This window comes from Syngnathus acus, chromosome 5, assembly GCF_901709675.1.
Source record: "Syngnathus acus chromosome 5, fSynAcu1.2, whole genome shotgun sequence".
In the NCBI taxonomy this organism is placed as follows: Eukaryota; Metazoa; Chordata; class Actinopteri; order Syngnathiformes; family Syngnathidae; genus Syngnathus; species Syngnathus acus.
Window position 1 is genome coordinate 1,112,873 of NC_051091.1, and position 120,689 is coordinate 1,233,561.

The following is a 120,689-nucleotide window of genomic DNA, read 5'->3' on the forward strand; positions in this document are numbered from 1 at the left end:
AATGTTGGCAGGGCTGACTGGATTGAAGAATTGGATGAATAGCTTTGAGGAAAAGATGAGTGGATAACTCAATAGTTATGGATGTTATACTTGTTTTTATTGATTTAGTGAATTGGCAGGGTGGATGAATAAATATGGAATAAAGGAGTGAATGGCTGAGGCTTTGAAAACAAAGACTGGATGGACTGATTGGATACAGAAGATGGAAAAATAATGGATGGAGTTGCTCAATTGATTTGGGAAAAAATGTGGAGATGGATGATGACAAATTGGAGGAAAGAGTTGGGTGGATTCTGGAATGGGCGGGGCTTGGATGACGGACGGACGGACGGACGGATTCTTTTGATGAGTGGATGGTAGCTGATAAAAGCAGACTATTTTATCCCCATTTTCTAGCATCTTTTCCATATGACAGATAAAAGAATCCAATTAAAACACGAAGCCACCCTTATCAGAACTTGAGTCATTGCCGAGGGCGGCACTTCCAACACGATTGCAAGTCAAGTTGCCATGGTGACCTCCTCATCCAGCCACCTATTCAGCGTATAGCTTACATCAAAGCGGAGCTGCGTCCGAATCCCCTAAAAGCCACAGCACCATGTTGCGGCCAAATATCAACATTTCAACCACAATTTTGCGCTGATAAGTCTCGACTCCATCAAAGAACCACTTTCACTTTCTGGCTGTAATTGAAACATGAACATTCAGGGCAGAAAGATCCTTCTTTCAAACATAATTAATTAGGCAAAAAAAGAGCGTTTCAACGCTCGCACCCACAAATCCAGCCCACCGGATGGCGTGGAAAGGGGGGTGTTTAGTGATCCAACTTGTTTGGTTAGAAATCATTAAATTACAGTAATGACTAATTTCTCATTCCTGCATGCGAGCCACCCGAGACCGCTGCGGATTTAATAAAGAGCCGGCGATGAATTACAAACAGGCGGCGGCAAAGGCTTCATGATTATACAGAGTCATTCAAAAGTGCATTAATAAAACAATACAGAAACATCGCTAAATCATTTGAGATAAAGCTTCTTTGCATAATTCATTAAGATTAATCAGAGCGGGGGAAAGAGTGAGAAAATAGCAATCCGTCCCATGGAAGTATCCTTTTCTCTCTGCAAACATTGACGCAAATCTACCCTTGGATCTGACAATTAACCTCTGTGCACTTTACAGGCCCTTCGGCGGAGAAAATACAATCCTCCAGTCATTTACCTTTATGCGCAATTATTTTCCATTGATGATGAAAGAGCTGTTCGTGGCAAAGCTCCTCTGGGTTTTGTTGCTTTGTCATAAAAGACCTTGAGTGGAAATGTATCCAGCGTGTTTTGACACCGCGGTTGAGAGAATTGGCTGATTGCCATGCCATGCCATGCCATGCCATGCCATGCTGTTGACTCTGGCAGTTTGCTTCTCTCTAGTCAAATGAGCTATGTACTTGAGTAGGGACTTTACGCAGACCAGCTAAGTCTCAAATTGGTTTGGAATGCTGGAAATTCGACCGCCTTTTACGGATTTCCCACATCATATCACCGAGTTAAGCAAGGAAGAATTTTATAGCTATCTATTATGAAAAGGATTCGGAGAGAAAAACATTCTGAATTTTGCCACATTACGGTCGCTGCCTTTGACTCGGCAGCTGTTCTTCGTAAAGATCTACCATTTTCAATCTGCCATTACCGTTTCAAGGCCCAATGCTAAGAAGAGCTGCAATGCTAGTCGTTCTGACTTTAATCATAGTTTGCAGTATCTGTTTTTATCCATCTTTCTGCTTTTCTTCATGCTTAGGGGTGCAACTTCAGCAAATAGTAGCTACTAGGGATGGGCGGATCGATACCAAAATATCGATATATCGATCCAAGCTGCTCATTTTTGAGTATCGATCTCCCTAGCTAAAATATCGATACTTACAATTATTTAATTATATTTTTCCTCATTTTTTTCTGCTCCAATTTGACGACTTGCACTCATGCTAGCACTACTTTTCCTTCCGCCTGCTGCACCGGCGTGTCCTGCTCTGCTCTGCTCCCGCCCCCTTTTCTCACAAGCCAAGCCCTCCTCCTCCGCCCTCCGTTCCAATCCAAACAAACACAAACAAGCATGGCCACGGCGGCGGCCCAGTCCGAACGCAAGAGAAGTCTGGTTTGGGGATATTATATTTTACTTAATAACAACGAGGCAAAATGTGAAATATGTCACAAAACAATTAAATATTGTGGCAACACCACAAACTTGGTTAATAATTCATGTACATGACGTAATACTTTTTTCTACAAAATTCAATAGATGACTCTCCAAGAGCAAGTATCATTTGCAGTGAAACACCTGCTGTAGTATACAAATGTGCAGGTCAATAGTCACATGTAAGGCACAAAATATTGATGCAGCATGCCACTGCATTTAAAAAAAAAATTTGGGCGGGAAATTACACTTCCGGTATCGATATCGGATCGTTATCGGGTATTTTGGGCAGGAAATACTTGGTATCGGATCGATTCCAAAATCATTGGTATCGCCCATCCCTAGTAGCTACTTGTGCTAGATCATTTGCACGAGACAGGACCACCCCCACAAAATACTGACATGTTGAAATGACTTTGGGCTATTTTGACAGAAGCCACATTGAATCACTTGGGAAACTGTTTCACAATCTAAAAATCAATGCATATGATGTTACCTTTAAAGACACAGGTTTGTGCGGTGGGAATTTGTGTTTTGAATAATAGCCGGTGTTTTCTCTTCCCCCCAATCTGTATTTGACAAAAATCTCTTCAAGGGTTTATGCAGTGCTTAGCTGTCTGTCACTACTCAACAAGTGCCAAAACTTGTTCCGTTGAATCACAAGCATGCAGTCAACTGGTGTTGTGTTGCTCCTGATAATGAAATTCTTTGCGGCGGTTTCTAATAGCGTGTGTAGGTCATTAGTTTATAGCTAGTGTCACTGCGGCTTTTACACGCGGACGCCTCTCAAGCTGTTGATTAAAATCCTCCCACTCCCCCTGCCCGAAATGAATTCCCCGCCTGACCAAATAGAGCGGATTGGGAAATAAAACGAGTCAAATATTTCATGTAGGTGTTATTAGATGCGGGTGACTTTTTTGACTTTGTGTCAATGTGGATGTTGTTGTTTAGTTCCAATCAGCTGTTTCCTTCACCTCTCATTGCCGTTGTGGATGTGACACTACATTGTTCTAGTGCAAAAGCATATCTTTGGATTTGAGAAGGGGATATTTTCTGGTATTTAAAAAAAAATACAACATTTCTTTGGAGCAGTGGAGTTCCACAAGTTAGTGGTCTTGAACCACACAGATTTCAATTCCAATTTAAAGCTCAATCAATTCCCTTGACGTGAAACTGCCACATTTATATTTTGCATCATTGTGAAAGAAATACTTGAAGTTTAATTTTCTCCTGTCAAATCATAAAAATAATAATAACACCAACACAATGACCATTTAAAATGCGAAACATGAAGGGGCTCACACTTTACCTAAGTGCTCTGATACAAGAGCAAGCTCTCACTTACACAAACACCATCTGCTACATTTATCTTGACGGAATGAATTAGTTTGGAAAAGCTGTCAGATACACCAAACTAATTCGATTTTCTCGTGTCATAATGAAAGCTGACAGACTAATGAAAAACAGCTTAATCTCCAAAACACCCAAGATGAGCTGCAAAAGCCTGGCCAAAAAAACTCTTGCACTTTATGTGCTATATTCTCATTATTTATTTTTATATCTGTATATGTGTTATTTGTTCCCCCAAAAGAGGATGTTCTAATTCGTTTGGTGTCAGAGTCAGGATGTTATTTCTTGCAGCTTGAAGTGTTACGCTTCACCAAACAGTTTATTTCCGAGTGAGCTGTGTCGCTCTCTCAGTATCCCGAGGCCTAATGGGATTATCCCGCTCCAGGCAAAAAAACACGGATGCTGGGAAATTCTCCTATCAAAGTATTGCTGGTGTACCTGACGCCATGTTTTTCCACGCTGGGCTGGGCCCGGCCCGTGAGGCGATTAGCCCGTGAATGATGACGATGCAGGCATGGCAGCTGCTTCGGCCAAGTCACTGACACATCAACAGTCACCTTTTTTCTTCTGATGACATCTTAACAGCTCATACTGTACTTTCACGAGCATTCGCAACACGTCTTCTGCAAAGTGGGCGGCTGAAAAAAGGGGCGGGGGGGGTCTCGAGAATTGCAATTGACCAAAACTCGCTTGAGATGACAAATGTGTTTTTGTGTCGCCAAATGGAATGGAAGGATTGATGAATGACCTACGATTAAAAAAAAATCTAATTTATAACCAATCTCATAACCTCCATAAAACTATTTAATGAGCCCCCGATGTCAAAAGATCAAATGAAAGAATGCTTCACAACTCATCACGGTAAATGACTTATGACTAAATGAATAATGTGGTGGTTGTGTTTTATGATGCAAAAATATCAAAGAACAGAACCACGTGCTGTATGACCCTGTGATTTCAAAGGATCGAATGGCGGCGCATTTCTCATCTTAGCAAGTTATGCAAATGATTGTAGAATGTTTCACTACTTTAAGGCCAACATGTGAGATAGCAAAGAAAAATGAAAGGCGTTGAATTCACAAATGGGGCCTTTTTTCATGCCCAGCTAGTTCAAAGAGCAGTCTGTCAAGGTTTTCCAGATTATCTTGATCGTAGGATTATGTTGGAATGTAACCTGTAATAAATAACCTAGCTACATTAGTTTTATGCTCATGTTGGAATGTAACCTGTAAGCTTGTCCCATCCTACACAACGTCGTAAAACACCCCCTGCTATGCTTTGACTAGAGGTCAAGGGCTTCAACTCCATCCATCCAGTCCACTCTCACCCCCACCCTGTTTCTTATTAATAAAAATAAAAAGTCAGACCTCATTCGATCATCGCTGTACGCACAGCGACGAATGGCTCTCCATTTGCAAATGCTTAAAAAGGGCATACTGTCTCCCGTGTGGTTCTTGCAAGATAAATTAGAGTGAGCACCACTCTAACACAGTCGGGTAACTATGCGCAATGGTGGCGGTTTTTTGGGTTTGGTATTTACGGAAACCGGCATCATTAGAAATGGACATTTGCGCCATCGGTGGGAGAGAAAACAGCCGAGTCAATACCCGGCCAATGGAAGTTTCCTCATTCTTTATACAAGGGGGGAGATCTTAGCCTAAAATTGGCTTACTCTATTGTATGTGTGATGGGCATTTTGAAGATTGGCCATGAAAATAGTGGTGCTCGCTGCTTATTGCAGGATTAACTGCAACGTGCTCTTTAAAATGAAACGTATCGATTAGGCCACACTGAAATACGCGTGGCAAACCTACAAGTTTCAACTTGCTGATTAATTATGCTGTCAGAGAAGCCAGCATTGTTGTTCCTGAAAAGAACACGTTTTAGTTGCATTCTTTCCCGCTTTATTGCTCATTAAGATCTTGTGTTCCGAGCAATAACGTTTGGGGCGGGGTGGCCCCGGCGTTATCCGGAAAAGGCCTCTGCCGCGCTCCCTATTAGTTTGGCTGATTCAGGGTTGTTAGCCATTTTAATTTCCCATTAGACCCACAAAAGCTGTCTGCTCTCAGGTAACTCATTAATCTGCGCTGATGTACGTACAGTGGCGAGAAGTGTGCCTTCCGTTGCCAACTTTGCTTAGGCATTTAACGCATGCGAGAAAAGAAGAGCAGATGGTTACATTCGGGAGCTATGATACGGACACATACTGCGCCGTGTTTGCATGTGAATACATCATTACATGCGCTCCAAATGTCTCAAATTGCTTTGCTTTGGATGCATGGATGGCATGCTGCCACGTGTTTAGCGTGTCAACACAGCGGAGATACGTATTTACCAACCGTAAGTGTCTAAGTATGCGATTGGCGTGCCCGCAGTCTCATATAGCCTACTGTTAGAATGAGGCCTCTTTAACCGTATTGTGTGATTGCTAATGTTTTCCACTTGCGTCTTGCTTTCTAGTAGTGGTGCTGCACGGCCAACATGTTTTCTGGGTTGGGTCATGTGATGTTTGCAAGCTGAGCCCTTAGGCAATGTGATGTCATTGCATCAGCAAGTGGCAAAAAGGGCCCACCCCATGAGATGAATAAAAAATGGGGGATTTTGCTGCTACATTCATCTTTCACAAATGCAATATTGATCAGATGTTTACATTAGTAGGGCCACACAAACCCATTATCAAAAACAAATCAAGTAATGGGCCCCATAATTTCTCCAATTAATTTTTTGTCCAATTTGAGAAATAACACACGTGCATATTCCAGCAAGTATGACATTGTTGCTTTGATTACACTTAATATTCTGACTAGTGAGGAGTGGGGGCAAACCCAAAGGGCGCACATTTATATCGTTAGACAGCCCCCAACGACCTCAGATAGCCTCTAAACGAGGTTCACGGCAATCCCCAATTTACGTTTAGAGGCACAAGCAGAACCTATTGACTGCAAATGGACTTGCAAAGTAAATATTTACATTTCCTCTTTATGATTCACTGTATTACTGAGACGACGTGGCAACTCTTCCCTAAACAGAATTTCATCCCATGACACTTTCTCATTCTGGACTCATTATCAGGATTTATCTCCTCTGGCGCACAAGGTTTATTGAGGGAAAAAAAGTCAGCTCTCTTTGCTATTGTTCATCATTTTCAAGAGTTATGTGAAACCTTTAGATTTGTAAGATGACCCCCAAGAACCAACCAAGCAACCCCAAAGTCCAAATATCAGGATAATTGATTTGGGTTTTGTCGGTGACAGGCCTATTGCCTGGTTTTGAATAATGATAGCGCTGACAAGTCAAATCTGTCAACAACATGGGCTTTATGGTGCATAACAATGTCAAATTATTCCGCTGGTGATGTCTGTTTCTTAGCAGGAGTTTTTCACTCCATCTCACACGCACACACACACACACACACATTGGCAGCCGCGTGTCTATTTGATATAATTGCTACTCAAACGGCCTCTAAACATACTTGGCAGCACGCTGTCAGACGTTGCAAAACTGTACCTATTCCAAATGTGTGACAAATATACTCTTCTACTCAAAGCATGTCCTCTCTCTCAGTTTTCATTGTTAATAGTGGCAAAGGAAATCGGACATGAAATCTCATGACATGAAAAAACCTGCTTCTTAGGTATAATGAAGACCATTGATCTGAATGTGAGTGTGAATGGTTATTTGTCTTGATGTGCTCTGGCTGGTGACCAGTCAAGGACGCAGCTGGCTTCTCTTGCCGAAGATCTGCCGGGATGGGCTCCATCCGGATTGATGGAGCTGCCGCTTATTTACACCTCGAAGCAATTCCCTTGTCAATCAACCTCACCGATATTTTTGGACTGTGCACACCCAAAGTTAAAACAGAGCAGCGATTGCACACTGTGGAGTGTCTACTCATCAAAGTTCAAGAAGTTTCCCCCGGGAAGCTGCCAGTGAACTTTGAAACGAAGCAGCAGATGGAGACGATCGTGTCGGGGCGGTGCCTCCTACCAGCGCGGCGGCGCTCAAAATGAACTGCTGTCTTGGACTCGCACACATCTGTATTTGGCCACGACGTTGACAAATGGGACAATCTGGGACGGCTGAAAAAGTACTCCTCGTCCTCTCGCCGTTGGGATAAGGCGATCCATCAGGCGCACCCGTTGACCCGGCCGCCTCCGCCTTGTCTCAAAGTGCTTAAATCCCAGTTCCGCCCACGCGTCTCTCCTGACTTGATTCCTGCCTCTTCCTCCCCGGTCAGAATGGCACGTCATGGACAAACGAGCCCTGCCATCCTTGCACCGAAAGATCTGCCTTACCTTCAGCCGTTGGCAAAATGTGTCACTTTAAATGACAGTTCAACTCGTTTAGATCATGTGGACTAGGCAGCTGGCGCTTCTTTAGCTGTGCAAATTGATCTCATATTACTTTGCTTGCTAATGATCAATATTTATAACTCCTGTCACATCCCAGCTGGCGACTCTCAGTCTGTGACTACCAGAAGGTGTAGCTGGCATATGTTCCATTTAAAGACACAGCTTTTCTTTTTTCCAGCACTTTTAATAGTTTTGATCTGACAACACTTTAAGTGCATTTCCCGTGTCTTGTATTCTTGCTTCTTTAGTCACCACATACAGTAGACTGTTCTTGCGCCATAAATAATGGAGTTGAGGATTGCCCCAGCAGGGACCAATGGTCAGTGTTTTATCATTTATTCATTTATTGGGCACAACAATAGAGCATCACATACCTCCAGTGCTTCTATTGTTGTTTTCAATACATTCATCATATTTATTATATGTATGTGATGGTAATGATAGCAGTAGTCACTTTTGGATATCATTATATACTATTAGGATGATTCCAACCTCATCATTCTGTTCAACCTGCTATTGTTGAAATGTTTCAATGGAATTGGGTATTCAAAGTGTAATCCAGAATGAACCTGATCCTAGTTGACAGGTGACGCTTGAAGAATAGCTAACATGGTAGTGCTGGGGACTTTAGATGAACCTGTTGTTTTGAGTTTTCAATTCCAAAATGAGATCAGGAAGGAAGGAAGGAAGGAACCTTGAGACAGGAGACCTTGAGGACTTCACAGTACAAGTCTGCTGGCTTGAAAAACAGACACTGACTCTGAAGAGCCAAGGCCTCTATTTGAACCGGCTCTTGTTTTAAGTATTTAATTAGAATGAACATGGAGTCCGAAGCAGAAGGAACAACCCTTGGGACAGGACTTCCCAACCCAGTGGACACCAAATAGCTAGGATTTATAATTAAAAATATTGTTTTCAAATAATAATGATAATGTTAGAAGAACAAATCTGAAGAAAGGACTCTTGGAATAGGCAAACCTTGAACAGGACTATCCAAGCCATTTCGACTGGATTGATTAAAAACACTTTCAATAACACCAAAAAGCCAAGTCAGATTTTTCAATGTTGCTGGAGACGCTTTATGTTTTCAGTTTGAAGAAAATGGTGCCAGAATTGAGATCTGTTCTCAGTCCAGTTGGAAAGACGCTTGGTACCCACGCCAGTCGTTCTGGGTTCACGTTTCACGCCGATGCCAAAGTGCTTACTCATGTGGGGAAGGAAACCTGTTATTGTTACAATGGATTTAAAAGTGGCTTCCTAGCCAATCAGGTGTGAATCATCCTCGTGATTCATCCACCTCCAGGTTTATTTCCAATGTGGCGTCTGTCTCGGGAGTCCTTCTGACGGATATGCTATGGCTAGGCTCATAGTTGTCATCCCACCTCTGATACGGTTTGCCAAAATACCCTCAGAGGACGGGAATTCAAAGCCAGTATCAAACCAGTATTAATGACTTCATTTAGTAACATAACTTATTGTTTTAAAAAGCAGGAATGCATGGTAAAGTGTGTTTAATTGCTACAATTTAGCAGGGACAAAGGTGCATCATTTTGAATTGTTTTCTTTTACGAGTTATCAGTCTTCAGAGAACAAAAAGGCGACTTTGTTAATTCCACCGCTCGCTGCCTGTTTACATTTGGCTGCTCATTAATCAGCGGTGTCTTGCCGGGTATCTATTGTGAAACACACAAAACAAAAAAGAGCATCTGCACTTTTTTTGCCGTCCTGAGAAATGATCAGCGGTGTTTCACGGGAGGAACGTGCCCCCAAGCCAGAGATGGAAAGATGGATGTCTGCAGCATACTGAGCTCCTCTCAAGCCCGCGGGCCTCCTCCTCGCTCGCCTCTGCTGAGTGAATTTAGAAGAGTTGCTGGCTGCGCACGAGCCACAACCTGTGACCTTCAAAGTTTACAGTGAATACCAATCATGAGCGAGCACTTATATGTTCAATGTAGCGGATTATGGCGAAGAAGTTAGTGTGCCGCATTTGTTTAAGCGCAACACTTTACATTCCCCATTGTTCAATGAAACAAATGTGTCTTTACAATATTGGGAATTAACCAAAAACTAAATGATTTCCTGCACACTATTGATCGGATGAGTTGATTCTTTTTTTTCTCCACCTCTACTGTTAGTCCTTCGAGTTTATGAAGAAGTACAGAGAATGTCAGAATGATGTCTTTGTGGATTTAGAGAAGACCTATGACCTTGAGGTACCTTGAGAGAAACGGTATGTATTGCATGAGGAAGTTTGTAGAGGCAGAGACGGATTTTAAAATCGCACCGGACTGTGTTCCGAACAGCGGTGAGGTCTGTACCGGGGTGAAGGTATCAGAGCTGAATCGGGGTCAAGGGTGGGGTAAGCCCCTTCCTACATCTTTCGCTTTGGGTAAACCCCTGAACCCCTTCTTGTTTGAAAAGGTGATAGATAGGCTGAGGGATAAGGTTAGACTGGAATTCCCATGATGTTTGCAGATGACATTATGATCTTCAATGAAAGCAGGAAAGGGCTGGAGAGACATTTAAGGTTAGCAGAAGTAGGACAGAATTCAGATGTGTAAATGAGAGATGTGGAGAAGATGAGTTCAAAAGTCAAAGTCAGTGGGGTGCGCTCAAATGGATCTTTGTATACCTTCCTGCATGCAAATGAACAGATAGACAAATAAAGGAAGAAACAATGAGACCAAACAGGAAATTTCCTTCTTGCTGTGGAAACGCATCGAGTTGGCTTCCCACCAGACGTACACGAGTCACTCATTGTATATTCTAACCAAACCAACCGTTGACATTCACTCCAAAAAAACACACGGCCACCAGTCAGAAAATAATATCTTTTCCTCTGCAGATGCCAAGATCATTTAGAAATAAATTGAAGTGAAGTCAACCATGGTTAAGATCCTGATTGGCCTAAGTATAGAGTATTTTGCCATCTCTGACTTACAGCTAATTAAGCTATTGTGAAGAGGTGAGTGAGTGCGCCGCACACAATCAGCAATCATTTGGACGGATTTTATCTTCGCTCAATCAGAGTAATACAATATGTATTTAGAGAAAACATCTCAACGCGGTGACAATGTCCGCTCTAATTGGGTCGGCAGACGATTAATTTATATGCGGTGTCAATGGGAATTGAACAACGGGGTTGCGTCGGTATCATTAACTCGGAGCAATTGGCAATTTATATGCTCGGTGTGGAGCTTTTTGAACATCATCCGCACGCGTGTGCATATTCATGAGCTCAATTCGCAGAAAAGGAAGTGGCAACAAAGGTGAATGGGAGGCTGAGCCTTCCAACCATCCATCATTGTGCCTGCAAAGAGATGCTCTGGGAGGGCGCTCACAGTTACACAGAGGTGGAAAAAGTGCTCACACGCGATACTTAAGATGAGCTACAGATACAGTGCAGATAAAAAAAAGACTGCTGGTCACTTATTCAACTTGTATCCTTGATAAATGCAGTATACGTGTTGGAAGGTAATCGCTTAAAAATGTCCAAAAACAAGAAACACATTTTTCACCATTTCAGTTGGGCAGACTTAAGGCACAACTCTTCTATATAAGAACTCAGAGTTGCATGCAAAGGGGGTCTGGCCCTGAAGGGTTGGATCCACTCCACCCCTGCTAATTTTTAACGAGCAGCAAAATGACAGACGTGTATCGACGGTGAATGGAAAATGTCTTAGTTCGCAACACCCCCTCCACCCCAATACAAGTATTCCATGCGGTCGGTATTCAGTCTGACCTACCACCCCCAGAAAGTGTTTTTTATGTGCTTATCTCGGGTGGGCATCCACTGCAGTTTGCCTGTGGCTAGCTAACTTGTGGCTTCCAACGCTGCAGTGACTCTGGGTTATACTGTATCATATAAAAGTTTTCGCTCATTTCAGTGATATGCAATTTTTATGACTTGGCATAGTAAAAAATACGTATCTGCATACAGAAGAAAAAACATATCACGGAAAAAAAATCATCAATCTAAACAATGGATCTTAATCAATCAATAAACCAATCAATACAAGCACAGTTGATTTGATCTTGCCTAAGATGACAAGTTACCAAGCCTATTTGTACAAAGTAAGGAGTAGAGCGTATTATGTTTTCAAACATAGGGCTTAAAAGTCATCTGAAAAATAAATACTAGCTGACAATCCTACTCGAGTACATCAACACAGTAGTTGTATTTTGTACAACAACATGCTGCGCTCTGAATGTGTGTGTGAGTGTGACTGCACTGGCATGTGACCAAGCCAGCTCCAGTAAGCGTTCCTCCTCTCCCACCTGAGGCGCTGGTAGCTCCTCCCTTCTCCTCCCTTTCCGGAGTCATGTCAATATCACCTTCGACACCTCGGTCCCGCCCCGAGCGTAGCGCCCCTCCGCCCGGCCCTGCTTCCACTGACTCCCCTTGGACGCCATTAATCCACTCCACCGGCAGAGCAAATGCGTCTCTCTTCGGCAGGCACCTGTTTGACAGAGGCTAAAAACGGGGATGAGATAGCGGGCCGCCGATCGATTCCTTCGATCCCTTTCTCCGTCCCTGCAGTCATTCATTCATTAGCGGTTGTTGATGTCGCTCATGTTGTTTTGGGCCTGATGCTGATAGAAGGGAAGTTTCTCCATGACTAGTAGGATTGAGTGTGAGGGCTTTGGATTAGGGTGGGTGGGGGGAGTATAAATATATGAATCAAGAAGAGCAAAAAAGTAGCCATCAAAAATAAAAGACAATTACTTAAGCCCATATCTCACCGAACGGAGAAGGTTTGCACGGCTAGCAATTTTTTTATCATCAGGGTTCATTTAAGGATAGCAGTGCGGACTGGCCCTGTTGGAAAAGTCAAATGGTGACTTTTTTTTTTTACGACCATATCTCCACAGTTCAATCCTCTACAGTTCTTAGACATTGCACAATTTACACAACTACGTATCTTGAAAAATGTAGAATGCATTTGGAAACATTGACTTTGCAGGGTTTGGCAAATCCGTTGAAAATGTCTTCTCTGTTGAGGCACCTAAATGACGCTTGCTTGGCTGCGTGTGCGCTGTCAGCACGCGTCGGCTTCATTTGCGTGACATTTTGCTGCCTTGGTTTGCTTGGAGGCAGTGCTCGTTCCGTGGAAGAAGAAGGCCTTATTTGTTTGCGCTGACACGGCTCACTCTATTGACTCGATTTTCGTCTTTGTGGGCGAGGAGCTCCACGTGATGCCAGCAAAGGTTTGACCGCTCAAGGAGAAACCTTTGCCTCCAAGGTCAATTTTGGAGCACATGTGTTTGCAGTCACCAGGACGTCTGCTCAATTTGCCCTTGTGTGTCATACGGTGGGTGATACATTACCGCAAAACTTTTTCAAATGTTGTTTGTGTTTCGTCCTTCGCGCGTCCTCAAAGACACGGCGCTGCTTTAAAGAGAAGCTCTCCTCCAGAGTGACATCAAGGTGGACGGAAGGTTCATAAAAACAAAACAAAGAAAATCCATAACACAGCATATAAAAAAGATCCTCCAATAAAAATAATACATTGCTGTGTGCGTTTCTGAAAGAGTGAACAACAAAAGCATTCAAGGCTGTACAAGCGAGAGAAGAGAAACAACAATCTCATGGTAAAATGCTTTGAGTCACTGTGAATTACTTAAATATTAAGTCATATACTCAAGCAAGTGCAGAGTAACTGACACGCACATTATTGCTATATTTATTATGATACATAGAAGAAACATCCAAGTGACATAGCCTTCTTTATTCATACTAATCGATAACAATGGTTAAAAACATCCTCAATATCCCTTGATGCAGGGATTGCGCAATAAGTATAACTTGGTAGAGAATAATCATTGCAACATTAAGAGTTAATGATTAGATATGATGGTGATTTTGTGGTTCTATTGAAAGAAAACTCCTCTATAATGCAAATAAAAAAGAAAAAGAAAGAAAGAAAAATAAACAGACAGCATCTGTTGTCTTAACAACATGGCTAGGATATTGCTAACATATATGAAAATAAGCTGCTACGCATCGCAAACGAAAATATACGGTTACGTTTTTGAAATTGATCAAAAAACACTTGCCGTCAAAATCAGTGGTTCACAGTAAAACATTTGTGTGCTGATGGCGAAAAAAAACATAAACATCACACATACGTGACTTGAGAAAAAAACATCTTAACATTACCAACAAGCAAGTGGCACAGAAAACAATAATTGCATGTTTTGATTTTGAGGTCATTCGTGAGGCAAACTTGGCATTGGATTGTTTGGCCCTCAAATGAGATCTCGTCAAAAGTTATTTCTGAGGCTTCATAATAGCTTTGAGAGAGAGGATGCTGAGTGCGGCTACCATCGCTGAGGTGGGCGGTGAGGAGGTTACGACAGAGGGAGGGAGGGAGGGAGCAATACCATCATGGCACCCCAGTGTGGCATGCAGGCTCGGGGAGAGAGGTGAGAAAAACAAGAAAGTGCTACGATGCATTATATCAAGCGAGCTGGCCGAACTGCTTTGAGATCAACCGTGCGGGCAGCGATGTCAAGATGAAAGCGTTTCACCGCTATTAAAATAAAAAAAAGAAGAGGAGGGGGGGGTCCCTGAATAAAACAGGGGCGGCTTTAAATTTACATCAGCTACTCTCATCTATTTATCTTGAGTACCAGCACGGACAAAAAAGCAGCCGAGATGAAGGCGGCGTGAGTTCTGTGGTACATTGGACACCGCAGGCGAAATCATCCTTAACATAAGTTGTCAGTGGACCTTTAAAAGTGTCATGGTGGCCAATACGTGCTGTGGGGATGCAGACTGGGGAGGAAGCAGCTTTTTTTCTTCTGCGTCTTTTAGGATCTTTGATTCATTTACAATTTGAAAGCCTAAAACACTTCGTCTTTTCCCTTTGAACTTTTTGCCCTATGAACTAGCAATTTTCTGCAAGTCTGAGTTTGGAAATCCAATCTTTTGACGTACAGTATGCACCATAATGCAAGGAGACAGTGTTAGTTTGTTAGCTTGATTACGCTAAAGCTAGCCAAGTCATTAACGTCAAGCCTTCCGAATTATTGTGCAAATAATTTGACTGAACTGAATATTATCATTTTTAGAATTCCAAATTACAGACGATCAAGGTGCCCAATTGGACAATCAAGGGATTTATTTTATTACTGCATTATCTTAATCAAAGTATTTATATCTTGGAAAGTACATCATAGTGTGCTAATTTCCTTATTAAAAGACAACTTTGATTTTGTGTCGGGGAGAGAGGAACAAGTATCACGTTTCCGCAGTTTCAGCACCATGGACAGCGCCCGTCTCCTGCACACATTGCAAGGCCCCAACGACGCTCACAGCTACGCCGCGTCGCCATCAAGCTCATCACCGACAACAGGCGCGCTGGCATTTCCATTCATGTCAACAACGAAAGGTGATTCGCAAAATCAAGTGTTTTGCGTTAGGAGTGTGGTCACCGAATGAATTAAACTCGCATGTCAAAGCAATGTCGTTACAGGCCCTGCTGGTCGGAAGTCCCAGAAGTGACACCGACTAACTTGGGTCCTGGCAAGCAATTTCAGCATCTAGAAGCAGCTTGGTGCGGAATGGGTGAAAGTGACACACAGGTTGGTACCGAGTTTTGACAGCACTAAACCCAGAAGAGTTTAATAATTGCACGGATAACTTAAGCTCCCTTTACTATTTATATGCTAAGCATGACCCTCAAAGGTCCCCCAGCCCACCTCCCCACCCTTCCTGCCTGAGTAATTCCAGCCATCCCCTTTTAATCAATTCTCCTTTATCTCGCTGCTGTTTGAACGCTGATATATTCGATTTAATTTCTCCAATCGAGAGGCACGTGTGTGTGAAGCATCAATGAAATCTGATGAAAGGGGGACCCCTGGAACACGCTCGCACGGATTTAATAGTCTCTCGCATAGAGAAAATGATGTTTTCTTACCATGAGTGCACAAGGCCAAAGTCATAAGAAGTTGACAAAGAACAAGACACTAGTTGGTGTCGGAAAAACCTGACTGATTAGTTTGTATTTTTAGTGGATCGGTAAATTTAATTCCTTTCTTTTTGTTTCATGATTGTCCTGTTTGTGTTTGCTTATCAACAGCAGCAATGAAAAAATAAATAAAAGCTCCAGAGTCAATTTGACCTCCAAAAGTGTCAGAATACGCATTAAAAAATCTAAAGTATTGTTTCTAGCTTTTATGTTTTTTTTTTCCAAACCATGAGAGTAAATTTTATTCAGTGATGGTATTGTAACTAAATGCCAAAAAGATTAATTCCATAGTTACCCTTCTGCCACTTACCATTTCAAACTGACCTCCTGCAAACTTGTAAGGCTCGAGGCATTGAAGACATTAAAGCAAGAAGTGTATTGATTTTGGATGATATCCAAAAGCATGAGCTGAAACCGGAACATTCATCCATCCATTTTCAATCGAGCTTGTCTTCATTCGGACCGCGGGTTAGCAGAAGCTCATTGGAGGTGACTTTGGACCCGGGACTGGTGCCAGCCAAACAAGAATTTTAACACAGTTCTACTGTGCTGCCCATTTCCGTCACAGTATGAAATCTGAAATTGGAATGATTGCAATCATGTCAATGTAAAAACAACATTGTTTTTGTCTGAAATGCAAGCTAGTTGTAACCTTGAAACATGGGATGTCGGGAAGAGCCTTCATGAATCTGTCAATTGAATGGTCGTGTTGCTGTCAAATAACAGAGCGCCTGACATGTATTTTACTAACATGTTTTCTGTTGACTGAAATAATGGATAAATGGATCTTTTCCCGCATTTCTGCAGGGCACTAAGGCACTGCGGAAGTATCTCCCGTGCACGTTGACTAGCGGGCTGCCAAGACTCCCACAGGTCACGTTAGGTAAGGTATTTAGACTTATTGTGGCTGGGAGCTGGGACACAAGCATTAGTTCAGCGGCACAGAGCAGCTGCATTGATTTAGCTTCTGTCTCCTTTGCCCCATTCCCTCCAACATTATGCTTCGCCATGATTTCAGCTTCCTCGCCCATTTCCTCCCAAGCAAACCGCCCCGATGAGAAATTCCGCCTGTTAATGGTCCTTTTATATCAAGCCTTTGCGCCATTACTTCTCCTCCTTCTCCGCAACGGCGGCCAGTGGGAAAAACTCACTTTGGACAGATTGGACGACTTCTGTGGTGTGGCACATCAATGGCGGGTGACATTGCGGCGGAGCATAATTATTCCGCGGTGCCGAAGGCTGCCCGACTGCTCGCCGGCCGTCATTTCATGTAAGTTGATAAACAGAGAGCCGAGTGTGTGTCAGAGGCTCTAATTGCCTACAGGACTAATTCCAATCAGTCAATCAAAGTGATGGTTTATTTTCATGGTCAATGAAATGCGGCACACGGGAGGAATATCCCCGGCAGCGGCATACTGAATTCCAATAATGTGGAGACTTGGCTCTCCTGGCGGCTGTGGAATGTTTGACCGTAAATATTCAGATTCCGCACAACAAATACAGTTTAAAGGAATCTTTCTGTTTTTACCAGCGTAAAATCCATCAAATATATTTACTTGTTTTATTGGACAGAGCGCAAAAGGACGTATTGCACTGGATGCTTGTCCTTTGTTTGTGTGATTAGCATATTTTTGCACAGGTATGCGTGCGCATCTATCCAGGTAGCTCATCTCCGCCGAGTACAACTAACGAAACAGCCTTAAGGTAAGAGCGCATCACTAAATCCTGGAAAACGTCCTTTCTCGTCTCGTTTTCTTCCAGTTCCATGGTGGCACTTTTCCGTATGAATAATTCATGCCGCACACCTGTTTAACACGCTTAGCCACCCGCGCACCCACCCCCCTCTTTGTTTTCTATTGTGCTGTGTGTGTCCTTTCCAAAGCGTCGTAATTATTCATCACAAGGACTCTCCATCCACCGTGATGTAAGCATGCAGTGGCGGGCTTAGTTCGAGAGGCAGGTGGTAATGCTTAACCAGCTGTCATTTTACACTCAGGCATGTATGCAATGAGGCTTGGAAGTTCGACTTGACTATTCCATTGTGAGAAATAAAGAGGATCCCACAAGGTTGCTTTGTTTCCCGGCAGTAATGAGTGGAAATGTAGCAGTAAATTGTATCTGTGGTGAATTCAAAGTGACCACAGCTGCTCGCCAAAAGGTTGAACCTGGCACCTTGTAAATGTCACCATCCCAAAAGGCCGGGACGGTGGCCACGGTGTGCACCACTCCAGCATGGCTTTGCATGCACCAATCATCCACTGTTGTTGTTGGTCTCCTTCAAGGTTCCAGAAAGGTATTGCTTTAAATGGCACCAACACTGCTACAGGGTTTTCTTTCTTTTATAGGTTTTTACAAGCACTGCCATTTTTCTCCTTCCTCCAATTCATTATTAAGGGAGAGAGTAGTGCGAGGTTGAGAAAGAACACGCAACAGCTGTGTCACAGATTACCAGTTGTTGAGTTGATGGTGGCAAAAAAGTGCAGGAAGGCAAGGAATTCGTGCAGGACCAACTCAAACCAAAATGTATTTCTTTTCTTCCAAAATAAGGAAAAAGGCAAACAAGCGACATTGATATGTCGATCAACCGATAGGCAATCGGCACACCACCACCTCATTTGAAAAACATTTCCATCTGCATTGTAGCAAGTGTGAAACGAATATATAAATAGAGTAATACACGTGAAATGAAAACAAAGATGATTAGAAATATAAGTGAACATTTCGATTTAAAAAATAGATGTAAATAAAAAGAAATATAGAATGTAACAATAAATAAAAATGGAAATGGCAAAATAAAAGTGTAAATAAATGCAAACATTAATATTATAAAATTAAAATGATTAAAAAGTAAAACAAAATGATTTGATTTGGTCAATTCCTGTCCATCTTTGCACACAATGTCCATCCATTATTATGCACCTGCCGTCCCTCCATGCAATAAGCCATCCGTTTTCCTCTAAACATGCTGTCAATCCACTGTTCATTCCTCGTAACCGTTTCCATCCAGGTTCAGCGAGTCCATCTTCATTTATCCCTGCACACTCTGTCAATCTCTGTCCATCCTTCGACACCCTGTCCATTCTGGTGGATCTGGAGTCCAATCCCATCTGTCTTTCTTTGAGCATTGTAATTCCCGCTCGGTCCACCCTGGCGCTGCCTGGCTCTTGTGGTGGGCGCTGTACAACTCTTCCCGATCCCCGTGCAGCCAATCCATCCCCGCGCAGTCTTGTAATGCAGGTCGCAGAGGCCGCAGAAACAAGCCATGAATCTGGGAGTTCCAGCTCAATACTCCAAGTGGCCTCTGACACCCACCCCCCTCTGGCCCTCATAATAAAGCAGCTACTGCAGGACCAACAAGCACAAAGGCCCACCAGTAAAGAATGATGACCTCGCCGCTGCCTCGCTCTTCGAATGTCTGCCTGAAAAGAAAACAAACGGGAGAAAGAAAAAAAAAGTGGCCCCTTCTCCTTGGGGTGCAGCACACATGCTTGGGGAATTTGGCTGATGGCCAACTGACTCAAGCAAACGCATCCAGATTGTTGCGTTGCTCAACGGAGCCGTGATACTTTTTATTTTAACATGGCTGCTGTAACATTTGCATCATTTTACTCTTCAACTTGAAATGTGACTGTGTTAGTTTCTCCAGTGCTCGTCCTCATTACAGCTCACAGGTCAACTTGGGCACCTTCATAGTTCTGAAGGTTCAAAGTTTGGATCTTTGTACTTGCTGTGACGTGTTGTCCCCTGGTGCTTGTGTGTATTCTGGTTTCCTCCCACATTTCAAAGTCTCCCATGTTAGGTTTGTCAATAAATGCAATTGTCAATGTGTTTCTATGGGATAGCCTGGCAACAACCGGTAGCAACAACCAGTCCATTTTCTCCCTGCAGACTTTGGTGTGATTCTGTGCTCGTTGGCCAAGCTTTGTTTCTAATCATGTGGAAAAACTAAAAGACTCCAGCAAAATGACATTTCTGCTCTCCCTTTCACATTTGGTGGTGAATCTTTTGATTATGCAAATGGGTAGTCTTGAAGGCTGCCTTCCGCATTAACGTCTTAATTCCACGCCATGTGTAATACACTCAGCTGGATGATGACAGCGACACAAAGTGACAAGAGTGAAATTTGAAAAGCAGATGTGTCCTCTATCACCCCCCCCTACCAAGAGTCTGTGCGTGGGCGTGCGGTGACTCATTATCCTCTTCCGTGCAATTCTCCATACGGTACAATGGCACGGTTTGAACATGATCATCCCACCACGGTCGAGTGTTGTAACGTAACCTGAAATGGCCCCCCTTACTGTGCGTAATCATACACAGCCACCCAAGCCCACAAAGGACATGATATGTGAAAGGCCATTTGATCATCCTTGACAGATGAGCGGGATACTGGCCACCTGCTGAAGATGTATCACCTCCTGTCAAGTGCGTTGTCCCGTTCCTCGTTCACGCTGCGGGGTGGCTCTCTCGCTAGCCGTCGCAGAGGGAATTCAACGCTTGGATGTAAGTGTTCCTAAGGGAAATTAGGGTCACCTCTTAGACTTCCGTAGTGGGGAAGGCTCGGTGATCAACTCACTCGTGACCTCCTCAAAATAGTGATGTCATTTTTACCCAAAAGCTCACCTCTTGCTGTTGATCTTCTCAAGATTTTGTTTAGCAGCCATGCTGCTGCTCACAAAATGGCATTTGTATTATCAGCTAAATGAATGTTCACCTAACCCAAGCATTCTTCTTTTTCTGACCCGTTTATTTGCAAGTCATTAAAAAGTATACTTTCCATAATAGTTCCAATTTAAAAATGCGTACGCTTTGAGTAATGTTCAAGCGTGGGTGAATGATAAGTAGGAAGCTGGGAAAATTATTCATAAATCTGTCAGTTGATTAAAATTCATAATCATAATTATTCGCATGATATCCATAGTTAACGCTCAAGTAATCGCACATTAATCACTTTTTTTTATCTGTTCTGAATGTACATAAAACTCGATATAATTGTATATTTCATGGTGGACACCTCACTGTGCTTTGTCTCCAACCTGCTGTGTTGCCACCAGAAATCCCAAACTGGTCAACAAGTGACCATGATGAATGATGCATTGAGTATGTAAGTATTAAATAAAAATATTTTAAACTGAAGCTGCGCAAAATTTTGAAGTACCCTATAAACCTGATGTGGCTCCATCCAGGGTATGTTCTGCCATAAAAATGCCAAGAAAGGATCAGTAGCGCTGGGCATTTAATTGTGATTTATTTTTTTCCTGTGTAAAGCAAAACATACTTCCTGTTTTATTTTGTAATCGCTTTCACATTGTGTTTTGCTCCTAGCTTGCATGCATTCTCCCCATCTGTCTGGTCCATCTGTCCCTCATCTGATGTTTCTCCACATGGCCCCGCCCTCTTTTTTGGGGTTTCCTCGGCCAATTGGCTCTCTGGTTGGTCTCGCCAGCTGCTACTTGTTCTGTCATTTGCTCGTTTTGTGCCTGAGTCTTGCTGTTGTCTCAGTTACTTCTTGTCAAAAGACACAGTGAGCCTAGTAAATGGAGCCAAGAAACAATAGGAAAACATGTATAATTGATCAAAGTCACATGTCTCAAGCAAGTTGAGTCAACATGACTTGGGTTAAGCAAGTTGTGAATTCAAGTCATACAAACTTGCTCAGTACAGAACATTTTTTTATTTTAAAAAGCAGTACGTTTGTATTGTTGCCGTTTTTACCGAACTGGAACCCTCTCCAATACGTTTCACCAAACAGTGAGAATTTTTCTTTTCAAAAACGTCATGACTAGGCCTCGTATAAATGAGAGAGAGGAATGACAGAGTTGAGAAAGCAACGGAAAGCAAGGGATTACATCGGATGACAGCTCTGAAGACGACTGGAGTAGCAGTTGAAACTGTCAGCAGGTAACATCTACAATTTCTAATCTGTGTATAAAAGAGATGACAAGATAGTAAAGTAGGAGGCTTTTAATCCGACCAAATTTGAACAATTTTCACAACTTTCCATCAAAGTCAGTTCTGATCATCGGCTGTCTCTAAAAGATCATGCTGAGCGATTGCCCTGCTCCAGCCATTTCAAAAATCGGTTAAGAAATCGTTCGCTTTAATTGGTCTGTGTATACGCTGCTTCAGTCATCCGAGGAGCTTGTTTAACTCACAAAGGGGGACGCATGCATGTTTAATGTACACCCCCTGCATGATGTATAGACTGGCAAAATAAATTGGGATGGTGGCACAGAAATAATGTGTTTAGAAGTCATCAAATCAAGCAATGCAATTCATTCTGACTGGATGTGTCTTTAAGGAGCCATCCAGCCATAATGTGAATCCTACACATCTGCGTAAATCCACAGCAGGCATTAAAATGATGCTTCAGTGAATCATTAGCAAGAGCAAGATTATACACAAAGAGCAATAAAAAGGAATCCTTGTCGACCCTTGAAATCTCCCACTTCCAAACGAGCCATAGGTTGTAAAATTCGAATGTATTCTCATTGCCATAAATGTTGATGCGCTTATTATTAAGTAGAAATGCAGTATTTGTGAAGACAAGTCTTGGGACTCCCCTATAGTTTCATCATTAATCAGCTACGAGTTCAGATTCCATTTTGGACAACAATTATGTTGTGTAAAAATGCGACGACTCATCTTTATTATGTATTTATTGCTTAATTATATCGGTCTTAGAAATTCACCAGTGTTGATTTGTAGAGAAGCACAGGACGCTTTCGGAAGTGGAGCTCTCATTTGTGTTCATGAAGATGTGACATTCGATTGAGCTTTCTGCTATTTTGTGGCAACTTTGGCAAAGCTTGCTCATGCAAGGTGAATTAAGCCGACGCCTTTGTCTGCCGTGTGGCGTAGCGTGAATGCCTGCTAAGATCATTCTTTCTCTCTTTGGAGTATTACTCTCGGAGCACATATCTACATTGTTTTTCAAGAGGGAGGGATCTGAATGAGAAATCTGCAGTTCAAAGCATTTCAAAGAGATCCCGTTATGATCCTCACACGTCCCATGATTTAATTCAGCAAGAGGACTAAAAGCTTTTGTCCTACAAGTGTGCTGGTGTAGCGAGCCGGTCAGCGAGAGGGCGACAAAGCAGGATGGTGATGGTGATGGCGTGTGAGACACATTGGAAGATATATATGGAAGGAAATGTGCTTTGGGCCCTACGCTCCATTTGGCCGCGCTGACAGAGAAAGAAAATGACGGCCATTGGCGGCAATCAAATTTGGAGATTAAACATTACTCCCTCTCCTCAGTTTCCATCTGGCCTCCCCCCCCCCCGTCGCTTGTCTTATTTTGCCTTTGCATCGGCGTGGGGCTGGCGGGGTGGGGGGTGAAATCCCGCCACAGATTGCAGGCAGCGACGCACTTGCCAAGGAGTGGCTAAGGAGCCCTCGTCGCACGTAAGATTGATTGGGCGATTAAATATCCAGCAGCAAGAGAATTAGGAAGCACTCTTGACCGTCAATGTGTGTGTTATCAGGGCACCAACAGCAGCAGGATGCTTGAAACATTTACACTACGCCTGATCTTTACCTCCACCAAGCTTCAAAGAAGATGTAGGTTTCTTAACGCAAGGTGGTCCCGGGGCTTTCATTGTTGTTGAATTTCGTTTGTCCTTGTTGCCATTTGAGTCACAATGGAGCTATGATTAATGACGATTAATAATGGTACGATCCAGGTGACGGTTGCTCATCTTTATGAACCAAACATTTGCAGGTAGCTTTTACTCTGCCACATGTCACCAAACACTACTGCGCCATTTAAGTAGGTCAATATCAAAAGTCATATCTCCCCCCCCAAAAAAATGAAAGCTGTAGCAAATGTTGGACGTTATATACTTAAAGATTTGCCTTCACAGTGTTCGGTAAACACAGCGTTTTTCCAGCTCGCCTCCATCTGCCACATATATTGCTTTTATTACTGAGCCGGCAATCCTCACTAAGATGTTTGCGCAGTTTATCAGCTCGACAGAGGTCAACGTTACCAGAGCTGCTGCTTTTTTTTTTTGACTAATCTGAGTTGCTGAACACAAGCCAGGTGAGGAGGATATGTAAAAGTGTCATTTCCCAGGTAGTTGGAGCCCAGCGTCTGGCAAGGCTTGGCAGAGCCTGGACGCTCCCCGTGTGACCTTTTACTACACTGACCTAGCTGGAAATTCCACACTGCTGATTGGTTTAGGGACGGACGGGGGAGATGCAATCTGCTGATGCATACTGAAAAGGTCAAGGCGGCCTCTCAACAGGAAAGCCGTCCTGTTGGCTTACATGCTGTCTGAAATGCATCTGAGAGCCGTTCCTTCTTTTTTTTTTTCCTGTCTGAAGCCATCCCTCGCTCCCTCGCTCATTCATTTTCTGTCATTTTGGTGAACGTTGTGTACCCTGCGCGGCTTGTGTGTTTTGCCCATACGCCGTGTCATCATTACAATTGGGAATGATATCGAGAGAACACAAATTACACTGTCTGATAGGCACAGATTAGATTGTCTGTACACAAGATTTCTCTATTTCTCGTGAATGTATTCCTATTTTGCTCGACAGCAAATACATTTTTTGGTGCCCAATTCAAGTCTTGGAGTTCATTTGAGCACTGAAGAGGTTTCAAAGTGTGTCTTCGCCAAATGCTTGATGTGAAAAGAATAAAAAAATACACAGTTAAAAGTTTGGGGAAGTTGGATTATGTTCAATTTGATTTCATTGCACAAAAATATGCCCAAAAAAATGACCTTCATCTTATATGTACACTATTGAGTTCTGCAATAACAAAGTGTGTTATAAAGCTTAAATCATTGGGTTTGAAAAGATGGTCTACAAAATGGTAAAGGCATAAATGATCCTTCAAACTGATCATTAACTTTCTTAATGTGCTCAACAGAAAAATCCTTACACCTTGACATCTTTTCACATCCCGTGACAAAATGGCGTATTGAATGCAAAAGAATTGAACACTGTCCTCCAAGCCGGAATGAGACCGCCGAATGCATAAAAGGTGCACGCAAGCAGCACTTTGCATTTAGCAGGGCCATTTGTCCATGGTGGACAACAATGGCGCGATGCCGCCTGCGTGAACATCAGAGTCAATCTCACAAATGGGGTCACGCGAGACAGCTCGCGCACTCATCTTCATCCGTCAACGCCGCCTCGTCCCGCGGCGGGAAGAGACGACAACAATCTACGGAACGCCTTCTCTTCGCATTTGATAAGGCATCTGCGGCAAGCGTAGAAAGGCGTCTTGTCTTATCGAAAGACTTGCGCATAGGAGTCACGTAGGTGGCCGGGCAACACTCACTCAACTTTGGCTGACATTTGCAAGCGTGCGCTATTACCAAAAAGGCCTTGACTTTGCAGGGGTGACATTTGGGGCGCCCGCCCTGAGTAAGATGTATTAGATCAACATTACACAGCTATGTGGAAATGTGAACATGGTTGCTGCAAATGCAAAAATCTCACCAAACCGTCCAAGTATTCATGATTCTATCCAAGATATTAAGTGACTTGATATAGTAATAACTTCAAGGATTCCTTATTTATTTTAACATAGAGTCAAAGAGTGATTGTTTGTGGGAGAGAAAATATAATAGCAGTGCACCCAGGATGCTATGTTGACCATTTGTGAGAGCTTGTTATTTCCCCCCACCCCGTTGCTACCTGCTAAGCCCTAGCAGCAATCTTCTGTCATCTCTTGGCGACCACTCAACACACAGTATCCAAGATTACAACTGCGTGGAATAGATGACTTTTTTTTTTTTTTTCTCCTCCCCTGCCTGATTCTGACTTCAGAAGCATACGTAGGATCGCCTCTGCTTTCGAGCCGCGCCCACGGGACCTTCACATCAAGGCGATTAGTGGGGGCCGCGCTCGGCTGTCAGACCGACGCATCGAGCCTCGTCTAATTAACACCAAGCACCTGTCACGGCGGAGTTTGGCGTCATGCGATAAGTCACGTGACCGCCAAACGTGTGCGAATCTATGGGATTTTAACGAGGCTGAGGAAGCAACAGCGCATAGACCGTATACAATTGCTGTCCATCCATCGGCCTACCATGCACGTTTTGGGGATGCGGGAGGAAAGCCAGGCAAGCACGAGGAGAACATGCAAACTCCATTCAGAGAGGGCTGGAGCCAGAATCAAATCGGCGACCTCTGAACTTTGACGCGGACGTGCTAAACATTCATGTGTGGTGTGAACATTTTCTATTTGTGCTGCAATTATTGTTTGGGATCGATCAATTCTATCTTATCTGTAACTGTGGTCAAGGGTGTGTTATAAATAGACATGAGACGAGTGAGGAGGCATCATGCCCTAGATGGACATGATATATTTTCGACCCTTCCTCACAGACATGCACAAGGGCAGTGCCATTAACAGGTGTGGAATTAAGTGCCGGTGATGGGGCCAGTGTGACGTTAACGCGCCTCGACTTGTGTGGCGGGAATGACGAGCGCGTACTAGACGTGTCCTTGTTGTCTTCCTATGTGTGTGTGTGTGTGTGTGTGTGCATGTTTCTCAGGCCCTGACACCTTTTCTCGTCTTACTCTCTTCTCTGCACATTTCATCTGGGATTGAGGCTTGTCTTTCGGATGGATGTTTTGACTTTTACCGTATTGTTTTGCCCCGATTAATCCCTGGGAGTTTTTCGTAGGATTGCTTTATAATGTTGGTCTAAGTCTATCTGAATATGGGTATATTTTATATTGATGGCCTAAATGTATTTTCCGCACGTCTTGAAGTGATCTTGTGAGCAATCCGGCCATTTTGCTTGCGTTGAATATCAAGCTGGCTGAGTGCATCTTAGTTCGTGCCATTAGCCGTATCTGCGCTGAGAGTGAAAGGCTTCCATGTTAATTGTGGCAAACTTGCGTACATGTGACATAACTCATTAAGGCTCAGCCGTTCCTGTCTGCATTGCGTCCAAGACATGGTGTTTGACTTTCCCCCTGTTCGCAGACAATAAATATTTGAATTATTCATCGCAACAGGAGAAACTCTTAATGTCCACCATTAGCATTTCCGCACAATTGATTCCAAAGAAAAGATGGAACAATATATCGTTGCCAGCTTTCTTTCTTTTTTTACATTTGAGTTCCTCCTACATCACTTGACCCTAGGCTCGTCTTCTCATTGTCCCACCACCGCACCATTTGTATGCTTTTCATTACCGATTTGCTCCCTGGTGACACACCAGTAATCCAGTAATAGCTTCCATGGCATGTTGGTAAATAGTTTTGACAAATTAAAATCATCCGGCTCAACCGTAAAATTGCAACGAAGAAAGAGAGACAGCGAGAGAGAGAGAGAGAGAGAGAGAGAGACCGAGCCCGAGAGTGGTGAGCCAGTGCCATCTTCTAAGGTGCGGAGGCCCCAGCTGACACGCAATGAATCATTCCGGAGGATGCTAAGCCTCAAACAATGGCCCGCTCAAACGTGTCATCGGCGAGGGCATGGAGATAACGCTCTGGCTGGCGTGGAAAAATGGAGAAAAGGTCTCAATGAATCCCCTCGCCTCCAGCAGGGATTTCCCGGGTGATGATTAGCTGATTAGATGCGTGTGTGGGTGTCTGGCTTTGTGTAGGGTTGTCTTACTTGCATGTTGTTGATTATTTATGTACTATGTGCGTCTTGTTTTTTTGTTTTTGATTGTGTGAGAACGTTTTTGTGTGTTTGTGCATAGTGTGCCTGAATGTAATGTGACAAGTGTGTAACACAGATAGAAAAACGAATCCATTAATAATGAAAAAACATCATTAATCCGTTCAATATTGAAGAAAAGTGTTCATCAAATTCACAGCAGGGGAATAAAACAATTCTCAGCTGAAAATATCAGCTGTTTAGCCTTTCTTCTGACACTTGTATTTTTAACAACATGCCAACCAAAGGCATGTTGTAAAAGCCATACATAAATATGAATCCTCTCCTCTGCTACCCAATTTCATAGGTTAAGAATAAAAAGAAAAGCTACTGAAAGAGATCTAATAGCAACATTAAGTGGAATTGAGTATGACTTGGCTGCACGGAGGTTTAGTGGCTTGCATGTCACGTGGTTCAAAGTTCAAGTCCTCGCTCAGAATTCCACCCACTAAATTGTCCATAATTCAGCACATTTGACTTTGTCTACTAGTTAATAAGCGCTTAGAATAAAAAAATAAAAACCTCTATAAACTCACTAACATGCAATGTGCCCAGCTTCATACTTAGCGTGATCATACTTCTAGCATTCTTATCATTCAAATTAAACAAAAAGGCTTAGCTAGTTTAGGACAGGTGAACTTTTTTTCAGTTCGGATTGAATATTTATAACGTTTCACACTTAAGACCTTTATTTGATATTTTGGCTGAGCGATAACCTCTTTGAGCATTCACACCATTTTTGAGGGGTTTTCATTTAAGGTCAAAGTGTTGTTTTAAAGAAACAAGAAGAGAAAACGATGTAGTCATTTTCCAAAATGCCATCCAGAATCCACAACGACCTTATAATGATGCGAGCAGATTATCTTCCTAAAGCGTTGGCAACTTTAGCGGCCGACTGAACTCACTTCCCATCCCAGACGCCATCCGTCTTCATTGCCGCTCATGGCTCCCTGACAGGCGTTTCCATCATGTGTCATTATTGGTGCACGGGGTAACTCGGCGGAACACTCTGGGAAACACATCAATCACTGGCTCCTTGTCCCGCCCTGACAGCATTGCTCCAAGACAACAAGACGCTTCTCTCACTTACCGGGGGATACACTTGAAAGCCAGTGGGATCAGGCCAGGCGGGCTGGCTGGCTGGCCGGCTGGCTGGCTGGCCGGCTGGCTGGCTGGCCGGCTGGCTGGCTGGCCGGCTGGCTGGCTGGCCGGCCGGCTGGCTGGCTGGCCGGCCGGCTGGCTGGCTGGCTGGCTGACCCGGGTGCTGAAAACACTTGGTAATTAACTTTGGGACGCACTACTGACATCAGCCTGAGTGGATGTCAGCATTTACTTTACTTGACAATGCCAACAGCTGAAGTTGGCTGTCTAAGTTGTGCTTTCCCCCCCCTGTATTTGGTTCTCTTCTTCTCCAAACAAAGCCCGGGGTACATGACGCAGCGCGTCACGTTTCCGAAGCCGATTGGCTGCCGTGAGGCGTAGCGTATAAAAATGGAACTTTCTTCACATCTAGTGGAATGAGCATATTTGCAGCCACGCTCCAAACGCCTCATTGGTGCCGCACAAGGAGACTACATTGACTGTGATTAAATCGCACTACCAGAAACATATTTGGTGTGAACGCAACATTAGTGCCTGAGCCAAGAAAGTTTTGAGACTTAACATGCATGTTATACTGTATATTGGAACAATGGAATCTTGCAAGAGTTTTGTCCATATTGTGTGTTTCAGTCATGCATGAGGAAGGGGTGTACCGGGCTTTGAAACAAGAGTAGCTCGGGTCATCTTCTGGATCAAAGATGCTTTGACTTCAATTAAATCCTTGGAGGGGGGGGAGGCAGTCGATGTGTGATCTTTATCGAGGCGCTGCCTCTCAGATCACTATCTTAGCCTGCGACCCAATGGGGAAAGCCGGCCAGACGACTTTGATGACAATAGTTTGGACGGTGGTGAGCTCCAGTGCCCGTCACCGCCGCCCTCTCTTGCTGCTGCGTAATGAGGCTGCAACTATATTGACAAGCTCAACCTTGAACAGTGTGGTGAGCTTCGAGCTGTCCCCCCGCGCTTTGTATTATTGAAGTTTTTTAATTTGTTTCTCATGGCTTAGCTCACTTGGAAAAGACCACCATTTTATATTGTACCTAAAAATGGCTTAAAAAATACATGATGCCAGATAAAAATGATCACAAAGCAGGCTTTTTTTGGAATGGATTATCCTATTGATTTTTCCACCGATTAATGGAGGAATAATAATTGTAATCTAGAAATTGCAGTGTGAAGACACAAGAGGCATTTTCTATTTTTGTTGATTTTTCGTCTTCTTTCGTGTCCTGTGTAATATGTCGCTGAAGCTCCCAGCAAGCAGCTGTGCATCCCATAATAAACATTCATTCCCCCGTAAAGGGACGGCAGCGAGAACATTGTAAACAAACCCACCGGCAATACGCAGAGGTAGGGTACGTATACGGCAATATTCATTCTTCTTTATGTTGATGTTATTTGTGGTTAGCTAGACTAAGTTAATTATTCATCCGTCCCTGAAATGCCAAACATTACCATATTCTCACTTTGGGGAAACAGTGGCGTCCATGTTGCGTGGGGCACGGGGGAGCATGATGGATCTGGGAGTCTTGCTCTTTCCATCTGCCGGCTGCCTGTGGATGACGGCGGGACCCCTGACAAGATGGCTGAGGGGGGCCTCCTTGGTGCCTCACCTTGATCAACATTCAGCGTTGCCTCCGAAATCCATCACCTAGGTCCTGGGCTTTTTGCATCCCAGTCGTGGTCGGGCGGTGATGATATTTAACGGAGGTCCCATAAATGGATTCTGGGCCTTTTATTGAAGTTTGATGTATACATCTTTTGAATTAATAAATGAACAAAAGCGCTGATTTCCACTTGTGTCACTGCTGTAATGGGCTGAATTATACATTGTACAAGCCCCCGTTGGCAAATGTACACCGATGAGGGGTAAGCATGGCTGTGTAGTTACTCCCCAAGTCCTTTTAATGTGCTGCAGGGAACATGACACAATATATATTTTTCAGATCAAGTCAACAACAACCTTGTTTTTCCTCTAATTGTTCATCAAACGCCATGAGAAACCTACATGGGGAAAAACATTGCATTGGATAGAGGGATGTCTGCCGTTTTTTTGGCCCCCACTCATAATCCTAATGCTTAAAGCCACATTGTACTGAGCGACAAATGCTTACAAACATAGCCATTTGAATTGGAGGTTGCCAAAATAAATATATGAATAAAGTTTTATTTTCCATGATGAATTCTCAATCAAATGTTAAAGTCAAAGTTTAACCGTGGACAAAAATCCCATTTTAACAAGTGAATACAACTTTCTTCTTGTATTGTCCATTTTATAAACAGGACTCTAAATGCCTGATTTTTTTTCTTCATAGTCCAGGCTGCTAGTGGATGCACGCACGCACACCTCATTACAATGAGCGAGCACCACCTCAGTCACTATGGTAACAAAAGCCTTACTTTATTTTGACTGCACGGTAGAGCGGGGCTGTGGCAGCTCCAGTTCGTTTGCATGAGACAGAACCCCTTTCTCAAAAAAAACAAAAAAGCGTCCTGAGATTTTTGATCCTTGGCAAAAAGCGTGTGGCAGCATCTGGGAACATTTTTAAATGAATATAATATGTTCCCTCAGTCATCAGATTGTCATTAAGTGACCATCTCCATTCCAAAGCACTGGTCCTAAGTGATCCAATGGCAAGCAAATAATTCCTTTTGACACACAATGATAATTAGGCATTTCATTTGCATGATGTCGACTTTCAATTTAATTGTCTGGCGGCCTCCTTTCACACAGTGTCACACTTCCAAGCGGACACACGGAGTTTAATGAGGTGAAGCATGACAGCTAATCTGTGCCAAAACATTTACACAAGACGCCGCCTGGTGTAGACGAGTCACGATTGGAATTGATAATTAACAAATAAAACGGGCGACTGGAGAAGAGAAGTATCGTAAGCTGTTTTGGGGGTCATCGCTCTTTAAATCAGATTACTGAGCTGCAATGGTGACTGAATGTAACGACTTGTCTTTTATTGTGTTGCTGTTTATTCACTTCTAGCTTGCCTCCTAAGCACTGTGTACTAAACACAACTTTTCAGGCAAAGCATTATGTATGAAATACAAATGCGCCAATTTGTCTTGATGGCCGTTCCACATCATTTCCCGGCTCCATGTCGCGAGACAGAATTCAATCTTGAATGAACCCGAGGACAACCCAGGACACGCTGGAAAGAAAATGTAACCAGACTGGCCTGGGAACGCCTTGGGATTACCTCGGAAGAGCAGAGAAGTCCGGGATTCCCTTCGAAAGCTGTAGCTCCGACCCGATCTTAGATAAGCGATAAGAAAATCGATAAGAAAATCAACTGATTGATGCAGGACGGGGAGAAAGAGCTACACATAACTACTAAGTAATGATGAGTTATTCACATTAGTCCACGTACGAATAAATAGGCTGTAGTGTAAATAGAAAGCAGAAGTCACATCAAAAATGTTTACAATAATATGTTGTATGTTCTATGCGTACCTACGAGTCTAAACACATCATTGTGATTGATTTTGCATTTGTGGAATATGACTTAAGGCACAAAAGCCACCTGTTCTTTTATCCATCTCACGGAGCAGCCATTTTGCCGCTTGCTCTTGACTGCAAATGACATCACAGTAGCCCAGAAAACGGATGAGCCACGATTCATTTCTATTTGGCAAATCCAATATTAATCAGATTGACTCGGGGGGGCATACAACGTATTATTGTAAAGGTTTTTTTGAACTTGACGTCCTTTTTAAGAGCTGCCCAAAATAGGCCAAATTGTTCCAGTGTAAATCGCATCAACTTCAAAGCCAAACGTGCCCTCCCTCGCCGCTGCTCGGCAACGTCGCCGCCATTCCCTCCAGAAGGATGCTTTTATTTGATATCAAACTAATGAGAGTTCCATTCTCGGCGCACCATGGTCTTAGCCAGGATAGATATATTTAAATGTACGCTCGGAATGATATTTGTTGAGCGTATTTACATACGATACAGCCTCTGTATATAGTATATGTTCTCCAAATACTCATGTTTTATTCATATTTGTCTTTTGCTTCTCATATGCAGCTGCCACTTAAAAAGAACTTAAGCTGCCACAGAAGGCAAGAACGCGTGCGAGTGGTGCGGCAAACGCCTGATTGGGTTTCCAGGTGAGAGCTTAAATGCCTCTCAGACGTGTTAAGGATTTATAATTGATATTCTTTCGCACAAGGCACTGGGCGAAAAGAACACTTCATTTTACCAGCATTATATTATCAGGGCAAAAAAAAGTCTGAATTTGGTGCAAACAAAGTTTTAAGTCAGAATATGTGGTCATGATTATGTGTATTAAGATTGAAAAATGTTATACCATTACAAAAACGTGTTGCATAAATCATGTATTCACAGAAAACAGTGCTAATTTTCTGAGAATAAAGTTTGACTTTAAAAAAACAACAACACAATATTCATTATAATGAGGGAGGGGTCTGTATTTTACAAGAATTGGCATTCCATCCTGAGCAAAAAAGAATCAGCTTGTTATATACAAATTGACGGCTCGCTAGTCATAATGTAAAATGTCATTTCATTTAACATGAATGAGAACAAACATGCTGTGATGAATTATGCAGCCTATATATGTATACATACATGCTGCCATCTATAAAATAATAGCCATACTTGACCTGCCCTTTACCATTATTTTCAAAGCGTTATGTACAGGTGAAATAATGACGTCCAGCGGCTTTCAATTGATCCTGCCGTCTAGTGTTTATTCTGTAATTGGCGCTGTAGCACAAATGAGGGCGAACCGCTCCGCATGTCAGCGCAGTGAGCTCAGCCAACATTGATGATGATTGACAGCATGGCCCAGAACATGGCAGCGTACGCTCAGCTGAGCCTCTTATTCCGAATAACATCCACTTGTGATTGACATCACATTCATTCGACCGCAGGTACACACTCTGTAGACAGAGAGTCAATTCGTCACCGAGTATATGCAAACAACTTGTAAATTACAGTGGTGCCTCCACTATCCTGAAGACACATGCGCTTTTCAGATGGGAATTGTTGCTCGGCCATTTGACTTGTCTTGCATTGCAACACAATTACATGTCATGTATTTGACCAAAGCTCATTTCCCTAACAGCATCTGTGTCTAAAGCCACCTCGGTGATATTTCACACACACACACATCATAAAATGTGGAGAAAAATAGTTGATGGTGGCTATCATTGATTTTAAGTTAGTAAGGATGGCCTCGAGCTTTTTGTATCAATTAGCGATTCCCAAAAAACACACACGCACACACACACATACACGAGTACTACGTTGAGAGTGGACCACTACGGTAGAGAGCTTTAGGAATGGCGCAGCTGTCGCCATGACAGAGTGGCTCCATTTAAAGTCATCACATTTTCCAACATCCTTCCGCTTTAGTTTGATCCAACATGAATTACACTGCACGTTACCGTGCGGGCTTGTCTGCTTCGTAAATCTTCACAGCGGGAGAATCCTTCAATAGGAAGATTCACTCCATAAGAAAATATGGGGGAAAGTAAAAGTTTATTTCACTCCCGCAGATAGGGCTCCTGCAAAATAAGTGAACCAAATACAAGTGTAAAATATGGACTTTTCCAATAAATGTATTTATACATTATATGTGGAGTCTTCACACACACACACATACATTGACTGTAAAATATGAAATATTGGCCCAAAGTCTTTCAGCACCTTCACTACTGTGTGTGCTGTACATTCCAATTTTATCGCAACTAAGCGATGAGAACATTTTGAGCGCTGTGCCAGCGAGTATGAAACATAGGGAATCTGCACTGTATACGTTTTCATTTGCTGAACAAAATGCAGTTCAGGAATATAATCTCCCCATGCTTGCGATCCAAATGAAAATGGATTTCTGTGATTTTTTTAATTCGCATCCAGAAAGCTAGCTGCCAAGCAACAGTCAACATGCAACAACAACCGCCATGCACGGAAAATGCAAAGTCTGAAACAGTACAGTAGCACAATGTGGAGATGCAAGCGCCTGGCAAATATTTGCATTCCAAAATGTGCACTTTCATTTGGCCAAATGGGGCCAACGTCTCGTGGCGCTCGCAGATGGCTAGCATGGTTCCCGATGAATTTCCATTACAGAAAAGTGGCTGACTGGAATAAATCATAATAAAAATGGGAACTTGCGGCCTGTCATCTCTCAAAGATTGCCTACCTTGGGACACTGCTGGAAGCTCTCCCATCACATGCCCCAGTGAAGCAAATATGACTGGGAAGAGCACAGAGAGGGACGAGCAGCTCACCCGAAAGAGTCACAGCTTACTTTTAAGATTCAGATGATTTTCGAATGTGGTTAGAAACCTAATCCAAGTACCATAATAATAGTAAAGTAACATATTTTTTGACATTATTCTCAATGAAGAAGTGATGTGTGCCTTAGCTAACAATGTTTACTAGATGTGAATTTGTTGAAGGCAGTTCTGCTTTTGCATGCTCTCTTCTTTTTAAGCGTAAAATAATCCCAATTTTTGGCATTCTCTTTATTTTATGCACGCTTTCCTCCTGGCTTGTGTTAATTGCGACGTGAGCAGTAACATTTGCGTGGAAAGATTATCACTCTGAAGTCCCACAATATATTACAAAAAAAATGATCATTATACATAGGAGATTTAAAACTCTGATAATTGGTGAGACTGCAAATGATTAACCGCAGTATGTTGTGAGACGACTATTATAAAATAGAATGTATCTTTATTTCAAGAGGTCAACCATCCATCCGAACTGGGCTGGCAGGGAATTAATTGAGTTATGCGATCTCATGTCCAGCTTTCATTCATTAAATACGGCAACAACCCATTTTTCCACTCATCTAAAGATGCGATATCCTGACTCCTCATTAGCTTTATCGCAAGTTCGCATTCACAGCTCTCATCTGTCTCACATTATTAGCAACACATCAACAGCCACAACCTGCTGCATAGTGCATCAAAAGACCAGACTGTGTTTCATTAAAAAGCAGCCGCCAATGAGCCATTGGCAGCAATAAGCCATTACTGTGGGGATATTTTCTGCTTATGATGCAGAACCAGCTTGCCGTTTGTATGTTGTTTTCACACAACTGTGAAGGTTAATTAATGTGCTATTTTTAACGCTTGGTTTCACATGGATGTCAGGGGCAAACTGTGAGGCTTTTTTTTTTTCTTTATCTGCTGGTGCCAGATGTTATAAAGTAAGTGTTGGTATTTGGGTTTGATTTGAAATACAGGGCCAAAGCTCTCCGAAGAGGAGCGAGACTGTCTACATCAGCCTGGAGCGGAGTAGTGATGGACGACCGCGGGTGTTTACAACAAGCCGATGGCATGAACGGTCACACGAGGTTAGGTAGACGGCATGATATGTTTGCACATCTCCCTCGCTCAGTTCCCACCATTCCTACTTAAATGTCTGACAGAAAAGTCTTGGGATGCATACAGAAGCAGAGGAAAATCCATGATAGACAGTGAACAGATGAGCTGTGCCTCAACTTGGGCTTTGTGCTTTGTCTGAAAATAGACGGTACAATACACAGACTACAAGAATACACAACCTAATCAATCTTTTCACTCCTGTATTCATATCTGCATTCATATCAACTATCAGATCAGAGTCCACATCTGAATTGACATCTCTAACTCGATTCAAAATTCAAACATTTCCATCTGAATCAAGCACCTGAAGTGAATGCACACTTCAGTCCATACCTAATCTGTAGTCACATTTGATTCTACCTCTGTTCCAAGGCCAATGAACTGTTCAACATCGGTAATGCTTGAAAGAAGGAGGCCACTCGATGAGGTGCACGCAATGGAAGTCCAAATCATATGAATGGCCTTCCTTTGAATAACATGTTGCATTGTCGAGTCAATATTACCAGCGTGGCACAAAGGGTTGGGAGGAGGTGCGGCTCTAATTAAGCTGTTGGCTACACAGGCTCCTGGATTGCCAGGATGTTTCACTCTGAGGCATCATAGATAATTAAACAACAAAATGGTCATTTCAGGGCCCACTGCTCAATGGCTACCGTGTTCTCGTTCAAAGGCTAGACCTGATTACTCACGTCCGCCGTGCTTACTAGCTGTTGAGTTGAAGTGTGTTCTCACAGGAGCACAGAGCATGAAAACAATTAAAAACAATTCAATGTTAATGATGGAAGGCCTCTTCCTCTTCTATGGGCTGAATAGACTTTGTGTTTTGGCCGTCCCAACGGATCCACTCTAGAAAAGAAAAAATATCTTGCATATTTGATCCTCTAAAAACATTTGATCCTCTTAATGCCTAGGAAATAAAAGTCTTTGAAACGAGGTCGTGGATTATGGAAACGCCTTATCCTGCCATCACAATATTAAACTTGGTTCTGGTTGAGTTGGTATGGTTGCATTTTGAAATGAAATTTCACTGTGGGGAAACAGTCGCCAGCCAGAACACTGACTGTTGTTTATGAAGACTTCATTCTGTTGTCATTGGGTTGCTGTCGTCGTCTAATGGTAGTCTGTCACTGTCATCACATCTGCATCTGTATTCCTATCACATCCAACTCGACAAGAAAAATCCACAACAGGAGTCTCATCCTCATTTACATCTAGATCCATATCTTTATTCATATGTGACCACATCCAAATCTTCATCTGAAACAAATCTGTACGCATATCATTATGGCACATCTGAAGAATCGATGGATACAAATAAATGCATGACTTTCCTGGTTAATGTTGTTCCTCCTCGACACCAGCCAGCGAGCTGTGAGAAACATTTCAGCGGGATCAAATGAGCCATTTCAATAGGGCCTCTCCCAACGCAGTGTCAGAGCAAGTCAAAGGTTAATGAAAGGGCACCTGGTTGGGAGGATGAAGACGTGGCAGCAGCCAGCACCACGGGGATTAGCCCTGTTCACATATCAAAGGCATCCCCTGGCTGCTGAGGCTCAATCTGGATTTGGTGGGGGAATCTGCATCCATCACAGAGATATTTAGCCGGCCTCTTCATCTTCCCAACTTCCAGTCGTACTGACATTCACCGTGGCCCGTCGAGATGAAAGGATCTAAGTTTGCCTCCGATGTGAACATATATTTAAGAGTTTCCTCAAATGAAACATTGAATTCACTGGAAAAACTTTACTTTAGTTTCTTCTCTCCAATGGGACATCACACTTACATGATTTTTTTTTATAAACAATGGCCAAGGGTATGTTGCTGGAGTTTAATAAAAAAAACAACATTGCAAAGCAGCCACCTGTCATTCCGCAACGCTAATCGTCCTAAATATGTGACCTCGACATAATGTTGCGTCATGGTAAATACCACAAAGGGAAAGTGTTTAAAAAGTGCAGTAAGACTCAGTCGGTGTTGTTCTTTGGCACCCAAGTCTCAAAGCATTTATGGTGGTAAGCCTCAGTCGGTGCCATTGTTTAGGGTAGCAACAAATGGCGAGAGGCAGCTAAATAGCTGCTCATGAAATTTGGAACATAATTCTGATTTAGTAATAAAGTCAAATGCAGCAAAAGACAAGAACTGAGCAACAATCATGCCTCTATGATTATGGTCAAGTGTTTTTAAGGAAGATACTGCACCCAGTTCTTTAATACTAGCACATGTAATTAATCCTCAATCGGTGCTGCTGTTTTGGTTAGCAAAAAAAAAGTTTGATAGCGATCCTGATTATTTGAATCAGGTGTGTTGTTGTAGGGCTGCACCTAAAACAGGCTGGATTGGCGCCCTTAAAGACCGGAGTTGGTGACCCCTGATGTAGACTGTGATGGCTAAATGGATTGTTGTCAAGGACAGCTACTTCTATGAATTGGACACGGCAGCACGACAGCTTCTAGTGTTCTTTCGAGGATTCGCCCTCGGGGTTTCAAGCTTCCGTGTTTGGATGTGCCGCTATGATGAAATAATGTGGGAATGCTTTATGTTGATCTCTGTTCAGCGTGTAGCAAGCGTTGTCAGTGCAAAGATAGTGATGAGTTCATCCATGCCTCCATCCATGCCGTGTTTGTTTTTGTTTTTTTGCCAACATTTTAATCAAAATCATACTCAATTAATTCACAGTAGCCTCCGTAGTGTTGTAATCCGCTGGTAATTACTGCATGTCTCATACAATGTCGAGATGAATAGAAACAGATGGTGCTGTAATGTTGAGAAAATGTCTCTTGATTAGTTCATGAAGTATTTGTTCGTCAGACTATTTTTAGGCGGGGATTAAAACAGATTGGCTGTGTTTGTGATGCATTTGTACATGGCATCATTTAAAGTACAGTTTGACAAGCACAGCAAGACTGGTAGCTTGTTATAAGTTGATTACTTGAGAATATGACTCATTGACTCATTTATATGAAACCGTATTTTGTTCTACCAGCATGCTACACACATTTGAACAACTTCTGCCTCAGGTCGAAAAGTTTTCTTTTTATGTTGAAGCTAAACTAATCTACAGCAGCAAATTGTCTAATAATGTTGCAAACAAGTTTATGATCCTTCGCGATGCTGCAGCACAAAGATGTTTGAAGCTACCCATTCATGCCTTTGAGAGCAGAGATGCTAATTACCTCACAGTGGAACAAAATGATTTCACTTCTTCAAAGAAGACACTATTGTGTCCCACACATGGCCTTTTGTTTTGTTACTTTTTATATAATCACTGTTTGAAGGCTTACAGGTACGTTCATTCGAACCACCATTGTCAGTTTCAAGGAGAATGATGCAGTACGTCATTCTCATTGGTAGAGCTTTATTTTCAACACTCTCGCCGTCAGCAATGTTGAATAATCTTCTTTAAAACATCATTGTTTTTTCTCAGATTTTAGAACTTGATGCACAAACCCAGAAAGAGATGCAAAAGCTGACAACAACATTTTTTGTGGCGGGCTTTCACATCATTAGCAAGGTTCAGATAGCACTGAATCAATTTCCACTCATCCCACTGAAAACCAGTCCAGGGTGGAGTCCACCTTTCTCCCAAAGTCAGCTGGGATAGGATTCCTCGTGACCCTGAACACAATGGAAAATGGATGGATGGTTTGTTTTCCCCAACTTCTTGATTTATTACTCTGTTTTCTGTCAGAGGTACTGATACACAGTCGTGTGACCTTACACCACAGGACCGGATCGGGACACTGAAGAATGTGCAGGAATGGAAACCTTTACAACTCTGAGAGACCAATCGTTATGTTCGGCCAGAAAGTCAATCTTGGAGGGCATCTGCTCCATTGGCCGAGAAAGCCGCTCTCTCGATTTTCAAGTCAAGTGCCAAAACCTGCCACAATAATTGCTTGATGGTTTGACGTACGAGAGGTTTCTCGCCAAACCCCTGACAGGAGGCCCAGGCCTGGATGGAGAACAGGTATTAGCCCCATAGATCATGTAAAATTAGCAGCAGGAACCGCTGTCAGCCCAGACATTGGCACTTCATCTTGGACTTTTGGCAGACTGTTGCCTTAACAGGTCAAATGATATCTATAAATCAAGAATCCCCGAGTGGGAAGCCAGAGGGAGCAATGGGAGCGAGCCACAACACAAAGAGCTGGCAGTGAAATTCCGAGGGGAATTATATCTCGGGCATAAAGCCTAACCCAAGGAAATAATCCAGTCTATTTCATAAGGGATTAGATCCTTTAAAGAAGATTGATTGCCACTTTTTGCTTTTCTACTCGATGTAATCCTAGATTATGGAGATCACAAGGGGTTCGATTTGAAAGAAATCTGAACGGCATTAATAGCGAGGTGGCGACCGACCGTCGTGCTGACGATCGGCATGCTACCCCGTCATATAAAGACTTCGGTCTTGGGAAGATGTGCCTCAACTCCACCGCAGAGTCCCTTGGCTCAGCCATCGCAACAGAATGTCATCTATCTTGTTTGTGCTTTACTCACTTTGCAGTTGCTGATGATAAGTTACTCTCCTTTAAGAGGCTGTTAAAAGAAGGCCAACAATCACACTGCCAAATGGAAAACATAAAAACAATAAAGGGAGTCTTGGCAGTAAAACGCTGAGAAATGGATGTGTGATGTGATATTCACTAGCGTCATCATTCATTTTGGCTCTCCTTTGAGCGTTCATTTTGATGTCTCCAGGAGAAAATCTGGCTCTTCTATAAAATCATTTGTTTGCCATATTATCGCCATCCCGTTAGTCAGTCGGTTGGTTCAATCATTACTTAGTCAGTCAGTGAGATTGTGGGCTCGGTGTTTTGCTATTGGTTTACTTCGTTTGTTTGTCATGGAGTTGGTCTGGGTTGGATGTTTCGTTGGTTGGTCAGTCGGTCAATTCCGGTTCTTGTCCCATCCAGTTTGGTTCCTTCATTTCTTCCTTGTTACCAGTTTCTCCTTTCCTACTTTGTACTTGGTAAAATTTTCCTGTTTGATGCAAACACACTTAGTAGACTCAACATGTTGGTCTTACTGGGTGGCTTTGGCTCAGTGGGTTGAGCAGTTTGCCAAGCGAATCACAGTTCGAGTGTTTGAATCTTGGCTGTTTTGTAGAACTTCTGCTGCTGCTGCTGCTGCTGCTGCTGCTGTTGTTTTGTTCTTGACTGTGACATCAGCAGGACCAGCATGAAAACAAAACAAAACAATGCTGCTCTGTGTTATTTTTAAGCAGGGTTCACAGTAAGAGCAACCTTCAGTTTTTTTTTTCATTATTCACACACAGATGAACTTCCATTCATTACTGTAGAGTACATGAAGAGAATAAGAAACGTCGCAAATGTCTCAACCTTAAACTGATCCCTTGTGTATGCATCATCTATTGTATCCACCTTCAAGCGGGGAAAAAAAAAATCTCAATTGGATTGAGGAAATATGTTCTAAATGTGGGCTCATTGTGCTAACTGTAGACTTCTTGAAACACTTGAGAGCTACACCCAGAACTTTGCAATTTGATGAAATCAATGAGAAATAACATCCTGTTTTGAACGCTTACATGCTGCTTGGATTTATTTTGAGAATGTCATTTTCCTTTCGAGGAATGAGCCAAACCAATGGAGAAAAATTGCAATGTAAGCCATAGTTCAACATTAAAACCAAACACTTGGGGCACTTTGTTTGAGAAGCCCACACGGTCGGTCGGTCGGTCGGTCGGTGTCCACGGTGGGGCAGGAGAAGCCAAATGTGACAGACAGGCTGGAATGGAGCCGTTAATAGTTTGTGATCATGCAATCACGTCGGCGCTGGGAGTCCGAGCAGGGAAATGAGAGGTGGCGATGGATATGGAGCGTTGTGGTTTTGTGTGTGCGGGCGGGCGGGCGGCTGTAGAGCTCATGGGAAATGCTCCGCCACCCATGGAACTCATTTAAAGTCCTCATTTAGAAGTTGTCACATGACGGCCTCTGCTCTGGGTGCGTTCAGCAGCGCCGTGGGGCTGTCAGCCGTTTGATAGACAGGCCGCACCTCTGACTGATTACACACTCGACCGGACCCAACTGCGATGGGGTGCACTTTATTTACCCTGGCAGGACCAACGTGTGCAGCATCCCTCAGTGTGCCATCACCTCCTCCTTCCTCCATTAACACCTTGGCGCTATAAATAATCCCCGAGAGTTCATGACTTATTAAACCAAATGACGGGGGTGATGCAACTGTAACACCTTTTGTGAGAATGGAAAAAGTCAACATTTGGCACATTTCGATGACTAAAATAGAAGCCATCAAAAAAACGCCTCTGCTCCGAACAACTAGAAGCGGGTTTCAAATAAAGTAGAACACTACTGCAGCTGACAAATTTTGATTTCAACCAAAGTCTAATAACTCGAAGAGGTCTATTTTGGTAGGCGTTAAAACGGGCGGAAGTTCATTTTAGTGCCAGGGCCAAGTCTAGCGTTGTTTGTGTTGCAGCTGTGTCGGCGCATGTCGGCGCATGAATTAGTCTGACATCAGCGTTGTCCTTGACAAAGTTGTGGCCTCTTGCAAGCTTTCTTTTTGGGGACCCCTCATTACGAGGCAAAAAGAGTGAAATCATGTCACTTACTATTATGGACTGCGCTTTAGCTCTTTATCAACAAGACATGGTCCCCAAAGCGCTTTACAATGCTTCACATTCACCCTTTAACACATACCTTCATACACCAATTAGTCCTTGTTACCATGGTAACCAACGCTGATACCTAATATGTCAAAGTTTAAATTGCTTGATGTTTGGGGGAAAATACTGTCCATCCATAGCTTAAGAAAACTTTTCATGTCAATTTAGGTCGATTCGGGAAATGCCAATGACCATTTGCAAAAAAAAAGACATGGCCAACTTCATTTATGCGTGAAGTTTGTCCAAAATTTTAATGGGCAATATGAAACAAAAGCTTTCCACATTCACTTTCTGCACAACAACACTCAATATTCCAAATTCTTGCTGCATTGTACTCAGCTTGAAAAGGTCTGTCAAGTTGCTTTTTTTTTTTTATTCTGTCCTATTAAAATGTTTGAACATTTTGAGAATGGAAATCATGAAGTTGTTTTGCACAGCTTTACTCAAGAGACTGTGTGAAACAGTTGAGCATCTCTGCATTTAAAGTGAGTTTACTCATCCATCACCAAGTAGAGGTAGGCAAGCAGGCAGGCAGGCAGGCAGCCGACATCTCACTCTGTCTGGAAAAACAAAGTCATCAAATCAGAATTCTGCCCTGTCTACCTGCAAATCTCCCTCCATCTCTGGATTACTCTTAAGTCCCCCTGAAGCTGGCCTTGGAGCTACATCAGAGGATGCACGGCAGCAGCGGGGGAAGTTGCGCAACTCATTAAGATCTCAGCCGTCTTCCCTCAGGGTTGATTCCTCATCCCAGCAAACTTGCAGCCTTTGAGCAAATAAAGCCACGTAAGAAGGTTGAACTATACAACATCCGCAAAATTCGGTGCAACTTTTGAACAAAGCGAGGCTATTCAAGCGGTGGGCTGTGTCATCGAACGTCATCATCCATCACGCAGCAATGCAAAAGGAAAAATAGAACAAGTTGGCAATGGTAGCACACATTGAATTCAAGTAAAAAATGTGCCAAAAACATTTTTTTCCCCATGTTGCTGTTTTGAGTGTGACATTTATGGTATTTCCATGAATTTGAATGGAGAAAGTTTGAGTTACAAATGTGGTCACGGCACAAATGAAATTCCAATCTCAAGGCACCAGCGTACACAGCAAATGATTGGATAGCATGTTTTGGAATCTCAAGTCAAGGACAAAATTATAATAATGACAATTTACAATTTTGGTACAACAGATTTGAGCAAGTAACATGAGGTAGATGCTTATGAAGTGCTTTTAGCATGTCACATCGAAAGATGGAGCAGGCTGACCTGAGAGTTTGACACCTCAAGTATGCAGTGATCACTATTGCTTCTATTTCACAGGCCATGTTGGTCTCCAGCTTCCACAACGTATCATTTTTGCACAAAACATCAGAGCAACATTGTTTTTCTCCCAGTCCCAGCCTCACTCGCCCTGTCTAATTGTCATTCCGTGGCAGCACGACGCTGGCGTGTTCGCATTCTCACTCTGCACTGCCATGACAACGTGTCGTAGAGAGTTCGACCAAGCCCGAAGGCCTCTTCCGGTCGAGGGGGCTTCGCTCGCCTATGCAGCGCGCTGTTTCATTTATTTTCATGATGGGGGCAAAACAAAAGGCGCGATAGAAAAGGGGATGAAGCGGCCCAGGCTAACCACACCTGTGAGACAATGTTGCTGGCAGCATGTCATTTTCCACGGGAATCTCTGCCGTCACTGAGCAAACGTGATGAAATATCTCGTCCTGAGAATAATAACGCATTCTACTGCAGTTCCTTAAATAACATCTGGGATCAGCCCATAAATAAATAAATAAATAAATAAGGGCTTCTGTTGGTTTGGTGGATTTGGTGGTTCATATCTTTCTGGCTTGGCAACACAATGTAAACACAATACCAGGGCACTCATTAATCAAGCACTGTGTTTCTAATCTTCATTCCTACCTCTGCTAAGCACAAGCTAGTCACTTCCCATTGTGAGTTACAAGACGACTTGGTCAGATGCTTATGAATAGCTGGTCCAAAAGCTGCATCTTCTCCAACCCTGTCCTCATGACAATGTGTCTAGGTGCTTTACGGTGCTCATTCTGACTGCACTTGCCCAAATGAATGTGCACTTACAAAATAAACTCTTGACGACTTGGAAAAGAAAGGGAACGTGAAAGTTCATTCATCGCCGCAGTTGCCATAGTTAAAAGGAGAGAGAAAAAAACAGCTTGAAAGACGGCGTGGTGCGCTTTTAATGAGGTGCACAGCAAGATGCAGATGATTGCGCTTCTTTTTGGGGTGAAAAAAAATGCCAGTCAGCCTCTACGTCTGCCCACTTTTTTTTTTTTTTTTCCTGCTTTGAAGGCGCCGCCGGTGCCCGAATGCTTGAGAGAAAGAGAGAGTAAGAATGGGAAAAAGAAAAAGGCATCTGGCCGCTTTGATGCCTCCATAGCGCCACGGCCAATCGGGCACAAAGAGAGGCGAAGAGATTACTGATGCAACATAAGCGAGTGGATGGATGGCTGACGTGCTCCGGGGCACGGGAACAAAGTCGGACGCTCAACTTTCACGAGTAACCTTTCCTCGCTCGTGACAATTTCAAACAATGGCCCTCGAGAGGATGAGCCTTTTGGTCTGAGCTGACTTTAATGTCGGCGTTAGAAGAATTACAATTCCAGGATGCTTCATTCATCGTTCACGAATAAAACATGTTTCTTCCCAGAGGGCATCCACATGGTACACAATTTAAACTTAGTTTTGACGGAGTCCAGATCTATATCCTATTGGAAATATGAAGCTATGGTTGCAAAATGCTTGAGCACTCCTGCAAATGTTGCCAAAGCATAGTTTGCACGTATGTTTTAGGGTGTGCACATTTATGCAACCAGTTTGTCGTCCACTTGCTTATATTCTAATTTCAGATGACTTGCGCAGGTTATTTATTACGGTAACTGGTAACATGATTTTTATGAAACTGTGCCAGCTTTATTGTAGGTCACATTGTTTTTGTAATATTTGGTTCATTGACTTTTAACGTTATGGTTATTATGTAAGAGCGAGTGAGCGAGCAGGTCTTATTTATAGTAATCTCAGGGATGTGATTTTTTACAGATGTGTTCCTCCCATCAGTGTCAACCTTGCCAGGGGCTGCAGAAGAGCCCGAGGCCAGAGCATGTCTGTCTTGATTGGTTTTAGCCGAGAAGTAGGAGAAGAAGAGCGAGCACGCTCACCTCCCAACGGTGTAGAATACAAACACTGTTTTACTTAGCATTAGTGGAAATTTGTTGGACTGTCTCTTATTGCCAGGCGTCATTGGACTAACTCTCGGTACATTGGGGACATGGAAGACCTTTTCATTTCTGCACCCAGCCGGTTACTTTCCCTGCCGTTCTCGGCCACGCCCCTGACATCACGCTTACTACCGGCAACTGTCCCTGTTTGTTAAGAGCGCTACTTAAAGCGTGTCCTCCCAGCAGTTTGTGCATGGTGTGGCACTCGCTTGTCCAGCCCGGTCTGCATGTCACAGGCAGGTTTGTCATTCCCTTGATTTTCTTTTCAAATGTACATGAACAAGTGCAAGTGCTATGAATTGATCTGAATGATATCATGACAAAGGCTCAGATGTCATTTTTATAATGCTGCCCATCACTTGTCTAGACAGTATATTTTTTTTTGGTACCCTCCATTTTACTCTCACAATCTAAAGAAAAGAAGATTATTTTGATTCTAGAATCTAAATTGTCTGCCTGCAGCTGACTCCTGAGCTCACACAGACCAAAGCAATGTATTTGATTGACAGTTGAAGGTCAAGTAGTGTGTTTCCAGTGTCATCAGTGGACATGTACACACTTTACTGTAGCTGGAAGGGAGGCTCTATGTTTGATGACTACGGAGCCTTATTTGATGTACTTGGTGTTTTTAAAATTCATTCAAATTAAAAAAACATGATCTCAGTTAGCGGCTCGGTGGCGCACTGGGTAGCACGTCCGCCTCACAGTTAGGAGGGTGCGGGTTCGATTCCACCTCCGGCCCTCCCTGTGTGGAGTTTGCATGTTCTCCCCGGGCCCGCGTGGGTTTTCTCCGGGCACTCCGGTTTCCTCCCACATCCCAAAAACATGCTTGGTAGGCCGATTGAAGACTCCAAATTGTCCCTAGGTGTGAGTGCGAGTGCAAATGGTTGTTTGTCTCTGTGTGCCCTGCGATTGGCTGGCAACCGGTTCAGGGTGTCCCCCGCCTACTGCCCGATGACGGCTGGGATAGGCTCCAGCACACCCGCGGCCCCCGTGGGGACTAAGCGGTTCAGGAAATGGATGGATGGATGGATGATCTCAGTTATGGGTTTTTACTTCAACTGTAGAAAAATATAGAATTTTTTTAATTGAGTTGTGCAGGTTATAGGTCACATCACTGGAAAAAAACATTTAATTTCTTTATTTTATATTACAAAATCATTTGAATCATTTAGACTTTTCATGTCCATTTTATTATTGTGTGAATGCAAACACAACATATTTGAATCTACATTTTCACTTTCAATTTGAACGACCCTTTGAAGGAATGCGATGCTTAAGCAATGAAGCAGAGTAGGCTGACTGTGCATGCAGCGACCGACCAAGCTGATTCATGTCAACAAGTTCTGTGCAGAATGCTTCGGACCACGTGCATGGGTAACCGACGCGAGGTCCTCTCTTTTATATTTCATGCAGCGTAAGTGTGCCTTTTTCCCCTGCCGCACGCTGCTTTATGGTAATTCAATTCAGTGAGGTGTCAAACACGGCTCCGGGCGCATTCCCATTACCCCAAAGTGGAGGTCCGAGGAGACGGACAATCGGACAGTTGCCGATGTAGCCTCGACATGTCATACACGACACTCGGGTTTGAAGAGTACGACCCGCTCTGCGACAAACGTGGGACTGAAGGCTCATATAAATTGGACATAATTCTGTGTGCGTGAGGCCCCGTTGCTGTCGTGTTATCCATCCATCCATTAAATCAAATCCCGCCTCGAGGCTTGGCATATATTTGGTGGGGAAACTGCAAGAGTTGGAGGAAAACAATAGGACAAATTTGAATTCCGCTCCTGATTCCACTTGTATTATTTACATCAATGAATATCAAGTTGAGGGGGTTAATGGGATTCACACAGAACACAGTCGGCCGGAGATGGACCGCAGCGGAAAGCTCTGGGGAACCATGATGAGGGAAAACTGTAGTGTAGTTACATCTCCCATCTTCACCATTAGGTGCACCTCTAATGGAAGAGCTACTGTATTATAGACAAAATGGAAAACGTCTGGCTGATGAAAGTCCTGTCCAAATGCAAAAAGTAGAAGCTATTCCATCACAGACAATTTTCAAATCGACAGAGAAGGAACGTTGTGTTTTTGCGCTCCTTCAGTAAATGCTCGCCTGTAATTGCTACAATTTGCCGATAATTACGGTGCACTGTTTCACACCTAATTACCAGAATCTAATGATATTTTTCTGAATCTCTGTCGCCTCTCTCTGACCCCAAAAGGACACTCGGTGTGCGCAAAGTGCTCCCTCCGTAAGGTGTCCCCAGACCGGCAGGTTTGCTTTCACTGCTAATGAGACAAGAGGGTTTGTCACTCGTCGTTGCTTCTGCTTTTGTGGCGGGATGTATTTCAATGACGTTAATGTTGCAAGGCTGTCGAAGAGTGGGGGACTGATTGCTTTACAAGCATTGTTGCTGCTTTGTCTTCGTAAATACAGGTTCGAAGAAACGTAGGGTCGTAGATGATGAGATGTATCAAACGAGCCTGCAATCCTTCTTTGTGAGGTGCAGAATAATAGACAAGCGCATTCAGGGACCGAGCTCTGCTGTGAAGAGTGACAAAATGCGTGTCATTTCCACCACCCGTAAAAGTGTTTATAAAAAATGACAGGTAGTTGCAGGTACCAAATGACCTCATTGCATGTTTTAGATTGAAAGGCTACATGGCTTTTGACCTAGACATGAAACATTTTAAGAAATTGGGTGAGAATGGGGGAAAATGTACCGAATAAGCAATTGTCCAATTTCAAGTCAGTACAGATGAGTCGAATAAAAGGAGCGTCGCACAAAGGTCACCATGTCGTTGGCGCGAGTAAACTTTGCCACTTTGTGCATCCGAATCACCGTCAACGTGTATCGTAATGAAACCGTCAGCTTTTACTATCAGAGGCCAAACATTTGCACATATACCAGTAAAATGATGATTCTATGTCCTTGTTCTTCAAATTGGACTGATGGAGCCAAACCAAGAATGGCTGCAATTTCAAAGACATGTGAAACTGTTTATCATTATGAAATTTGACATCGTCAACTCATTGTGCTTTTATGTCATTCTTGCTGGAATAGAAGGCACCATTGGATATATTGCACTACAAGCCAGCATTCTCCACCACGTTCTCCCCGGCCCAACGGTGGACAGTACCCCCAACAAAACATGCATCCCAGATGGAGCTTGCAATTGGAGACTTCGAGTGAATAATCTTCTCATTACTTATCGTGATGAACTGTGGCATGCAAATATCAAGAAGGGACTGTGGTGAAGCAATCCAATTAAGGCCCAAAAGCTGAAGTCTCATTAGTGCAGAGTCTCTAATAATGCAAATGACACCCCACTGTTAATCAACCTTGAATATAAACAGCGTCCGTGAATGCACCACCACAGGTGATGTGTACACCTGCAGGTGATGAAAGGCCAACGTCAACACCTCTCACAATGGAGCTTTTAGATGGTAGAAATTAGCTGCTACTTCCCCTCTGTGAGGCAACAATAGCCAGAAAATAAGAAAGCCGCTGATGGCGGAAACTACCATAAAGACTCAGTGAAGCAAACTCGTTATTTACACTCGTTTCCATTTGATTTTCTTGCTTTACATTACCAAAACGTTTTGGTAGGGGGACTTCTGGAATTGGCCATTAAACGCAGCGGAATTTCCTCCCTATCCAATCCCAGCTGTCGCGCCATCCTCTGACTTGGAGTGAAACTGTCACACATTTTCCAAACAAGGTGTGTAGGCTGAGTATAAAGAGGCCTTCAAATACAACAAGCAATCCCAGCACAGCCCCTTCAGAACATGCAAAAGCCTTCCATAACTCAAAGGAGCTCGGGCGGTGAGGGTAGAAGCAAAAACTAAAAAGGAGGAGGGACTTTCTAGTGGCCTTTGGCTTCGAGAAGCACTTTGAACAAAGTACAAGATGGCTAAGAAATCTTTTAATACAAAAATGGCAAGAAAGGTTCTATGGATTGAATTGACATTCTGGATCCCGTCCATGCACCAATCTTGGTAAACAACTCCCACTTAGTAAATCAGCTTGTCAAAGCCAATTGTTCAACTCATGACGGGGCAATCTTCCCGTCGTTTCTTGCCCGCCGGGAATTCCTGTCACATGGACCGTCCCTCGTTGTCACTATCCCTTTCATTTGCCTTTCTGAAATTACCGCTTGTGTCAAATCATTGTTCTCGCAGCCAATCACTCTTAGCCACTGTGCTTTGAAAACCTCTGCTGTTTTCTACGGAAGGACTGAAAGTGCCAGAATTTAAAAAATATATTAGAAAGATCATGAATAAAATGTTTCATTGATCAAATAAACAAATATGCAGTTAAATCAACATGTCATAAAATGTCCTATTAATAATTAAATGACCAGAAATTATGCGAAAAAAATAACGAAGCTAACTGGCCCATCAAAGTTAGTGGGTGGGGCTGAAGCCTGGCCAACGCAAATTGACCATTTTCACACTTTTCCACCAAGACATTGACGAAGAGTGACGGCAATTTCCACAGTTTCACTAAAAGTCATAAGTCAAAGTTGTTCAACTGCACAACTGTTCAGTTCTTCAATAAACAAAACATCTGTTTACAACTTGGCTAGTAAACATAGTAAAATATATATTTCTAGATCAAATGTGGCTCTTGAGCAGAAAAGTTTTCCCACTCTTGCTCTATAGAATTGAGGATTGTTTATGTTTGGGAGTTTGTTGATGGATGCATCTAGCGATGCTCTTCCAGTCTGCTCCATTTGTTCTTATTCCAGTGCAGAGGATGGCAGTAAACACATTCTTCTATATCTGCTGCCTTCCTCAGCTCCTCCATTATGAAGTGCTTATTGAAAACAGAGTGAATCCATTCCAACTTTATCCGGTGAGACTTTTCCACGCTCACATCTAATCAGATTTATGTCGGGCGAGCACCTCCAGAGGAGGTTATTTTTCTCTAAGCTTGCTCAGCTCACAATCATTAATAGCAAAGTGAGCAGTGTTTAAAAAGAAGCCAAGAAAAGTAAATTAAATGATGATTTTTTTTTAATCCTCTACAGAAATGCCAGTCTATTCCAGTAACATTGTTTTGTTTAATGAGGGATTGTGCAAATGTTCTAAATATGACTGTTGCCATAGCAGCGGTTTGATCAGAATTGTCCATTAAAAAAAAGAAAAGAAAAAAAGCTTTACGGCAGCTCTTTTTCCAAATGATTCTACGCATGATCAAGGCATCCAAGTGAAAAACCTTGGGTGAACTGTGCCAGTTGCTGCTTCACCGCATTGATTTTTCCATTTCTATTTTAACAAATAAGATAGAAACTTATTGGATGACGTTGTCAGAAATGGACACGCCAAGTGACTCATCTCTTTTTATTGTAACATTTCTTGATGCTCTCACACCTGGAAGTTAGTCTAGCAGCACAACAATATTAAGGAGCATCTCCATGCGCTTCACGGTGCCAGGATTAAGCAATGGAGGAGCTTCGACGGAATAACTCAAATGGAGGAATCACTGATGCAGAATGCTGTAAGTGTCGATATACTTGCATTTAGACTTTCAATTATTATTATTATTGTGTTTGTGTTCAAGCAACAATGACATATCATCGGGCTAACAGCATCATTCTGCTGTTAGCCTGCTGTATCAATGCTCTTTTTATCTACATGTTTTTGTAGAGTCTCAGTTTTAGATAAAGGAGGTAAGCAAATATTGAATCAATTGGAGTCTGGAACTGGACTCGTTGAATTCATTTTTTTCTTCTTTGATAAAAACATTCCAAAACAGCTTCTAATGTTTGTCAGAAGACCTTGCATTCCGAGGGCCTGCGTTGAACTTCTCCTTTCCTTGCAGGTCAGACAATGTTTGGTATTTGAAATAAGATTTGAAAAATGCTCATTGAAAGGATGTTAAAAGACGGTAGCGCACATACAATGTTCAAAGAATGTTATTGCAAATATGTATCTCCTGTATTCTTAATTGTGACAATGCTTTCACAATGCAAGCTCTTTTGTCTGTTGTTATTGTTGGCAGTAATTGACTTAGGAACAGAAATGATTTCCTCTAAACTGCTGCATTATTCATGCTCTCATAGTTTAGCAGTGTTATTGTGGATTCTGAAGCCCCCCCCCCCCCAAGGTATCACACTCATCACGAGATGTTGGAAAGGCGCCTCAGCGACCACCGCCACTATTTGCAAATAATCTTTTTTTTTTTTCTCAAGCAACAAACTATATATATTTATCTATGAAACATGGCTTCTCTCGCCATCCCAAGGCTACACAACGAGAACTAGAAGATAATCAGCCTGCAGGGTTCTTGCAGTTTCTTTGCCGTCTGCTGGGCTCTGGCGCCTCGTCCTGTCGTTGGCGCCGGAGGAGAGCTTGTCATCTGCTATGCAGCATGTCAAATGTAACAAGAGCACCTGCCAGTGTGTCTCCTCATGATGCCTCCTAAAGCTCTGGAAGCTTTTTTTCTTTTTTCTTTGCTCGGGCCCACTGGCTTGCCAGTTGAGTCCTCGCTCCCAGCATTAACGCTCTCCACCTGAGGCTAAGCAAGCCCCCATAAGAATGTGCTGAGGTTTAGGGAACAAGTTGCAGTGTACATAATAGCCTCAAAGTGGGTGCGTGGGCTCCCGCTAGTGGTAAGCCACACACAGAAATACAAATAGGATTTTCACTTGCTTTTAGAGCACTGTTATTGTTTTCATGACCTTTCTTGGTGCAGATAAACACTAATTACTATATGAATTCATTTTCACATTGGTCATTATGGTGGTACGTGATCTTTTTTTGAGGTGGTACTCGAACCACTGCATTTGATTCGATTTTTAGCAATGCCAGTATTTCACCATCCAACTTCAAGTTCTCTTAGTCATCATCATCTCATATAAAAATTGCACAGAAATGTAAGTAGCAATAATCATCATTAGAGTAACTTGCTCTCCAGTTCATTTGAAGCGCAAAAAGCAGTGTGTATGCTAATTGAGTTGTATGCGTTGAGATGGATGCCAACTATTTTGAAATACGAAACACAAGACTGTTAATGTGGAGCAAGAGTGAATAGTAACACCTTGTCTAAAATAATCAGCATCATTATTGTTGTTGACGCCGAGCTTGTTAACTTGTCCTGAAGGTGGATGTTTTGGAATGCACAATTGTTGGATTGGATATGGTTTTTGAAGTTCCCTCAATGCTGCCGCAGAGGCTCTGCGATGTTGACGTTCGAACCAAACGCATACCATAGTGTCACGCCGATTGAAATTTCACAGCGCTCCCTATGGGAAGCTGGGGAGTTGCCAGCTCCAGATGAATAATGAAACTTCGCCTGCTTTGCTCATTTTTTATTTAATGTGGAACCCTCCTTTGTTGTTCCCAGACAAGCACCCACAGGAGTCAAAAGAAAACAGTCAACTTGGCTTTTTGCACGTGTGAAATGGAGTGTGGAGGTTAAACGGCGATGAATAATCTTTTATTGTGGAGTTACGGATCAGGGCTGCCTTTCACTCGGATGCATGCTAAGCTTTTAGAATGAGACTCGCTTGGCTTCTAATTGAGCCCTTCAAATACAAAAGCGCATGCAAGATTTTTCAATTGAGCTTACTTCAACTGACTGAGTACACAGCAGATGTATCATGCAATAAATGCGCATTGGTATTAAATTATATCAGCTGGAGTGTTGCCTTGCTGCAATTGCTGATCTGTATTTATGGAAAGATTCCATGAGACTAGCTGCAAAAAGCATGTTTTATCGTCTCATCCAGTGATCATTTTACACAAAAAAGAAACAACGTGTCAGAAATGGTCCACCAATGCTCAGCCATTTTGAGAGCATCAGTCCAGGTCAATAGGTTTCTTGCCCAGGCATGGGAAAACAACCAGTCAGGAAAAGTTTCTGGGACTCTTTGTGGTTATTGTCCTTCACATAGTAATGGCAGCAAGGGGAAGAGGAGGTGAAGATGCTGCACTTTCCTCGCTGTGCTGCAATCACTGGACTGCAGCTTCCAATGAAAACCATGTTTTGTCATCCTGTGAACACGCACACACACACACACACACACACACACACACACACACACACACACACACACACACACACACACACAAAGACACGCTGCTGTGTTGGACGTCATTTCTATTTGGCAGAGATGAGCACATCTTTGCCTTCTGGTAACAAGCTCCTCGCGGCATTAAAAATGGAGTCGCATCCCCCGCTACAAGATCCATATCCAACCACTCATGTATGAGATTATACTTGGCGCAATGAGAAAAATACAAAAGTCTTGTTTGTTGCCTTTCTGTTATACACACTGAGCCCTCGTGCTTTTTCTTTTTCGGAACATCTGTTGCCGCTCTTGGCTCATCCACCTGTTTCTCCCTGTATTGCCTTCAGGGACCTCTGAATCAGCTCACCAGGCATAAAGGTTAATAACCTCAAGTGAAGTCCAGTGCTGAATGTGAGGGGGGAAAGGAGGCAAGATGGTGGGAGAACCTGCCAAAGGAGTGTATTGGATTTTGATTTAAGAAAAAGAATTTGCTCCGCTGCGTACAACTAAGGGCAAGCTTTTGGGCTCTTTATTTATTTTTGTGTAGTTCATGGGGTCATGGTGCGTGAGAGTTGTTTGTGTGTCCCCCATTATGTTGTTGTCTCTGAGGCATGGCAGGAAGAAATGGTGCGCGCTGCCAAACACAAAGAAAAATCGATTTGCCGGCCACATCATCAAAAGACAAACGACGCCGTTAACCTTGTGAGCCAGAAAATTAAATATTGTTCTTTTTCTCGCCGTATGTGTGGTGGAGAGGTAATATCTTTGAGGTACACAAGGGTGGCAAGTAGCCATCGACAAAGACTTTTTGACTCTACTTGTATAAAAAGTCTGCACACCCTTGTTGAAATGCCTGATTTCTGCGATTTAGAAAAATGTCCTTTTTAAGCACGATTTTTTTTCGATAACTGGGTTGTACACATGGTCGCATTATTAGTGTAAGTTTTTGAAATGATTCATTTTTTTGTATATGACACTTTCAAACATTGGTGTGCAGACCTTTCATATCCATACGACACGTCAGAAATTATTTTTCTGATGCGCTTCCCTATTTCAAAACAGATTTGTACTCTTTACATTGGCAACATAAACTCATTCCTTCTGCTAGTACCAGAGATTGTTTTCATACATCTATATAAGGACAGAGCAGCGTGTGAGTGCTTTTGCCATATCTGGCATTACAGCACAATGACGCAAAGGAGACGTTAGACGACTCGGACTGACTTTCAAACCCCTAGCGAGAGTTGTGCAGCTCGCACCCGTGGGACTGCAGCACTGGCGGGTCATGCTAATAAGCAATTACATCCACAATCAGCCATGCCAATTCACTTAGCGACGGGGTGAATGCATTCTCGGGAAGCTGGAGCCACATTAAATGAATACACCTAACGTGCCGTTTAAATACCAGAGTCGACCACACTTGCATGAATAGTCTTCCAACACATGCACACGCACACATACAAGCAGAGAGATATGCCGGGTTTCTCTATACTGCTTAATTTTTCTTTCGTAGCCACCCTCGGGGACAATCTTGATCTGGCTTCTACTGTAGCTGAGATTCCATTTTTCTTCAAAAGAAAGATCCAATCTGTTTCAAAGGAAAACAGTGCGAGAACATACTTTGATTTGTATTTGGACTGCACCTTTTAAATGTTTCCATTTAACATAAAACATGGAATTCAACAAAAGCCAAATTCCGTTTGGATGAAATCTCATTAATATGCGTTCACCTCAAACGCACTCTGTTTTTTTTTTTTCTTCTGCTCCACTTTTCTTTCTTTGGACTCTTTCACTGTTGCAGTATAGGCTTTGTGCCCCTGGCAGGGTCACCCATGGCAAACAGGTCCTAGGTGAGGGATCAGACGAAACACGACTCAAAAGACCGAGTTTTCCCTTGCCCAGACGCAGGTCACCGTCCGTCCGTCCGTCCATCTGTCTGTCTTGTAAAAGTAAAAGGCTTAACAACATTTGAAATAAAAAATTCTAGCCAGTATAGTTCCATTTAAAAATAGAGTGAAACATCCTCCTTCTAAATTTTACAAAAGCAAAATAAGATACATTTCTTAAAATGGATACAGCCCATAACTAAAATGTGTGTCATAACTAGTAAATCTTTTCTATCAATTGATTTTATGATTTATCTTCTTGCAATTGCCCTCTTCCATTAAGCACAAGTGGTGATTAATGACATGCTTTGGGTCGATCGGAACCCATTTAAAGATGTAATATTTTACATTTCACGGAGCGCTTTGACGCACTGGCTTCACAGACTTCTATTTCAACATTTATACATCTATATGCACGGATCATTAATGTGTCAGATGCAAAAATCTATTGCGGTGAACAGGCGGGCCAATCAATCAATCAAATTACATTTGGCTGAGCTACTGGTTAGCAGTAAAAGAAAAAAAAAAGATTGCGAGTATATCAGATGTGAAGATGTGTTTCTATTCCGCAGTGAATACGTGCAAATGAGCAATTCTTTGGGGAGATGGAACACCTACTAATATGTATTATTTTGTGGCCAGACATAATTGCAACGAGCAATCAGGAATTCTTTCCTGGCGCACGGAGGCGGCGCACCATCAATCACGCCGCTCGGACGCCCTATCAGGAGATTACTTGATAAATTGCCTTGCCTAATCTAGTTAACATGGTAATTTTTCAGATTTTAACGATTCATTTCCTCAATAAATGTGTCTGAGGACACTCCTTCTGCTAAATGGTGCAGCCAAAACATTTAAATATTTGTCAAAAGTAGCACTGTGCAGTATTATACTTTATAAAAGCGTACAGTAATAACTGAATGGAATGAATTTAACATTTTGTACTTCATGATTTCATGCATTAGGACATTAGCTCGTTTGCGGTGTTCCATTATGTGATAGCATTAGGCATTACGGCAAAGTTAGGTGCTTTGTTTCTGAACACACCTTGTCATTACAGTTGACCAGGCCAGCCAGTGAAGAGGGAAAATCAGAGTATAATTCATGCTTATTGAAATGCATTTGAAAGAAGAAAAAAAAAAAGTTTTCCTCGCAAACCCCACAAAATGATTCCAAAATCACCGATATATTTTCACTATATGTTTTCTACAAAAAAGCAAGATGGATAAAGCTCACGTGCAGTATATCTGCTGCCTGTGAATTTCTCCATCTGCATTTCCAGATAAACATTTGAAGAAATCCAAATACGTGTTGCTTTTCAAATCAGGGGCCAGCCCACGCAACCCGAGGTGTTCTCGGCAACTTTGGACTTTTCGCAGAGTGTGAACCGGCAAATTGCATGAGATGCTATCCTGAATCAGCGTGTCGTTTAATCTGGCCGTGAGCAGGCAATGGTGTTTAGTCAGACGGCGCTGTATCTCACTCACGCAGGCCTCTTCGCCCGCCCGCCCGGGTCTGTGCTGCGGACCGTTAAACGCGCTCACGATCGACTCGATAACCCACACACAGAGTTGGGCTTTTGTAATCATTGATCATGCTTTTAGTTCACATTTGTATTTTCTGTGTATGACATATGTTGCTCCTGTGGTGTCAAATGTGAGTATTAAGCCTTAATGAGGATTTTAAAAACTCAGTCGAGCACAGACGGTTGATAAGTGGTGCTGTATGCCATCTTGTATGGATTTTTCTCACCGAGTGAAAAAGCACAGTTATCAGTGGAGAAACATTTATTACAAATATCCTGCAGAAGACTGGACCTTTTATGTCTTAGCAAAAAAACATTTTTCTGAGGGGTCATTCAGCTACGTAAACGCATGTACGTACATAGTACATTTCATTAAGGGCCATTCCACAGAACTATTTTGTTTTCAGGAAGATTGGTAAAAGTTCCACAAAGACAACGCTGCAAGCGTTTTTCTCAAGCTAGTGCTTGTCCCTGACATCTTCTGGTGTCCCCCAGGCAAGACATGCCTCACAATTCAAAAAATGTTCTGGCATAAAACCAATGATCTCCTGGTAGAGGTAATGATCATTCTTTTATTTTTTTAATACGTCTTCCTCTTTAGTTTTCCCTTTGCTGCAGTAAAAATACAACCTTTTATAGTGTTGACAAAACAAAAACCCAGATAAGTCAAGCATACCGAGTCAGTCGTCATTTAACATTTATAAATAAGTGACAGGTTGCTTTTCTATGCATGTTTATCGCAAAAGTTCCAAGCATTCACTTTCAATGAAATTGATACTTGGGTTTGCCATCTCCCATATGCACACAAAACGAAATCTATAATAAACAATGTTAACAGTCAACACGCTGCGTGGGGGCCCGTTTGTTGGCGCGCTCAATTATCCACTACTCTGTGTACTCTTCCTGATCACACACAAAGCCATTCTTGATGCATTCTTGTTGACTGTATTCATGTCACACTCAAGTGCAAACATTCTTATTTACTAAGGCATCCATTGCGGTTGCAAGACAATATGCACGGATTGCGTCAGACATCTTTTATGAAAAATCGAGTGGAGATGATGCAATTTTATTTAAAGGAGACAGACAAATGTCATTGTTGTCGTGAATCAACTTGGCATTTGATTGCCTGCTGTTCGTCTGCGATTGAAATTTCGAATTCGAGCAGTCAGTCTCTCATCAAAAGGAGCCTATTCAGTGGGAGCGCTCATAGTGCAGTGGGCCCGTTTCACATTTTGCATGCGCTTATCAGATCAGATTGGTTCAACCTGCTGTTTGTTGATGTCAAATGGATTGAAGGTCAGAGTGTAGAGCTTGTTTTTCAATGGAAGTACTCCCCCCCCACCCTTAGTGTGTTTCCAAGAGAGAAAGAAAAACTGTTAATCCTTAATATCACAAATGTGTATAATCCCCTCTTTTCTTCTTTTTTTTTGTTTTTAACTGACCTTTTGCATCACCGGTGGCATCAAATCCAATTCCGAGGCCCGCCTCATCAGGCTGATCTGGGCAAGCTGTGAAAAGCCACAGTCGTCATCCAGCGCCGGGTCCTGACATTTAAATAAAAGATGATGCAATCCAAAAGAAACGCCGCTCTCGCTACAAAAATCTGATAACACAGAATAGCTTTTACCCCATTTCATAAGGAGGTCCTCACTTGACGGGAGAATTATTTTTATCTCCTGTGCTACGCTGTCAGGCCGTTAAATATTCATGGCAATTCTTGCGCCATATTTACAATACAACGCTCGCTCGCTCGCTCACTCTTTCAAGGGCGGGCTGCTACTTTTTGCGCACCGTTGATTAACTAACTTTACGTTCTGTTGAACCGAGAGTAAGTAAGTCACCACGCAAGGTGGCGGCTTTTGGGCTCACATTCGGACATATTGAACGCTGTCGCATCACTTCATCGTCAAGAAACAGGACGCCATGAATATTTCATCCCCGCTTCCCGCTGCACCTTTGCCGCCTGCATACAGATGTTCACCGCCTTAAAACGCCATGACGCTTCTCGTTTAGGGGGCTCGGGCTGTGTCATAAAAGCGAGCGCCTCTTTAATTTTCACCTTACCTAGTTGAAACAAATGGGCACACTTGTTCCAGCTTTGTAGCACAAATATTTTTGTTCATTCCAAAATTGGCAAGCATAGCACGAAAACAACATATAGCTCATATTTCAGATGATGTCAGTATTACTATATCATGTAACATATCAAACCTTGTATCAATCCAAAAAAATGTTTACCATGATCATATCTCATCAAACTTTAGGAATAAAGCCAGGGTGCACCCTGTACTGGTCACCAGAAAACTGTCGCTCGAGGAAACATTCTCAAGCACGGCAAGTATTCAAACAAATAACCTGAGGCAGATGTCCTTGATGCAATTTAAGGACTCGCTTTATTGGGTTCTAGCAGAGCTACGTACAAAGATGACATTTTGAATTTTGGTTGCCGGGCAAATTCAGGTAAAAATATCTTAAGAGCAAATGGTGATGCATTTGCATCATTTCATGCTCGAACCTGTTTATGTCATCAAGTTCACATGAAAGAGTCAAAGTCTGAAGAGTTGTCCAAAATATTGTTTATGCACAAAAAACGTGGACACTAAAGAATGAAGGCATATGATCTTACAGATGCATTTGAGCTTTTCTTCCTTTCAAAGACCAATGACTTTCATTTTTTCTCAATTGTCTCCATTTTTTCTTCATCTCAACAGTGCCTAAAATCCTAATCGAGGATAGGGCGATGTCACAAAGGACTGATCAGAAATGGCGAAAAGATGCTTAATATGACCCCATTTAAAATAACAATGAATGAATCTATGACTGTCATTGATGTGGCCCAAGCATTTTTGCATCTTCACCAAAATAATCCTATCAGGTGACAGCAGCTCCTCCGACCGAGTCCATGCAGCACCTTGCAGACAGGTTTCTGCTCATAAAACACATACACCCTAAAGGACCTGTTAACACGTTCCGATTTTTTTCAAGAGGTAGAATTTGTCGCCAATGTAATTCCCCCCCCCGTTACTCCAAATCTTCTTGATGTGCTGCCGTCCCATGAATTTTGCATGGATTCCTTGCAAGCCCATCAGCGCTCCTTAATAAAATCACTGCGTAATGGCGAGGTAAATTACACCCTTAATTGCGGTGGCATCAATTAATTATTCATCTGCAGGGTCCCTGACAAAACCTCCGACGTGGCATTAGCATTCGCCGAGGAAAATGTGAAGGATCGCTTGTACATCTAGCGCAAATTGAATTATATCACGGGCTCCTTGTTGTTGCTGAAGCTTTGTTTACTGAACTCGGGACTAAAATTGCCGCTTTATTGAGAAATGATTGTGATGGATCCATTGCGTATGCTAACACACTTAAGCTGAGAGGTAAAATTCGATTTAGTGGAGAAGAAAGCAACATCCTCGCATGGTGTACTGTAATCCTGCAAGGGGCTGGCTGAGTGCGCTAGGATGTTCATATGAAACAACCAATTAGGTAGACTGCATACCAAGAAAACAGCTCTACTCTTTTACTGTCTGATGAAACTGAAACATATTCTTACCGCACATGCAGTAAATTATACAAGTTCATTCCTCGCAGTAAAAAAACCAAACAAATGAGTTGTTTTTTCTTTTTTTACCAGGACATTAAGCCTGTTTCCATCAGAAATGTTATTTATTTACTGAGCGTGGCGGAAAGGGGTCAATTATCATCACCCACATGCTGCACACCATCTTTAGCTTTAACCCAGCTAGGCTATCATACACAGAATATAAAACCACAAGTCACATCATTTGACTATATTGTGTCGTGTACAAAACCTAAAATGAACCTATTTCACTTGCATATCAATTAAGCATGAGAAAATGTTACATTCATATCTTTTTTAATGAATGTGTTTAAATGCAAATATGCTGCATGTAAAAGTGGAATACAACTGACCTAAAATACAAAACGTGCTGTGCCAAAAAGCCATTGTAATGTGCAGTTAAACATGATTGAGTTTATCCTTCACCACGAGAGGGAGTCTGCCTAGCACTTTGAAAACTTGTGCTATACAGTGTGATTTGGTAATGAAGCGCTGCCTCCATGAGTGATACTTTTACAGTCTTTACGGGTATTCATTCTTTTTTTCCCAGGCTGCTGCTTCTGCAACTTGTAGCCACTTGTTGCAACACCCTAGTCGTCATGGTAATGGAAGATGTACTTGGCATTGGCCGTGCAGCAGTGCCTCATTTGCATAAAACAGCCCCCCTCAAAACAGGTTGATATGTAGGATTGAATGTTTTTCGGTTGTGGGAGCATAATGTCTCCTTTGAACATTAGGAGAGAAATAGAAAATGGAGTATTTTTCCCCCCGATCTGCCAGATGTGGTAGGGCGCACATAAGTAAGCCTGTCTTCATTGAGTGGTAACACACCTAAATGCACAAGAAATAGACAAGCTTAAACAAGAGTGTCATCCTCTCTTGCTCCAACCACAACAAATTGGTTTTCAAAGGAGACCAAGGTGGCACTTTGACTGCATAATCCATTATCGTACTCAAGCATGAAGAGCATTTTTTTTTTTTTTATACGTCCCTGCGGGGGACACAAGCGGCATCGTAAATGCGTGACTGCTGATGGCTTTCATTTGCAGGATGGACGCTCAGGCGTTATGGGATGGAGCCTTATTGAAAAGCGTGCCCCTACCTGTGCCGCACTCTTGACGTGGAAAGAACAGCTAGTTTGCATTGAGCAATTCCCACTCAATTTTCTTGACTTCCTCAAGCGGAAAATGAGCAGAGCGCAGATAAGATGCTAAAGTACACCGTTGAGGCTTTATGGCTGCAAACGCTGAACGGTCCTGTAAAGCAGAGCGGCAGGACACGCTCCGATCACATTGCATAAATATTCGCGCATGATATCCACGCTAATGTGCCGGCCACCGGCAATCATTTACGGTACTTATCCTCCTTTATTTTTATTTTGGGCTTGTCATAAACTTCCACCCGGACTGCAGAGTGAGTTCAAATCAACAAAACAAGGTCAGAGAAAAAGAGCAGTGACAAATTGTGATGAATCCCCTCCACTTGCGTTGAATGTCATGTGATTCAAAGTCTGTAGGTTTCCAACTTGGACAAAACAAAGGTTTGAAGACTGAAGAGAAGTCATTTCCATGATATTGGCATAAAGATCATTTGTGAATTGCGTCCACATTGCAAAGTTTGAGCCGGGACGTCGAGTACATACATGGCCCATTTTTTCCATTGAGTCAGACCAGAAACTTTTATATTTCACACTTTGTAATTAATTACTCTGAGTATGTGACCGCTGCAATCCTCTGTGTCAACTTGTGTGAGTGATGAATAATGAGACCAATCAGATCAGATTTGAAAGGGAGAGTCAACACTGTAGTGGTGAGTCATGGATCTTGGAGTATGACCCACGGGACCAAATGCCAGAGCCTGACTCAGTCGACACCGAGACAGACTAAACGAGCCGTTCGGATATCGTAGAGACGGAAAGCGTGACAAAGGGATGTGTCAATTATTTGCACACTCACAGAGCCTTGTGGGGAGACTGTCGAGCAAATCTTGCAATATTATATAGTACCAACGAGAGAACTTTCATGCAAAATTAGCTGCTGTTCAAATGTTTCTTTGTTTAATGGAAGAATCAATCAAATAATCAATTCTGAAAAGATTTGACAGCCCTAAAGAAAAGATTGTACAATTGCTGCAAATAGCAGAAAGGCATCTTTGCTGTTGTTAGTGATTGCAAATGCTGTTGTTTCCAGTTGGCCTAACACCTGACAACATCGCAAACGATAAGACCCGGCCGGTGCTCAGCAGTGGCAAAGAGCCTTTGCGGTGGTTCCGATTGATCCACACGTCAAGCCCGCCTGATCCATATGACGGACAAGCGGGAGGATGTGATTTGACCATCACCTGTCATTTGTTTTAAATGCTGAAAAATATGACATGATAGCAATTTTAGACTTGCACTATATAGATTTAACCCAACGATAGTTTATGGTGTGAAGACACGCAAGCTAATGCACCGTGGCGCAGAATAAACTCTGTCCACAAGATGTCCTCACTCATTTGGAGGATGTGTTCTGTTTGCTAAAGAGTCTGCTATAACTTTAGCTTCTTTTTTTTTTCTCAACAGTAAGCCACTGCCCATCTTATTTAGACTTCCCAGTCTGTATTAGCTGCCGACAGCACCAACTTAAACCTTTGCAGGCGGAGACTATGAGGAAAATGATGATAAAGAGTAGAAAGATTTCGCAATGCCTGTGTGCTTGGTCCAGGCATGGGCTCTGAGCCAAAGTGGCCCGGCCCGCTACCACAGCGCAACAGTGCTCTTGTCTTTCAAATTGTATCACTCCACACAGTGGCCATCTGGCTTCTCTCAGAGGTCCATGGTGACATTCAAAATAAATGATTCAAAATAAAACAGGTCAGGCACTCATTGGGGATTTGGAGAAATAAAAAAAAAAAAGGTAAGAGCTCAGTATTTATTGTAGTTTTAAGATGGCAACAGATGCGTATTCGCAAAAGAATTCACAAGATGAAGTGTTTTTCATTTAGCATTGTACTCTTTAGTTGAGGTCAATAAATGCATGACAAGTTTGGATTAGATGAACAAGCATAGAATGAATGTTTTTCTGGACAAAGAAAAATCTGAGATAACCAACATAGGACACCACAAAATATCTCCAACAACAATTAAGAGTCTCCAGTCCCAAAGCAGATAGCACTGAATGCTTCGTGTGCACCGGACTTAAGCCACATTTTCAGCGAGTTCAATTTGGTCCGTTTTTGGCTGCTAATTATGATGTGATGACCCAATTAGATTTTGCAAAAACAACAACAAAAACACTATGGTGCATTTCTCCAAGTCCAAAAAGTGTTCAAATGAATTGTACTAGTTGGTGGCTGTACTATAGTCATAATGGCGAGTTGTTGTGTCCATTTTGGTGCTGACGTCTTCCCTCTAAGGAGGCACGCTCAGGCTGGGGAAAACTCTGATCCACGGCAGTGCAGCGGGAATTGACCCTCATCGGATAAAGCGCTCCCTGATACGTATATAGCAGCCTCTTGTTACTTGTTAGCGTACTCCCGTAGCTCACCCCGTGCCAATTTTCCCTATTCCCCTCAAGGTCAGCTGTCCATGCTGCTGTGCCAAGTAGCGGATCCACTCATAATCCCATCATAATACCTCTCCAGCTCCCTCGTCGACTTCACCTAGATATGAGCGTCAACGTTTTTTTGGCAGCAACTGTAAAATAGTCAAATAATGCGTTCAATGACGGCGGTTCAATGATTTCAACATTGATTCCGATTTAATTGTGATGATTGATTAATTGTCGATGAATCGGCACTCATCTCAGTTGGGCAAAAATGATGGCTATAACCCACAACATGGTAACAGATGCCTTCAAGGGCTCTGAGGAGCCACTGACCTGAGCCCAGGCGTTTCAGCTCACCACTTCCATTTAATGTTCTCTCTGTAGCCACTAGGGGTCCTTCATCAGCATGCTACAGTATGTGGCATTTGTTCCTTTTCTACAATGAAGTGTCATGTGGATGAAATGTGCTGCCTGTAAAGAGAATGCCATTGAATGTGCCACAAAGGAGCAGGAAGTACACACCAAAATGTTCTCACTCATCTACGCATGTGGCTTCAAAGATGCACGCAAGAACACCAAGCCCCAAAAATGTGATTGTTATCATTAATTTCTAGACTTTATTTGCCTTTGTTTGGATTTCAGCAAGTGTTAAAAATGGAGGCCCAGTTTTAACGACTCACAAACGTACAGTCAAAGTTTGCCATTGTGAAAAATGACCAGGTTACCCTTTACAATTTACTTTAACTTTAGTAGCTTTTCAAGCTTTTAATACCGCATTTTATGTCTTATGCTAAGTCCCACAAATGGCCTTTGTTAAGACTAAGTGCTATGCGAATAAAATGCCTTTCACCCGTCCATTAAAGAAGTATAATAATACCCTTTTAAAAGTGGGACATATTCAGTCGGCAAATACTGTCAAGCCAATGTTTCTGCACAGGAAAAATACTTAAGCATGATTACAGTACAGCTATTTGACGTTATGACAGGGAGCATTGTATAGCCGGATATCTGTCAGTACAAAGGGCTGCTTAAAATGCTCCAAACCAGATGCATGTATGAATATGAGTGTGTGTGTGTGTGTGCCTTGTAAATAAGACAAAAGATTTAAAAAAAATCTTATTGGACTGACGTATTTATCAGGAAGCTTTCCAAGAGCTGTCACTTCCGACGCTGTCTTGGCTCGCCTTTGTAGCGCCCGCTGGTGTGTGTATCGCTGTGCTCCTTTTGTATGCCGTTCACAATCCCGGCGATAACATTGAAATGCGCTCGGCTCGTTCACAAAGCAGGCCCCAAATTGCTTTGTAACTTCATCAACACCTTGCAGCGTGTCACCCTAGCAAAGATCAGCAAGATGTTGTTGTTGTTTTTTTAGGTAGATATTACATTGTGTAATTGCATGTCAAAATATGAAGCAGTCAAGACCTGAAAACATGTCAAAAGGAAATACTGTGCATATTTCATACTTTAACCAGATAAAAAGGAAGCAGAATACAATCGCAACAGAAAGCCGGTAAAAAAACATTGTATGCAGTATGACGAAAAATAAATGGATCTACCCTTAAAACTGCAAAGTTGTAAATTGGACAAGTATTGAGCCAAATTGTGTTTTGCTTCAGCAGTTGTGCAACCTTCATTCTAACCTTTGACACATACAAGTCTATTTTGAGAGCTAGAAACAATGTGGCTTCAATTCTCTGTTTTGAATTAGTTTTACGCTAATTACCAAAATTCAATGAGAACCATATGTAAGCCTCTCATGAGGCTAATGTTCTCTAAATTGCTTTCCCGTTGAGTGATGCTGTGAAGCTCTGTATCAGTGTTGCTGCAAAAAGCCTTTCCAAAACACAGAAAATAACACCGCTATTATCTTATTGGTTAAGTGTGCTCTGGAAGGTGAATGCTCTTGTGTCACCGAAGTATCCTTAACAGAATGGATTCTTCCTTACTTTAAGCTAATTGAGTTTGGAAACATTGGGCCCGTGACCCTTCTGAGGACCCGGCTGCTTCTCGCTCCATCAAGATGCGATTTACTCCACTTTCATTTGTAGCGCACGCACCTTGGCGCCGGTAAAAGGTAATTGGCACCGACTTTTTGCCCCACGAGCGGGTCTTTCCGTTGGCCGACGCGCAATCACACTCAGTCACGTCAAAGTTGCGGAGGCGGTGCAGCATTTATTGCTTTCCCGCTCACGCGGCGGCGGGGTGTTGTTTTGCTAACCAACTCCAGTTAAGATCATGCATTATGGGTGTAAAATGAAAAGCTGCATGCAGCACACTTTAGGAGCTCAGGCGCTGTAATGAACACAAGCACGTTGAAGGCGAACGTGCGCCACGACGCCTTCCAGCTGATTAGAGGGTATAGGAGCCGTCTTTAGCTGAGATAATCAACTTGAATCCCACTGAAAATGCTATATGGACTTTCTTCCCCCCTAAAACGGAGCTGCAAATACACCAAACCTCACCTAGTAAACGGATGCTAATGAAGGCTCACGCATGGCTCAAGTGAGAACGTGGAAAAGATGGTCTGTGGACATTGACGATAATTAGATCACTCGTCTTTTTTATGTAGGTAGCGATGGGCTGCCGTTCATATGGCTTTAAATTAGGCAAGGCTGATCCAGTATGGAATATTTACGGGCTGAGTTGAGGCCTATCCATTTTTTCTTTGTTTAAAGCACCGCAATGAGTACATCTTGAGTACATCTTGTGTCAACGTAGTCTGACTCGGTTAATTGCGGCCATTTGTTATTTCGAAACACAATATATGTACCTAATTGATCCGTTGTGAACAAACAAGCCCCTGTACCCGACAGTACATGAGCACACGTACACGAAAGAGATAAAGATCCAAGTTCTATTTTGAAAATCATGTGCCTATGCCGCTGTCCAATTTTTCTTCAAGGTCATGTGATGCAGTAGGAAAAAAGTAAGTCCGCAAGTGAGAAAAAAATATGTTGCTCATCGTTTTGTGAAAGGCCAAAAGGACGAAATGATGAGACAGAAAAAGAGCCTACGACTTTCAAGAAAAAGATAGCTGCATTTAAAAAACAATAGCAGTGCAATTTTATAATATGAGTTTCTCACTCAAAGTAATTTTGTCACAGTAAAGCCACTGCGCCAAATGCAGTTTCGGCGACAAACTGACAAATGAGGCAATGAAGCTTTCAAAAGTGCCCAACAAAAACACGGAATATATTGCTCTATTTTGGTCAAGTGGATTTTCTGCTAAGGCACTGACCAAAACAAAATATGGAGTAGACATACATAAGTCACACCATTTGGCTTGTCATTGGCTCCCCCAAAATGGGATTGATTGATTGATTGATTGATTGATTGATTGATTGATTGATTGATTGATTGATTGATTGATTGTCATTTATTTATACATGTATTTAGACATTTATTTGTATATTTATTTTTATTTAATTTGTTTCCATATCAGTCAAAACATTGCTTTATTTCACGTGTAGGCAGTCCATGGCGCAAGAAAGTGTGGGGACCACTGCACGACGAGACCACGTCTGGAATCCATCAATCTATCCATTTCAGTTTGTCTAACCGTGTTCAGGCTCTCAGATAAGCTGAAGCCAATTCAGAATGGCTATATTGTGGACGAGTTGCCAGGCAAGCATAGACAAGTTCATGCAAACAGTAAAACACACACTACATCCTATAAGACAAGATATGACATGTCTGAAATTCAAAGTCACAAAGGGAAAATGCATCCTGAGACACAGAGAAGGAAGCATTGCTCCTTACTTTACAGAGTCTTAGCATGGCTAAAAGCAATTAGGCCCATGACGTGAGCAGCTCCGGGATTTGTTACCGCGACTGGACCGAGCAGCCCCATGTAAGAACATGTCGTTCTTTCCTCCGAGGGATTGAACCCGGAGACAGAGATGGAGGCTCAGCATGATTGATCTAATCCTAGTCCCTTTCTGATCCAAAGATCAAACTTGAGCGTGGCATGAATATGTAGACGGCAATTTCTTCGATGCAGAATAAGAGAAGAGCCGCACGGGAGAAATGCAAGCATGAGAATAGTGCAGGGTGAAGGAGCACACGGCAGATTGTTTGGAAGAAGAAAAGAAAAAACAAGATCAAGAAATACACTGGAAATTGTCATATGCAACAACTATTTTTTTTTCTTTAAGATAAAGTGACGTTTTTTAATGTAGTGTCGGATTGAAATGAAAAAAAACAAAAAAAACAAGTCCAATTGGTGACTCTTGGGAAGTTTAGCAAGCATGTAAGTATGAGGTGACTGCACTGAACATGCTCTGAAGTGATTTTGGCAACGCTGACCCTTCAAACAAAGAGAAGACATACTTCATGAAGATAAGAATTGCCATTGCTGAGTCTCGGTACAAACTCGCTGGGAAGGAAACGTCCCGCCACATCGGACCGATGAAGTGTCAAAAATGACGCCGATTAACAATATCTGTTGTTGGACGCTCACAACTTCTGATATTCAGGGCCGGATAAATCAGCCAATAGGGGAAGTCGGTGTGACAGAAAGCATCTTATCTCTTAGAGCGCAGACACGATTGGATATCCTCAGAGGTCAAACGCCGGCCCGCTGGTAAATGAGCGCGGCTCCGGCACATGACGGAGGGGTGGGGAAAGCATTGTAAGGCCGTGCCGCTAAGCCTCCCTCCGCTAATAAGAGCTGACCCCCCACCTTACTCCCTTGCACCAGACTGTCCAAGTTTCACCTGGGCACTGAATGGACTTCAAACTTTGAGGGTATCCAAGGAAGAAAAAAAACGGATGACATTTGTTCCGCCGATGAGCTTTATTGTTGTCAGACTGGATGAAAAGTGACTGGAGCATCTGCGAAACATCTTCTTTTTCCTCACATCATCAAAGAGTCTCCTCCATGATCAGCGTTGACGTGTCCCGCTGAGCTTATCCGGTCCCGTTTGCGAGCGCCTGCCAGCCGAGGTAAGATGCCAAAGAGGGCTACGCTCTCAAAATTCCCGATAGCACTGGCGTCCGACTATATTGGGCATTTGCCGAACGTGCGTGTCTTTGTCAGCCTTGCGTTGACACGTACAAGTGATATGTGAAGATCTCATTTTCCGATGCAAATATTAATACTCATCTATTTTCAATGAGACCAAACCACCCGATTAGCAGTCACGAGTCGCCGGAGACCTAAAGCTGGCTCGGCTGCGGGAAGAATCAATGAAATTGCCGGAAGCAACGCTAAGCTCATCTAATGATTTTCCAGCGGCCTCACTGGGAATTCTTACCAACTTTGTGGCTGTACGAAGCTAACCATAAATGAGAAATGAAAAATATCCGCCTCTATGGAGGAATTGCTGCTGAGATGTTGTTTCAAGACTACTTTTAATGTTGGCCCAGTCCAACAGCTCTTATCTACGTATCCCAACATTAAACTTCAATTAAGCTGGCAGTGTCTGGAAAGCAAGTCGCAAGTAGTGTAGATATTTGGCAGTAATGTGGACTCCCACTGAGTCTCTGCAGAGCCCCCCACCAGCTGCTCTGTGCTGCTAGTTGTTTGTAAGAGGCACAAAAGCCACCCACTGCTCCATTAGATCCTTAAAGTTTCAGGGACATTAACATCTCTGCACATAGTAGTAGTATTCTGTTTATTGACTTGAATTTTTGTTAACACGTTTTCTTCAGGTTTGGCAATGAGTTCTTTTACATCTAAATTGCCAGCCCTCCTATCATCATCTCAGTGCTTTTGTCGCTTTATCTGGAGCCTTGTCTGTGTTTACTATGTTGTCCATTTATCACTTCCGGTCGGCTGCTGAATTTTCTATCATTTAAACACCAGTACGGACCCCCCGACCCCTTTCCACATTGTCTTATTTGGGAGCCTGCACAGTGGACGTGTGGCGACTATTTGTAGACAACAAATATTTCTGAAGTGGCTTTCCTGAACTTCAAGCCGACCTTTGATTTGCAAAGTCGGATAGATGCCGGGCGTGAACGGGACTCCAGAACATGTTTTAGCTGCACGGGTCAGTGATTCCCAACCAGTGTACTGTGAGAGATCTGATTCCACTGAATTGGTCTGATCATTATTTAATGACTCCCCGAAAATGTGCCTGTGTCGAGCAACACAGGGTGACACGCAATGCAATGAAATGCTCAGCCCCAAAAGGTCAAAAGGTTCAATTCATCAGTGCATCCATCCGCCTGTTGCATTCATTCGAGTGAAAAATAGCTGAAATCTTAATAAAGGATGGGAAACTCTGACATAGGTCACGATCTGTCTGGAATGCACTACACATTCTACGCTGACCAAAATAAGCACATCGATGAAGTCATTATACTGTACAAGGATATTGGAGATTAGATAGAAGATAAAAATAACGCAGGAAAAAGTGATGGTGCTTCATCTATTGGTCCAAAAAGGAGGAGGTGATAACTATTTATGTATACCAGGTGGCATCTAAAGTGTGTATGAATGCTGTAAATAAGAACACATGACAGTTTCTCCTCCATGGCTTCACTTGTTCCAATGCACATTTACAGCTGCATAGCAGCAGCCAAAATCCCAGCTCAATAACAAAAGTTCTTTAAGGCATTAAATATTTACTCCTCGCTGCTCTGAAGTGGCCGACCCAATATACGTTTATAAGAGCGCTCTTCTATAAGGGTATTCATCAAGCAAATCAAGTACAAAACGACTGAAGCAAAAAAAGAAAGCGAGCACTTCACCGAGCTGGAGGCTACACAGCATTGTGAACTTGTGCTGTTCCTTCTCTGATCGATGCTCTCTCCGAGCGGCCTCCCCAGTGTAAACAACACACTAAGTTGTTTGACTCTGCACATGGACTCTTATTCATCACGACTTAAGCGACACCGCTGGAGATGGGCGGATGGGAGCGCATGCCGAGTCAAGCTAGCTTCTAAATAGCATCCTCAATCTTGCACCCTGTTGTCCGTCCAGTTAGCAAAATGTTTCCAATGTGCACTTTGGTGATGGCTACGTGCACGTGTTGATTTCAAACTCACCAGATTTGTCTGGGTAATTCTGGATGGTAACTTGTCAGGTGCAATACTGACGAATGATGAAGGATATTTACAGATCCACAATACTAATTGGCATGTTTAATTTGGCAGCTTGGTGATGAACTGCCGACTCCCCCTAATGACAATAAAATAAATGGTTTACCATTACCAAAGAAGGCTAATCTCAGCAAGGCGAGAAAAAGATTCAGGGTTAAAAGTGGCATCGTAATTCTTGTTCTTTAGGGTATTTTAATAAATGCATATCACAAACATGACGCTTTGGGACTTTTTGAACTGAAAAATAAGCATTCAGGTCATGGAAACGTAGCTGACTGATCAATACAAGGGGCAGAAATGATAACAGTTAAAACACGGTGAGCAAATATCCTATTCTCCTGAAAAATGAAGCAATATTTTTTTTAACAGATTTTTTACAGATGTGTTTTTTTCTTCCGCATAGGCTTTGCACCTCATATAGAGAAACCGAAAGCAACGCGAGCTAGTGAAAATGGCACCAGCCGTCGGCGGTCCAGTCGGCTACACCCCCCCGGAGGGCGGCTGGGGATGGATGGTGGTGATTGGGGCCTTCATCTCTATTGGCTTCTCTTACGCCTTCCCCAAGTCCATCACGGTCTTCTTCAAGGAAATTGAAGCAATCTTCGACGTGACCAGCAGCCAGGTCTCCTGGATCTCCTCCATCATGTTAGCGGTCACGTACGGAGGAGGTAACTACATACTCATATATGAGATTTTATCGATAAAAATGATTCAAAGTGACAATTCGGTTCCAAAAGTGTCCTCATGTGAATCAGTCATCATCAAAATTGAGCCGAAGGATGAAATTGAAAGTGGCGAAACATTTGCATAGATATCAGAACAATAATAGGTCCATGTCATCATTTATTTTATTTTTTTTAATAATTGACTTTGGCATATCCCACGCGGTGCTCTACTTACTATTATGTGTTTCAAGTGGTTAAATGATTCTAAAATAAATCGACACGATTTGATCTTTATATTTGAAGTGAAATTGAAAAGAAATAATGTGCAAAAAATGGAGTTAGTTTTGCTGTGAATGCATATCTTGAAATCCGACATTATGTAAGAGATAGTTTTGCTGTTAAAGTCAACAATAGGTCATTTCATGGCAAACTCAAGTCAAACTACACGTCCATTTTAATCCCTCATTCCTCATTACATCAGCAAGCAGGATGTCGAACATCACCGAATCAAAGCGGCTTATCGTACGGCGGCGACACGTTCCACCGAGAGGCCGAGTGACACCGTCAATGAATGCAAATGTTTCCGTGTAAATAGACACAGCTGACAGCAAGTGGCACATTGGAAAAATGAAAGTTTGCGGCAGGCACTGCGACGCTGATGTGTGCTAAGCATTCCCTGCACGTCAGCGGGACCAGTTCATTAAGCGACTGTTGCGTACCGCCTCCATTTTTGAGCCATTACCTTCATAATATTCCGCACCGGTTCGTCTTCAACCTTTTTATCCCGGGCAGCTCTCCCTGCGGGCCGCCAGGAAAGAACTCATTGATAGCTCGGAGACGGCCTGCATTACAATTTAAAGAGCCTTTGTCTCGCGTGGCGCGAGCAAATGAGTTTGGACATCCGCTAAACAAAAAGTGTCAGTTTCTATTTAGATGGACTGGGCAGTGTGGGGATTTGGCAAGAAGGCCATTTTCCTCGTGGGTGGGTCATCATAGACGCACTGATAAAACCCACATCGGAAATGCATAGAACGCAAATGAAACATTATTACGGGTCTTATTTTGTGCCGCGGGCCGTAGGTTTCCTACCACTGCAGAACCAAAGGCTTGTGGCTGAGTTCTATCAGGACCTGGTTCAAAGAGCCTTGCGGTAAAGATTTGCTGATATTGTAGAGGTACACACAGTGGCCACTACCGGCATCCCACACTTTCACACAATAAAAAACACAATCGTCTTTCAAATGCATTTCAAGTCAATTAAAGGAGATTCCGCAAACAAATCACATCTGTCAATGTGTGTGCATCTCCAAGGCGAATAAATGATTATTTCATTACAGCTCTCACGTTTTTTCTGACAGATCCTATTATTAATGGAATGAAAACACATCTACTGCAGTGCACCACTGACAAAAATGATGCACAAGTTGTTGGGAGTTTGCTGTGCCTCAGATGTGGTGCTGTGGCCCTCTTGTGGCTACTAAAAGAACTGCACTCACATCCAACCCAACCCAATACAGTGTGTGCGTGTGCATGTGTGCGTGTGTGCGCGTGCGTGTGTATTTATTTATTTATTTATTTATTTTCAGGTCCTATCAGCAGCGTCCTGGTGAATAAATATGGAAGTCGTCGTGTTATGATGCTGGGAGGATGTCTTTCCGGATTGGGCCTTGTAGCTGCTTCTTTCTGCAATTCCGTCCAAGCACTATATTTCTGCATTGGTGTAGTGGGAGGTAAAGGACAATACTTGACACGTTCTAGTTTATGCACACTTCTGCCATCTAGTGTTCTGAAACTACAACAGGTTGTTCAAAGGTTGTGAATAGGATATATTATGCAGTTACAATTGTCACTATTTAAAAATGGTTCCCATGTCTAAATAACATGAATGTGAGAAATTGACAATGGTCAAGAACATTTATTGTCTTGCTGGAAATAGCCTGCAGCAGATTGACTTTGGTCGTTAGATTTGACATTTCGTAGTTGGGCAGAGAGGGCCAACATTAAAAAGTCATTCTTTTCTGATACGTGCTATTGAAGTAATAATCTTTGTGACTGTGTTTTAGGATTGGGATTGTCCTTCAACCTAAACCCCGCCCTCACTATGATCGGGAAATACTTCTACAAGAGGCGGCCCATTGCCAACGGCATCGCCATGGCCGGTAGTCCAGTCTTCCTTTCCACGCTAGCGCCTCTCAATACATGGTTCTATGACCGCTTTGGCTGGAGAGGAAGCTTCCTCATCCTGGGTGGCCTGCTGTTAAACTGCTGCGTTGCCGGTTCCCTCATGCGACCCATCGGACCCAAGCCCAAACCTGTGGCCAAGACGACGGAGCGGAGGACCTGCTCCCAAATCATGAACAGCTTCCTCGACCTGTCTTTGTTCAAGCACCGTGGCTTCTTGCTTTACATTTCAGGCAATATTGTCATGTTCTTTGGCCTGTTCGCTCCCTTGGTGTTCCTGAGCAATTTTGCCAAGAGCAAAGACATCCCGAAAGAGAAAGCAGCTTTCCTGCTGTCTGTGCTGGCGTTTGTCGACATGGTCGCCCGGCCCTCCATGGGCCTCGTGGCCAACACCAAATGGGTTCGGCCCAGGATCCAGTACTTTTTTGCCGCCTCTGTGCTGTACAATGGCGTGTGTCACGTCTTCGCCCCCATGTCGGTCGACTACAAAGGCTTTGTGATTTACTCCATGTTCTTCGGCTTTGCTTTCGGTTGGCTCAGCTCCGTATTGTTCGAGACCCTGATGGACCTGGTGGGGGCACAACGTTTCTCCAGTGCCGTTGGCCTGGTCACTATCATCGAATGTGGCCCCGTGTTGCTGGGGCCGCCTTTGCTAGGTAACCCAATCAATTGCAAACATTCGAGTGGAACTTCCAGAGACGAATACTGTTTGCATCATCGCAATTCCTGGTGGTTTTCCAGTGCATTTCAATGGGCATCTATTACAATATATGTCGATTTTTCTTATCCACAGACTGGCCCGGTCTCAATAATGAACCTAAATTTTAGTATAGTCGATCGTGCAAAGTTATATTTTGCAATGTAACCGATAATAAATGCTGTGCCGAACAGCCGCAACCCGAATTTATAGTATTTCTATGGTTATCGTCACACGTTTGATAGTACTGAACTCGAAACTGTTCTGACTCGGACAGTGTTCAGCTTTGGAGGTTTCACTCTGTCCTGCGCTGTGGACGGCTGTACTTAAATCACAACATGATTGTTTTATTCTTCACAGGGAAGTTCAAGGACATCTATCACGACTACAAGTACACGTACCAGGGTTGCGGAATCCTCCTCATCGTCTCTAGTTTCTTCCTTTTCATGGGCATGGGTCTCAACTATCGGCTGCTGAGGAAAGAGAGGAAAGAGGAGGAGCGCATGGCCAGAGTGGGAGATCATAAATCCTACAGGGACAATGCAGCCAAGGTGGTAGAGGCCAGGAACACAGACAGTGCCTAAGTTGTTTCATTTGAAGTCCATTTGTTTCTTGCAAGCCATAGAGATAAATCTGAAAACATCTGCCTTATTCAGGACAAATCTCTGGTTAGCGTACACTTTATTATGACCACAAAAAACACTTATATTGTACTGTCACATGCACTTAACTGGAAAATATTTCTACATATTGGTATATATACTTTTTATCATTTTTACAACAGGGGCTGTTATTGTGTCTGGGTGCAGTGACCACTTGAATTCACTTTATGAATACGTTCAACACCTGTAACTCCCAGCATTATACTACACAGTATGCTATTTTCTTGTCTGAAATTCAATAAATGAATAAATGTAGTGGATACTTATATCACTACGTTTAGGACACGATGTTGCTTTAACATTGTTATTCTTTATGGAAAATGTTTTGAAATGAGCCCATGGAGACCTTGCATCTTGTACAGTGTTTTCTCAAGTCATATACAGTGTTGCATTCACTACTCACAACTACAGGGGAGCTTTGCTCATTGTTTATTTTTGCTTCACACAAATAAATTGAAAAACACTACAATGTTTTCTCTCATGTCTACTGTTTGTCTGACATCATAATTATTATTATATATAGTATATACAATATAGGATACAATTGAATACCACTATGTTTTTATTTTTTATGAATAGCTTATTTTAACGAATTACTTATTATTTTTTATACCGTTTTGAATTAACTCCTTTATAAGTTAAACAAATAGTGTTATGCTAGTCTTTAATTTCTTTTTCATTTCTTTTTTTTTTTTTTTTTTTAAATGAGACGTTATTGTGACGTCGCCATTTTGTAAATTATTCGCACACAGGTGATTCCGTTGAACAGCTCGTACTCCAAGTTTGTAGGTAAGAAACGAGTTTAACTGGCATTGGCTAGATACTTTTCCTTATTGTTGTTTTGGACAGTTATCTTACCGAACATGCGGCAAAGTTTAACCTGGAGCTAAACCTTTAACGCTCTCTACCTCTTTCATTTTCTTATTTTAACAACTAATTTATGGTCGCCATCAGCGTCAGTTACTTTGACAAGGGCGAGCCACGTAACAACTCGACTGTCAGTGCATTTGTCAAACCCAAAGGTGAGCGAGCACTCATGAAACATGACAAAAAATAAGCATTTTCAGTTACTTTGTTTTTTTTTTTTACATATGCATACTTATGTATATGTTGTACATGACAAGTTTGATGCAGTCATTCAGTCAAGTTGTACTTGATTCCTAGATGGAGAAAGACGGACGTTTCAACTTCAGACTATTGGTGCCACCACGGGTGTCTGCCGTTAAACCCCAAGAAATTGTCGACAACAGAGCTGAGCTCGTAAGTGCAAAGTCAAATGAGTTTAATATTTTTTTTCCCCTGTCTCCCAACATTACTAGTGCTCATTTTTCTGCTATTTTACTTAGTCTTACCCCGTACATTTGGAGACCCCAAATACTTTGTACAGCTTGGTTTGTCAAAATATGCTTTTTTAGGGTCCCAGTAAATATTTTGTTAAAGACCAAAACAATAAAAGTGCTGTCGCCCCAAGTCAACCAACCACACCAGGTAATGTCTACCAAGAAAAGACACAACTAAAAGAAGCACTTCACCCAGTTTCAACGTTATGTGCTATTTTCTGTCCTTGAAAGATTGCTCGAAGATGACAGTGGCCCCAGCAGAGAAAGAAGAGGTAACGTAAATAAACAGTCAACCTCTTAGGCTATGTTAACACTGCAGCTCACTTTTGATTCTTTTTTTTAATGATTGTCTATGAATCTGCATAGTTGTTTTGAGTAACATTATTAACTTTATATTTGACTTTAAATGAATACATATAAAAACTTCATTTAGGGGCACCAAAATCCTTGGGGTAGCGCTGGGTAAATATAAATAGCTTCCTGCCATTGTCAATGTTCCACAGAGCAACTGTTCTCCTGGACAGCTTTGTTCTAAAATGTTTGATGAAGTGGAGAAAATCAAATTCTGGAAAGTCAAAGTGGACTCTGACGCTGCACAAAGCGGGAGGAAACTTCAGGAGAACAAACAAACAATCGAGACTCAGCGCAATGCCATTCAGGAATTGCAGGTGTGTGCCTTTCAAGACAAATACTGTGCTTGTATTACTTTGACTTCACATTGTGTATTTGTGCTTCACAGTTTCAAAATGAAAGTCTCAGCACCAAGCTTGAGGAGCAGATGAGTGAAAATGAGGATTGGCGGAACAAGTATGTTTGTTTATTTCTTTTTTGTTTGCACAGCATTTTCCATGTACAGTATTGGTCCTGAATAATCAATGCTTTGATTCAGACACAATGCAACCCGCGACTTGTGTAATTTGCTGAAAGAAACTTTGGAGCGGTCAGCAGACAAAATGCAATTGTGTGAGTGTGTCTAGCTTTGTTGCACATCTTGCAGCCTCATCGATGTGTTGACAACTGACACATATTTCTGCGTTTTGTAGTTGAATCAGAGCGAGAGGAAACGCATCACCTTCTAATGAAAAACAGTGAACGTGTTCAGGTCAAATATTTATAATACAGAGGCCTAAAGTGTGTAATGTGCAGTCAGTCAATTCATAATTAATGTCCCCAGAAAGTGATTGCAGCGTTTGAACTCCTTCGTGGTCAAGCCGAAGCTGAGCAGGAAAAGATGCAATCTGGTTTGCTCTTTTACTTTTTATTTTCCTGCATTTTGATTTCCTAAAAAATACCGTTTGTGTTCACAGTCACAGAGAATTTGCAAAAAATTGAAGCGCTAAAAGAAACGTATCATCAAGAATGCACCCTAAAAGAGAAAGAGGTCAGGAAGTAGAAGATGAATCTGCCTTTCTAACACACACTGCTAAAAGACTTGCTGGTTCCACAGGTGGCAACGCTTATAGCCAAACTTCAGGATAAAGAAAGTGAACTAGAGAAAGTCCAGCATGACCTCCATGACACTCAGAATCAGTGCAGACAACTTGAAGAGGCCAAAAGTAAGAACAATGTCACAAAATGAAACACCTAACATTTATCATCATCCAGTTAATTATATTCTCATGAAATGAGACTTATTATGGAGTATTGACTTTAATGGCTTGTTTCAAATATTTGGGTGTCTAAGTGCCTACCCACCCACCAAGTGTGAAATTACATAATTAAGGCCTGATTTATTGCATTCTGAGAGGAGTACAGCACAGCTAGAATCCTTACTGGGACCAGAAAATAGGAGCAGATTACGCCCACAGTCCTGGTGCCGCGTGCATATGGACACTCTTATGTTTGAACAAGGTGTTAGTTATAGACAAGCCGTGGCGAGCACAGAAGTCCAGAAACAAAACACCACTCGGGTTTAGATTGAGGGGAAAAAAGTGGAAAATCATTTTTAATTGTAAAGAAATTGTGCATATGACCCCTTCCAAATGTTCAATTTATGTGTAATACTCAACATGTTTTGTACTTTTACAGCTCAACAATGTAAAGATCTTAGAAGCTCAAAAATGGCACAAGACTCCCTTCTCGAAAAATTGAACTCAGCAGAGCAGCGCTATCAAGAAAGCGAGGTGATTTCTGTTGCTGCTCTGTCCGTCCGTGTCTGCTTGATGTGCATACTCGACATCATAAAAGTCTCCAAGTGCCCTTCAAACGGGAGGCAGCTGTGGGTTGTCTGCTTTAGCTGAAACACGTTTCCTCCCTCAAAGACTAGCCGGGAAGTCATGGGTGCCGTGCTGAGACGGAGCAAAGAAGAACATGCACAGATCCTCCAAAGCAAAGATCTAAGCTTGCAGGAGGTTCATCGAGTTAAAAATGAACAAGCCGAGAAGCTCGAGCAAGTTCAGAGAACTCTTGTGGAGCTGCAGAATTCATTAGCCTTTGAGGAACAAAGGTACACACTCTTGAGAATTCACAGGTAGGAACCGCCAATTGCCATTCCTCTGGTCATTATGGTCTCGGAATGACTGTTTCAGGTCAAAGGATTGCGAGGAAAAACTAATGGCTAAAAACAAAGAACTTGAAAGGAGTAACCAAGCTTTAGGTGAGTCTTAATGAAAGGAATCTTAAATTCAGTGCTCAATTTATATTTTAAAAGAAAATGCAGTCAAAGCAACTTTTTTACTCTAACAGAAGAAATGGTAGAACAAAGGGCAAGAATAGATGAGCAAATCACCGTCCTCCAGAGTGAATTGGTGAGACTGTCATGTTTTACAGCACCTTACTAGATTTCATTTGTTCCTGTAATTTAAAACAATAAGATCTATGTTTGTCTTCACAGGAAACAAATGTGAACTCACTGGAGATTGTGAAGGGAAAAGCTGATGTACTTGAGATCAGAGTGAACCATCTCCAAGCTGAGCTTTCAGCAAAAACGATAGAAGTCAAGCTCGTCATGGTGATGCACACACACAGTCATTTCGGAATGAACACATAGTCTTTTCGGAACCCCGCAATGACCAGACATCTGTTTTTTATACATGTACGTACATATATACCAGGATGAGGCAGAGACAATCCGCGCAGAAAACGAAAACCTCAAGAAAGTTTGTGAAAAGTCAGAAGTTTTCATGGAAGAGCACAACCTCACTGAGGTTTTTACATCATCACCTGTGGAAATCGTAAAAAGCAAACACGATTGCTCTCCTCACTGATGTGTTTTTTACGCTGTTCCACAGAGAAAAGTTCAGGAGCTAGAGGAAAAGTTCTTCAATGAAGTGAAGAAAACAGAGACGTACAGCTTTGAGATAGTGCAACTCAAGAAAGATCTCACAGAGCATCAGTGAGTTGCTCCATAGTAAAGGGCCTCCCTCCTATTGTATCACACCGTCGCATTGCGCATGAGCCGTGCTGTGCCGCTTTTCAGAGCCAAGTACGAAGAGCTGCTGTCCGACTTCAATGAGGTTCATTTGGAAAAAAAGGCTGTTGAGCAGAAATTTGAAAGCAAGTCCTCTAATGTGAAAGCCATTGAGGCAGACATGAAGGTTTGGGTATTTCCCATTGTCACTCAACTATATGTAAACTTGTCAAATTAGTACAATAATCATAAGTGAATGTGATGGGCAGGTGAGCGAGAAGAAGGCAGCGAAGCTCTCAAAGGAAATTCAGAAGCTGGAAGAGGAAAACCAACGTTTAAGGTGAGTTTCTGTTTTATAGATGCACCAGGCATCGTACAACTAAAATATACTTTTAGTCAATCTAATTCAAATAAAAGGCATACAAAATAATAGGCATTGCCTATTCGACGACTCCAGCAAAAGTGATAGGCTGTAAAATTACAGTACGCGGTGCATCTTTCAAAGAATATTTTCCCCAATAATGTTGGACAATTTCTGGATTTTGTGTTAGAATTTAGAGGCTCTACATCTCTTGAGTTATTTAGTTGTTGTGTGTATATTTTATAGAGTGGAAATATGTACGATTCAGAGCCTACACCAAAGACAGTGTGAAGAAATTGAAACGTTGCAGAAAAAAATGGAAGACAGCGTAAGCAACTTCAACTCAATGATTAGTAGCTTTTTTTTTTTTTTTTTTTACTGATTTGAATGCGCCTCTCATTGTCATGCCTTTGTGTAGTGTGAGCATTTGCAGAAAAAGGTTACACAAACAGAAAGACAGCTCAAAGCCGCAGAAGTAAAGGTGATGACAACTAAATATGTGCTATTTGTTTTCTCACTTTAGAAACTAACATGACTGGGTTTTTTGTCTTAGTGCTCTCACCTCAGTAAGAAAATTGGATCCCACCTTAAAGCAGGGGAATACCAGAAAGAGGTTTGCAAGACACTTGAGCTTGTTCAGCCATTGCACAATTTAACTTCTCAACTTCTTGTGTATTTCAGATAAAAAAACTCAAGTCACAAATCACAAAAGAGCTTGTGAAATATAGTCACCTTGAAAACAAGGTCTGGTTGTGTACCTCTTGTTTAGTAAAACAAATTTGAAGAAGCATGTTTAATTCAAGTCATTTTCCTTTTTTGTTAGATGAGCAGTCTGGATGAGGAATCCCGGAACCAGAAAAGAGAGCTTGAGGAAAAGCATCAGGAGCTGCTCAAAGAGCTTCATGATAAATCTATAATTGTAGCACAGCTTGACAATGATTCTATTTGTTGATAATAAACTATTTGGGCTCTTTAAGTGATTAAATAACTGGCTTTCCTCACAGATGCAAGAGCTCCAAGCAACAGCAGCTGAGGCCATCAAGAGCAAAGAGGACGCGGAACTCAAGTGTCAAATCAAGACGGCAGATACTGTCGCACTGATGGTAAAACACAAAGTGCGCTTTGCTCGCCAAAGGTGACCCTTGCACACCCTGCCTGTTCATTGTGTCCACCCTAGAGCAAATATGAGCGCACGGTCAAAGAAAAAGATGCAGAGCTGGACGAGATGAAGAAGCGTGAGACAATGGCAGTTAGCTTCAGATTGGCAGCGGTATTGAAGACTCAAGCGGCATCAGTCACACTACAAATCTCAAAAAGTTAGTTCCAGCTGAAGAGTTATTGTTTCAATTGTCTTAAATAGGAGCTTGACGTAACCAGGCTGAAGACCGAAAACAGTCAACTGAAGAAGCAGTTGACGACTGACAAGGTGTTGTATGATTCATTTCTTTTTTTTTTTAATTTGTATACTAATTACTTGACAAGCTTTTGTGTTCTTTGCTGTTAGGATAACTTTCAGAAGAAGTTAAGTGACCAGAAGAAAGAATTGTCGTTGCTTAAATCATCTCAGCTGTCCCAAGATAAGAACAGCACGGTATGCACGCACGCATATGTATATGGGACAAATAGTACAAGAGCAGCCCTCACCTCTTATACTACAACTACACCTTCTAGGCAAAGGCCTTCGACACAAATGAAGGAGAGAGTCATGTCGAAACACCAAGAAGTAGGTCTTCAAAGATGAACGTGTTTGACTTCGCCGAGGTGTGTAGAAACCACTGGGTACTTTGTAGAAGCAAAGAAGCCTAAACTAGTCAGTTACTTCTGCATTTTTACTCTTTAAATATCACAGTGATTAGATTTGATTTATTGGAGAATATGAACGTAACATTTGTGTTAGGAATCTGGCTTTGGATTCATGAGGATGTCGGGTGAAAGGACCCCAAAGATCAAGGTAGAAACCTCTTTGCTCTGCAATGAATGGGGATCATTTACCAAGAGTAAGTATACTCTCAATTTATGCTCAAGGAACTTCGCTGTAAAGAAATTGCTTCCCCGGTAAAAAGGACAAAGCGGGCTGGCAAAGAAGACAAAATCAAAGTAATTGATTTCATATTTGGACAAACTGAAAGTTGGGCTTCGCCGCGCCGCATGCTGATGTATTGAGACTGTTTTACAGACCTACAGAATCAGAACGCCCCCTAGTGCTACAAAGCCAGGGGTTTGGGGGAAGGGAGCCATTGAGCTGCAGTCTGACGGCTCTGATCCAAACAACATTTTGGTGAGATATAATGTGTCCAATAACAGCAGTAGGTCACGGCAAATGTCATTTGCCTGTGATTTAGGGCTATATAGACTTGACTTGACTTTTTGGTTTTGGCAGACTTTCAAAAACGTCCCAGCAACCCACTTCTCTGTTCCAGTCGCTAAATGCAACCCATTCCAAAAGGTAATGTGAACAATTTGCATCTTTATGAATGAATTCGTATTATTTTATAAACCATCTCGCTGTATTCCTTTATCCCACCTCCAGAGCCCCACTACTGTTAAGCCACCAGGAGCCTCTCTAAAGTTAGCGGCCGTCAAGAGGATTCGTGATGCTGGCTGGTTGGCTGTGAATAGCAGTGAGAAAAAGAAAAGGTCTCATGCAAACAATTTCATATAAGCAGTGCCGTGGGTTTTCTATTCTAATGTTGAAAGGCACATATCTTTGGTGGTGGTAATATAGTCAAAACAGTAGTCAGAGAGTTGTAGGAAGAGGTATGGTTTTGTAGTTCTAGTAATTACTATAGTATGTACTAAGCATAGTACAATAGTGCTGGAGCGGGAATTATAAATTGCTAGTAAAAAAGTCATTGTTTTGCGTAGTAAAAAAAAGTTTGTTATTCAGTGATTTATACTGTAGTAGTACCAGTTTGCTAGTGTAATACTACTACGCACGACTACTTATTACTAGTCATAGTCGTTGGTACCTCAGAGTCACATTGTTGTTGTATTTTGGTACCTTAATAGTTATTGCTATGATGTCATATTTGTGTAACATTTTCACAGTTTGACAATGAAATGTACATTGTGTTTAAAACATTTGGAATTTAGTCATATTGATGATGTAAATGCATGAGGTTCACAGTAAAGATGAGCTTAACATATAAAACATTTCTTTGCTGAGCATTTGAATTGAAGCAACTTTTTAACAAAGAGTGAACCATTCCTATAAAACCCAAGGTATACGTGTGATGAAACATTTTTCAGTCGTATGTGACGAACCAAACATGGATTTAACATAATAATTGTGAAAGTGAAATTTAGATAAGCATCAGCAACAGCTGTAATCAAAGAAATGAAACATGGCAATGTCATCAATACAGTATTGTGCATCTGTTTACTGAGCACAAGTCAAACAGTGAATCAGTATATTGCAGGTCATTTTACACGTACAGTATTAGGCACCACTGAAGCAGTTTCAAGAATACAAGTAAGTGACCCAAACCAGCAATTGGGTGTGTTGGGGGCTCAGTGTGCGTTGAGTTAACAGTATTTAATTGAGTTAAGCCATGTAACTTGGAAGAGTGACGTTGTTGACGAAGGCTTGTAAACAAATTTGATTTGTCTGTTCATTTTGAGGCAAGCCTAGCCGCGGTGAATAACGTCATCTCCAGACTCAGTGGGTGTGACTTCCCAGGCTAAGTCCTTCTCCCCCCCCCCCCCCCAAAATAGCAGGAGTCTACTGTACATTTCATAGACAGACATTCTTGGACAGTATCATTTCTTTCTGCTATAATACATGTTTTACATTGCAAAACCTAACCTTTGACTTAAGTGATGTACAACACATAAATGTATGCAAAACTAAACTGCAGTATTTGTAAAAAACATGTCAGGGGTACAAAATCTTAATGCATTCTTAAAGTTTGGTCGCTTCAATGAAATCGCCACTTGTCGGGTCACAATGTACAAATCCTGACTTGTCTGCTTCCAAGTAGCTGTTTGCCGCACCCTTGTCTGTTTTTCCTGAGGCCTGTCGTGAAAGGGCAATGAAAAGGGAGGTAAGACAACCTCGTCTTGAAGTTTTCTTTTCGAGCGTTCTGATTTAAGAAAAAGAAGAAAAAAACTTCTACCTGTGATTTACTGCTGCAGCTGAAACACACCAAGTCACTTTTCCTCACAAATAGTTGGCAGTTCAGCTTTTCTTGCTTGCATCCACCTACAAACAACATGAAGGAACTTATTGCGTTGTCTTTTTGTGTCGCAAGGTGTCATGCGTATGCCGATATGGCGATCGATCGGTGGTCCTCACCTGTGAGTACGCTCACCAACATGCCGATCACGATGGTTGTCAATGTACCGAGGAAAGCGATGTAGACGTAGGACAGAGAATACCAGAAGTCTGCCAAAGGGGGCCTAACACTGATACACACACATATGTACAAACTCAATTTGTCTGAGGGCCAGTCATCTTGGAGGCTCAAAATCAAATTTTGGTCGAACAAATGTCCTCTTTTCTCATAATTATACACCTCTCTTAAGCTGCAGATTTGCGTCTGTCAGGTCTCATCCAAGTGTGTTAAGATTTACTTAGTAACTCAACTTCTCTTTGTATTTGAATGACAGGAATGCTCGTTGTCTGGTATGTTCTCACTTGGGTTGCGTTGTGTGGCTGACTGAAGTGGTCCAGGGACTTGCTGTGCTCGTGTTGTACTGGAGTGTGCTGTTGCAACCCGCAGTGGTGACCGGCAGAGGGTTTGTCTTGGCTGCTGTCGGCGGGTAGATCTGACCCCCGATCCCCACCCAGAGTGTCAACACGAGGCTGAGGAACATTCCTGCGAGGCCTCCCTGCAAAATCAACAAGCAGGTGCTGAAAAATTCTTTCTTGCTTCCCATGAGGTGCGGTCGCAGCTGCGTGTCGGTGTGTGTTTTAGTGCTGCTCACAATTGAGTTGGCTGTGCGAAAAAGCATGCCTAATAGATACAGCCCCAGAAGTGGCCCGCTCAGCATCCCAAATATGGAGAGAGCTGCCTGTGAACACAACGCGATCAGGACATTTTGCTGTAGAACAAAAGCTGTCAGTGTCTGAGTGCCTGTCTAATTTACCTGCAGAACGCTTCCCAACCGTGAAGCCACTCCTGCCATCCCAATGCACAGAGCACCAAAAAACACACCTAATGGCGAAAAATAGAGTTCAAATGTGTCCGACATTCATTCTCACTTAACAAGATAAATCTGCTTGTTACACTGTAGTTTAAATCAAGCATTTTTTTGTGGGATGTTTTTTTTCTTTTGTTGTTGTTACGAATGAAAACTGGTGGTTGAGCCAAGAGAGCCTTCTCACTGTGGCCAACATGTCGCAAATTTTCCAAGCACTCGAGTGACTTTTTTTATTTGGTGGATGTTTACGGAGACTTTGAATGTTTGGTCAGAGCAGGAGATTTTCATTTTGTAATAAACTGTTTCATAATAGTGATACAAAGTGCAGAAGGACACATTTTCAGAAATAGGCAACTAGCAACAAAAGTATTTGGTTGTAAAAGAAACACGTCCGTCAGATGATCACAATGATTAGGTTACTGCTTCAATGGCAGTTTTTTGGTCTATTTCCTGGTCTATAAAATTGCCTAGTGTTGCCATAATCCAGATAGAGACACGCCCAACCATGTCAGGACTCGTGTTCTTTGCTCACCGTTTTTTCTGAAGCTGAGCCATTTGCTAAAACATCGGAGTTATGCAAGTTCTATGACGGAACCATCCAGTTCATGAACTTGTACTGCCGCATTGTGTTTCATAAGTGTGTCACTTTATCTGAACTTACATTTCAAGATATGAACCAACTTGTATTTACTGGTAGTTGTTCATGCTCATTGTTTGGAGCAAAAATCTCAGCACAAAAGAAGTGAAGACTTTATTAAAATGGTCACAAGGGGGCTCTTACACACAGCGTAGTACATCAAAATGGTGTTCTAGTTCTTGCCAAATTCAATCAAGCAATTCTGGATGGATGATTCTCAAAGCCTGAGTTATCCTATCATTCATTCTTATCAAACGCTAAGACACAAACACCTTCTCCTTTGCATCAAATGTCATTATCAGTAAATAATTTGCAAAAAGCGATAACATTGGTCATGACACGTCAACATCCTGACAAGGCAAAAACCATTTCACCAGTCAAGCAAAACCCAGTTGTACCTTGCTACCCTTGCCAGTTACGAAGAAATCACTTTTGGTAAAGTGACACAGCTTATGAAACACCCTGTACGAGAGAGAATTTATTCAGTGATTTTTTTTTTTTCTGGGTTACTTACTCAGACCCATGTTGATCCAGGTCGTCTGCTTCACTGAGAGGTTTTTGCACATGGGCCGAATGAAGTCTTCCACAGTGACGGCAACAAGGGCATTGATGCTGGAAGATACAGTGCTGAGAAAACATACACGCATCATGTAGGAATATTGTTTTAGTGATCATTATTTGTTCAGCAGCATTTACCATTTTTGCTAACTGATGGATTGATTTGAAGGAATTTCAAGTGAATCATCTCCAAGTGGCCCTTGCATCCTTCACTTTTTCTATATGTGGCCCTTGTGCTTGGGCACACCCGACTCTAAATGAATGCATTTCTGTATCTTTAGCCTCACCTCAGGGTCCCACTGTACGCAGCAGCCACAAACAAACCAGGGATTCCGGGGTAGACGGCCAAGATGTCCATGACCAGGTAGGGCAGCAACTGTTTTTCGGAAAAACAATCTTTTTCAATGCCTGCGTGATGGCCGGGTCGCAAACTTGCGTCTACCTGGTCTGTGGAACCGACATCGCCATTGGTGAACGGGTCGCAATTCTTGTAAATGGAGAACATGGCGAGGCCGGACAACATAGCCAGACTGAGAGTCGCGCACAAGCCCACCATGTTCACATACAAGGACCTGAGTGGGAAGAGAGAGGAGCTGTCAGGTCATGAAGACTCCCCAATAATATCCAAAATGGTGTGGTAAAAAGTGCAAGAAAGCTCACATCTTGGCATGGCGCAGTGTTTTGCATGAGATGTAGCGCTGCACTTGGGACTGGTTTATGGAGTAGACTGACATCCATGTCACGCTACCACCTATAGTGATACTCCAGAAAGTATGTCGCTTCAGAGGATCAGGGTCAAAGCTGAGTCGGGCCCAAAATAAAGGACAGCTTAGAGGTGGAAACTATTTTTACTAGACTGGAGGGCCTCGGTTTACAAATTCCATTCCAAAACACTTCTCGGCTATAAATAGGAAACAGTCGGTGGGAAAAATAGAAAGTAAGGTGGTCACGGGAAAGCCTCCTGAAACATCTGCTTTTATTATGAGGTGGAAGTGATCGAAGGCGCTTGAGATGGTGGCAGGTGTGTACTGACTCCCATATAACATACATTTGACTGTGATTGGTTAATTCTGACAAAATGCACACCCGTTTGGTGTATGCAATCACATGATTGCACTTTGTCTTTACTTGCGTTGTTCTCTTTGCTTGCGTAGGTTTTCTCCAGTTACTCCGGTTTGCCCACACGTTCCAAAAACATAGTACATGGTAGGTTAATTGGGCACACTTAATTGTTCTTAGTTCTTTTAGATTGTGTGACTGTTTGTTTGGATATGCATGTCCTCCAATTGACTGGCGACTAATTCAGGGTGTGCACTACCGCCTATTGCTGGAATTAAGTTGTACCGGTTGATGTCCACATTACTGGTGGAAAAGCTCTGGAAATGATTTCTCTTGGTCTCATGTATAGTATTTGTAGCCTCGTAATGTCTTAGAATGAAATTGAGTCAACCGAGCACTCCCTGTATTCTTGGATTCTTAAATAGCTAACGCATTTTTACAAGAATGATACTCTAGTCGCCCATCCTTACTCAAATGTCTGGAGTCTACCCCCTTGACTGGCATCTTCCCAAATCTTGTCCAGGCCTCCCTGAAGTACGGCCCCTCTCGCTATTACTGCCACAAAACCGGCTAGCATGATCACCATTTGTAGCACGTCGGTCCAAATGACGGCTTTCAGGCCACCCTGAAGACGACACCAACACAGATCTATTTAGAGTAGCTGCACATGGAACCATGTGAGGGTGTTTTACCGACCAAAGTGCAGTAGATGATGCACACTATCCCCGTAGCCACCAGCACTCCCCACAGATCCATTCCAGTGACTAATCAGAAAGAAACATGAAGTGGCTGTCAACATTTTCCCATTAGCAACTAAGCACATTTTTTGGAGTTCATTTCACGAGTTAACTGCATTTCAGTTTGTTGTTAAGACTGAAAACCTTCCTGCTTGCCGTTCTACAGTTACCTCCATCACATACAGTATATCAGGTATTTTGTTAACGATTGAAGTTCCATACCATCCACATTCTGGATTTTGCTGCAGCCACTATCTCGCTTTGTTTTGTCTAGAATTCATACGGTTTGCCGCTAGAACAAGAGTCAAAACAGTCCCTTTAAGTGAGTAGGAGTCTGTAAGATAACATGCACTCAGATGAAATGTTACTCACTAGAGATTGAAATTTGTATCCTTTTGTGACTTACTTTGATTCATAGCGAGAGCCGGTGCGTAGATGACCAAACCGGTGTACAGGATCTGTTACGAGAGCCCGCCATTAGTCGATTGGATTGGAAACCGAGCAGAGCAATCTTGCCGTTCATATTCATGGGAAATGGAAAGATGTTTCATTTTCCATCAACCCAAGAGGGAAAACAAGGCCAGGTGTTGTTTGTCATGATGAAATGCCTGCTAAGGTGTGTTGAGTTACCAACCGTCTGCATGGTGTACATCATAGTCCCAAGTATGCGAATGAGCCGGTTGAAGCGCATCTCCAGGTACTAGAATTGAAAGGGAATCATACAAGTTCAAATCTCAGACGGTAGTCCTTCTTTTTGACATCCTGATAAATGTTGAATTATTTATTGGATTGGCTCATACGATTTGAGTCAAGTGAGTTTCATTCTACTCCATTTTTTGTACAAGGTAGCAATTTCCCATAATATTCTTTGCATATGAAAAGGATGTGATGCAACTCTGATTTGAAGGAGTGAAAATTCCCTTCAAGTCCTCCTCAGTCATCCCTGTCATAGCATATAGAAATGAGAGCCACGCCACACTCGCTCGGCCATCCCATTTAACATACAACACGCTAATCTACTCTGTATGTACTTTGGATTTACTAATGACATGCAATTCAAAGAGTTCACAACACAGCGCATTGTTCTTTAAGATAGAACCCATCCATTCAATTATTAATTCAGAGGGATTGGTGTCATATTTATGAATGAAATGTTTGGGGTGGTAGCTGCACTGAATACAACATGAAGGCCCTGCAGCGCATAGTGAACACGGCTGGTAAGATTATTGGTGCTTCACTCCCCACCCTGAAGGACATTTACACCTCCCGTCTCACGACCGCGATTGTGAGTGATGTGAGTCACCCCGCTCACTCTTTGTTTGATCTTCTGCCCTCTGGGAAGAGGTACAGGAGCCTGCGCTCCCTCCCGCACCACCAGACTCACCAACAGCTTCGTACTCCAGGCTGTTAGGATCGTGAACTCTCTCCCCCCCCCCTTCTGCGTAGCGTCCTGTACTTTTGCGCTAGATTCTGACTGTCTGCTGTATGCACACTTGCTCCATTTTTGCTCCTCTTATTTATTATTATTATTTGTTTATTTATTATTTACTCATCACTCTTATTTATTCATTGTTTGTGCCTTCTTGTTTTTATTTTTTGTGTTGTTTACTTGTATGTATATTGTGTACTATGTCTTGTCACCGTAGGATAGTGGGAACGTCATTTCGATTTCTTTGTGTGTCTTGGCATGTGAAGAAATTGACAATAAAGCAGACTTTGACTTTGACTTTGAAATATATGACGTGCGCGTCTCATTCGGATATACCAAAATCGCAATAGATTGCCTGCACCTCATAATTGTCCTGCTTTTAGTCAGTCTAAAATCCACTTTTTGTAACCAAATGTTCAGATGCGTTGTGGGACGAGGCAAAAATGCAGAGTAGGGCATAGCGCGTCAAACAAGCCAAACTAAAAAAATATGACTTTTATGCCAAGCGCGGAATACTTTCTAATCACCAATTGGAAGTGATTTATGAGCACAGTCACTGCATGTTTTGAACTCGTTACTCAAAGTGCCCCTCTAGATGAAAAAATGTGAAAAAAATTGTTTTCACAAACTGCGCATTGTGCAGACAATCTAGAATGTGAAGGTTTAGAAAATAAAAATGGATCTTTTGATGTTACAATAAAAAAAAAAAAGCAAAAATCATTTTAAAAATCTTAAAGATGAAGTGGCAACAACGATTATATTTTGTAAAAATCTATTTGCATTTTAACTATACTCATTCATCTTCATCTTACTTCATAGGCACTGGTGATCCCCAGCCGGTAAAAGAGGGGCACAAAAATCTCAGCGGTGATGACCGACATGATGACGTAGCTGATGCCAAAGAGCCAGAAGGACGTTCCGTACAAGTACGCCTCGGCCGGCGTGCCAATGACGGTGACGCCGGACATGAAGCTGGCTGTGAGCGACATGGCCACAGGTACCGCCGTCATTTGCCGTCCGCCCAGAAAGAACTCCTCACTGCTGTTCTCCTTGCGTCCTCGGAAGGCCTGGAAGAGCCCGACTCCAGCGGCGCTCACAATCATGACCACAAACACCACATAGTCCCACACGGAGAAGGTCGCAACCGGACCACCTGTGCCAACCATGCTGAGTTCAGGTGCGGACGATGCCTTGTGCTTGATTCTTGAAAATGGAATACTTCAAAATGATCCACTTGTGCAAACACTGAGATCAGAAAAAAGTGATAGTGAGAGAGAAAACCTTTTCCGAGCTGAAGACAATTACTCATACCGTGGAATCACCGACCGTGATTCACACTGACCCTCCTCTGCCTCGCAATCTGCAGGAGTTTACCTGAAGACCATAAAGATTATTTCACTTTGTTAATAATCTATCAAGGACAGCCTGGGGCTTTGGTCAGCTGTCATCTCGTGAGATTAAAAACAAAAAACAAAAAAAACCAGCAGCGACAAATAAAGCGTGGACCTCGTGGTTTATCGGCTGCTGTTGTTTTGAAGTCAAACAAGAGATACACACACCCTTGTTGTAACGTTTCTCATAAATGACCAGCTCCTGTTGCTACTTTTACAGTGCAACTTATCTTAGAAGGCAGCTGCATCAATAAGATGAATTTGGCAGACGATCACATATTATTTAAGATAGCCACTGGTCATTTGTAATACTCAAATTAAACATAGTGAAGTGTGGTCAAGATAAAGATAACTTTGTGTACCTCGAACAAATTGCACGATGTGTCACACATTGTGCACTCCTGCTGTACATGATTTCATTCAACTGGAAGTTATTCAGTTATCTTATCAGGTTCAGTAAATTTTCAACATTAACCTCAACTAGTGCGTGTTAATATTTGCTGGCTTTTTTTTGGCTCTTTGTAGTTATGTCTAATCTGTTCCAAATAAATCCCACCGGAATGAAAATAGAAGTTTAAAATCATCACGTGCCTCACATATCCCGAAGAACAAAAGGCCAGATATGCATTACCTTTGACTTTATAGAGTACAGGAAGTTTATAATACCTCTTGGTGTTTTTTGAAATGCTCCTGAGATCAGATAACACATTTAAGAGTGTGACAACTTTGTGGACCGTTGGCAATACAGTTTTACTGACAAGAGTATTGGTAGAAAAGTGTGAGGGACACTTTTTCCTGGTTTAATGTTTACACAAATGAGAGACAGATTAGAACATCATTGGAAAAAGTTTTGAAACTTGGTTTAATATTTGAGAGGCTATTTCCAATCCTTGCAGCACAAACGAGGAGCACTAGGGCCTCTAGCGGAGTGCTTACCAACCTTTACTTTCCTTTTTAGAAAAATGTCACGGCACGTTACCAAACTAAAATGTCTGATGGTCTTGTGTCAATTTACGTGAATATTCTACCTAAATAAAGGTACATTATTTCTCATAAATAAATGATCATTTTCTGACAAATTTGATGAAAATGTATATTCCGCAGCACGCATGATGGTCTCTCATGGAACAGTTCTGGTCAACACACACACAGAAACTGGTGGAGATCATTTTGACCTGGTAACTGGTGGAAAATAATTCATTCATGTCATCAGCGTGATGGCCTTTTTTTTTTCTCTTAGTGGTTCCATCTGATCATAGATTGGAGCTAAAAGGGAGACAAGACAGGGCATAATACATTATGTAGAGTGCATTCAGCATATAAGTGCACCAAGGTTTCTTTGGCGCAGCATCGCCAGGTTTCTCTCAAGCAGGTGAAGCTAAAACGAGAAAAAGAAAACGTATTCAAATCACTGCCTTTAATATTGTCATCCTTTGCTAGGTGTCGCCGTGACTCGGACCTCGGCTGAAGATGAATGCCGCCGTGTTGGCCTGCTGCCTCCTCTTGCTGCTTTTCATCCCGGCAGCACCGATGTGCATAGCTAGCGATTACACCTTGTACGTGGAGAAGCCTGAGTGCGACTTCTGCGTGGCCATCAACACCACCATCTGCATGGGATTTTGCTACTCCAGGGTGCGTATCGTACATGCTCGACATCCACAACGTCGACCATCTTGCATCCCGTTAAGAGTCAGTCGTGCTTTATTGGATACAAATTCAAAGACTGGAACAATCTCACAATGCTAATGTGGATCAGAAAAATGTATGGTTTGTACCTTAATCCATATTTGCACCCCAATAATCTCACAAACACTTAACTGAGGTTCATGCATGACTGGATATCATCAAGTTTTGTATTTTCAAACGAGAGGAGCATTTATTATTTGTTATTTACGCCCTGTGACTGAAGCCGCCCAATACTTTGGACAGTTTAAGCGCGTGTGCTCCAGAGCACAAACAATTTACAGAGGTAACAAATGACCTTTAACAGTGATTTTCGCTTTTGTGAAGACGCTAATCATGTCAATGGGTTCTCACAATGATTAGGAAGCAGATAAATACCAAACTGGTATGTCTACCAACACTGTGCTGCTTGTGTGCGGTGAGCAGGACAGCAACATCAGAGACCTATTTGGCTCGCGCTTCCTGATCCAAAGAGGCTGCACCTACGACAGGGTGGAGTACCGCACGATCCAGCTGCCCGGATGTCCCGGAGCGGCCAGCGCCGCCTTCGCCTACCCGGTAGCACTCAGCTGCCACTGCGGAGCCTGCAGGACAGATACGGATGAGTGTGCCCACAGGGCTGACATGGGCGGCATCGCATGCACCAAACCGGTCCGACATATGTACCCATACCTAGGCGACTTCATGCTCTAATGAATCCCACTTGTTGCTTTGCCGTGTTTGCCATCTCTGAGTCACTGACCTGGTTTATCTCGAATGTATGCAAATGTGTGTGGGTAGATTCCACGCTCTTGATTAAAGCCTCTAAATAGCTTTCCAACTAAGCTGCGCTTGACTTAAGCACATCCTGTTTTGCTTTTTGTTACCTGCAATGTCACCTCAGAGACTAGATTAGCCTTGACACATGAAGAAGCCCTTGTTATGGGTTGAGGAATGAAGGCCCCTGTATTTCTTCAAGGACAGTGTCGCCAAAACATAAGATGGATTTGAATTGTTGACTTAAAGTCCCTGTCTTCTAAATTTAACATACCACAAAAGAAGCATGTTAAGTGTGTCAAATTTAAAACTCACACAATAAGGATAAAGAAGTTCCTCAGTTTTCATTCTTATGGCATTGACGTAACTCAAATCTTCGAAAGACACTTTCTTAATGACAGTAAATATTCCCCTCCATAAATAACAGAAGAAGGACAAAGAAATACGAAGATAAAACTTCAGCTGTAACTGAGCTCTTATTCACCACTCCACACATTCTTAACCTTGAAACATTAAATTGTGTCAGGACTCAGAAATGTCGTAAACTTGTTTTTGCTTTCATACTAGTATTGAAAATAACGAATGCCCAAATGCTATTCTGGTCTGCAATCTGCAGTTGACTTCAACTACTGGCTGCTCTGGTGGTATACCTCGGTCCCATTGTCAACACGAAATGATGCATTCCTTCTCCGATGTCAGTAGCAAGGAGTGACCAACTTGACTTTTTTCCAAGTTGTTTGATTTGGTAACATGCTCTTGTGTTAGCACCTCTCATCCCCACAGGAGCTTTTGGGAAGACAGCTGGAGTGTATTAATAGCACGGCCGGCCGGTCAAGAGTGGGAGAACGCTCAATACGCATGGTCATGTGAATGGATGACATCACTCCCGTCATCATGTGATGTCCACCCTTTTGTCTTTATGATCCTTCCTATTCCCGGCGCACCTCTGACAAGGGCTCATGTTTTTGGTTTAAAGCCGATGACACAGAAGGGAAAGATATTCTAGGGAAGGGTTAAAACGTGTTTGTACAAAGCCAAGGCAATCTTACCTAACAGCGATCTTGCACAACAGTACCTGAGGCACTGTAGCTCTTGGAGGGCCTGCAGGAATTTGTTGGCCTTCAATGAGATGTTCTAAAGCAATGTGGGGTTGAGTACTTTTGGAATCTGCTGAACCTGATCTGTGAGGCACATACCATTCATCCATTTGAAAAAAATAACATGCCGTTTGGTCAGTATTGTGCTTACTTAACAACAGCAATTGTACCACCATACAGTGGACCGACCCATGGGCTGCAGACACCTCATTCTCAAGCGAGGCAATCATTTGAGTTTTTATACACACTTTGAATTACAGTATACTGTCTTTTCTGTGTCAGTAGAGTATGCCAGATTCAGTCAGTTGTTGCACCGGTGCAAACAAAATGAACACTTTGATGCTTCTGGCATTCACTCAAATATTTTGTAACCATTGGAAACGAGAGCACCTTCAGGGTATAAGAGTAAAACCTGCTGCCTGGCCTTTTCCCATGCTTACGAAAAAGCACAATGCAGCAATTGTCTATGTTTTACCAGAAAGCAAAATAATATTCTGTATGGTAAAACATTTCACATTATTTATAAGCCCGTTTAGAAGACTGCAATAAAACTAATTCCTACACACGCTTTTACTTTTGTAAATTGTAAAAAAAAAAAAAAAAAAGAATTCCTGCTGGAGAGTACAATGAATATCATGTCACGATAGGAAGGGTGGTGATTATTGGTAAAACGAGAACTTTTATGTCTTGAATTGGTTTTTAAACGCCTTTTCAATTAACGCCCTCCCCCGTCAAATGACTCAATTCATTGGCGGAACATTTTGAACGACAGCTCTGTGGTCCAATGGCAGCGGTATCAAGGCAGCCAATCGACGTCGAGTAGGCAAACTAGAGAAGCGTTGATTGGTTCTGTGGGTGGACTTCCGCAGTCGTACGCAATCCTAAAGAGACTCAATGGAAATTTCCAGGCTATTGTCGAATTTCTTCTGTTCGCAGACAGACCTCCAGTTACCAACGAATTGATACCGATTCATCTTGGCCTAATTTAGGTGAGTTCATTTTGTTTTTGAACATCATGTAACGTGTACGTTCCAAAGATGCACTTTGTGGGAGTATTTAGCGTCACTTACGATTGGTGGCAAGCCATGGTCGTTAACCGTTAGACAACAACGGAATGACTGCGCGTCGAGATTTTCTATTATATACGAAATCAATCATAACTTTGAATTATGTGACGGTACTTGATCGATCCAAGTTACAACGTTGGCTTTTGATGTTTTAAACCCAAGTCAATGTTATCGAAAATAGATTTATCTATTTGATCGGCGTAAAGCTAACTACGAAAGAGAAAAGCATTGATCCGTTTATTTTGGTAGTTTCTCCAGGCTGTCAAATAGAATAGCAATAGATGCATTAATAGAATAGGAATCTTTTCATTTAATCTTTCTGTAATGATGACCTTTTTTGGTGTCCCGGAATGGAACGAGGTGCCCTCGAACTCTGTGACGTCACTGAGCCTCTATATACATACATAAGCCTCCGTCCGCTATACAGTGTTAGATGAGCCTAGTCATCATATGAGTGACTCCTGCCTTGTTTTAATCTTTCTAGAACTCTCCGTTGATTCTTTTTTTTGACTGAACAAGTTGACAAGTTTGCATCTTTACTTCAAAGTCATGTCTCAGCAGCAGATAAGGTATGTTTGTTTTTTCCTCTCATTTCTCGTTGTATTTCAAATGAACGATATGTCATGTTTAAGGTAATCACCCCTTTTTTGTTCTTTTATGGGACTTTTTTTTTTTTTTCTTGCAGCCTCCCAGCCAAACTCATCAACGGTGGCATTGCTGGCATTGTCGGCGTCACTTGCGTCTTCCCCATCGACTTGGCAAAGACAAGGTTACAGAACCAGAGACAAGGGCAGCAAGCCTACAAGAGCATGTGAGTGGTCATGCACAACACACACACACACACATCCCCCGGGGTATTGTGTGCTCTGTTTTCAAAAGGGAGCGTTTCTAATCCCTCTCTGGCGCAATCGACCGTGTGAATGGGAGCAATTCCTACAATTCCACATTTTGTGTACCGTGGTGGGGTCGCTTTCACGTCCTCATGTTCTATTTAAGGCAAATAAGGCTGGATTAGGACTGCCGATCCTCTCTGTCACTTTTAGATTGCCATTTATGCAAGGCTACTGTGTAAAGTATTTGATGGATCTTTCCATTTTTTTTTTTTAGGATGGACTGCCTTGTGAAAACAGTACGATCAGAGGGCTACTTTGGCATGTACAGAGGTGAGATTCCAAATCTAATGATTACAATCAATAGAAATGCTCGAAGAGGATTTAATGTAAAGACAGGGTAAGATCGCGATGTGTTATGTAATATTCGTGGCATTGACTGCAGGGTAGTATTTTCATTGCAGTCGAACCTCCAAAGTTGAAAAATTCGTGAGACTCAGCAAGCAGCTCCATACGCAATGTTTAGGCTTTATTCAATTACTTACACGTGGTCATTTAAATCCGCAAACGCCAGAATTTGACTTCAAAGCATGTCATCATCCCAAAGTTATCATAGTCATCACAGCTTGTATTAGATAATCAATTTTATAAATATTCAATAGCTGCAGCTCAATTTTATAAATATTCAATAGCTGCAGCCACCATAGGATGCATGATGAAATTTTAAATGGACTCATTTTGCTAAACAAGGAGTGATTTTTCTTTCATTTTTCTAATACAGATGAAGCCACTCAGTCACTTTAGATCATGAATTAGATGTTCAATTGGTGTTTAGTATAAAATGAGTTGTTTGACTTTGGAGATTCCACTGGATTAATATCATTTTGCCGTAGTAAATTCCACTGTATAAATTAAAGCAAGCTTAAATGTTGTTAGGTAGGGCTTTTATTCTTATTATTAACTATTAATTAATCTTTATACTGGCCAGTTTATGACTTTTTTATATTTGTGTTGTATTATGTAAAAATTAAAAAAAATAGACGACCTAAATTCAGGTTTTTTTTCTGTCATTATTTATTTAATAGTCAACAAAAGTAATTCAATATCTATCAACCAATATGAAGTACTTGTATCGTGATATCCTTTTCAATCATATCTCTCAGCCCTAACTGAGGCTGTAGCAGTATATTTTACGTACACCGGTTGCTACACTTACCTTGTGACGAGGCCATGACCATCCATCCCCATGTTAATCGCTAGCAATACTGCCAAGACTTTGATACGATTGTTAAATGTCATCAAATCCAAATTGGACTTGGTGTTTTATGAGGGAAAAGTCGAGGCCCCTTATGTTGTGGGTCTCTGCCGATGTAAGGAATGCTGTTTGTTTGCATCTGTGTTTTTCATATTACAGACATGGGTCCCCCCTGGGATATTGAAGGCTAGCCGATAAGGCGCAGCCACGCTGGAGGCAAACATTAATGGTTTTTACTATATTGCTCTATTCCAAACTACAGGCACATATGTTCATTTTTGCCATGTTCACGTGTCCTCTTGTGTCAACAACTTGTTGTCAGTAGCGTCTGTGCCGCTCCTTCGCCTTCCAGACTCATGGTGTGCTTTCACCAGCTTTGTTTGAGCTTGGAAATGACTTGTGGAACTCACAAGGGTCTATTTTCAAGTTTGCCCAAAGTCGGGGCACGCGCCATTGTCTGTCTTGTTTTTTTCTTGTTTCTTTTCCACTAACATGTTTTCTTGTCTTGTCAAACTTTTTGTTTTTTTCCCCCCCACTAACATGTTCTCTTCTCTTGTCGTGTCAAACTTTGCTCCTCCGTCCGTGTCTCTTATTTTCTGCATCTACCTCTCTGCATAATGTGTTTGTTGGATCATTCCATTCACACCAGTCCCAGGTGACACTTTTTATTATATTAGTGCCTTACAGTCAAAGTCAAGTCAAAGTCAGCTTTATTGTCAATCCCTTCATATGTCAAGACACACAAAGAAACCGAAATTCCGTTTCCTCCATCCCACGGTGACGAGACATACAAGTAGGCGACACAAAACAAAAACAAGAAGGCACAGACCATAAATAATAAATAAAATAAATAAATAAATTACCATGTGTAGTCTCAAGTTTGAGCCTCCTACCTTTGGGTACCATGTCCACTTTTGGCATCTGCGAATCGCACACAAAACCTTTGACCATATTTGGAGGACAGATTCTCAGACCGGGGCTAGCTATAGCAATTTAAGGTCTGTCCGTACCTACCTTAAACCAAAAGAAGTGGCCCCAAAATGTGTGCCATTTCCAGATCCCAAAAGTGGGTGTGGTACCCAAACTCTCATGAGCTATTCTTTCTTCTAACTTAATTAGAATTCATCCATCTATCCATCCATTTTCTGAACCGCGTAGTCCCCGCGGGAGTGCTGGAGCCTATCCCAGCTGTCATCGGGCAGTAGGCGGGGGACACCCTGAACCGGTTGCCAGCCAATCGCAGGGCACACAGAGACAAACAACCATTTGCACTCGCACCTAGGGACAATTTGGAGTCTTCAATCGGCCTACCAAGCATGTTTTTGGGATGTGGGAGGAAACCGGAGCGCCCGGAGAAAACCCACGCGGGCCCGGGGAGAACATGCAAACTCCACACAGGGAGGGCCGGAGGTGGAATCGAACCCGGACCCTCCTAACTGTGAGGCGGACGTGCTACCCAGTTTCCACCGAGCCGCCTATTAGAATTCAAATGAAGAAAATTAAAGAGGTGTCACCAGGGAATGGTGTTTGACTTGATGTGGAATGAACCTGTTTTGTTTGGCTCTTCCCCTCATTTCTCTGTCAATTCCTCTACTGCCTTTATGACTTGAAGCTTCTTTGTGTTTTATTAGCCTCATATAGGAAGTGTTCAAATTCTAGTGTCATAATGATAATGGTGGGGAATGATTGTGTTGTGCATGTGCAAAGTCCAAAGTGTCTATTTGATGTCTAACTGTCACCTTATTTGTCCCTTAGGTGCCGCCGTCAATTTGACTCTGGTGACGCCCGAGAAGGCCATTAAGTTGGCCGCCAATGACTTCTTCCGCCAGCACTTTGCTAAAAATGGGTAAGCTGTGTCTGTTGTTTGAGCAATGCTCTCTCTCTCTCTCGCTCTTTATTGGAGTTGATTGAGTCTGACTGCTGGTTGCTTGTGTTTGCAGTCAGGGACTGACTGTGTTCAAAGAGATGCTGGCTGGCTGCGGCGCGGGCATGTGTCAAGTCATTGTCACCACGCCCATGGAAATGCTCAAGATACAGCTGCAGGACGCGGGCAGACTCGGTAAGCAATCTGTAGGATAAACATTTAAGTTGTTTGGAATCAGTTTGGTGTGATTGATGCGGTGCTCTGTTTTGCTTATTTTGTCGCCGTAGTTGCCCAGCAACAGAAGCCAGTCATGTTGTCTCCCTCCAAGCTGGTGGCCACCAACACGCTGCTTAGCCGCTCTTACAACTCGGGAACTGTGAGCGCCATGGCGACGCCGCGAGCCGTATCGGCCACGCAGATCGCCAGGGAGCTTTTCCGCACGCAGGGCATCCAAGGGCTCTACAAAGGCCTTGGGGCCACGCTCATGAGGTAAGACCCCCCCCCCCCCCACCTTCCTCCCCAAACATACTTCAAGTCTAATCAAATGTTGTGTCGCTGCTCTTCAGGGATGTCCCCTTCTCAGTGGTGTATTTCCCGTTGTTTGCCAACCTGAACAGACTGGGCCAGCCCAGCGCTGAGCAGGCATCGCCCTTTTACTGGGCTTTTTTCTCGGGATGTCTGGCAGGCTCCATTGCTGCGGTGGCAGTCAACCCCTGTGACGGTGAGGCCTCTGGGTCATGGGCATCATTTTCAAATACTAAAATAGATTGTCTCTAATTGTCTGTCTTTTGTTGCTTTCCAGTGGTAAAGACCAGACTGCAGTCACTAAATAAAGGCTCGGCTGAGGAGGCTTACAGTGGAGTAGTCGACTGTGTCAGGTGAGACTTATTTGCACTCGGGCATAAAAACTGCCACATCTTGATTTCCATGCTGATTGAGAGTAATTAGACCGTAGTAGACAAGTTAAAAGCAGGTCTATCTTGTGGTGTGGCTTCAGCAGGGAAGCCCAGACTTCCCCATCTCTGCTGGTGCACTTCATTCATACAAAAATGGTCACAAGATACATACAACACATAACACCAGCCAGCTTTCAATAAGCATCTTGCCTTAAAGCAATTCACATTCCGAGCCACAGATAGTGCAGAACTTCAATATGGCAACCCAAGTGGACACGTACAAAGTTTTCTGATTTACTCAATAGCAATGGTGGGTGTAATTCATGATTGTTGAAATAACTTGCTCCTGCTTTGTGCCCACAGTAAAATCCTGCACAAGGAGGGACCGTCCGCCTTCCTGAAAGGCGCCGGCTGCCGGGCCCTGGTCATTGCCCCGCTGTTTGGCATTGCCCAGGTCATGTACTTTGTGGGCGTGGGCGAGTACATCCTGGACAGCTCCCCTCTCAGTGTCCTTTCACCGTGAGAGGTTGCCGCCACGCGCTCAGGGGGACCACTCGAAGCCAAGAAGGATGGCCAGAACTGGCAGCTACGTTCCGTTTACATCCATGCTCGGAGGGAGGAGGAAGAAGAGTTGTGGAGCACTTGAAACACTTTTCGTGGCTTAAATCACACTCGGCCTTGTCCCGCGTTTGCACTTTGACAGACCATCATCGTCCTTACGAAGCGCCAGATTGGCCATGTTACTCCTTTTTTTGGGTCCGTTAGCTCCTTTTTTTTTTCTCTCTCTACATCGGTGATGGTGTGAGGAGCTCAGAAAGGCACAGCTATTTTATTTTCAATGTTTTTCAGTTTCTGTATGTTACACAGTTACTGTTGCTGTGAGTCAAGGTCTTTCCGATCTTCCTAGACATGAATTTGTAACCAGTTTGTCACCACCACTTGACTGTGAATCTCCATGCACATTGTGTGTCAGTTAATATTTGTTTTGTTCACAGTCTGTTCATTTCAATATGCGTTTACATGAAATTGCATCCATTCATTTACTTACGAATTGACATGAATTTCCATCCTGCAGCTATGCCTTTGAGTGAAAAAAAAATTACTCTGTACAAGCAACTTTTTTGTACTGTGTATGACTGTACACACTCGACACATTAAACAATGCAATTTACTCTCTTTGTTGTTTCATTTATTCCAACGATAGCACACAAGTACGATGCATTACATTCACAATTGTAGTACTTCATAAACTTTTAAAAAGGTTGTTAAAATATCCACTGTGCTTTAAAAGTACAAAGATTTGTTGGTGATTAATTGTATTAAAATAAACACATTTGAATCCGTTTTAAAGATCGAGCTGGATCCTATCCCAGCTGACTGAGTAGAAGTAGCATAGAAGTTGCAGGGCACACACAAGTTAGTGTTGGCTCGTGAGTGAACGATTCATCAAAAGAACGAATCGTTTCAGTGAACATGAGTGAAGGATCACTTCCTGAAGTTCTTCCTTCTTTTTTCACTTCATATGACTTCAACCAACATGCAATGACGTAACTTATCCTACACCCTAGGTGTCGGTAATGCGCATTGAAGCTGGTGCCACCTCGACGTAAAACAAAACTAAGAAAAAAAAATGACGTAACTTCCCGTTCACGAACGCGTCATTGAATTGCATTTCCCGCCCTTATTAGGTACACCTGAAAATGGCGGTGTACCTAATGGAGTGTTCGAGTGACGTCACAGATCAAACAGCCAATCAGAAAGTGGGGGTGAGGGCGGGTGTGGCACTTTTCACTTAAACCAGGGGTGTCGACCTCCAGTCCTCGAGGGGCCGCGTTCCAATAGGTTTTCCAAGTTACCCTCGTTAAACACACCTGCGTGAAAAGATTTTGGTCATTTCACGTTCTGCAGGAGCTAAAACTTTTCACGCAGGTGCACTTAACGAGGGAATCACACGGACACTCCATTAGGTACACCGCCATTTTCAAGTGTACCTAATAACAGGCCACTTTATTAGGGAAATATCATGGTCAAAGGTCACAGGTGTCAAGCTCTAGTCCTCGGGGCCGCGTTCCAATATGTTTTCCAAGTTACCCTCGTTAAACACACCTGCGTGAAAAGATTTTGGTCATTTCACGTTCTGCAGGAGCTAAAACTTTTCACGCAGGTGCGCTTAACGAGGGAATCACACAGACACTCCATTAGGTACACCGCCATTTTCAAGTGTACCTAATAACAGGCCACTTTATTAGGGAAATATCATGGTCAAAGGTCACAGGTGTCAAGCTCTAGTCCTCGGGGCCGCGTTCCAACATGTTTTCCAAGTTACCCTCGTTAAACACACCTGCGTGAAAAGATTTTGGTCATTTCACGTTCTGCAGGAGCTAAAACTTTTCACGCAGGTGCGCTTAACGAGGGAATCACACGGACACTCCATTAGGTACACCGCCATTTTCAAGTGTACCTAATAACAGGCCACTTTATTAGGGAAATATCATGGTCAAAGGTCACAGGTGTCAAGCTCTAGTCCTCGGGGCCGCGTTCCAATATGTTTTCCAAGATTCCCCTCGTTAAGCGCACCTGCGTGAAAAGTTTTTGGTCACTTTCACGTTCTGCAGGAGCTAAAACTTTTCACGCAGGTGCGCTTAACGAGGGAATCACACGGACACTCCATTAGGTACACCGCCATTTTCAAGTGTACCTAATAACAGGCCACTTTATTAGGGAAACATCATGGTCAAAGGTCACAGGTGTCAAGCTCTAGTCCTCGGGGCCGCGTTCCAACATGTTTTCCAAGTGACCCTCGTTAAGCGCACCTGCGTGAAAACATTTAGCTCCTTTCACGTTCCGCAGGAGCTAAAACTTTTCACGCAGGTGCGCTTAACGAGGGAATCACACGGACACTCCATTAGGTACACCGCCATTTTCAAGTGTACCTAATAACAGGCCACTTTATTAGGGAAACATCATGGTCAAAGGTCACAGGTGTCAAGCTCTAGTCCTCGGGGCCGCGTTCCAACATGTTTTCCAAGTGACCCTCGTTAAGCGCACCTGCGTGAAAAGTTTTAGCTCCTTTCACGTTCCGCAGGAGCTAAAACTTTTCACGCAGGTGCGCTTAACGAGGGAATCACACGGACACTCCATTAGGTACCTAATAAAGTGGCCTGTTATTAGGTACACTTGAAAATGGCGGTGTACCTAATGGCGTGTCCGAGTGACGTCACAGATCAAACAGCCAATCAGGAGGTGGGGGTGAGGGCGGGTGTGGCATTTTCACTTTCAGTTAAGCTTTGACCATGATTTTTCCCTAATGAAGTGGTCTGTTATTAGGTACACCACACGAGGTAAAAAAAAAAAAATGAATAAATAATTAAGAAAGTGTTCGGTGTTCGATTCGGTGAACGATTCTTTTGAACGAATCTTTTGAGTGAACTGATTCTAAAGATTCAGTTCACTTAAAAGAACTGGCATGCACATCACTAGTACAAGTTCACATGCATGATTTTGTAAGTTAGGAGATGGCCGAGCAGTAATAGTCACGCAAGCATGGGAGAAGAGGCAAACTTGACATTCAAATCCAGTACTTGAAAACATGCGAACCACATTTAGATCACATGTAATAAAGGAAAACGTTAGCTGCACAAGGCTTGTCCAGTAGGCACGTATAGTATGTAGTACATTCGACAAAAGGTCAGCTTTACAAAAAGGCAGGCTAGTCCTCCAAAACAGAGCATGCAACGATGCACTCATATTTACAGCAAAAACGTCACAGAAGCGTGCCACAGGCAGACAGCATGTGTTAGTATATGCAGAGGTATGGTGAGGAGAGGAGAGGAGAGGAGGGATCCATCCTATGGCTCGACTACTATATGACTTCCCTGCCGTTCCGGATGGCACAACACAGCACCATGCTGAAGATCATCCCTAAAATCTGAAATGACACACATACATAAACGCTTATTAAAATGTCCAACGGTGCATTCAATGACGCAGTCATGACACACACACACCATTACTCCTCCAATGCCGATCCCGATGTAGGCGATGACGTGCAGCTTGTCGTTGAAGAAATCTGTGATGGCGCTCAGACAGTCCTGGAATGACATTGGACACTCATTAGGTACATCTGGTATCACCTCCTCACACGTTTCAATCCAAGGGCGCCATCTTGTGGACACAATCATAGTCACTGGACTTTACCTTGGTCTCCTCTGGGGCGTCAGCACACAGGTCAGATGTAGAAGCTGGTGTCGAACCCCCACAGCAGTTGAGCTGCAAATCAAAATGTTTTTTTTCTATCAATTTAAATGGATAAAACTTGGAAATGATAATGACTCACAGTTTTGTGGTAAATGTGCGCGACGGCAGTTGCGTTGGAATTGGACGCCGCGTCACCGATGGAGCTGCTGTAGAATTTCTGCACTTCCTCCACAATCTGGTGAAATTTATGCTGGTTAATGTTCATTCTTTTGACGTATTCCCAATAGCTTTTGCTATTTTTGTGTACCTGCTCTTTGTTGATGAATCCAAACACGCCCGCTGCAATCTCTGCAGCGAAAATGATCAACAGGCAGGCAAAGAACTGCAAAAGAGACCATTAAAAAACATTTGCATTTATAGTTGTGTTCCCTTTAATTCTGTCACTGTGAAAATAAACATTCCTAAAAATGAATGATTACAAGTTAAATACAACTGATGTGCACTTAACAATTTAAAACTAAAAGTTCAACCCCCCTTGATGCAAAGTTTAAAGAATGAATTCAGTTATCCTTTGCATACCACTAGGGGGGCCCGGGCCTTGCGATTAAACTTACCGAGGCGAGAAGACACTGAGACTCCCTAACGGCTCCAAAACAACCAAAGAAGCCGACGAGCATCATTAAACTACCAGCGCCCAGAAGAATGTAGACAGCTGCAGGATAACACAAGAACACACAAGTGGCGTGATTGATAAACAATTCGATGACACAAAGCAAAAATAATTGAAATATAATTGATAGAAAAACTGTCTCTCAGTATAAAAATAATTCTTTAAAAACAACTGTGTTGTGAAGTACATCAAGAAACATGTATTGCTCAAAGAGCCCATGAGAAAGCAAAGAATCAATACTAGATGTTTGGAATCGACGCGAGACCGATACTCACATTAGGATCGATCGATACTCGGAATGATCTGCACAGGCCCTACTGTTAGATGCCGTGTTATTTTAGCTTAGCATCATTAGGCTTTCTGCTGAGATGTCGTCACCTTCTCAGTGACTCCCTCAGGGCAGCACACGCTACGGGTGTCGCAAATTTAATGAAGCCACGCGGGAGAGCAGCAAGCTGTTGTTTTTCCGAAACAAAAGAGTGGACTGAGGAGAACTAAACAAGCAGGGGATGCTTGCTAAATGATACAGTAAGCACCAATCGTAACCACAGAATTCAACGTGGCAGGCGTATGCGTTCCATACAGAACATTTTAGTTGGATATTGAGTGTTATTTTCTACAAAAATGAAAATGATTATTAACAGTGCTAAATGTGCTATCCTTCCATCTGTCACTTTCTCCTGATATTTGCCCCTCCTAAAGTGCTTCCAGGAGGGGCCCTGGGCGGGTGGGGCATGTCATGTGACACACACACACACACGCTCACACACACACAAGGAGAAAGAATGGGCCTCATTCTCAGCATCTGCACCCACCCACACCTTAGCCACAGAAAGGCTTTTTATTTCATAATGCTCTACATTGAAGGTGATGTATTTATTGTGTGACATCTCGGAGGCATTTAGCAGCCATTTGTGGGGAATCAAATCAGAAACCCAATGGCGTACTGTGCATTATAATCTGAAGCTATATTGCTTATCTATCCATGGAGCATTGAGCTCTCTCTTTCTTTCCTTCTCTCTCACTGGTATGCTAGCTAATGAATAAAAGTGTTCATATGAATGTGTCCATTTTAGATGGGTGGTGTTGATGTTTTAGAATTTGCTGCCATCTTGTGGCATCTATTCAAGATGACAATTAGATTCTTGCTTTGCTATTCCTTTTGAGCTTGGGACTGTGTTCTCATTTTTTTGTCGCATGATGTACTACTATGTGAAACCATTTCAAGCAATAGTACATACCGATGAAGAAAGTGTCAGGGGCATCGTTGCCTGTCAGCAGCTCCACCGTTTCTGGATCAAACCGGAGCCAAAGTCCCACGGCCAGAACCAACAAGCCGGATAACTGAGGGGGCAGAATGTCACAAGTACGGCAGTGATGAAATGATGCCAGCACGATGGGTTTTCAACTTTATCTGATTCAAGATGGCACAAGAAGCGCTGCTCAGTGTTGGCGATTCCTCTTCACTTTTCTACCAGCAACGAAGTGCTCTTCAAATAGCTCGGTACTTGTAGCAGTGGTCAAATTGCTAGTCACAGCACTCTTCAAGCTCGTGGGGATGATTACATCCTAATTCTCAATTCCTAAATCCTTATTCAGTGCAAGAACCGTGACGATTGTCTACATTGTCCACTTGAGATCAATTTAACTTGACTTTAGTCTGAGGCTTTTGAGATACGAGCTATTGTTCTTATTTGTTTTGACTTGCGAGCAAAAATTCATGGTACAACTACTGTATGATGGCCGTAAACACAAATTAAATTCCCTATGGTGCACTGGAGCCATGCAGGTATTTTCTAGGGGATAATGATGTAAACGACCCTGTTGCCCCCCCCAAACACACACACACACACGATCCGCCTCTTTTGGCCGGCGCCGCCGCAAGAGCTGTCGGTCCCACGGGCTCATTGCAACAAAGAGCCGCTGTCTCCTTTTATGACACACACAAGTGGTCATTGGTCAGAGCAGCCTTGGGTGATTGGGAGTGCCTCAATCGGACTATAACGCTCTCCACTCCATCACTGACGTAATTGAGAGCCTTCACAATGATAATATTGCTCACTTTTGGTATTCATTATGATGATGAGAGCAACGAGAACATTCTAAGAACTTTATACGATTGTACTTTATAAAAACGCAAAGCAATAATTCTCAACTGGTGCATTTTTGAAAACAGTAAGGTCATGTTATTGCCCTCTTGTCACTAGCTACTTTGTAAACAAATACAACAGAGTAGCTCAGCCTTTGGCTATAGTGACTGTCATAACTAGCAATATTCTTTTGGTGCTTTGTCAGACTCATATGTTGTTGGTTTTTCATTTATAAAATCAGTCTTTGGAGGACTTTTGAAGAAAATGGCTCCGGGTGGTGAAAATGTAGTATTGTGGTACTAGGTTGCTTCAATGACCTAAGTCCTATTATCTGATCCGACCTCAAGAAGTGAGACAGACCAAAACAAACGAGCCGAAAAGCAGATTAACCATGTCTCCTGCAGGAATGTCATTTAAGAAAAAAAAAAAAAAAAAACACCAACAGCAAAAGTTTTAAATTCAATTGCATGATATAGGTTGTTCAAACTTTTGGAAAATTAATGCAATATTTGTTTACGGTAAGAAAAGGAAAAAATAACACCCCCCAGCATGAATTATTATTATTATTATGGATTCCCCCCCCCCCCCCCCCTAGTTTTCACAAAGAACTTATATTTATAATAACACAACGGGATGTTCGAGGAGTGAGTGACCACATAAGTTGCATTAATTGTCTAATATATTGTAAATATATGATTGTTTTGGGTTGGAGGTGGGCTGAGCTGCTTCTATGCAGCATCAACATTATGCATTGTGTCGACTGTAAACAACATCGTGCACCGCTAGCTCTTTTGGAAATGACACAATAAAGCCTTACCATGACCATCTCCCATTCAAACACACAGATTGAAGCATGCAACTCATTCCCAGGGGACAACTTTGAACGATCCAAAAAAAAAAAAAAAAAAAAGGAATGATGTCATTTCAATCAATGCCCGCTCCCGCCCACGGTGGTGGAAATGGACTCACCCAAAAGATGAAGTTGAACACGAACAGCAGATATTTCACGCATTTCATCCCCCCGTGCACTTTGCTCATGATTGCCACCTGATTGGAGCCGAGTCGTAATGATGAGCCTCTTTTGACGCAAATAGATAACAAAACAGTACTCGCAGATGTGCGCGCTTCGTTCTGATCGTGCACGTTCACGTCGTCGCGACCACGGCGGACAAGGGAGCAAGCGAGCGAGCGCGCGCGCGCATCCAAAAACATGCGCGTAAGCGAGACGCAGCCTGGCCCCGCCCATCTTCCCTGCGCATCTCTTGTGTGTGTGTACCCACAATCAAACACTATCATGTTGTTAGATGAGAAAAACCGTCTATATAGTATTGGACTTTATTCTACTCTACACCATCACGAAGTAAAAACATAATTCCTTAGAATGAAGAAAACAGCTGGTGCATATGGACGGAACGCTTCATTGTCAGATACAAAATGATTGATAACTAATCAGATGTTTATTTTACGATTGGCTTTGTGACGCAATATCAGCACGGGCAGAACTGGAGAGGTAACACTGGCTTGTGCAAAGAAGCGTTATTACTCCGTTTCCACTCTAGAGGTCAGTGTTGCAAAGGAATTGACTATACAAAACCAGTAGCAAACAAAAAGAATTCTTGTTATGACTAGAGACGCAAAACAAAAAGCAGCATTTTTTTTTTGGTTTTACTATCTCTCATGGATATTGTTTTAGCTGCAATAGAAATCTTGACACGCTCAAAACTAATAAAAAACCTAATTGACACTGGACAAGCTGGAAATCACTCCTATAATAATATTAAAAATATGTTTAATCATTTCCTACCTACCACAGCCAGAGCTGTAATTTATGGGAAAACTTATTCTGATGCTCCAGAAGAATGGAAAAATGTCAAAATTGCAGTAAATTGAAGCCATATGTCCCCCTTTTGCTCCAAAGCAACTTTGATGCCAGTGCAATTGAATACAATGTATAATATACATGTTTAATAAATAATAAACACTATATTTAACATGTTTTCCTCATATCAGACCTGGGTCAAGTAACAAAAAACAAGACACTTGCAGTATGCTTGTGTTATTGTGTCGAGGCTGTGCTGTCTGCTTGGCTGCCTGTATGACAAGTTCAAACCTGCTGTTCCCGAGGATAGTCTCTTCTCTTTGGCTGCATTTTGTTTTACACTCTGCGTCATTCAATTATTCGGAACCATTTTCATACACAGCCGGCAGATCGAATGGCATTTGAAATGTTTGCATAATCGCAATCTCTCAGTATGTAGATTTCCTTGGCCAATTCTTTTCCTTCCTTTTGAACAGAGAAGTCAATTTATCACCCTGCAGTGTGTTTCTATTTTTTCTGAAATATTCTTGCTACAGTACGGATGCCAGAGGGCACATATTGTGCACGAGCGACGCTTATGACACAAATACGTAGATCTTTGGAGTACCTCTCCACTCACCAAGCCTAAAATTGAACAACCCAGTGAGTGATCTGAAGATTTTTTGCAAGTGTCTGTTTGAATGAGCCATCGTAAATTTTGCAAAATTTCGACGGGTCGGGAATCCGTTTTTGACCCAGGCCTGCCGTTATACGCATTTCATGCAGTCTCTGAAATTTGGCAAAATACTAATAATTTACTCTGTGCAGAAGTCCTTTCTTTTGGCCTGGTCATTGTCGCCACGACTTGCGGCTGAGCACGCACACACAGGCCACGTTGATGCGTATGAGCCTCCACGCCACCAGGTTCTTAAAAGACGTCAACGCCCGCACAAACGTGTGCGAGTTGGTGCAGTGGGAGTTCCAGTGTCGGGCGTCGATGCCCAAGCAGCCCGAGTTGCCTTCGTGGGAGCTGTGACACGTGGTCTCGAAGAAGTACTGCTTCTTGTTGACGTTGTTGATGTTGACATCCGGCAGCACCGTCACCTCGTTGCCAGAAATGTCCGTGGCCTTTGTTTTGTTGCCCACCCAGACGCTGATGCTCTCACATACGGAGTACACGCCTCGGTGCTGGGGCTGGCCCGCTCGCCGCCGGCTCCTGCGCCCGCCATGGGACCCGGTGGGATCACCGTCGGGCGGCCCGGCGCTGAACAGCACCCTGGGGGAGAGCCTGCGCCGCCTGTTGAAGACTTTGGTGTCCACTCGAGGGGCGGCGGCAGTGACGGCGTTTGAGTCCCGCCGTTGTGCGTTGGAGGTGCCTGACTTCTCCCCAAAGGAGGCCACGGCCTGGGCACTGAAGAAAAGCAACAGGACCAGCATAGACGACCTCATGGGCACACCACCTGCGGGGGAGGGGCAGTGAGCTATTTCGGGTGACGTGTACGTAGTATATACTGGAAAGCCTAATGACGGAGTTATTTTCCTAAACTTTGCGTCCCGTCGTCAAATGTTTTCATGCTCCAGCACGGCGGTGGCCTCTGGCTCTCCTAACGAGAGTTTGTGCAAGTTTGAGTAGCTCTCAGTGAAATAGCCTCATTTTTAGACCAAAGACAAACAATCCAAACCACCGCGACCGAGTGGGCCAAACAGAACAGTCCTACAAGTCCAGTTCCCATAAAAGAAACTGGCAGAAATGGTGCAGTCGCCACAGATCCATGTCGAAAGGATGCTTTTTCCAACCATTTTGTGACACTCCGGTAATTGAATGTGACTGAGGTATGCTTCATAGCGCTGCTAAACCAAAACACCGCATAAATTTCATTCACATTCAAATGTTGCGTTAAATGACCATGTTGACCCTCGTGAAAGTGTCATTTCTGATGATTGTAATCTTTTCTATTGGGACTGACAGGCGGTATGGAAGCAAGCAGCCGCGCAGACACCCGCAACGGCTCCTCTGTCGGGAAGGCTTATTATGCCACGTTTTCCTCCAGGGAAGGAAGGGGGTCACTCTCCGCGTCCACATTTACAATCAAACGAAAGTCTGTCTGTCACTTGACCCATGGCGGCTTGAATTGTAATGGAGTCAATGAACACACCTCTGCAATAATGCCAATGCCTACGAGGTAAGCAGAGCTGTGCTGTCATTTTTTGGGCTTCTTACCTTTTCAGAGTCCGCTTGGGAACGGAAGCGCCTCACCGTGGCACCTAGAGGATGCGAATGAAGCTGCGTGCTGCACTTGGGGCTCCTGCCATGTGGCCCCCGTCCAGCCCACCTCGCCTCGTTGGCCTGCCCGCTGAGACATAAGACAGGCAGAACTTTTTTTTAGTGCCCTCATAAACATACTATAAACACATTGCTAGCATCATCACTGGAATTTCACGGAGCAAAACATACCCAAGCCTCAAAAACAGGTTAGCTTCTCTGCTGGCCCAAACACTACTAGAAGCTACAACCTAGTCTAACATTTGCTCCATGTCCTCAACTTATATAGTATGTATAGTATATATTTTGTAGTATTATAGTATATGAATATTAAAAAGCTGAAAAGCGGTCTGCCATGCGTGCCTGTTTACATGCATGCCCGCCATAGCGCCATGATGGATTTGGCGCGGCACAAGACGCCGCCGCCTGATGATCCATCCCAATAAAGAAGACATCTTCCTTTTTAGTTGTGTCATCTTGTCGTGGGAGCAGGCGGAATGTTTTCATTGGCCTGTCACACGACGCCCGCCGACAGACCACAACAGTCGTTTGTCACGATCTCTCGCCTCGCCGAGTGCGCAGCAAGACGAGCCGAAGGGGGAATGTAAGCCGTAGTGCTACCCCGAGTAAACGGGCCGCAAATCTACCTGACAATGAACTATGCACATCAAGTGTCCTGTGCTTTATTGTGACGCTTAGCACAGTCATAAGGGTTCCAATTTGGTCAACGGGTCAAAATTATTAGCTAAATATGCAATTTCATACACTCAGCAAAATGTAGGCTTACAGAACGGAGCATATTCCAGCTTAATTTTTGGCAAGCGAAAGGTACATCCCAGATTGGTTTTCAGGCAATCCCAGGGCACAATTTAGAATCTTCAACGAAATTGTACATTGTCTGACACTGAGCCGAGGTTGAAACACAGAATTTTTTGATGTGAAGCAGATGGATGCGGTAACAAACCCTCAATCAAGTTCATGTACGTCATTATTCGTACAGTAAGTTAAATGGTGAATGAAGTTTGTGTCTAATGATGCCACGATGAACTTTTAATTCATGCTAGCTAGTATTTTAGAAGCTATGTAATGCTGTGATGTGTTCAGTGTGCACTTTTTTTTTTTTTTTTTACCCACTGTGCTGCAAAAGACACTTTTATTCAACCCAAATGTGCCTCGCAAGTGACAGCTAAGGAAACCTTTATTGAGTTAATTTCCCAGTGAATTATAGTTTGTGAGGAATTTAGTGATATGTAAATCTTGTGTCCTCTACTTGTGTTGGCCTCCTTTGTGATGGCGGAAGGTCGTTCATCGAAAACAGACGTCTGATGAGAAAACGTCTTAGTGGTTTAGTAAAAAGAGGCAAAAAGGTCCAGTCAGCAGTTGCTTCTCAACTCGGCGGATTACAAGAATTCACGAGACTGGGCCGTGCACCAGTGTTGAGCTTGAAGGCCGTGAGTGACAACTTCAGTCACCCCCAAAAAAAATCGGTGATGGAGGACTGCATCTATCAAATGTTTTGCTATTTAGATTGTATTGTATTGAAAATTCACTATTTGGATCATAAAAAAATACGTGTCATCCGTCATTCCTAAATCATTCCATTTCATCCCTTTAGTTACCTGTAATGTATTCATTTAGGCTAGACAGCACTGCCATCACTTTACATGCTTATGTATTCAGTATGTGCAATTATTTTCGCATTATACAGAGAGGGTGCCATCGATCGTCATGCAGCAAGCATTATGAGGGCTGTAAACATCGGGTGATGTTGACCCAGTCAAATTGCCAGTATCCGGGAGCATTCAATTACTTGAACCACTCCAATCTTCCGTAATGGACGTGAATCCTATAATTGACGTCAGATTGTCTGCGGTGACGGAGATGGAGAAGAGACAACAACAAAATAAGATTTTGTAAATTTCAATTTGTTGCAATAGCAAATGGTTTGTCTTTTGTTCCCCAGGGGATTTTTCTTCTTTTTGACGATGGGCTCTACGTTTGATTGTCAGTTTTGCTTTTCAGTACAATGAGACAGACTAATATAAAAAAAAAAATACATCTGCCAACTCCATCAATGCATGCACATTCAGAACGCAAAAATCAGAAGAAAACGGAACCACAAATTGCAGCTTTGGTCAAAGCTGAGGTTCGTACATGTTTGGGAATATTTGTTTTGGAACATAATTATTATCACAGCAGCACAGCAGTGCGAGTGATGTGAGCTTTGGTGTTGTTTTCTTAATTAGAAATCATGAAAAAATAAAATCCAGGAGGTAATGTGTGTTAAAGGCAAAATAAGCGATGTCATCATCTGCAGAGCAAAAGGGGAGAAAGTTTTGCCATCAGGGCAAATGTTTTTTCTCGCCTGTAAAATGAAGTACCTGGGACATGTCATGTCATCACTGATAAACTGTCTGTTTGTAGACTTGGCCTACAGACAGCGCTGCATGTTAAATGTACACGTTAACATGTTGGTTTGAATATTCCACGTCTTCGGTGAATGTCAAGATTCATTTTTTTTAATGGGATATTGTGTAAATACTGCTGAGGTTGCCTCTTTAAATTATTATTTTACATTATAGGTACTTTTTAATTGGATGTACTTATTTTCTTTGAAATATTTTAATTATTTTGCTCTGTATTTTATATCTATTATTGGAGCATGAGTCTGCTGAATAAATTGAAATATAACAAAAATAAAGAAATAATATAATAATAATAATATATATAATATATATAATAAATATTAAATATTTTAATCATTTTGCTTTGAATGTTATGTATATCATTGGACCGTGAGTTTGCTGAATAAATTTGCATTGTCGAGTATCACTTAATGCAATCAATCAACCAATTTCCATCTTGCCCTTTGCAGCACTTAAAAAGGGATCCTAACTTTCCATCCAGATTCAGTGACAGCTGTGACGTGCAGAAGATCTGAAGGTAACATCTGGATGAGCATGGCAGATATTTTTTATTTCTTTTTTCTCCGCCGTGTAACACAATACACTCAGTGCATAACTGCGATTGTGACTCGTGTGATTTACAATCTACAAAATTCTCGTAAGAAGACTCGGCACTTCCTGTTCAACACACACGCACATGCGTATGGAAATCTATGAAAATGCATGCTGTCAGGGATAAGTAAAACCAGCTCTCTAAGGAATGTTCCATAAGGCCACAACAGCTTTTTTTAATACGGGTTGACATGAAGTATATAAGGAGTGTCAATGACAAACACATGAGGCACAGTTTGACTTGGTCACTAAACGCAACACGACATTCCCCAATTAAAAAGGACAACAACTGCATCCCTCAATATTTTTCCCATCAATGGAACGCTTTCTAGGTTGTCACCTGAGCTGAAGCATGCTTAGGAATTCAAAGCAATCCCATCCAAAGCTTCCCTGATTGCAGCCGACGCTTCAGTCACTGGCAGGCACGGCGACTTCCGTTGCCAGGAAAAATATTAACGCTAGGTTCCAGGAGTTGTAATATCACGCCTGTCGTAAGGAATTAATTTTTACGTCATTGTGTTCACCCTGGGCCGTCGTTGCAGCATGCAGGTCCGTAGCGTGCAGGCCGCGCTGCGTGCCGGCGTGCTGCAAACACAATAAATCACAAAATGTGTTTAAGAAGCAGGCAGTCTGCGGGAGAACAAGTGTCGAGCAATTCTTTGTTTCATGTCTCCCAGTTGGATTTGTGACGATTGCCAGGGTGAATCGTTTGCACTTGCAAGTTGCGTTTGAGTTCTTTTGACGCGCTGTAAGCAATCGTGTGTGTGCGAGGGTATTCTTGTAAAAAGAGAGCCATGCCTTTTTTTCTCGTACCTCCGTCAAGGTACATGTACTTTGGCATTTGCCTCGGTGGAGGTCCGAGGGTTGTTTCTCAAAATCACTTTTTCTTGAGGGACTATGAGGAAACTAATAATTGACCCTAATGACCCATCCTCTCATCTGATTGGCTATTAGCTTACAAATCAATTCATTAGATAGAGGTTGACTAGGAAATGCAAAAAAAAACAAAACAAAGCCACTGCAAAAAAAAAACGGCATTATTAAGTTCAGCAAAATGTTTCTGTTTACTTTGTTCCTGCTTGATTATGACTATGAAGGTTTTGCATATGCAGGCATTTTACGTCACGAGACTCGGCGTTTGGACGGAATGACGGAAGCGTGCGTGGCCACCCCACTAAAAAAATCTACAGCTACGCCCATGTGAGTGCTCTCTAACTATTGTCAAATAAATTCGACAAAAGAAATCAAGTGAAGCTGTTATTCATCTCAGTCGATTGGTTCTCATCTTCAAATCCTAGATGATAAGCCAGACGTCAACATGGCTTTGAGTAGTGAGTCACAGGTTTGAGTGTGTTTTTGTGTGTGTGGTCTCTCCGCATATCTCTACAGCTCCTCCTTAATGTAGTTGCACTCTCTCTTCACTTGTATTTGATTTGGATTCATTAAGAGCCAAAAAAATGTACAACGGTATGTGAGGGGGTGGTGAAATCCTGTCCAAAAGATTCCCGGAGAGGAGCGAGAAGTTTGCAAGTTGCAGTCGTGTGCGTTCCTCTCTCTCACGCCGTCGCGCAGAGAACGCCAGAGGCTACGAGTGATGACGGGACATGCCTGCGTGGAAAGCTTCAATGCTTGCCGTCGTCGTTCAGACACACCAAGGTTGGCTCAATCAGCTTGGATGCCAGCGGAGGAGGGCCTGACTCCTGTAATTGTTAATTTCCAAGGCCCAGGGAAGCAAAACAACGTCATTATCATCCATAATTCACATTTTGCCAGTGTATTGTTGAGAATACAATTCAACATGTGTCATTCTATCATCGACATGGTGGGTTGGTTCTAAAGTGCCATACAATCTTCCAATTTGGTCCCGAACAGCAGATTGAAACAATCAAGTCATTCCAATAATCCAGGAGTGTTAAAACAGGAAATGTTGGTACTACTTGTTGCTTATAAAGGTACACATCCGCCCTCTGCAGCTGAGTTTGTGGTCTCAGTGTAAAAAAACAATGCCCTGAAATGACACTAAGGCCCTGAGAGTGCCCACCCCAAAAAAATCAGTAGGACCAGCTGCGGTTAAACTTTTCTCCACAAACATCTTTCAACTCAAACTGCCTCCAGCCAGCATTAGTCTTAAAAGCATTAGCAAGAATCCCTTTGTGTAAACAGTGAGCTCACACATGTCCGATGAGTAAAGGCCCCTGTCACTTTGCCTTTATTTTCTTTCCCAAAGTTTAGAGGGGGGAAATCAGAAGCATCCTCCCAAGCGGTGAGTTTACCTGTAGGCATGTTCCACAGTGTGTGGAGGATCAAGAACATGACTGATGGTTTGTTTGTCGGGGCAAGAATTCACATTACCCGTTGCTCATCAGGGATATGTGATCATTGTAAACAATCAGTTGTCCATTACGGTTTTGTTGTGCCATATTTGAAGCAGAAATTTCTGGAAATACAGAAGAACCTTGGATCGCAACGCTAATTTGTTCCAGGAGAAGTGAAGCTGTCACGTTCCCAAGCAACAGTACCCCCCAAAAAACAACATAAATACAGTCCAGCAAACGCCTCAAAGACTCTTAATAGAAAAAAAATGAGTCACTTAAATATGGTTTTTGGATGTTTAGAATTCTTCCTACTCCACCCAGAAAAAAAAAAACTTTTGAAATTTTGAAAATGAATCAAGGGACCTTTCTGAGTGTGGTCGTGGGCCGCCAATTGCGATTTGCCTTGTCCAGGGGAGAGCTTGCATCTTATCCCAGCTGTCTTTGGGAGGGGAACAATAACCGTAAATATCACAAAGCTATTCCAGGGCTCATGCTTTCATCTCAATATTGGCTTGCTGAACAAAATCCATCGCATCACTCAGTGTTTTCGATATCGCTTCGACCTCATTAAAACCACTTGACACATTATTTGACAAGTAGATCAGTGCACAATCATCTTCAAGCATCCCTTCCTCCACAGCTGTGCAGGCAAGAGAGGAATTCTGCCAAAGCCACTTAGGAGCCACTTGAACCCTCAACTGACTAAAGTTTCACAGCCGCTTTATAGTTTCCGCTGCAGAGGAACAAATGGAGGGCAACACGGTGTCACCGCCAAGCTGAACGTTTTCTTGACTCGTGCATCACACTTTGTTGATAGACCAAAACCAAAGAATTTGCTATTCTGGTACGTTTTCTTGTGGAAAAATCGTTCTATTGACCAAAATCCTCGCGTCCCGCCCAGACCTCGGTGTTCTAAACTGACTTTTGCTTTCTGACCAAACTTGAAAAATAGTCTTCCTGAACCTGACGACCATCTGCAGGAAGGACTCCATGCTTTACTGCGCCCTTAGGAAGATGATGTATGCATGCAAACTATGAAAAACAATGTACAGGTTGTCATGAGGACCAAAAAAAGCCCGAGGAATGGATTTTGAGGAAAACCCTGAGAGCAAATCAAATCATCCATCCAAATAGTAGCAAGTCTTCTCCAGTATATAATCACCTGCTATTATGACAAGAATGCAACCATTCATTTGCTGTGCTCTGATGCATAATTTGAAGAAATTCCCCTGCAGCTACCTCCTTGTTTCCATGCCAACATACCACACAAACCCAAGAACTCTGCAGGATTTTTTTTTTTTTTTTTTTGTGCACCTCCACAGAAGTGGAGTGCAGCTCCGCTAGTGGCCACGGTGTAACCTGATGAGCCCCGCGGGCGGCTCCGCTTCAACAGTTTCTCTCTCACTCTCTCTCTCTCTCTCTCTCTCTCTCGCAGGGGATGGAGGTTCCCCTCTGAAGCTGAGCCCTCACAAAAGGTCTCAGTAGTACAGTCATCATTCAAATCCCCTCAGCAAACACGAAGGCAGGAAACATAACGAGTGTGCAAAGTTGACAAAGCGCTCTTCTCTAAAAAGCCTCCTGTAAAAAGTGACTTCTGTTGCATTGCAATTTTCTGGAGTAGTTGAAATTGAAAAAAGGTAGTCTACCTCTGCAAAAGTTGCTCCTCCAGAGGATTATTGAAATATATTCCAGTTTGCGTCCGCAGGATGCCCGGGAGGAGACGAGCGCATTCTTTGACATTTGTCCCAAACGTTGCTCCCAGATAACTGCACTTGTTGGAAACTTGTTCTGATAGAACAGCAAGACTCTCTATTGGGTGTGTTGTGAGGTCCTAGTGCCTGCCTTTTTAAAAAAAAAATTTTTTGATGGCCCGGCCCTACCTGGCTGGGGCAGACTGCAGTACTGGGAAATACTTTCAAGACAATACTTTGAAAACCATAGGAGACGTGAAATATTTCCGTCCCGGCCGCATTATTAAAGTGCCTCGTAAACATTTGCGCTCCTTAATTGCTCTATAAAGGTCTAAGAGGAGCATGGGGTGCATTTCACACGCCAGTGAGAGTAAATAAACGCCGAGGAGGCCCACTGTTGTGCACAATCAGCAATAAACAAAAACCAAACAGAACCATCGTGGTAATCTGGTGATCGCTTGTTTCAAAATAACCTCTCAAACATGCTGAAATTTTCAAAGCTCGGCTGGTTCTTCTTATTTTTCCTTTTTCCCACCCGCCCTCCGACTCAAACATGTGCACTTTTTACGAAGTTGCATGTAAAACGAGAAAAAGTACAGTAATTCCCAAAGGAATTCCTCACTGGAGATGATGGTGAGCAGATGTCTCACCTTGTGTGTGTCATTCAACCTGCAGACCAAGATTTGCATTCCAACTTTACAGATTGGCTGTATAATTGGAGGCAGCGCTGGTGAACTTACAGCAAATATTTCCACTTTCAAACATTTACCATGGAAAATGGTCCTTTGAACGTTTCCTTCATGATTAAGAGCGTTTATGGGATTTGGTTTCACGCCGTGCGGAATACCGCATGTGTATGATCAGTGTCCTTTCCCCATCGGAGCCTCGCTCCAAGGTCACTCCAAGGTCAGCGTGGAGTCTGTGATTTATTCCTCAACAGCGAGACGTTGGCAGCGGAGAAATAAATGCGCCGCTTGTGTTCGCACTGATGTCAGCGGCCTCGCACATCTGGAGCCAAATGGGAGCATATGGATGCCAAATCTGCTTACCGCGTTACGCAGCGGGATTAGCGCCGCCGCCATCGCCCCTGCCGCCATCGCCCCTGCCGCCATCGCCCCTGCCGCTGCTTTGAATTAGGTGCTTGCGACGCTAGAGGGCGTGAGCTTTGTAAGACTCCTCTCAGCCGGAAACTTTAATGAGCCAAGGCACAAGATTTACAAGTGGAAATACAGTAAATCTCACGGCACAGCGCACCAAAATAACTAGTCTTCCTATTGGGTCTATGGAATAATATGAATTACTCACGATCGAGATTGTTCCATTGATTCATCGAATAATCCGATGCAATGTTATTTGCATCAAAGTGTATTCAAACATTTTTTTCCCGTGCAAATATCTTATTTTGATTCATCACAAAAGATAAAAAAAGATGTGAGAAATCCGACATTTCTTACTTTTGAAAGCCTGGTATCAGAAGATTTGGAACATTTTTAATCGTTTTTTTTCTTCAGTTTTCTTTCCCTGTATTACTCCTCAGTCTCAT

General features: G+C 42.7%; 7 protein-coding genes across 12 annotated transcripts; 4 read left to right on the forward strand and 3 right to left on the reverse strand.

Moving 5' to 3' along the window:
• Nucleotides 1–46,049: 46,049 nt before the first annotated feature.
• slc16a1a (solute carrier family 16 member 1a) lies at nucleotides 46,050–76,120 on the forward strand. 2 transcript variants are annotated; one of them, XM_037251929.1, is made up of 5 exons: nucleotides 46,050–46,093; nucleotides 71,853–72,117; nucleotides 73,701–73,844; nucleotides 74,178–74,951; nucleotides 75,353–76,120. In XM_037251929.1, the coding sequence occupies exons 2-5, from the start codon at nucleotides 71,901–71,903 to the stop codon at nucleotides 75,574–75,576; spliced, it is 1,359 nt and encodes a 452-aa protein (XP_037107824.1). In that variant the 5' UTR covers nucleotides 46,050–46,093; nucleotides 71,853–71,900; the 3' UTR covers nucleotides 75,577–76,120. The 2 variants fall into 2 exon arrangements, with proteins under 2 accessions (XP_037107824.1, XP_037107823.1); XM_037251928.1 differs by lacking the exon at nucleotides 46,050–46,093 and adding an exon at nucleotides 69,014–69,346.
• Nucleotides 76,121–76,421: 301 nt separating this feature from the next.
• Nucleotides 76,422–84,284, forward strand: sycp1 (synaptonemal complex protein 1). 2 transcript variants are annotated; one of them, XM_037251922.1, is made up of 35 exons: nucleotides 76,422–76,676; nucleotides 76,819–76,914; nucleotides 77,070–77,142; nucleotides 77,226–77,266; nucleotides 77,498–77,662; nucleotides 77,734–77,801; nucleotides 77,884–77,957; nucleotides 78,038–78,096; nucleotides 78,169–78,235; nucleotides 78,302–78,375; nucleotides 78,442–78,550; nucleotides 79,023–79,117; nucleotides 79,256–79,440; nucleotides 79,523–79,590; nucleotides 79,680–79,741; nucleotides 79,828–79,944; nucleotides 80,048–80,140; nucleotides 80,225–80,328; nucleotides 80,413–80,530; nucleotides 80,613–80,683; nucleotides 80,951–81,032; nucleotides 81,123–81,185; nucleotides 81,258–81,317; nucleotides 81,386–81,448; nucleotides 81,528–81,623; nucleotides 81,709–81,807; nucleotides 81,882–81,974; nucleotides 82,065–82,130; nucleotides 82,209–82,295; nucleotides 82,376–82,465; nucleotides 82,602–82,655; nucleotides 82,730–82,801; nucleotides 82,881–82,982; nucleotides 83,085–83,150; nucleotides 83,235–84,284. In XM_037251922.1, exons 2-35 carry the CDS (start codon nucleotides 76,819–76,821, stop codon nucleotides 83,364–83,366), a joined length of 2,964 nt encoding a protein of 987 aa, XP_037107817.1. In that variant the 5' UTR covers nucleotides 76,422–76,676; the 3' UTR covers nucleotides 83,367–84,284. The 2 variants fall into 2 exon arrangements, with proteins under 2 accessions (XP_037107817.1, XP_037107818.1); XM_037251923.1 differs by lacking the exons at nucleotides 76,422–76,676; nucleotides 76,819–76,914; nucleotides 77,070–77,142; nucleotides 77,226–77,266; nucleotides 77,734–77,801 and having other exon boundaries at nucleotides 77,528–77,662; nucleotides 77,835–77,957.
• A 292-nt stretch (nucleotides 84,285–84,576) lies between these two features.
• slc5a8l (solute carrier family 5 member 8, like) lies at nucleotides 84,577–92,927 on the reverse strand. Of its 4 annotated transcripts, XM_037251926.1 has the most exons (16): nucleotides 92,324–92,927; nucleotides 91,578–91,640; nucleotides 91,079–91,511; nucleotides 89,472–89,537; nucleotides 89,244–89,295; nucleotides 88,797–88,864; nucleotides 88,571–88,725; nucleotides 87,702–87,842; nucleotides 87,329–87,613; nucleotides 86,998–87,110; nucleotides 85,793–85,860; nucleotides 85,631–85,717; nucleotides 85,341–85,534; nucleotides 84,999–85,108; nucleotides 84,820–84,905; nucleotides 84,577–84,719 (listed from the first exon to the last, which is right to left on the reverse strand). In XM_037251926.1, exons 3-16 carry the CDS (start codon nucleotides 91,430–91,432, stop codon nucleotides 84,606–84,608), a joined length of 1,893 nt encoding a protein of 630 aa, XP_037107821.1. In that variant the 5' UTR covers nucleotides 91,433–91,511; nucleotides 91,578–91,640; nucleotides 92,324–92,927; the 3' UTR covers nucleotides 84,577–84,605. The 4 variants fall into 4 exon arrangements, with proteins under 4 accessions (XP_037107821.1, XP_037107820.1, XP_037107822.1 ...); XM_037251925.1 differs by having other exon boundaries at nucleotides 91,079–91,640; XM_037251927.1 differs by lacking the exon at nucleotides 92,324–92,927 and having other exon boundaries at nucleotides 87,329–87,417; nucleotides 87,484–87,613; nucleotides 91,079–91,891.
• Nucleotides 92,928–93,101: 174 nt separating this feature from the next.
• On the forward strand, nucleotides 93,102–95,452 carry tshba (thyroid stimulating hormone subunit beta a). Its single transcript, XM_037251931.1, has 2 exons — nucleotides 93,102–93,289; nucleotides 93,767–95,452. The coding sequence occupies exons 1-2, from the start codon at nucleotides 93,128–93,130 to the stop codon at nucleotides 94,031–94,033; spliced, it is 429 nt and encodes a 142-aa protein (XP_037107826.1). The 5' UTR covers nucleotides 93,102–93,127; the 3' UTR covers nucleotides 94,034–95,452.
• Nucleotides 95,453–96,058: 606 nt separating this feature from the next.
• On the forward strand, nucleotides 96,059–102,368 carry slc25a55a (solute carrier family 25 member 55a). Its single transcript, XM_037251665.1, has 10 exons — nucleotides 96,059–96,182; nucleotides 96,745–96,829; nucleotides 96,946–97,071; nucleotides 97,368–97,423; nucleotides 100,101–100,191; nucleotides 100,286–100,404; nucleotides 100,497–100,698; nucleotides 100,776–100,930; nucleotides 101,012–101,087; nucleotides 101,469–102,368. Exons 2-10 carry the CDS (start codon nucleotides 96,810–96,812, stop codon nucleotides 101,626–101,628), a joined length of 1,005 nt encoding a protein of 334 aa, XP_037107560.1. The 5' UTR covers nucleotides 96,059–96,182; nucleotides 96,745–96,809; the 3' UTR covers nucleotides 101,629–102,368.
• Nucleotides 102,369–104,703: 2,335 nt separating this feature from the next.
• tspan2a (tetraspanin 2a) lies at nucleotides 104,704–109,128 on the reverse strand. Its single transcript, XM_037252360.1, has 8 exons — nucleotides 109,032–109,128; nucleotides 107,214–107,316; nucleotides 105,917–106,014; nucleotides 105,610–105,684; nucleotides 105,442–105,537; nucleotides 105,303–105,374; nucleotides 105,113–105,196; nucleotides 104,704–105,033 (listed from the first exon to the last, which is right to left on the reverse strand). Exons 1-8 carry the CDS (start codon nucleotides 109,098–109,100, stop codon nucleotides 104,968–104,970), a joined length of 663 nt encoding a protein of 220 aa, XP_037108255.1. The 5' UTR covers nucleotides 109,101–109,128; the 3' UTR covers nucleotides 104,704–104,967.
• Nucleotides 109,129–110,012: 884 nt separating this feature from the next.
• ngfb (nerve growth factor b (beta polypeptide)) lies at nucleotides 110,013–119,234 on the reverse strand. The gene is made up of 3 exons (XM_037252361.1): nucleotides 119,102–119,234; nucleotides 112,082–112,214; nucleotides 110,013–111,320 (listed from the first exon to the last, which is right to left on the reverse strand). Exon 3 carries the CDS (start codon nucleotides 111,307–111,309, stop codon nucleotides 110,710–110,712), a length of 600 nt encoding a protein of 199 aa, XP_037108256.1. The 5' UTR covers nucleotides 111,310–111,320; nucleotides 112,082–112,214; nucleotides 119,102–119,234; the 3' UTR covers nucleotides 110,013–110,709.
• Between the last annotated feature and the right edge of the window lie 1,455 nt (nucleotides 119,235–120,689).

Excerpts from the sequence above, each read along its gene's own strand:
- slc16a1a (XM_037251929.1), top strand. The coding sequence starts at position 71,901 with ATGGCACCAGCCGTCGGCGGTCCAGTCGGCTACACCCCCCCGGAGGGC. Across the intron at positions 72,118-73,700 it reads AGCGGTCACGTACGGAGGAG|GTCCTATCAGCAGCGTCCTG; the intron begins GTAACTACATAC and ends ATTTATTTTCAG. Across the intron at positions 73,845-74,177 it reads CTGCATTGGTGTAGTGGGAG|GATTGGGATTGTCCTTCAAC; the intron begins GTAAAGGACAAT and ends ACTGTGTTTTAG.
- sycp1 (XM_037251922.1), top strand. The coding sequence starts at position 76,819 with ATGGAGAAAGACGGACGTTTCAACTTCAGACTATTGGTGCCACCACGG. Across the intron at positions 81,808-81,881 it reads CAGATACTGTCGCACTGATG|AGCAAATATGAGCGCACGGT; the intron begins GTAAAACACAAA and ends TGTCCACCCTAG. Across the intron at positions 81,975-82,064 it reads TTAGCTTCAGATTGGCAGCG|GAGCTTGACGTAACCAGGCT; the intron begins GTATTGAAGACT and ends TGTCTTAAATAG.
- slc5a8l (XM_037251926.1), bottom strand. The coding sequence starts at position 91,432 with ATGGTTGGCACAGGTGGTCCGGTTGCGACCTTCTCCGTGTGGGACTAT. Across the intron at positions 88,726-88,796 it reads GCATCATCTACTGCACTTTG|GGTGGCCTGAAAGCCGTCAT; the intron begins GTCGGTAAAACA and ends TGTCGTCTTCAG. Across the intron at positions 87,111-87,328 it reads GCGTACAGTGGGACCCTGAG|CACTGTATCTTCCAGCATCA; the intron begins GTGAGGCTAAAG and ends ATGTTTTCTCAG.
- tshba (XM_037251931.1), top strand. The coding sequence starts at position 93,128 with ATGAATGCCGCCGTGTTGGCCTGCTGCCTCCTCTTGCTGCTTTTCATC. Across the intron at positions 93,290-93,766 it reads TGGGATTTTGCTACTCCAGG|GACAGCAACATCAGAGACCT; the intron begins GTGCGTATCGTA and ends TGCGGTGAGCAG.
- slc25a55a (XM_037251665.1), top strand. The coding sequence starts at position 96,810 with ATGTCTCAGCAGCAGATAAG. Across the intron at positions 96,830-96,945 it reads ATGTCTCAGCAGCAGATAAG|CCTCCCAGCCAAACTCATCA; the intron begins GTATGTTTGTTT and ends TTTTTCTTGCAG. Across the intron at positions 100,192-100,285 it reads CAGCACTTTGCTAAAAATGG|TCAGGGACTGACTGTGTTCA; the intron begins GTAAGCTGTGTC and ends TTGTGTTTGCAG.
- tspan2a (XM_037252360.1), bottom strand. The coding sequence starts at position 109,100 with ATGAGCAAAGTGCACGGGGGGATGAAATGCGTGAAATATCTGCTGTTC. Across the intron at positions 105,538-105,609 it reads GATTCATCAACAAAGAGCAG|ATTGTGGAGGAAGTGCAGAA; the intron begins GTACACAAAAAT and ends AAATTTCACCAG. Across the intron at positions 105,197-105,302 it reads ACGCCCCAGAGGAGACCAAG|GACTGTCTGAGCGCCATCAC; the intron begins GTAAAGTCCAGT and ends ATGTCATTCCAG.
- ngfb (XM_037252361.1), bottom strand. The coding sequence starts at position 111,309 with ATGAGGTCGTCTATGCTGGTCCTGTTGCTTTTCTTCAGTGCCCAGGCC.